General features: G+C 42.8%; 1 protein-coding gene across 6 annotated transcripts; it reads right to left on the bottom strand.

Moving 5' to 3' along the window:
* Positions 1–12,823: 12,823 nt before the first annotated feature.
* Positions 12,824–118,741, bottom strand: LOC125448629 (GRB10-interacting GYF protein 2-like). Of its 6 annotated transcripts, XM_048524040.2 has the most exons (35): positions 118,609–118,741; positions 113,070–113,147; positions 112,137–112,298; positions 99,347–99,429; positions 95,529–95,670; positions 93,787–93,879; positions 78,303–78,367; positions 73,097–73,226; positions 71,609–71,704; positions 68,460–68,571; positions 66,951–67,059; positions 64,272–64,312; positions 63,200–63,373; positions 58,824–59,041; positions 56,945–57,080; positions 55,614–55,808; positions 52,673–52,830; positions 51,970–52,132; positions 51,336–51,502; positions 49,493–49,597; positions 48,802–48,899; positions 46,706–46,813; positions 42,578–42,678; positions 41,408–41,496; positions 39,348–39,482; positions 37,324–37,467; positions 32,639–32,863; positions 31,603–31,695; positions 29,777–29,941; positions 26,508–26,704; positions 25,891–26,048; positions 24,671–24,837; positions 21,798–21,857; positions 19,954–20,101; positions 12,824–17,357 (listed from the first exon to the last, which is right to left on the bottom strand). In XM_048524040.2, exons 7-35 carry the CDS (start codon positions 78,341–78,343, stop codon positions 17,290–17,292), a joined length of 3,801 nt encoding a protein of 1,266 aa, XP_048379997.1. In that variant the 5' UTR covers positions 78,344–78,367; positions 93,787–93,879; positions 95,529–95,670; positions 99,347–99,429; positions 112,137–112,298; positions 113,070–113,147; positions 118,609–118,741; the 3' UTR covers positions 12,824–17,289. The 6 variants fall into 6 exon arrangements, with proteins under 6 accessions (XP_048379997.1, XP_048379996.1, XP_048379998.1 ...); XM_048524039.2 differs by lacking the exon at positions 93,787–93,879; XM_048524041.2 differs by lacking the exon at positions 93,787–93,879 and having other exon boundaries at positions 29,777–29,938.
* Positions 118,742–134,303: the final 15,562 nt, after the last annotated feature.

Genomic DNA, 134,303 nt, shown 5'->3' with positions numbered 1-134,303 from the left:
CCTGATCAGACCTTAAATAGCTTTAATAAGTATCCAAGGTTCCCCATGCTCCTATGAATTAACTTTATTCAATCAGTGCAATATCACAGTATCATAAGGGTTACCACAAAGAGGGCATTTTCCTGAAATGTATACAGAGAAAGTAAATGAAGATAAACACTGTTTATTCAGCAGAAGTAGTCCTGTTTAGCTGCAGAGAGCTAAAACATTCACAATGGATCAGATGGCCTCCTGTGCTATAATGATTCTACAACGGTGTAACTACAACCTTACCTATGTCCAAGAGTAGGTGGGAGCTGATATCTCCACCTGAGACGGACTGTGTTGGATCTGCCTCGAATAGGTCCAAGTTGGCTCTCTCTTGGCAAAAACTAACCAGCCAGAAACTGCATTAAATTATCAGCAACCTGCCCTTTCCCAGAACCAGTCAGGTGACTACGAGATGGGGGTGGAGGAACGTGAGGCAAATGAGCTGCTAATGGCTCCATTGTCTCTGAGAGGCAATATCCATGGTCGGCTCCAGGTTGATGACTGCCCATCCCCCAAAGTGGCAACTCAGCAGTCACATGAAAATATTGCTTTACATGTGTAAATGAAATAACTGGACACACCTTAGTCAGAAGTACTGCAAGGGGAGGGGGAAGGGTAATTGTGTATTCACAGAATAGATTCTTCATGGTTAACTGTGAAAATCAGCTGCCTGTTAAGGACAGTGATTTTTGTTAAGCATGGTCAGCAGTGTCCTGTTATGGGAAAGCCCAAAAATCATGTTGGTCATTCAGCCCATTGAGTCCATCAGCTGTTCTGATAATCCTCAAATCCACTTTCTTGCCTTTTTCCCCATAATCCTTGATTCCCTTCATGATTTTTACTGCAGCACTCTGCAGTAATGAATTCCACAGATTCACTACTCTCTTGAGAGAATAAATTCCTTGTCATCTCTACTAGTCCAGTAATAATAACATTGCACCACCACGTATCCTAATTGTCATCCATAACACAACTTTTTAAAATTGTACTCTATGCCCCTATTAATAAACCAGGATGCTTTATTTTTGTCTCTTCCCTTCTTGAATCCGTAATTTCTCTTATTGTGGTCCCAAAAGGTTGAATGCCACAGGCATCACTGTTGCTTATGTGCCAGCCTTGATGCAGACTGAAGACAGATTGTCAATTTGCAAAGTGTAGGACCATGCCTGTGTTTGAGTGCCGGGGAGGCCTCTGTGACCTCTATCAGTAAAACCTCTTGGAAATCAATGATTGATCTCCTCAGTGCTGACCTGGGAGACAGTGTGGAATTGGAAGCAAACACAAAGGATGGTAGGTTAATAGTTAGTGGTGGAAGGTTTCTAGTACAAAAACAAGTAAGGCCAGTCCCGTTCCTTCCTCCATTGTGGCAATGGAAAACTCACCAACAATTATGGTCCATGAGGCTGAAACATTGCAACCAGTATATCTGGTATTGCCATTTTGAATCAAGTTGAAATAAACAGGTCAAAAGAAGTAAAGGATATACAGAGTGCCTTTCACAGCTTCAGGGTACCCCAATGTACTTTGTGGTCAATGGCAGCACCTCCAATTTATTAATGTCCAATATACAAATGCTTGTATTTATGAATGCAATCCCATACTAGGTTCTAAAATTTAAATGCCCAAGATATGAACATTTCCCATACTTATAAATAGCTGTTTTCCATTGTCCTGCTTTAAGCTCTGATTTGTGTACAAGTTGATTTGTAAATGGACTGCAGAAAAGAACCCATTCACAATCTGGGTCCTGCCTGTATCTTCGATGAGAATTTCCTATTGCTGCAAAGAGAGAAAGGAATGGGTTGACCTTGGAAGTCTTTGTGCAAGAAGTCTCCCCAACAACACACCGTCTTTTCCAATTTCTATCAACTCGACATTGACTCTTGGGTCAGCCTTGAGAAAATCAGTCGCCAGTTCCCAAGAGGCTTTTCCGGATAGAGTTTTGGGAGTCCTATTGACAGCACCCTAAACCCCAAGTATCACTATCACAATATAGTGAATGTAATAGTTATTTTAACAGGGCAAGACACCACAGATACTGGTCTGGCAAAATATTCAAAATATTAACTGTTAATCTGTCCATAGAGGCTGCCAGACCCACTGAATGTTTATTATGTTTCCATTTGGATTTCCAGCCACCACAATATTTTGCTTTTCTCAGTTTGTTTTAGTGATGTTAGTTCAGAGAAATGCCGTAAAATCCACTGGCCAAGTCATGTTATACTTGTGTAAAGTCTGTGTTGGACCGCACTGATATCTGTTTTACTGAAAGGATGTAAAGGCACTGAAGAAAATGTGAAACCATTTCTTACGTTGGGACCAGAACCAAGCTAGTTTTTTTTTGTATCTGGTAAGTGGTGAAAATCTATTCTATACCAAAGGTTTACAGAATGGTGTAGGGTAATCAAATATTTAAAAAAGGAAAAGGATTAGGGGATAGAGTCTAAAACTGAAGTGTATGCTATTTAAGATGTGGATCACAGAATTGCTATAGTGTGGAAACAGTCCATTCACCTTTAATGCCTGCAATGGTTCTACTATTTAATGTCAAGTTAAAAAAGGAAACAAATAAATCATTTATGTAGTTGAAAAGACTCATCAAAAACTGTAGGACACATGATGTGTCACAGCTGTAGCATGCGAGTACTTTTGGATGCCAGCATGATCCGTAGCAAATACAACTACAGTGTGTATGTTTACAGTTAGAACAGCTTCAGCTTGGATTTTTTGAGCTGCAGGCTGACCAATAGATGCTGATATGTCAGGAGGAGGACAGTGACTTGCATATTTTGTAGCAAGAGGAGGTCACACCCCTTAGGATTGGGTCTTCTGTTTTGGTCAGTAGTCAGGGAAAGTAAGGTATGATGGAATGAGACAGGTAAGGGGACCCAGAGGGTAGCAGTACAGGATTCTTAGTCTTTGCAATTAACTGACAGGTTTGAGGCTGTTTCTGTGTATTTGGATGAGACAAAACTGTAGGTGGATGTGATAACATGGCACCATGGTAAGGGAAGCTATTCACGACGGAGGGAATAAAAAGAACAGTATTGTTCGTAGGATGTGTAAAATGAGGAGGAGAAACAGGTCTGTGCAGACAACTGCATGAATGCAGAAGACTCAGGGGTGGACAGAAACTCTCAGTGGCAGAGGGAGGATCCATGTGTTGTGGTCCCCGTGGATACCAATGACATAGGGAGGACAAGGAATGAGGTTCTCCTTGGACAGAGTGAGGAATGAAGTGCCAAATTGAACAGCTGAACCACATTATTCCTTTATTCAAATATCAATTGGTTGATGAAAAATAAGAAATGATCACCTGGCTCAGAGACTGTTATGGGAGAAGTGGGTTGCGATTTTTGGGGGTAAGAGGGGTCTGCATTGTTGAGACGAACCGCACCTGGGCAGTACTAGAACCGGCGTTCTAGAAAACTATATAACTAGGGATATAAAGAAGGCTTTCAACTAAACAACAAGGGTGAGGGATCAAGCTTAGATGGATGTAGTAAATCTAAGGGTAGAGTCAAGGAAGAAAAGTAAAATAGTAATTTGGGAAATTAGAGAAATATCAGCATGGCAGTAAGGAACAGAGAATATACCTAAAGAATACACAAAATAATCCTCATATTTATTACTATTTCTGGCTACTTCATAAGCCTTTTAAAAAATCTTATATAACCCTTAACTTCCTTTATTAAACTACATGACATCCTGAATACTATGTGGAGTTCTTGCCTCCTTATTTGAGGAAAGATGTGAACGACATTGAAGCTGGTTCAGAGGATGTTTACCAGATTGATATCTGGAATGAGCTGACTTGAGAGAAGCTTGGAAACACTGAGCTTATTTCCAGAGTTTAGAAGAGTCAATGGTGGTTTAGAAAATTTTGAACAATATTGACAAGGGCCAAATGGATTTAATGTAATCCTCCTGTGAGTGAGTCCAGAACGAGAGGCCACTGTCTTTTTAGGATAGAGGCGAGGAGTTTCTTTCCTTGTGAACTGAGCAATTTCAAGGCTCTCTGCCTCAAAATGTGGAAGAGGTGGGGGTGATTGAATTTTCTTCAGGCAGTTAGATTAAGTTTTATTAGGTATGAGAATCGAGGATTATTGGATTCAGAGGATAATGTTGAATTTGAACCAAAAAAAGAGGATCTGCCATGACCTTATTAAGTGATAGAGCAGTCTCTAGGGGCTGACTGGCCAGCTGCTCCAAATTTGTTTGTTTATATGAGCAGTTATAATGAACTGAAAGGATCGAACAGGTTGAAATTGAACTCAGAGATTTTCAGGTTTAAATGGTTTTACAAGGGTGACATATAGAGATGTTACCATTTGAAAAGATACCAGAACTAGAGGCTGTCAATAGTCACTATTGCACTCACTTGGAAATTCAGGAAAAGTGTATTTACACAAAGATTATTGAGAATGTGGAACTTGCTACCACACTAGTGATTAAAGCGAATAAAACAGTGGTATTTAAGGAGAAACAAGACAAGCGTAGAGTCATAGATTTGTGCAGCACAGAAACAGACCTTTGGCCTGACTCGTCAGACCAGATATCCTAAATTAATCTTGGGCCAAATGCTGGCAAATGGGACATGACCCTGTAAATGTTTTCTATTCATTTATCCGTCCAGGTGACTTTTAAATGTTGTAATTGTACCACCTTCCACCATTTTCTCTGGCAGCTCCTTCTGTACATGCACCTCCCTTCGCATGAAAAGGTTTCCCCTTAGGTCCCTTTTAAATCTTTCCCCTGCTCATGTTAAACCCATGTTCTTTAGTTTTGAACTCCACTACCTTGGGAAAATGACCTTGGCTATTTATTCCATCCCTATGCCCCCTCTTCATTTTATAAACTTGTATAAAGTCCCTCCTCAGCCTCCTAAGCTCCAAGGAAAATAGCCCCAGCCCATTTAATCTATCCTTACAGCTCAAACTATCCAACCTCACAACATCCTTGTAAATCTTTCCTGAACCCTTTCAAGTTTAACAAAATCTTTTCTGTAGCGGATAAACCAGAACTGCATGCAGTATTCCAAAAGTGGCCTGACTAATGTCCTGTACAGCGTCAACATGACTTCCCAACTCCTGTATTTGATGCACTGACCAATTAAGGCAAGCGTAACAAACGTCTTCTTCACTACCATGTCTACTTGCGACTCCACTTTCTAGGAACTACGAACCTGCACCCTAAGGTTTTTTTGTTTGGCAACACTTCTCAGCACCCTACTTAGCAAATGCAATGCTTTACTTTTTTCTAAATTAAACTCCATCTGCCATTTCTTAGCCCATCTGATCAAGGTCCTGTTGTACTCTGAGATAACCTTCATCAATATCCACACCACCAATTTTGGTATGATCTGCAAACTTACTAATCATTCCTATTATATTCAGATTCACATCATTTATATAAATGACAAAAAGCACTGGACTTGGCACTGATCCTCGTGATAGAGTGTACATGAGGAAGAACCAGAAAAAAAGCTATGCTGGTAAATGATAAATTAGGAAGGAGTTCAGGTGAAGCACAAGCTTTGAAATGGACTGTTTGGGCTGAAATGAATGCTGTAGATCCTGAAGCATTCAATGTCACATCTTTCTTTATATTTTTATGGAATATGGGTGTTGCTGAACAAGGCCAGTAAGCATTTACTGCTGATTCCAATTTCCCTTGAATTGAATGGCCCAATAAGCCATTTCAGAGGGCAGTTAAGCGTCAGTCATCTTGCCATGGAGCTGGAATCACATAGGAAGCCACAGTAGGTAAGGACAACAGGTTTCCTTCCCTAAAGAATATGAGCAAACTTGATGGGTTTTCACAATAATTCATATTGATGATGGTCAGCCCTGAGACAAGCATTCTGGATTTTATTAATTGAATTTGGTGGAATTTCCCTGGAGTCTGGACCTCTGGATTACTTGTCCAGTGACGTTACCGTTATGCTACCATATTTCCTAATCTACAGTATCTGTAGACAGTTGATTTCACTTCATTTGGTTCAAAAAGCTAGAAGGAAATACAGGGAGGAACAGTTGCTCACCTAGATCGGCATGGTGACTCAGTGGTTAGCACTGCTGCCTCACAATGCCAGAGACCTGGGTTCAATCAATTCCACCTTTGGGTGACTGTCTATGGAGCTTATACATTCTCCCCATGTTTGTGTGGGTTTCCTCCAGGTGCTCTGGTTTCATCCCACGGTCCAAAAAGGTTAGATGGATTGGGTATCCTAAATTGTCCCATAGTTTCCAGGGACATGGGAAATTCAGGGACTGAGTCAGGGTAGGATGCTTTTGGGAGGCGTAGTGTAGACTTGATGGGCTGAATGGCCTGTTCCCACTCTGTAGGAAATCTATGAGTCACATCTGTTCACTTCAGCCTCTTAAACTACCCTGGAGGATTGAAGATTTGACTGCGGAATAACAATACCCTGATGCAGTTGTAATCCCTGCTGAAATTTGGCAAAAATACACTTGAGATAGGAGACAGCTTTGATAGCAGTAATTATGGAGCGATCTCCACACTGTCTGCTACTGGGAAGATCATTGGAAAGATCCTCCCAACCCCATCCTCTCAGTGGCGCTAGGAACATCTTTCACAGCCACTGAGCAGCTTTCTCCCATTGAGGCGTGCCACAGATACGATCATCACTGTACTGCATGTTTAAAAGAGGTGGAAGGAAGAATGTTCACAGCCTTTATTGTCACCCTGACGAGAGCCTTTGACTATTGACTGCGATGGCAGTATCTTCCTCACATGGCAGCAAAAATTTTCTGCCCAACCTTTGCCTTTCCCCCAAGAGTTCCCCCTAAGGGCATTTGTAACCTACAGCCTAGCAAAAATTGTTAATGAGTTGAATTGCCTTCTGAACCTTCAACATTTAAAGCCCTTCAATCTAAACATCTCCCGTTAATTGGCTGTATCTCTGCAAATGCTATCTGTATATATTATTGTCAATTGGGATGCAATATTCTATTCTCACCACTTGGTGTGCACTTTTACATTTGCTCGATTTGAACTTGAACATAAATTTGATGGTTATGGTAATTTAGAGCAGGCCTCAGAATTGGGTACAAGTTAAATTTGGGTCCAGACAGCACTGTTTTGGATGTAAACTACACCCATATTGGAAAACTTAACTGTCTAGGGAAAAGGGAGATTAGTCCCCTTGGAACTTTTCTCCAAACGTCAGCACCTTGGGAGAGCAAATTATTAAGAGAAAATGACTGCTAAATTATCTTAAGTCTTTTACTGTCTTCACTGAAGTGGAAACAATCAGTATAAAATTAGCAAAGAAGCTTTTCCTGTTGCATCATCCATTCACAAAACAAATATTTGGCCTCTTGTGATGGTGCCTCTCTACTTTATTCTCTGGAGTTCTTCTTTGAGCTCTCTCCTTGCTGGTTTCTTCATAGCAAATACTCTGTCCTTTTACTTAACTATTGACCATTTTATTACATGGAAACTCAACAATTATAGCAGCGGTGGTGGCTATTCAGCCATCATATTTGTGTTATCCTACTGCAACAGCAATTCAGTCAGTCCCACACCCATCACACTGGACACAATCCTGTTACAGATCTTTTGAATGAAGCCATGATCGAGTCTGTCTCCACCATGCCATCATTATCCTGCATATTCCAGATCCTACTCACTCACTGCATTAAAAAGCTCTTCATAACACTCATCACCTTAAATTGGTCCCCACTGGCCCTTTTCCCCTTTCTATTTCATTGAAATCTCTCATGGCTTTGAACTCCTCAGTCAAATCTGTCAGGGAATCCACTCTTTATATGTCACTGAAGTTGTTCTTCCCTGAAAACTTTCTCTGAACAGACAGACAGGCCAAAGCTTCATGTCTCCAATCTTAGGATAGCATCTTTGACAAAGGTGCACTCCCACAATACAGTCCTGAATTCTGCTGAAGTCTTTGGTTCTAATGAGTGCACATGCCACCAGTTTTAAAAACATATGGAGTAGAGCTTTGCTAATTTGTGCTTAAGCTTTTTAAATGCTTTAAAGTATTTAATGCAAGGATAAAGCCAGATGCAGAGTAACACCACCACCTGTAGATTCCCCTCCAAGCCATTCAAAATTGTGACTTAGAAATATATTGCTGCATCCTTCAGTATCGCTGGGTCAAAATACTGGAACTGTCTCCCTGAAGACAATGTAGGTCTATGTACAGCGTAAGGACTGCAGAGATTCAGGAAGGCAGGTCACCATGATCTTTTGATAGGCAAATAGGGATGGACAATAAATGCTGGTCTAGCGCACTTCCCATCAATGAATTTTAAAAAATGGTGGAACAGGAGTAAGCCATTCAGCATGGAGCCTGGCTTGCCGTTTGTTATGAACATGGTTAATCAACCATTGTTTATGTTATTCCCATAACCATTATACCATTGGTAATCAGAAATCTTATCAACCAGTCCTTCAAATATACTTGAAGGCAGAGCTTCCCATGCACTCTGGGGTAGAGAATTCTGAAAGTACACAACCCCTGAATAACAAAAAAAATACAAATGGCATTCCTTATTTTTAAATTGTACTCCAGTTTTAGACATCCTAACTGGGAGAGCATCTTACCTGCATCCGCCCTGTCTATTCCTTTAAATATTTTGTAGGTCTCACTGAGCTCACCTCTCATTTTTTGAAACTCTAGAGAATACGAGTCCAGATTGCCCAATCTCTCTTCATAGAGCAATCCCTCCATCTCAGGAACAAATCTGGTAAACTTTTGTTGCACTCCTTCAATGGCAATATCTCCCTGAGACAAGATTAAAACTGCACAGTTCTCCAGGTATGATCTAACAAGTACAAATACAATTGAAGAAAGACTTCACAACTCATCTAATTGTGATAAAGGCTAAAATTCCACGACCATTCGTAATAACTGACTGAACATGCATCACATTCAGTGATTAAAACAAGGACACCCAAATTCCTTTGCACATCTATGATTCTTAAGCTCAACTCTGAAGTACACTGCACATCTGCTCTTCCTTCCAAGTGGATAATAATATTTTTCCATATTATACTCCATCTGCTGTGTGCCTGCTCATTCACAAAGCTGTCTAAATCCTCCTGAAACTGCTTTTATAACTTACTTATTGCCACTTAGCTTAATATTGGCTGGAAATTTGGAAATATTACATTTGTCTTTGTGTTCAAATTCTTGACATATGTTGTGAACAGTTTAGGCCCAAGTACTGATTCTGGTTGTAGCTCAACTAGTCACAGCCTGCAAACATGAGAATAACCCATTTATTCCAAATTGTTTTATTTCTGTCAGCCAATCACTTTTTATATATTTAGTTGTATTTATTTGGAAGTATTGCTGAGAGTGACATCTGCACTCGTCACAATTCACAAGAATACCAGTTAAAGGGGGGAAAGAAAATCAACATTTATTCTGCATGAGGAGACTTGTTGTCAGATGGACTCTGATTGGTAGAAGCATTGCCATTGGAAAATGCTTCAATTAATGATAATTGACAATTAAGTGCCAACCCTTGCTTAAATGAGAACCCAGGCAGATTGACACCGATTGGTAGAAACATTACCCTGAGAAATAAACCAGCAAATGCCCAATTTGTTGAGTTGAAACATGCAGTGCCCTGTATGTAATCTCTATTGGTAAAGAACCTGGCCCTGTATTAATATATAGCTTCCAGTACACACAAGTATGCCACAGCAGCCCAGAGAAGTGTTAAATAATACGTACACTTAGAAAGTATCATCCAGTTGCAGAATCAAATCTAACTTTAGATACCACACGATGGGTTTTACAATTGCAAGCAAGTTGGGTACAGTCAGCACTTGCTAAGATCAGACTTCAGCTATCTTAAAACGAGACCAGTTACTATACCTTCAGGGCATTTTCTGAGGTGTTGAACATTGCTGAATTTCAGGTTTTACCATCTTCCCACAAAAACAAATTACATCAGGATAAGTGAAAGTAAAGTCTGGTTTATTTGTTCTTGCATGGTTAGGTTGCAAGTGCTGGTGCTGCCTGCATCAACTCTCCTGGGCTTCACAGTCTGTTTCTCAAACCTCACCCTCTCTGCAATCTTTTGCTCCATCATTGAAACCTAGGCCTGCAGAGCAGGAGTTGACACATCGGTCCTTTGAGCCTACTCCATTTGGTGAGATCATGGGTAATTGGTAGCCTCAATTCCCTTGACATTTTAAAAAACTAACTCTGCCTGGAATAAGGTCAGATGAACAAACCTCCACTGCTTTCTGGGGAAGGAAATACCACAGACTAAAGATCTTTAAAGAAAAAGAAATCTCAACACTGAAGTAGTATACTCTTTATATTTAAAACATGCCACCTAGTTCTAGATTCTCCAACCAGTCACGTTCCGTCAGGATCACAATTCACTAAAATCACTGATAACAAAGTGTGGAGCTGGATGAACACAGCAGGCCAAGCAGCATCTCAGGAGCACAAAAGCTTTTATGTTCCTGAGATGCTGCTTGGCCTGTGTTCATCCAGCTCCACACTTAGTTATCTTGGATTCCCCAGCATCTGCAGTTCCCATTATCACTAAAATCACTTCTCTTTTTCCAAATTCCAATGGGCAAGGTTCAATCTGCTCAACTTTTCTTCATAAAATATACAAGCAATGAGTTGAGTGAACCTTCTCTGAACAGCTTCTAACGTGCATATTTTTAAAATAAGGACACCAGCTCATAAGTCAGTCATGGACTTCTCCTACAGTATTCTGTCTGTTCTCTAACTCGTGGTTGTATAAAGTGTTCATATCACTCTTCTTGCATCATTTCTGCAGTACCACCAAACAATCAAGTGGAACCCTCTTACAAGTTAAACTGAAAAACAGTGGTTTTATGGCAAGGCTATGTTGTACTAAAGTGGATGCACTGCTGATTGCACTCAAAAGTCATGCCTCAATATTTTTCTAACTTCAACCTGAAATTGAAAACAACTAGCAATGTTGGTCTGATGGGGCGAACAGTATCGAATGGAATTGAATCCTAAAAGGTATAAGGTAATACATTTCTTTTATTAGTCAATGCATTGGAGACAAAAGTTATGACAGAACTGTGATGATAGTTGGGCCACAGCTGGAATACTGTGTGCAGTCTGGTTGCCTCACCCTAGAGGAAAATTGATTGCAATAGTGTGTGCAGGAGATTCACCAGGGGTGTTGCCTGGGCTGGAGTGATTCAACTTTGAAGACTGAGGGAGTGCCTGATTGAGGTGTATGGTGCTTTAAGGAGCACAGGATAGATAGGAAGAATCTTTCCCCTTAGTAGAGGGGTTAATAACCAGGGAGTGTAATTTTAAGGCAAGAATCAGAAAGTTTGAGGGGGATTTGAGGGAAAAAAGCATTTTTGTTGTGGGTAAATGAAATTCATTGCCTAAAAGGGTGGCAGAAATGGAAACCTTCAGGACTTAAGAACATTTTAGACAAACACTTGAAATGCCATTGCAATGCCAAGGCTAAGGGCCAATTGCTGGTAAAGTAGATTAGAATAGCTGAATCCTTAATGACTAAAGCAGACACCATGGGGCCAAAAGGCATCTTTTCATGCTGCAAAGATTCTGCCAGTGAAGAAATCCAGTAAAATGCATGTAATTTGGGCTCTATCCCACTGTCAAAAGTTCAGACATCACATGACACCAGCTTATTATCTGAAAAGGTTTATTTGAAAAGTCTCACTTCTTCTTCATCTAGTGTGGAGTGATTTCTGACCTTGTCCACCCCAGTCCGACACCATCATCTCCACATCATGTCTGTCAAAAGGTACACAAGCAGGAACTGCAATTTCAGTACAAGGCAGCTGGTGTTCACACAACCTTTCACACTGTACCAAAACATAAGAACTCAAGAACTAGGAGCAGGAGTAGGCCATCTGGCCCCTCAAGCCTGCCACACCATTTAGCAAGATCATGACTGATCTCAAGCACACAACAAGCCAAGCAAGTATTGCAATTTGGGAATTCATGTGTTGAATGCTCATACGTTCAACACCACACAACACATTCTACTGACTTATGACATCTCTCCCGTTGTTTGAAATGAAGCAATAGGATCAAGGTGAACCACTTTAGGGCAAGCTGATTGGATTACAACAAACTATGTTTACAGGACACCTTTAATGTAATGGAATATAATAAGGTACTTATAAAGATGATTATGACACCCAGACACACAAGGAGATTAGGTCAGATGATCAAAAGCTTGATCAGAGAACTAGGTTGTAAGAAGCATCTGAAAGGGGGAAAGAGAGAGAAGCTCTGGCCAAGAAAGATACGACCACCAAAAGTGGAACAATTATAATCCAGAATATATTAGTGGTCACAATTAGTGGAGTGCCAATAGCTTGGGAGGATTGAATTGGTGGAAATTAGAGAAAGTGAGCAGGAAGGGAAAGGTCATAAAAGGATTTAAAAGTAAGCATATTTGTCTTATCCAGGAAGTAGCGTAAACCAGTGTGCACAGGGATGACAGTAGAATAGGAACTTGTTGCAAGTTGTGACATAAGCAGCAGTCCATCAAATGACCAAGTTTAGGGAGGGTAGAATGTGGAATACATGCCAGCAGAATGTTGGAACTGAGTCTAGAAGTAGCGAAGGAAGGTGAATGCAGAGCTTTAGACAAAAGTAATGTTTAAAAAGTGTGCTGGATTAAACAATTATGCCTAGCCACCAATACGAGAATCCAAACAGAAATAGAAAAAGATAACAAAAAAATCAGTTTCAGAAATCCAGGTATGAATTTATTTCCTTTTTTTACATTTCAAACTATGTACATTTGCTTCAGTTTTTACTTGTCCTCCCCTCCCAACCCCCCCTCACACCCCCATCAGATCCACAAAAGAATGCAAAGCTTTGAAAGACATGTGAAAAGGCAGTATTCACAGGGTTCCCTACTCTCTGGAGGAGGGGGGAGTTTCTTGTTAAGTAGAGAGGGGTTTAACTCTGTAGCGGGCCTTCCGATGGAAAAAAAATACAAGTTATCATACAGCAGAGATGTAAGCAAAATATCTACAAAGCTCAGAGACTATGCACAACATGTTTTAAAAATTACATTATACACTGTACCCCCCAGTATCCATGACAGATAATTGTTGGTAAAAGTAAAATCACCACAGGCCTGTGCAATAAGTCAAACTTGTATTCACATCCCCCTCCCCCAAACAAACACAAAAATAAGTCCTTCATCTGCCAGATTCCTGGATGTACACCAGAAAACAATGTGGCATGGCGCAAAAACTAGACAGTTTAAAATACACACTTCCACACCCGAGAAGAGTGCAGATTTAAATTAGCTTATGTAACGAGTGGTGCTTCATATCTGATCGAGTAACAGCCTTGGATGAGCTTCTGGCTCATCAGTTCCACGATCATTGTCCTATTCAAAAATAGTTGAACACAACAGAGTACAAAATGAATCAGCATTTTTTTTTTTAAAAAAAGCAGCATAGCTGAGCCCAGATCAATGCACAACCGCTATCATCAGGGTTTTTACTGGGGCCGGTAGTCAGTGCAGCACCTCAAATCGTGACCTGTGCAGCAGTTGATGGGTTTATCCTATGCTCATCTTTCCATAAACCTCAAGGGGTTTCCAGTTGTGGTGATGTCAGTGCTGCCACCAGGTTTGCAGCAATGCTGGGGGGCAGGGGAGCATAAAGTTTCCATAAAGCCACAAGCTACCCCATCAGGGTAACTCTTCCAACTATCCCGTTTAACTTGAGAGGAACAGTAAACAAACCAATTATACATTCCTTTGCACCATCCGAGCTGTTTCTGGAGAAAAAAGTCTGGAGTTGTACAACAATTGGGTGAAATACTGGTAGATGTGGATTGGTTATGGTTGGTGGAATGGAATGAATTAAGAGCATTGTACATCAACATTTCAATGTACAAGCGACAATCAACCAGCTTAATGGCAACACTGAAGCCTCCATTTAATTAAACTAGAGTCACCAACTCGACCAAACCACATGATTTATACTATTTTTAAAAAAATGTCAAGGAGAGGGCAATAATATAACACCATCAGTGGATTAGAGGTGATGCAGTAACTCTTGTTTCAAGACCTCTCCTGAGACAGAAATATTGTGCGTTATTCCCAAATCTGCAAAACTCCATCCCTCACCTTGGGGAAAACACTCAAGTTAAACCAAGGACTCATCCTTACTATAGCAGAGAGATATATGGAGTAGGTTGTGGGGGGGGAGAAATGAAGAGGTAAACTGGGTCAAGAAACAGATGAACATTTGAAGGGACCACTTTAGTTGTGCGACCTAAACAATCTTTCTGTGACAGCACTGGATTCACGAGTGTTCCGTATAAATGGAGAGATGAGGGGGAGGTACAGGCAGGTTGGACACTTGCCTCATCCCAATATAGGTTCTACTCAAACACATGCAAGAGCAAAGGACCAGTGTTACAACCTTGCCCAGTCCCAGTGCTTGCACCCTTTGAATGGATTATGCTCGCCATGAGTGATCAAGGCAGTGCCAAACTTGGCAATGAGAGAGTGTTTAAAATTAAATCGCACTGTTCAAAACTACATTCTCAAGGGCAGCTCCACTATCGCACCACGTCCTATTCAATTAAAGCTGCAGTACCTTCCTTATGTTTTAGCAACATTTATCACTTTAAAAAGTCTATTTTTAAGGGTTAACTTACAATGTTTAGTTGCTTGCATAAAGGTAGCTTCTTTTAAAAACTTAAAAAAGGCTTCCAACACAATCTAAAACAAAAGAATCACACACAAGCAGAAACCCCAAATCAGGCTAAATGCACTTTAGAAATTCCCACCCAGAGAAAGGAAGTTACAGGTGCACCAACAAGTCTATCACTCTGCTTCCTGATCTAGGCTGCTGCTGGCATCCACTAACAGGAGCAGCAGGGGAGGTGAATCAAGAGATGAGGGCATGAGGAGGAGTAGCACAATGAGCACTCGCATTCTTGTTAAGGCAATGGAGAGATTGTGCCTGTATGAACAGCAGCAGCACTCTGGCAACTCATGTGACCTGACAGTTCTTGGTCCCCGAGGTTCTCGTTCACAGTATCCTGAATGGACATGGAACCGCGGTTTATCTCCTTCACGTACAGTAGGCTGGCTCATTCCTATTTTAATGGTTCTCCACAATGGGAGGTTGGTGTGAATCCTTCCTGCCAAGGAATGTGACAGGGATTTGGGATGAGCAAGAGAAGCAAGTTGCAATCACAGATTTCAAGGCAGCAGTATAGAGATGCACTCACTGAATTGGGAAAAGTACACTTGAGGTTTATCACAGGTAATACTGAACTGGTCTTTACGGTTACATTCAATCAATGACATTGTAACCACAGATGAGTTATGCCTGATAACTGGCAAAACTCACCACGCTCTCCATTCTCCTCATGTCCTGTCAGGTCTCTGTCTGTTGTAGAGATACCATTTAAACAGCTAACAGCCCTACTCCCTAAGGATATTTATTACAAAGGCTCATTCCTCCTGACCTTCGCACCCACACTCAGGCTACAAGGCCAGAGGCAACCATTAACTTAGTTCCATCTGATCACCACATAAATGTTGTCAGAGAGCTATCAAGCAGCAGGTAGCCCTAGCTGAAACCACCTCCTTCCAAAGCTTCAAGTAGTTTAGCCAAGTAAATGGGTACACACTGCGACCCAGGATAGTCCATCATGGATAGCTCACTAGGTTAAATGCTGCAGTTTCTCAGCTAAGCACAGAGGAGACAGCAGGTAGGAGGTTAAGGTATTTACTAGCAATTTTTACACTTCTTAGACAAAGAGAGACAGTGATAGCCTTTACCCCTGTACAGCCACAAGATAAAACACAGGTGGGATGCCAATCTTCCAATGGAGAGCTGACTTGTGAAACAAATACTGCACAGGTCTGCCTCGCCTCACTGGATTTTACTTCTGAATGACCATGTTTCTCAAAAGCTTTAAGACAAGGTGTGGGTTGGTGCGAGAAAGGAATTTGTAAAGTAAGTGGGAGGATAAAAGCATTATTGTAATTGGAGCCACTCTGCTAGAGATCAAAACTAAAGCAGCAAACTCTCTGTAGAGATGTATCCTATTATAACCAATTCTGAATCAACTTTTATGGGGAACAGAAATTTGGAAGGGAAAAAACACCAGATGAAATATAATGACCTGCACCTTTTAAAAACACATGCACAAGTCAGTCTGAAATGGTCCCATATCAACAGTGGCGATGAGCATACTGCTGTTGCAGTGCTGTCCGGTCAATTCTTCTTTGTTTGGGATGGGGGATGGTGTTGGCGGCAAGGCAAATCCTGGGTTTGCTGCTGTCTCGTCACCTCCCAAACAATGTTGGGCAGAACGTAGGCTGTCACCGTTTTCAATCCTTTCCTCTCGTCCATTAGTTCCAACCCCCGATTCTGGGTCTGCTGTGGCAGTTCTGGCCATCAAGTTCTGCTTTCGTTTCGCTAGGGAGTTGGATAGCTAGATTAACAGAAGTAGGGCCAGGGCAGTGTGTCGAGGCATGCCATGTTTGGGGTGTGGGGCCGCAATAGCTGCTTGTTTTTAAGAAACAAAACCAACCAAAAGAAGCTGTCAACGCAGCAGTCCACTTGAACCACCCTGTCCAAGTACTTATTTATTATTTATTTTTTTACATTCCTTGTATAGAGCACCACGAAAACGCTGAAAGTCCACACTCGCGCAGTGCTGTCTAGTTAAGTCCAATGTAGCTTGGTGCTGTGTGTGCAACCAAAGTAAAACTCAGAAAGTGGCCTCCTGATGCCTGGGTTTCCCTATCTCTCTCTCCTCACTCTCTTTGTTCGCCTCTCCTTTTATTTTAGGTAGGGACCCAAACTTGCAATCACATTGTCCAAATTATAGCACACCAAAAGTTCCAGTTCTGGATTCAGTCTCTAAGTGCATTTCTTCAGGCTCCACATCCTTTCAAAAAAAACATTTAAAAAAAAAAGAACAGTAACAGTGTTTTGCAGATATATTTCCAAAAAAGGAACTTTTTTAAATTCAAGAAAACCTCCAGTTTCAGTCTATGTACAACGTCTAATAAAGTGCATGGTTATTAAGGTGCTTCATCCAATGAAGAACAGAAGTACCCAGAGGATTCACCAAAAAAATTAAGTGAATTTCACACTTCTTGCCAGCAGAGGGAGCGGAGATCCTGGATCCATCACTGTGACCACCTGCCATGAAGCATGTTCCAGGTACGGTCGAGTAGGAGTCAAAGGCAGCTTTTAGGAATATCGTTTGTTTTTAAACCTTGTTTAAAAGTCATCCATTGTCTCTATTTCTCCCATGTTCAGTCGCTCTGATGATGCATTCACAGAAAAGCCTGTGTAAAGAAAGACAACATGGGAATTAATATAAATTCAACTTATCTCGCCTGCTTTTAGACAGGTTTTGTGATAGATTTATGCCTGATCATGTCTTTAGTTAATAAAGCACAGAAGGGAATGCTAATGCAAGGCTTGTGCCTGGGGAATCCAAAGGCCTAGATGGTTAAAACAAGGATGATGAGAGTTCAACTCTCAATGTGAAAGCGCAAGGAAATGAATTTAAACTCTCTGGAAAACAGAACTTTAAAAAAAAGCTGGCAGTGGAAGTCACTGTGAAGTTATAAAAGTTGGCTTAAAATACAGATTTGCTGGGGTCCTTTAAGATTGCTTAGTAAATCCTTACTTAGCCTGGCCTGCAGCCCCCATATCAAAGTAATTGACACTCAACAAGTCTCCATGCAGAAAAGCTACAGCACCTTTACCTTACACACTGCAGTGGCTCAAGAATTAACACCACTGTCTCAGGCCAACAAATGCTCTCAGTGCAAGAATGTGAGATTTCACAATAGGACTACAAGACAACATCAGGGATAAAGTAAGTTCCATTTTATGGTGATTCATTTAAACTTTCCCCTCCCTTGTCCAATGGATGCCAGCATCAGATATAACTACCCCCAGGGTGAGCTCAGCTAGCTTCACTGTACAAATCCAACAGATATATTAGTCAAAGTCATCAACAGAACTGAAGTCGTCATTGTTTCTTGGAGACGCACAATCCACTCAGTTCCATTCTCCTACTCTACCTCACATTCCTGAGTTTATTTGCTTAAAGTGTCTATCTAACCTCTTCTTGAAATCATTACCTCCATTGTCGGCAGCGAGTTCAAAGTCATCACCATTCAATGCCTTAAAATATTCTCTTAGCAAAGTCTTAAATCTGGGTGCCCAGTCCTTACATGGAAACGGCTTTCCCTTGACTACCTTACCTAAATAGGTCAATCTTGTACACATCCGTAAAATCTCTACTCAACCTCCTTTGCTTCTAGGGTAACAGCTCTAAAATCTCCTCTGCATCTTTCCCAGGGCTTCTGCATTCTTCCTAAGTGTGGTACTTTGGAACAGAGTAAGTATTTTGGTAATCAAAGACAGCAGGGCAAGAAGCCAAACATCCAGTCAATTCCATGCACAGATGAGCTACAAGTACCACTAGTTCCTCAAAATCCACTGTTTCCTCCTCATCCTGACTTGGGGTTGTTCATCATTTTTCTTTACTCCTTCACCAACTGCTGTCTTGTCTGCATTCCATGATGCTAATACATCCAACGAATAGGCCAAGCAGCCAAAATGCCTTCTCATTTGGTTTGTGAACTGGAAATACAATTGAGGTGTGAAGAAGCAAAGTGAATCAGAGCAAGACTTCTTGCTTTAACTCAGAAGAATCTTGTCATGCTTCATTCCAGGGTTTGCAGGGGCTCTCCACATTGGAATGTAGTAGATAGTATTCACACTGTAGTGGCACCACGGACATAAGGAACCAGTTTCCAACACTGCATACAGAATGCAAATGGAAGCCAAACTTTCCATACAAAATGGACATTGCGGGAAATGATTATTCCCTTCTCACTCGTAAAATGCTCGATTTGGTGTTGTCTGGTAATTCCATCAAGACACGAATAATAGAGAACTGAATTGAAGCAACACGCAGTTATTAAACTGTTGAGGAAGGCAGCATCATAGACGAACTCACTATTGTTGCTACTTTCCAGGAGTGGTCACCAGTTGCAACTAGCAGGGATTGCAACCAATTCTTCCTAGTCTTTGCTGCCCTACTGCTGACAGCTAAGCAAAGGCAAGGAACTGAATGTGAGGCAGTCTCTTCTACGGTGAACAAACCATTTCTTCAAGCAATAACGCTCAGACCCCAGCTCTCCAATTACTTTCAAGACAACTAATTAGGGACAGGGACTGTGGGCAGAATGAGACAGTGGATTTTGCAAAAAAGCAAAAGCACCCAACTGAAAGTATACACAGCTAAATGCATTGTGATGCACATTTCTGTCATGATTTAAGATGAAGCCCAATCTTACCAACATAGCACTACCTAGTTAACCTTTTTAAACTTTTAGGGTAAAAACAAGAGTTAGACGGAATGAAGTCTCCTGTTACGTAACATCCCAAAAGTACTAAATGGGTCGGAACCAGAAAGGACTGGGAAATGTCCAGATCAGTGATTACAGAGTGGGAGGCAAGTGTTCAGTCCTGAACGTGTGTCCCTTCTAGGATTTAAAAAATGTTTTTTATTCAGGTAACGTGGTCACTAGATTTTGCCATCAAAAATTACCCTCGAAGCCAGTGACTCTCTCACCAATTTCTGGAGGGCAGTTAAGGGTCGACTAATTTGCTGGAATCATGTGTCAGCCAGACCAGGTAAGGAGTTTCCTTCCCTAATGGACATTGACCTGATGGGTTTTTAACATCAACTGTGGATTTGCTTTTAATTCCACATATTTAAATTGGTTTAACATTTCACCGTCTGCTGTGACAGGTATCAAATTTGTATCCCCAGAACAAAGGCCTGGGCTGCTGGATTACAAGTCTACCACTTCCCCCTTGCATTGTGGCAATGCAATCATAATGGACAACGACTCTTACCCAGGATACTAGGATCAGCCCGCACCATCTTTTGCTTCTTTTTCTTTTTCCCAGCTTGCGAGCTCTCGTAAGACGATTGCTGTGCACTGTTGTGATTACCCTGGAAGAGTGACTGTAGGCTGTTTGAACCGATTCCCCAGATGGAGTCCTGGCACAAGAGAAGCCATCACACAATTAGTTTGTCACAATCCTTTTTGAGGGAGCAACTGTGATCAATCGTGTGGGTAGTGATGCTGCAACCGGCTTCACTGCCCATGGGCTTGCTGGGGATTGGGTTTCAATGAGATGCTGATGACAACAGAGGAAGCGCACAGTCTCTGTTCCAACTCCTGAGCCCTGGTGGCAGCCCACATGTTGGTGTGATGCCACAGGCAGCTCAGGCTGGGTACAAGTACCCCTATTAGTGGTAAGATGGCAACAGGGCAACTTACATGCATAGAAATAGAACACTGCATCAGCTGGCATCTTCAGCAAAGGGAGCACTAAGGCAAAAAGCAGGGTGGAGTCAGTGACTTAATCACAAAAAGACCACTTACAGGACCCACCAACATGGCTCCACACAAGACAAGTCACGTTGGCTCCCCTTTCATTTCCCTCTCCCCAGTCATCCCAATGCAACTCTGGCAAGTTACGGAATTAGTAACCATTAAGTAGTCATGAGACCACTTAATGCAGAGGTCAGGTGGGTGTTGCGTGTTGTGCTTAACTGGGAGCATCAGTGAATGCTGCTTATGTGGGAACTATTCCACACATGCCCCTACTGCCAAAACAGATGATGGGTTTGGAGCCACTTTGATTACACGGCACACAAGGGCAAGTGACAGCCTTCAAAAATTAGCCTACTCATTACTCGATCTAAGCATCAAAAGTCCTGTTCTCAACACTGCTGTTGGCTGCACATGACAGCCTGAGAAATCGCTACAGGCTGTGGCACCTGGGAAATCTAGCATAGCTATCAAATTTAGGATACTTTGCACCAAACTCTAAGGTGAGACAATTAGCTGGAACTGCAGCAATGTAATGCTTAAGGTGTTTCAATGGGTCACTTGCCCTCATTCAGCATCCATTTGATAGCCAAACTCTACATAGCAACAAAAATCACCTGCTGAAATTGACAGCAACTCTTCTGGCCAGCCATCACCACCCTAGATGATGCCATACTTGAGGATTAGAATTATTTTCCCCTTTTATCACATCCTTTTCCACAAACCCACACCTCCCCAGTCCTTGCTGGGTGTTCTACTGACTCCCAGCAGCACAACGCTCACAGCTTCAACTTCTGTATCTAGTCAGGTCTCAACCCAACGCATTTGAGCAACGTTCTTGAGCCACAGGTCATACCCCAGTCTTGCCCAGCTCTCATTTGGGAGTGTTGCTCTTCACGTCAATGTCCGGGTCCCACTCTCAGACTCAGTCCGAAAACAACACCGTCACTTATGTCTTTTCCTTCAACCTTACATTCGGTTCCTTCCAAAATATCTTTTGTTTTTCTTCCTCAAGGTGACACTGATTCATGCTATGCTTGCTTCATCAGATTATGACAATTTATTTTATCCAAAATTTTTACAGACAAATCTTTTTCCCTTAGCCAATTCCCTAAGTTCTTTGAACACAACTTTTCCATAACTCAAAACACTTACAACTAGAATACGTAGACCAAGTTAGAATGGTCATGGAAAACATTACTTTTTACTCCAAGTACTTTATACCATCTTTTAAACAAGCAGACAGCTTTTGCCAGATTTGATAGCTATTAAACATCACCAAAAAACAATCCTGCACTTGGGTCTGCTGTAACTATGGCAGTAACAAGATAGGCTGGAAAGAAAAAGTTCCATGCTAACCTGTAACCTGTCAGGCTGCAGAGCGAGGTTCCCAGTGAGGCTCAAAAGTTCCTTTGTTAACTAGGAAAGAAAGGGAAAACACCATAAATCCTTAGGGAATTGGATCCCAATGCAATGTCCACTGCACATTACAGTGGCACATGACTCAGATATACAATGCATCTCTGAGGGGCCAGGAAACCCACAAGGGAAAGAAAAAAAGATGGACGGAGATATTTTTTTCCAGAATTTGCCCTTAGAACCAGAGTACTTAGAAGACAATGAGGTTATTCAGGATCAGGCTAGATATCAACTGATGTTCACTGACATACAACCCCTTTCCACACAACCATAAATAACCCCCAGGGAAGGAAGCCTTAATCAGTGAGTCAATGATTAATTATCAACATGACAGCAAGGAACCCCATATTATGTATAGTAATAGATTTAACTCTTTGAAGGATGTTACTCGCACTGAAGACAATTCAGATTTACTCAAACCCCATTCCTTCTGCTTTGACAGCATGGGTTTTCGCTCTAACCCTTAAAACTATCCCATGACCATGAGGCAGATAAAAATGAGACGCAAGCAACCACCAAAAAAGAGTACAAAGACTCACTGTATCTATACTTCGTCACATCCAATATGCGTTAACCAAAAAAAAAGTGTGTGTGTGTGCGCGCGTGTTTGTTTGTTTTAAAAGTCTGGAGTCCTTCACTGACAATCCTATCCACAGACACTTAAGATCACAGCTCCCACACCTTGAATAGGCTTCATTCTCAAAACAGACATTGCAGGAATGCATCATAGTTGATGTCGTTCATGATCTACTATCCCAAACCGCCTGAAACCCCCAGGGCTCTCACCAATTAAATAAAGCGGAGAGCTAGCTCTCTGCAAAATTGACAAACAAGACAGGAGAGTTATCTTTAAAGACAGAGGTAGAGGTAAACAGCCCAACTACTGTTTTAAATATCCACTCCCTCCAACCCAGTGGCAGTAGTGTGTACCATTATAATCCAAACGCTACAACAACTCAAGATTCCTTCAAAAGCTGGGGTCTTGACCACTGAGAAGAACAAGGCTTGCAGGTGTCAGAGTATACAATCTTCTCCAAATTAGGGGGAGGACGGTGGTGGCGTGTTTGTGATAATAATGTTACTGAATTACTCTGTTAGAGACCCCAACTAATGCTTCAGAGACACGGGCTCAAATCCCAGCACAGTAGGTGGTGGAATTGAAATCCAATTAATAAATCTGAAACAGACTTCTGGTTTCATGATCACCATTCCTTAGACTATTGGTGGCTGATGTAAAATCCCCTTGTCTCACATATACACTTCAGGGAAGGAAATGTGTTGTCTTTACCCGATATAGCTTATGTGACTGCAGACCTACAGCAACGTGACTCATTCACAAAGCCTCTGACGTGGCTGAACAAGCCACTCAGTTCAAAGGCAGCTAGGGATGGACAACAAATATTAGCCTTACCAGCAACATCTATACTGCATGAAAGAATACAATTAAAAAAAAACTTCTCACTGCTCCTTTCAATACTGCAGGACCAAAATTCTGGAAGCCCTGACCTAACTGCCATAATAACACCTTTATCACAAGAACCGTAGCAACTCAAATAGCTTCTTTATCACACGTTTTTCAAGGGTGGGGGTGAGAATGGCCAGAATGCCAGTAGTTAGTCTTGCTTATAATTTCAAGAATGAATTTTTATTTAAGCAAGTATAAACACCTCAAAAAACTTAACCTCTACAAAAAATATTTCAGGTTATGATTGAGCACAATCACCACTCACTTGGGGCGGGTTTTCATGTTATACAGGGTTGACACAACACTCATTATAGAAGCAGTTTTTACAGCCAGGTTGCCCTCTCTGCTGCTAACCCTCTCCAATTATTCCCAGGCTGGGATCCGTTGACCAGGAAACTCTTCTGCTCTTTCCAACACTCCTTTGGCAGAGGGTAAGATTAACAGGGCTGGCTATCAATGCTTGGCCATGTTACAAAGGCAACTTCTGTGGCCCTCAAACCTGCAGTTTCTGGCTCAGAAGCAGGGTTCTACAAGACTTCTACTTTGGGAATGAGTTAGGCACCACGCAGTAGAGTACCCATGTGCACTGCCTGGAAGCCTGCCCTTTCTAAACTGATGCTACTGTGGCATACTCAAATGATACAAGATGGTTTCCAAGGCCAAGGACCTACACATTGCGTTATTGTGGAAGTAATTGCCTTCCTGTTCCATGCTGGCAGCTTGTTATGATATTTTCCTTAATATTAAGCAACCTCTGCTAGCTTTGTAAACAAACAAAAGAAAACTAAAGACACGTTAGATAGACAACAGATTATATGCTCTGTCCAACTTCACATTGTGGAATGCAAAAGCCTAGCCCCAAATTCTGGCAACCAGAGCTCAAAGATATAAAGAGACAAGTGCAGGCTCAGGTTTCATGATACTATTGGTGGCTTTTTCAGTCGCACTGGTTGACATGCAAGTGTAATGGTGGAGAATGGCCTTTCTCTGTGCTGTAATAATTGAGATTCTGTGAAGCTGGGCTACTCTCCCACAATGTGCACAGCATGTGGAACCAAAGGAAAATTGCCACCAAATAAATTAATAATGAGTGAGCTAGAAAGTTTAACACTGGCAAAAGTAAAGACAGAATGGAGAAAAAAGGAAAAGAACAATAAAATGAAAAATTGCCAGTTTCTGAAACCGGTTTCAAATCTGTTTGAAGAAGGAAAGATAACTCCATTAATCTGATGCCAATTCATTAGGTACACATGCAAAGATAAGTAAGACTTTTGCAAATTTATGGAAGATGCATTCTGTTGATGGGAAAGCAGAGCCTGCCCTGCATGTTTTATCATTCATACGCTACCTGCTGTTGTTGTTGTCTTTGTTGGTTGGCCTTTTGTTTGGCACGACGCTCCAGGAACTGCTTGGCAAACTCTTTGGCCTCTGGGGTGTCACCCAGGTAAGCACGGATGTAATCATGCACCTCATATGGTGAGTCAACTTCTTTAAGAAAGGATACAAATGTGGGTACTGAAACAACAAGGAAATCCATAAGAACACTAAGGAGGTCAGCTTTCCAAATGAGAAATTCTGCACATCCAAACCAAAGACCCACACAAGCCAGGTTTACTTTCTCTCAGGTCCAACTTAAAAGTTGAGTCTTGGCAGTTGCAATTCCATTCTGAGCAATGATGGGACTAAAAACCATAGAACTGCAAAAGCCAGTGTGGTAAAGGGAAAAAATTAATACTGGCCGGAGCAAAGGGTGTTCTTCTGAAGCTGAGGTAAATCAACAGCAACTTTACTTTGTAACGCATGGCCTAGGATTGCTCAATATGGATACCAAGCACCTAAAACATGCACTTGGCTATTGCAATGCTTTGAAAGTACAAAGCTTCACCAACTGAAGGAAAACTCAACCAAACCCTGAGTAAAAGAAATTAGGATGGGGACAAGCTCTTTTACATACAATCCTTCAGCATCCAAGTGAAATTCCAGATCAAGATTTTCACAATTCTATTGGATGCCAGAGTTTGATAAACAGAGCAACGTGGAAACTGAAGACGATGAGATGGAATCATTCAGTGCAGAAACAGGCAGCAAGTCATGCAATGGATGGATTCACATCCATTGCCCCTAAAACACCAAGTCAGTGAATTGCAAGAAATGTGTGTACCATGGTGGGAGGGGAAAGGTTGAAGGACAATGAGTTTACCACAATTGGCAGCAACCTGAGAGCAATCAGGGGACAGGTTATTCATCACCCTCTCATAAGGTAAGAGGATCTTTATTAGATACCTTACGGAAAAAACTTAGAAATATAGTTCCATTATGTGTGCCATGCAGAGGCACAACCCCTCTTCCACAGTCACACTACCCAGGAAGAAGCTGAACAAACTGTGTCGCGCTTGCGTACCCAAAGCAGGAAATGTTACCTTCTGATACAATCAGGCCGACAAAACAAAAAACCTGACAAATCTTTGCAGTAGGATTTCACAGCACAAGATCCCATTCCCCGACTTAGCTACAGGACTACGTCAAAGGGAGTTAGACTGAAGAGAAATGGGCACCATTTACACATACCATCAAGGTTATTGGCTGTGTTAAGGACATGTAGCATTTGCTCGCACCACTGAGTGAAGCCGTCCTGAGTTTTGCTCATTCCCTGGAACAGCTTCAGTAACTTTTCCTCCTCCTCAGTTTTCTTTTTGCTTGGTCTGGTAGGAATTCCATATGAGTCACTGCAGAAGAAATGTTAAAAAAGGTTTGTTGTCACCCAAACTTCAAAATGTCAACTAGATAAATTCAAAACATGACACTCCTCCTAAGTGAACTTTAGAAGTAAGTTACATAAAACTGAAGTTTTGAAACTATTACAAGCTCCTGGTTTGCTAACTAAAGCAAAATATTTTACTCAAATGCAGGCCGTTTGACTGATTGCAGCAGTACTGGTATATCTGAAATTTTATTTTTACTGTAACCTCTGTTGAGTTCCTCATTCTTAGGTACCTGTCCAACTCCCATTTACAATCTCACATACAACTGGGTTTCCATCACATTTTCAGGTAAAGCGCTCCTAAAACACACACCTCACACAGCTGTTTTTTAAACATTCTGACAACACAAATGTCCATTCAACACGAACAATCATTTATTAAAACAACAGTGAGCACTCAAAATAAATTGAAAAAGAGACAAACCTCAATGAAGGACTACTCCTGCTGTTCTTTAGTCCAGCACTTCTAATCACAGGGCCTGTGCTCTTCACAGCTTCGTCTCCCCAAAGGCTCATGTTAGAGTTCTTATTTTCGTGCATGCTCCACATGCTGCTCATATCGGACCCCCACTGGCCAGGCAATCCCCACACTGAAGAGTTGTTCATAGGCATACTGGAATGCTAATGGCAGGCAAAAACAAGGACACCGCAAGTAAATAGCAAAGATTTAGAAAAACAACACTGCAATATGTCTGAGCTATTGACTATGAGGTTGCAGAGCCAAACTAACAGGCCAACCCAAAGTGAAATAAACTGAAATTAGTTAGCAGGTGCCTCTCCATTTCAGACAAACTGAGTGGGAATCAGGAAAAGGCCAGAGGGCAAACAAGTACTCCATGAGGAGCAAGGCAAGAGGAGAGGGCAAGGCACTACAGGCAACTTGAGGAGAGAAAACAGATCGGGAGACAGAGGAGGAGGGTGAGAGAGGAGGAAATCTGAAGAACAAGGGAAAGGGAAGGAAAAGGCTGATGGTGAGAGAGAACCATGAACATGAATGATGAGGAAGAGGAACAAGATGTGGCAGAAGGGATAAGAAAAAGACAGAGAAGGAAAAGGTAAACACAAAATATATCATCAATAAAAGCTTCTGAATTTTATCAAGAAATAGCAAGATCTGGAATCAGAAACAACACAATGTGGAGCTGGAGGAACACAGCAGGCCAGGCAGCATCAGAGGAGCAAGAAAGTTGACGCTTCAGGTCAGGACCCTTCTTCAGAAATTTTTTTTTGAAGAAGGGTCCCAACCCGAAACATCAAATCTCCTGCTCCTCTGATGCTGCCTGGCCTACTATATTCCTCCAGTTCCACATTGTGTTGTCCCTGAATTTTAGCGAGCACTTTTTCGGAAACAATATTCAATTTTCTCTGTCATAGATTCATTCAGCATGGAGACTGACCATGGGGTTCAACTCGTTCATTCCAACCAGACATCCCAGTGTGAAATAGTCCTATTTGCCATCATTTGGCCTCTAAACCCTTCCCATTCATATACTCATCCAGGTACCTTTTAAAATGTTGCAATTTTACCAGCCTCCAACACGTCCTCCGGCAGCTTGTTCCATACACACGCCATCCTATTCATGAAAAAGTTAACCCTCAGGTCCTTTTTAAAACTTTTGCTTCTCACCTTAAAAACCTAACCCCTCTATTTTTGGACTCCCCACCCTAAGAAAAAGAAACTGGCCATTTTTGCCCTTCTGTAAAATCACCCCTCAGCCTGACACTCCAGAGTAAAATGCCCCAGCCAATTCAGCCTCCACTGATAACTCAAACCCTTCAGTCCCAGTAGCATCCTCATAAATCTTTTCTGCACCATCTCACCTTTAACAACATCCTTCCTATAGAAGGACAACCAAAATTGCAAGTAGTATTCCAAAAGTGGCCTCACCAATGTCCTGTACAGCTGCAACATGTCATTCTGACTCCAATACTCAATGTTCTGACCAATGAAGGCAAGTGTGCTAAATGCCTTCTTCACCACCCTGTCGACCTGCAACCGCACTTTCAAAGAGCTCAGCGCCCCTAGGTCTCTGTTCGGCAACACTCCCCAGAACTTTACCATTAACCTGCCCTAGCTTCCGTGACCAAAATGCAACACCTCATATTTGTGTAAATTAAACTCCATCTGCTACTCCTTAGCCCACTGACCCATCTGACCAAGGTCTTGTTGTCCCCTAAGATAATCACTTTCACTGTCCACTACTCCAAATACTTCGTTGTCATCAACAAACTTATTAACCATGCCTCCTATATTCACAATCAAAATGATTTACATAAATGACTAAAGCAGCAGACCTAGCACCAATCCCTGTGGCACACCACTGGTCACAGGCTTCCAAAAAGCAACCCTCCACCACCACCCACTGTCTCTTACCTTCAGGCCAATTTTGAATCCAACTGGCTAGGTCCCCTGGATACCACGTGATCTAACCTTACCAACCAGTCCACCACAACCATCATCCTGGGAATTATCATTGGTCGGAAACTCAACTGGATGCACCACATAAATACAGTAGCTACAAGAGTAAGCCACACACTATGAATACTGCAGCGAGTAACTCACTTTCTGACTCCTGAAAGCCTGTCTATCAACAAGGCACAAATCAGCAGTGTGATGGAACACTCCCCACTTGTCTGGACAGGTGCAGCTCCAGCACTCAAGAAGCTTGACACCATTCAGGACAAAGTAGCCCACTTGATTGGCACTGCACCCACAAGCATCCACTGACACTCAGCAGCAGCGAGTACTGTTCACTAGATGCACTGTAGAATTACAATCACCAGCCCCAAAGTGCTTCCCCACTGACACCTCAGTCACCTGTCCTGCCCTATTTCCATACAGAATGAAATGTATTGCTCTTCCTCTAGTCAGTACATCCACATATTGAAAAAGAAAGTTTGTACATGCTTAAAGCCTTCCTACCCAACCCGTTAAAACTATAAAAGTCCTGTCTATTTTTGTAAAGTTAAAATCCTCTACCATTATAATCCTACTTTTCTCACAGATATCCAAGATATTTGCTTCTCATTTTCTAAAGTGTGTGCACGTGCGTGTTGCTGACAATACAATCCCAAATAGGTCATTATCCCTTTCTTATTTCTCTGTTTCACCCATGTAACATCACTGGACGATTTCACAGGAACTTTCTCCCCAAGTACAGACATAATGTTATCCCTGACCAAAAACACAACACCCCTCTTGTCTTGCCTCCCTCTCTATCCCTCCTACAGCAGCTATACTCCAGAACATTAAGCTACCAGTCCTGTCTATTTGTGAACCGTGTTTCAGTAACAGCCCTTAATATCCACTAGAGACTGAAGTGCACTAACCACCTGATGCAGAGGTGGCAGCCAAGCAATACTGCAACAGAAGTGCCACTGAGGTAAAGCCAAGATGGCTCTGCATCTTTGTGACTTCTCTTACCTGACTGCAGTTTCTACACGTGAACAAATTTTGGAAGGATCTGTGACATTACCATAGTTTGTGCCTGAAGCTGTTCATTTCCTTGGCTCACAACAGTGTGCCTCTGGCAAGGACAGCATGGGGTTCAAGTGAGAGACACAGGTGAATGCCCTTACTGACATAAACATCACACTGATGGAAAGAGATGTAGCCCCAGAAAGAATCAACTTGGCAAGAGAAGGCATTGTGTGTGGAAGGATTTGCATTTGGGTGGGCTAAAGGATACTCACTGCTCGTGCCTGTGCCCTCTGCTGTTGCTGTTTCTGCAGCTCTTGCTGCATCTCCAATAACGACTTGACAGACATTGACTGCTTGGGGAGATTGTTCCAGCCAGGTGACTTCTGCTGCTGGTGCTGTTGAAGGGCTTTCATTATCTCCTGTTGCTGACGACACTGCTGCAACAGAGAACATTAGCATTTACAAACAGTAGAACACACGCATTATCAAGCCAGAACAAATGTTCTTTTAACCACGGATGGTTGACATGTATAGATGGGAACAGCCCGAGCTGGTGCTGACTTCTGCCCATCAGCCATAGCACACCAAGCTACCACTTTGTCTGCAGAATAACTACAGACTACATTCTACGTGCAGAAATCTAGTACAATCGACTCCTTAATACTATTCAATCTATGGATGCATGCATTGATGTCAGCCTGACTTTAGAAGCCAAGAATGAGAGTCCTATTATGAGACCACAATAGCATTTACACGTTACAGTATGGCATTGCCTTGTGTAAAATATTTGGCCTTGTTTTCAAGTTCCAACAAGGTCTTGCCCTTCCTCATCTCCGCGATCACCCCTGACCCGATAATCTCCAAAATGCCTCCTGCTCCTCAAATTTTAGACATGAGAGCTTGCCTGGTTTTAATTGCTACATCACTTTAGCTTTCTGGAGGTTCCAAGCTCTGAAATTTGCCTCTCATTCCTCCCCTCCTCATTCTTACTGACTGAGCTTTGGAACCCTCTTAACATCTCACTAAGAGGTTTGGTATCAAATTTTGGTCAATTGCACACATGAATGGCCTCGAGACATTTGGACAGGTTAAGGGCACCAGAGAAATGCAAACTGCTTTTTTGTTGACTGCAACAAATGAAGTCAAAGCTGTTCACTAGCTTAGCAAAGGCATCCAGCAAACTAAACAGCACAGGACATACTGTGGTGGACTCAGTTCACAGCATGCACTGGTTGGGTGAGTTCAGGAGAGTGAAAGGTCTTACAAATAGTCTTAATAATCAGAAGAGGTTAGGAGGAGGGTATTCCTGCTCAAGGTTCTCTGCTCACTGACCTCAAAGTGGAGGACAGGGTCAAGCCTGCCTGCAAGTCAAACACCCTGCTGGTTTCCACACCGATTTGAAGTCTCTCAAGATTCGTGCTCATTTAGACAAGGTGGGGAGAGTTCCTGCCATACCCCACTGAGACAGGAGAATTTACTTGTTTTGCAAGACTGCACAGCAGAGCCTGAAGGAATTTTACGTCCCTGGAGTGGAATCACTTTCATCCTGCGTTAGATTACCATGTGATGGAAACTCATGTACACTTTGAAAGGCTGCAATTCAGACGATAGCAATTCTTGGCAATATAAAGCAATCTACACCAACCTGCCGACCCTTCTGTATCAGAAATACCAGCTTCGTTGATGCCTCAGTGGCCACACATGCACTACTTATGGCAAAAGAAATACTGGTCACATTGAACCACCTGCTAGCTTCTTTCATTTGTCTCCACCAGGAACAGCGGGCAGGAAGCAAAGGTCTTCCTTAGAATTCCAGTGACAAAGCTGGGATACAAATCACTGTAACCACAGCAGACAAAACAGACGTCCAGGAATGTCAGGCAAGGAAAGGAAGAGGCTCACCTTGGCAATAGATATGTTCCCGTATAGGCTCCCAGACTGCAAAAAGCAAGCAACGTGGTAGCATCCAAGTATATCCTTGCTTTGAACAAGCAAATGGGTAGTAGATTTATATCGAATATCTGGTCAGCATGGATAAGTTGGACCGATGGGTCTGTTTCCGTGCTGTATACCTCTATGACTCCGAGTGCATTCTTACCTCCTCCCTGCGGTGTCGCTCCCTTTCTTCCTCCAATTTCTGAAGTGGTGGTACCGAGTTGGACTGCTGCCCCCATGAAGTAGAAGAGGGGATCTGATGAAGAAACAACAGTTCATTTCAGACATGGCAATGTTTAGTGACATCACCAACACAGAAACCGATCATTCAGTCCAACAGGTCTGTCTGTCCTAGTGGTTATGCTTCACCCACACAGAACAGTGGCCAAGTGGATACGTCAGTGAACCAATAAACCAGCCGTGTAGGGTCATGCTGTGGGGGCATGGTTTCAAATCCCACTGTAGCAACTCCAGGAATTTAATCAGTTAACAAACTGCTAAGTGACTTCAGAAATCATTACTGTTAGTTATTAAACATCTAATTACATTTCAGAGAAAGAAACCTACCATGCCTACCTGGTCTGACCTACACGTGAATCCAGACCCACAGCAACATGGTTGATACCGAACTGCTCTCTGAAAACGGCTGGGTTAGCCACGCTTCAAGGTCAATTAAGGGATGAGTGATAAATGTTGACCTCAGCAGTGAGGTCCTTCATCCAATTCCCAATATTACAAGATTAGCAAATTTCATGGAATCCTTCCCCTTAAGACAGCTCCCAAGAAGACATGCATTGTTATACAGAAGGGGAGAGAATAAAAATCCACAAGTCCTTTTGACGTGGCCCTTTCACTTGCTGCAGGAAATGGTGATAACACTGTTCTCTGTCGACCTTTTTGTGTCTTTTGAAGAGTGAGAGACAGTCAACATCAGTTCAATTAGAATCCACACCCATGGTCAGAGGCCCAGCATACATGGATCAGCAAGTTTGTAAGAGGCTAGTGGTAAAGGATAATTGTATTACAAATGCTAAGGGTACAACTAGTACTAGATTGAGACAAGCTCAGATGAGTCAGACTCATCTCATTCAACAAACTGCAAGGAGATTTTGATCTAATGGGAATCAAATCCAGGACTTCAGATAAGCACAGAGATCCAGTGATGCAAGTTTCCAGCAGCACTGGCAGGTGAGTGTTACCTTTATGTGTGCTAATTGCTGCTGCTGCTGTAAACGCCTCAGAGCCTCTTGCTGCTGCCTGTGTCGCAGCATCTCCTGCTGCCGCTGAAGCTGCAGATCCATTTCCTTTCGTTTCCGTTCCTCCTCCTCGGCAAGCCTTCGCCTGGCTTCCTCCTCCAATTGGCGCCTGCTCTCCTCTTCCTCCAGCCACCGGCGCGTTTCATCCTGTTGCCTCCTGTCTTTCTCCTGAACAACAAGACGTGATGACATAGAGCAGATGAGAAGAGAAGCACAGATGCATTTCGGGTGAGGCTGCACACGTGGGGCAAAGGGAAGGAAAGGAGGACTTGCGTCTATGTAATAACTTGCACAATCACAGAGAATCAAAGCACCTTACAGCCAAAGTAATTTTGACTCAGCTGCTGTTGGAAATGTGGCAGCCAATTTGTGCACAGCAAGATTCCACAGCCATGATTGAATGGTGGAACAGAATTAAATCCTTTGTTCTACATTATGGTTTTATAAGCAATGTGATCATGACCAGGTAATTTTATTCTGCGATGGTGGCTTTGGGATAAATACTAGCCAGAAGGAACTCTCCAGAAAGAATGCCATGGAAGATTCCACATCTTTCCAAGCAGGGAGACATCACATCTAAGAGTGCAGCTGCACCTGAGCATCAGTCTCAAAGTTCCAGAATGGGACTTGTTAACCTGGGATCTCATGACTTAGAGGAGAAAGTGCATACAACTGAGCTCAAAGTTGCTTGGATGACAAAAAGTAGTTGGAGGCGGCCAGGGTGCAGCTTCATCAAAACAGCTGGAAGGGCTTGCCTCAATATTGCAACATCTAGTGTGGATTTATAATACAATTTCCCAGTGCCCAATCTGTCAATAAGATACTGTAAAAGGCAGCAGCAGCATGGGGTAGGCAGTGCAGTGGAACCTCTAACACTCTCCATCATTACTAGGGCTCTTAGACTTTCTAACCTACCATTACATGTAGGGAACTAGAAAAAGAAGAGGAAAATTATACAGGAGGATAAACCATTTTTTCCTATGTGGAATGCCATCGACAATAAGCACCACTTCCAACCCCTCTCGCAATACTTCAAATCTTAGTGACACCAAATCTAGAGCACTGCGTGTATTTTTAGTCTCCTGAAGGGAATAGTTGCATTAGGAGTAGCTCACAGAAGATTCACTAGGTTTATTCCTGGGATAAAGGTGCTGGCTTATGAAGAAAAGTTGAGGGCGAGCCCTACATTTCCTCATTTTTTTTTTCTTATGTGCTGACATTTGAGCAACTTATAAAACTGGAAGTCAATGCTAGGAAACACACTAACTTTTGGAGCGGTTGCACAGCTTAGAGGTCGAGAGGGGTGATCTGACTAAAAAAAAATTCAAAATTGAGGAGATTTGACAGGGCAGATATTGAGACAGTATTTCCCTTTGTGCAGGGGGTTGTTTAGAACTACAGGACATGGTTTAAATATTTAGAGTTGCTCATTTAAACAGAGATGCTAGCTTAAAGTGGAAATGTTTGAAATGGAGATGAAGAATCTTTTTCTCGAGGGTTGGTAGAATTCTCTTAGATAGCAGTGGAGGGTGAGTTATTGAGTACTCTCAAAACAAAGTTAGAGAGGCTTTTTGACTGACAAGGGAGTTGAAGTTTCTCGGGTGAAGGCAGAAAGATAAAGTTGTGGCCACAATCAGATTAGTCACACTATTTGCAGATGTTAGAACACAGAACAGTACAGCTAAGTACAGGCCCTTGTCGTGTCAACCTATTATCCTACGAAGATCAATCTACTCTGCGTACCCTATATTTTACTATCCTCCATGTGCCTATCCAAGAGTCGTTTAAAAGTCTCTGATGTATCTGACTCCGCTACCACTGGCGGCAGCGCATTCCACGTGACCACCAACACTGTGAAGAACCTACCTCTCACATCTCCCCTGCACCTTCCTCCATCCACCTTAAAATTGTGCCCCCTCGTAATAGTCATTTCTGCCTTGGGAAAACATCTGACTATCCACGCCTCTTATCATGTAAACCTCTATCAAGTCACCTCTCATTCCTTCTTCGCTCCAATGAAAAAAAGCTCTGGCTCCCTCAACCCTTCGAAATAAGACGTGACCCTAGCCCTAAACGTACCACAGTACAGGCAGCATACTGGTAAATCTCCTCGGCATCCTCTCTAAAACTTTCACATCTTTCCTATAATGAGGTGACTAGAACTGAGCATAATATTCCATGTGTGGTCTAACCAGAGTTTTATAGAGCTGTAGCATAACATCACGGCTCTTAAACGCAAATCCCCTGCCAATGAAAGCTAACACACCATATGCCTTCTTTTCAACCCTATCAACTTAGGTCGCAACTTTGAGGGATCTATGGATGTGGACCCCAAGATCTCTCTGTTCCTCCACACTGCCGAGAATCCTGTCATTAACCCTGTATTCTGCATTCAAATTCAAACTTCCAAAATGAATCACTTCACTCTTTTCTGTGTTGAATTCCATCTGCCACTTCTTTGCCCAGCTCTGCATCCTGTCAATGTCCTTTTGCAACCTACAACGGCCCTCCACGTTGTCCACAACTCCACCAACCTTCATGTTATCGGCAAATTTACTAACCCACCCTTCTACTTCCTCATCCAAGTCATTTATAAAGATCACAAAGAGCAGAGGTCCCAGAACAGATCCCTGCGGAACACCACTGGTCACCGAACTCCAGGCTGAATACTTTCCATCTACTACCACCCTCTGTCATCTATTAGACAGCCAAATTTCCCTTAATCTCATGACTCCTTACTTTCTGAATGAGCCTACCACGTGGAGCCTTTTTGAATGCCTTGCCAAAATCCATATTCACCACATTCACCGCTCTACCTTCATCGATGTGTTTTGTCACATCCTCAAAGAATTCACTGAGGCTTGTGAGGTGTGACAAAGAACAAAGAAAATTACAGCACAGGAACAGGCCCTTCAGCCCTCCAAGCCTGTGCCGATTGAGATCCTCTGTCTAACCTGCCCCTCTCAAAGCCATGCTGACTATTTCTAATCAAACTGTGCTCTTCCAAACAATCATCAATACTATCTCTCAGAATCCTCTCCAATAATTTGCTCACTTCAGAAGACAGACTGACTGGTCTGTAATTTCCAGGATTATCCCTATTCCTTCTTGAATAAGGGAATGACATTTGCCACCCGCCAATCTTCTGGCACTACTCCAGTGGACAACAAGAATGCAAAGATCATTGCCAAAGGGGCATCAATCTCTTCCCTCGCTTCCCATAGAAACCTTGGGTATATCCCATTTGGCCCAGGGGACTTATCAATCCTCATGTTTAAAAAAATTTGTAGCATATCCTCCTTTCTAACAACAACCTGCTTGAGCATATCTGCCCGTTTCATGCTGTTCTCACAAACGTCAAGGTCCCTGTCACTGCTGAATACTGAAGTGAAGTATTCATTAAGGACCTCCCCTACCTCCTGTGAGTCCACACACAAGTTCCCTCCGCTGTCCACGATTGGCCCTACCCTCACTCTGGCCATCCTCTTGTTCCTCACTCAAGCATATATAGCCTTGGGGTTTTCCTTGGTCCTATCTGCCAAGGTTTTCTCATACCCCCTTCTAGTTCTCCTAAATCCATTCTTTAGTTCCTTCCTGACTACCTTGTAGACCTCTAGAGCCCTGTCTGATCCTTGGTTCCTCAACCTTAAGTAAGGTTCCTTCTTGCTCTTGACTAGGTGTTCAACATGTCTTGTCGTCCAAGGCTCCTTCCTCTTACCATCCTTTCCTTGCCTCAGTGGGAGGGTCCAAAATTGCCTATTCCTGCATCTAACTCTTGCGTTTTTGGGAGTGTAGAAACATAGAAGAGAATGTAAATATATGATTTTCTACAAGGTTCAGAGGTGGTTGGTTGGGATGAGGGACGTCAGAGGGGAGGGTGGAAAAGTGAAGGCTCTTCTCAGAACAGAGGGATTAAGAGATGACCTTAGAGAGGTTGTCAAGATTATTGCAGAGATAGAAAAAATTATTTCCTCTGATAAGTGCATCAATAAAGTATGAGTGGACTGCCATATAGGGAACTACATGAAACTGATAAGCCAAATGGCCTAATTCTGTGCCATGTCTATAACCAGAGATTGAAGATTTAAAATAATTTATGAAGGGGGATAAAGGAGATATATTTTCCTCACCCACTCAGTTATAGGATCTAATCATTACCTGAATAAGGTGGCGCTAATTGAAATTATCAATGGAGGATGGGGAACTTGCACGGTTACAGAAGAATTACTCTTTCTGAAAGCGAGCACTGGCACAACAGGTCAAGTGGCCTCCTCTTGTTATAGGTTTCTATCTCTGAAGCAGCAAAACATAGGTCTTTTAAATAAAAAAGGCAATATCACACCAGTCTGAACTTTGCTCTGTGAAAATCCTGGAGAATGCTACATGCGTTGTGGGTGCGCAGATATTTTGCAGCAAGATCTCTGTGCACCCACAATGCATGCAGCAATTATACAGGGCTCCATAATGTGGCCTCTTTATTTCTCAGTCTTTGCTCAAGTCACTGAACTGAATGAAAAGGCTTGATGGGGACTGAGGGGCCAGTAATACATCTGTCTGTTGCAGCTTAAAGGAGGGTTGCCCAACACACATACCTCACCGCTCCCAACGTGAAAGGCGTAGCAAATCACCTGCTTACGGAGGATGTCCTCCATCTGCCGTCTTTCTTCTTCATCACGTCGCCTCAGGGCTTCCTCTTGTCGACGATCCTCCTCTTCTCTTTGGCGCCGGGCAACCTCCTCCTGCTGTTCCCTCTGAAATCGAACGACCTCCTCCTGGAAAGGAACAGGTTAGTTACTCTGGGATGTGGCTGGTTTAGCTGGCGACGGACTGAATTGAGAAGCCTGCCTCCTCACACCCCTCCAACTTTCTGCATCAAAAAAACAGACAAACAGCAACAATCTAGGTTGGTTCTTTTGTGATCTAGTATGTTGGGCAGCAAAACCTAGTTATACATGAGTCCCAACATCCTCCTCACAAAAGGGACAGAAACACACTAGACATAAAGGGGAGTGAAATTGATAACAGATAAATGCAACTGAGTTGATCAAATTTCCTACCTGCTGGCTTGCTGCCAAACAGTTGGGAGATTGCAAATGGAGACATCAGTAAGAAGAAGTCAAGAGAATCTTGTGGTTGCAACATTAGCCACAGGAAGGAACACAATAATCTTGCATTACCTAGGCCCCTTGAGAAGGGCAACTGCACATATTTTTCAGTAACACCATCTGAAAAGTGCCTCCAAACCACATATCAGCCTGACTTGGAATCATACCATCAGTGCTTAATCTTAGCAAGGCCCTCCTCAAATGCCACACCATGAGCATCAGCAAGAGAACTGCATGGTTTGAGAATAAATAGTTTTCCTTTGACAATATATAATCCACCTCACTACTCTCCCCTTGAATCCAGATTTTCCCTTGCCAACTCATGCAGGGCACAGCTCCCAGACTGGCAGCCAACTCTCTGGCTGTTGCATCTGAGTGGCTATCGCTCAAAAGTGTCAGCAGGCAGTCTGACCATAGATGAACTGCACCATCACTCTAATCCTGCTGTGGACCAACAGAAACGGCACCCACCCAACAGGTGTCAATGACCAAACAACCAGGAGACCAAAGTTCACCCATATGCTCACTCCTCTTACTAATCCAGGGATACAGAGGCCTACCAGATAACCACAATGTAACTTGGAACAGCTCCTTGTGAATAAAAACTTTGGACCTTCTGGGCTAGACAACTCTATATCCACTGTACAATACATCAAGTCTGGAACAATTGCTAAAAGCATAGGTCACCATAAGAACACAAGAAATAGGAACAGCAACAGACTAGTAAAGTTCTTCAGCTTGCTTTGCTGCTCAATACATTCAATACTCGTCTAGAGTTTCAACTCCACTTTCCCACCCAATTACCAAATTCGACAATTCAAAACTGTCTATCCCAGACTCAAATACACTCAACAGTGGAGCAATCAACTCTCTTGGGCCAGGCAATTCTGAACACTGTGATAAGTCACTTCTCAATGGAGACCTTAACGACTGACCCCTTATCCACAAACCAATCTTTGCGGTCTAGATTGTCCAGCTAGCAGAAACAACTTTCAGTGTTGGTTTGACATTTCTGACAGATCACATTATCCTTCATAATTCCAAGAGTTTTGGTCCCATTTACTCAGCCCTGAGGGACAATGAGGGCCAATCCACTCAACTTCCACTGTACCCTAAAATACAGAGACCAAAATGGTACTGAATATACTAACTATGGTCTCAACAAAACCCTGTATACTTGCAGAAAAGTGTCTTTGCTGCACTCCAACCCTATTTCAATCAAGGCCAGTACGCCACTTACCTTCATTGCTTGTTATATCTGAAGTTACATCATTTCTCCCTGTGTGAGTACACCCAAGTCTCTGAATACTGCACACCAGTTTCATGCTTTTAAAACCTCTGCTGCCCTTCTATTTGTATGAGGAAAGTGAACAAACTCACACTTCTCCACCTGTCCACCATCTTGATACATATTCATTAACCAGTTTCTGACTGAAAACGTGAAAACAAATCATGCCACAGATCAAGAAACCTACAGAAGAAATCATAAAAGTCATGGATTAAGGAGTGGTTTAGGGTGATAGAAACTATAATCGGGCACACATTACCTGCTTCCTCCTAGTTAGCTCATCCTCATCCCGACGTTTACGTTCTTCCTCTTGCCACCTGATTTCATCCTGCCGTTTTCTGTCATCCTCTTCCCTTTTATTCCTGAGTTCGGCGTCTCTTCGCTCCTGCTTTAGCTGAACAAGCAACACTCCAGTTACCCAAGACAGTTTGGGAGAGGTTTCCCTCATCAATACAATTCTCAGTATCCAGAAAGGATGACAAAATGTGTCAGCACAGACGACCCACATTGTACACTTTACCTACTCTGCTTCGCCTGAATGTACATTTGCAAGTTTCTATCTCTGCCCAGAGACAGAGATGGAAACTTTCAAATTCTATCTCTGGACAGGGGAAGGGCTGTTAACTTCCAGGATCTTGCCATGTTTTGTTCCAGGGTAGGACTTTGCTGCCAGATCTATAGAACTTCCACACTCATGCCAAGTGAAACTACGCCAAAGTGGTAAAGTAACTGCAGCCTCACAGCATGTTACAGGTCACTGAACATTGCGCACAGGGAGTAGGGGATGGGAGCTGAAGAGTAAAAGCTTTTATGTTATCAAAATATCCAATATGGTTCAAAACAAGCACGGTTGTGCTCATTTCACAGTGTCCCTCTGAACTGCCTTTTTTGAAACTGGAGTTAGTACCCTCATTGCCCCATTCCCTGATTCCAGAAATAATACATCTGTTTCAGAGTGCGCACAATGCACATTTTAACACTAGTCTTATTACTTTCCTATGGAATCACTTTACTAGCATTCCTTTCAGAAACAAACAGCTACAAGCTCCAGTTAATTCCAAAGCCTAGAATTGGAAAATATTTAAACAAAACATTAGCTCATCAGTACAGTTAACTGTGAAAAGCCAAGGTTCCTGTACCTGATCAACAACTAGCAAAACATTGGTAGAAGCGTGTCATGTTGTATCTACTGCCATCACAAACTGTCTGGGACACGCATGAGGAATGGACACAAATTACAAGATCCAGATGCCCGGTTGTTTCACTAGTTTTGCAAAGACAAGGGTTTTGGGCAAAATGCTTACCCTAGACAGGAGGGTCGCCTTTACAGAATACCTCTCATTAACTTGTTTCATGGCCAGATAGTTGTAGAAGCAAATCAGCATAACAGTACAGTATCAGGTTCAAAATGTTCAAGATGAACTGCACACTTCTTGGGACTGTGTTTGAAGCTGTTATATTAACACGTAATAGATTTCAGACATATACCTTGTTCAACAACAATCTCTGAACTTATTTGGTTCTGCAAACACTAACAGGTATATATGAACTTGCAACAAATTAATACACACTAATACTCCTGGCAATCTTCCATGGACACTGACACTTGCACCAGGATCTTGCACCAGCTTCCGTATGAGTGACTGAGGTGTAAAGGCAAAATTTCATATCAAAGTATTTACCAGGTCAGAAAGCCAAAAGTTTACTAACAAGTCAACATTATGTTACTAGGGATGAGGGTTCAGGTCTGAGGAAAGGTTGAAAGAGTCCAAACCATTTCCTCTGAATAGGAAATTGATGACCTTTTGGAAGGTTCAAGATGTTGAGAGGTTTTGATTGTGTAGAAAGAGAAAATCTTTTCCCTCTGCCTAGTAGATCAATGACCAGAGGTTACAGAACTGAAATCTTGGGTAAAAGGTCAAGAGGAGAGATACTTCCTTTAGTTGTCAAGACTTGCCAGGCTTCAAGTTAAGAAATGTCATTAAAAAATCATAAGAGATCGCTGGACAGGTTACAATTAGAGGGGGTTAATAGGCAGAAAGCAGAAATGTGGGCCTTTGCACAACTGCATCTTTCAAAAAGTCAGCACATAAAGAGAACCAAGACACGAATTATCATACTCCTACAAGAGAGAGAATTAAATAATTTTGAAGATCTGTGGAATAAAAAAAAAGGAGCTCCAGCTCAAGTTCAGATCCCCTTAGTCTGAAACCCACAACCACAACACTCCACAAATGTGTTGGAACCTTCCCCTCGCATTAAAACAGGATGCATCTATTCTGTGGAGCCATCAAAATCAAAACAACAGCAAGGTCTTACTTTTGTAGCTTTCTCTCGCTCTAGTTTTTGAATTTGTTCCAGCAGAGGACCCTGAGATGCTGAATCCCACAAGCTCCCTGCATCACAACCTGGAACAAAAAGTGCACGCATTTTTAAAAGTAAAACTCTAGAGTCTCTAAAACTCAACATTAATTAACAAAAGTGCATCAAAAACAGGTTTTAGGATGACAATCTAAATGCCTTTCCCCCAACTCTGCCATTATGCACACACCTGACCTGAACAGGTGACCTGTACACTGGCCAGGGGTTCATCCTGTTTCCTCACTGGCGTGGAATATCCTGAATTAGCCAGATTCATGAGACTACAGTGGAACAGGATCCTTCTGGCATGGACTTGATGGGCTGAATGGCCCGTAAGCAATGTTCCCTGTAAGTTGCACAAATGCACAGCTGTGCAACACCTCACTAAGAGCACATTCCAACATACTCCGTTGCATGACCTTGACTCGGTTTAAATATACCGTTCAGACTCATCCGAAGTCCATGCAGTAACCACAAAAATTAGCAGGAACGTTTCCCACAACTGAATGACTCCTCCAGTGTCATAATGACCATGAATCTTTTTCATTCATTCATTATTAAGGCGCAGGCAAATAGGTTCTGCTTAGGCAAAGAAATCGAAGGTCATCAGGGGGAGATGAGTACATGGAATTCAAAATGCAATCAGATCAGCCATGGTCTTACTGAACAGCACAGCAGGCTTGTTCTTCCTTTAAATAGGTGCCACACAGCCCAATACACAGCACTTGATACTAATGGCCTACTGAGATGAACGTCAGCCATGATTATGGGAAACATTAAGACAAAACTCAGAATGAAAAGCTGGCAATGTAGCAATAGAAAAAAGAACACCACTGCCAGTCACTAAAAACATCATCACTGGCCCTGCTCTGTCCTGCTTGCCTGCAAGGACTGGGAGCCAAGCAGGAATCCAAGCATACACAGAGGCAGAGCTGAAAATTTGGTAAAGGAGAGAGAATGCACATTTTACAAAGGAAAATGTGATGAAATTTGATTTGAAAATATTTATTCAAAATTAGTGCACATCATCCAACAAACCAGTCCAGTGCATAACTTCAGCTACTGAGCATTAGCCTCAGTAGCACCAAATGCCACTCAAAACCTCATGAAATGCGAGTGGATCCTCACCTGAGGGCTGCGAAGCAGAAGTTGGAAGGTCCCACAGAGACCCAGTTTCAGGCACTGACATGGATCTGTTGATAGCAGGAATCAAATTTTGCTCTGCACACCTGTGAGATGGGGGACAAAAATGAAGGTGAATTTTCAATGCTTCTTGGTTTTTTCAGGTGGGCATATGGTCACTATTAGATAAATAAAATGTGACACTGGAAGTCGTCCAAGCCATTGTTCATTCTTGCTTTTGGAATGAACAGAATACTTACAATATAATCAGGGTCACTGCCTGAAGACTACTTAACAAGTCAAATTGCAATTCTCAGCACTCAAATCTGGACGGTGTTTCACAATTCCACTCCAATCAGTGGTCAGGAAACCGCACTTGAGAACCCAGAGAGAAAACAAAGCAGCCACCCACTCTCACAGCTCTGATGAAACACTAGCCAAATCGAAGAAATATTTTTACGTCATGGAGTGCAGTTAAATTTTTGATCATCTGTTCCACATCAATGTAATTGCCCAATCAAATTACCCTCCTTTGTCACAAATCATGTGCGCTTCCACCAAATCCTGTTGACTCCAATTCTATAAATGGAAGGGTGCCAGATTGGGATAATACCATTTTTGAGCAAGATTTAAAAAGTATATTTTTCTTTGAGTCTCATTTTAAAAAATCTGTCCCTACCTTTTGTTCACTGAGTTTGTAACAACTTAAAAATTCACCCATATATTCTGTGCATTATGTCACATACACATTTATGTCAAAGCTCTCTTTACATTCATTAAATTAGGAACCAAGAAATGAATACATGAGAGGAGCTGACAAGGTGGAAACCAAAAGCAGGAGCTGAAAGGTTCCGGAAGCAGAGACTGATGCTGGACTTGGGTGGGACTCAAGAGTGGCAGCAATAAGGTTACAGAGAGCAATAAAAAGCTGATTGACTATTGGAAAACTTGTAGGGGTACTTGAGGGCGGTAGTGGTAAGGTTAAACGCAGCACTGAGAGCAGAGAGGTCCCAGGAGCAGACAGACAAGCGGTGGAATGACTTTAAAATCGAAGTATGACACGACATGGAAGCAGATAACTAACTGATAGGTATTTCTAGTGTCTCAGAACTGGATATTAATTTAAGCTGAGGCTGTAAAATGTATAGCTTCCCACAGATAATTAATGTTTTACAACTTCAACACTAAATTTCTTCGTTAGATAGAGATGATGAGGTCTGGTTGTTTGACTAACAAACAAGAAACAAACTTCTAAGCTGTGCTAATGTAAAAATATGGATAAAATGAACAACAGCTCATATTCTAATTAATGAAAGACATCTGGGAGTTCAGGCTCATGATGTGCACATCCTGCACTACGTGGGAATTAAGAAATGCTTCTGGATGACTACAAGCGTACACATTACGTCCGAATGGAACAGCTATAAGTATATCTTAGCACAATACTTTGTTTCCCAGTTGTTAAGGTGGAGACTTTCACAGAACAGCTGCAGGGCATCCTGAAAGAGGAGGGTGAACAGACAGAGGCTGGGCTCCATGATGGGACCAATGGCATAAGTGAAAAAAGAGAAATGAGGTCCTGCAAGCAGACTTTGGGGAGTTAGGTCAGAAATGGATGTTTAGATTTCTGGATTATTCTTACTGCAGGAGGGATTGCTTTAGATTCCTAAAATATTACAGTCATTTTGGGGAAGCGGGGCCTGTACAAATTGGACGAGTTACATCCGAATACGATTGGAACCAACGTCTTCCATTGTGTGCGCACGTGTTGGGGGGTACTTTTAACAGGTGTGGAAGGCAGAGGAAACAGAGGGGGAAGGGAGCTCAGAAATAAATGAGAGAGAAGACAGGTGGGGCTGGGGAAGGTTGGTGGGATGGCGATAGCTGAGTGCAGGTAGGCAGTGGGAGAGATTGGTCAGTGGGATGGGTGGGACGGATAGGTGAGAGAGACGATGGACAGACTGTCATGTCAATGAGGCGGGGATGAGAGGGAGGCTTGGGCAAGGGATGAGACCAGGGGTGAGGAGATTTTAAAACTGGTGAATTCCACAGTTTAAAAAATCTCCCCACTCCTTGCCTGATCCCATGCCCAAGCCTCCCTCTCATCCCACCTCATTGCCATGACAACCTGTCCATCTTCTCTCCCAGCTGTCAGCCCCACCCATCCCACTGACCAATCTCCTCCACTGCCTACCTGCACTCACCTATCACCATCCCACCAACCTTCGCCAGACCTACCCCTCCTCTCTCTAATTGACTTCCGAGCACCCTTCCCCCTCCCCATTTCTGAAGAAGAGTCCTGACCCGAAACATTAAGATTCCTTCTCCACTGATGCTGCCTGGCCTGCTCTGTTCCTCCAGCTCCATACTGTTCTGCCACTGACTCCAGCATCTGTAATTCTTGCTATCTCTAGATTAGTGTGTTTTTGTTTTAAAGTACATAAATTGCAAGAAATAACTTGACTAGGAATAAGGCCTATTAGGGACTACTGAAGCAATCTTTGTGTGGACCTAAAAACATTCGCATTGTCCTTAATACTGTGTTGGTCTTCATAACGGAAAAGGACGACGCAGGTCATAGTCATACAGCACAGAAACAGACCTTTCATCCTCATTCGTCCATGCTGACCTGGTTTCCCAAGCTGAACTAGTACTATTTGCCTGTGTTTGGTCCATATCCCCCCCCAAACCTTTCCTTTCCGCATATTCGTCCAAATATCTTTTAAACGTTGTAACTGTACCCACCTCTGGCAGCTCATGCACAGCCTGTGTGAAAAAGATGCCCCTTCTAAATCCTTCTCTTCTTGCTTTAAACCTATGCCTCTATTTTGGACTCCACTATGCTGGGGGAAACACATTGGCTACTTACCTTATCAATATCCCCATATGATTTTATAAACCTCTATAAGGTCAGTCCTCAGCCTCCTACGCTCCAGCAAGAAAAAAAATCCCACCGTACAACTGTCACTCAAACCTTCCAGTCAGTAATATCCTTGTAAATCTTTTTTGTGCCATTTCCAGTTTTATAACATCTTTCCTATAGCAGGGCCAGAATTATATGCAGTGCTCCAAATGTAGCCATACCAACGTCTTGTACAGCTATAGCACAACACACCAAGTCCTGTACTCAATGCTCTGACTGATTAAGGAAAGAGTGCCAATGCCCAATTTCAATCATAATTAATTGATTAAGCATTAACTGCACCTTTCAGAAGAGAGTTCTAAACTTATATTTGGCATGGGGAAAGTGTTTCCTAATTATTTTTAAACATTTAGAATTAGAACCAACCCCATGTTACTGAGTCCCAGACCAGTTAACCATGGGAAGCTGCTTCTCTCTATCTTGACTTCAGTTTCCTTCAATATTTTGAACTTTGATCAACTGCACCCATCATCTTCAAATTTCAGGGAACACATTGCTAATTAAAAAATTCGACCAGCTGAATGAACATAGTAAATCACAACTTTAACATCTGCCTCCTTTTACGTTCATCTCTCAGAACACACATGCCTGCACACACACAGTGGAAATTCAAGCAGGACCATAAAGTCAGTCTAACAAATTCTGTTATGAAATTCTTCATAATAGTCTTTTGATAGAAGAGAAAGGAATCATCAAGACAACAGGCACTCCCAGTCTATTATGGACACAGCACTATTGTCTAATGGCAGTACACCTTTAAGATACAAGCACACGATATCACTTAAAAGCTTGTGACCTGAAAATAGAAACGTCTGAGACTCCATCTTGACTTGGTCACTTGAAGCATTCTACTTATGGCAAAATGAATAGCTTTGGATCTCTCAGTACCACACTGCCCATGTTCCTAGATAATGCCAATAACACAAGCATTGATGATTCAAATTCATAGCTTGCTGGAGGCCAAATACACATCAGGTGCCAAACTAACCTCAGTAAATGTTTAGTTTATGCTGATAGATTAAGAATATCACACAGGCAAGAGTTTATACATTAAGTGCAAATTACTGCTACATATCACATTGTTGCTGTCAAGTGCAGCAAAACCAGAATTTTCTAACTTTAATTTAACCTATGATTATTTGAATGTAAAACAGAACAGTTAGTGCAACTATTGCACAATGTGGTGTTTGTAGGAGGGTAAATACCATTACCTTGATTTGAGGGCCTGGATCTGCTGCAGGAACACCACAAGTTGCTGCTGTTGCTGGGGTGTCATGTTTGCCTTCTGCTGCAGTGCACACTGCACTAGTTGCTGCCGGCTACAAAGAAAAGGAGGGTCATTATAAATTTTATATTCAGCTGTGGAATGTTTGTTTCTGTACCTATGAACGGGGTGGCTGCCTAATTCCCTGGAAAAACACACCCAAGGCACAGACACTGAGGGTCCAGGCATACACCACAGTTAGTGGTGGAGTAAAGTTTCCTTTGCCTAGTCCAAACCTGCACCCTCTGAAGAGCAGTGCCGCCACTATCACTACTCTGTACCGTTGGCAGGTGACCATGTCTCAACTCCAGTCACCCAGCATAGCCTCTGGCAAATGACCAAATAACAGAGTTAGAAGCTTCACACTGGAGGCAATAGGCAAGGGACAGAATCCACCCAAGTCTGATTCAAGTCAAGACATCTTAAGCCCCCGACTTTAAGTACATAATCTGACAACAAACCCACATCAGAAACAGACACAGGGTTGAGTAATTAGAATATTTTTGAGAATGGTAAAAGCGGGGTTACAACATTAGTTCTGGAGTTCTGAAATTCAATTCAGCAAACCTGCTAACACATGGGCTGGCTACAGAATAACAAATCAGCCATTAGCACCATTGAGGGGCTGTAAAATCCTGAGTGCTTCCCTCGGGGAAGAGATCTTATCATTTCTGTTCAGAGAGGCCTATATGTGACTCCAATCCCAAAACTGTGTGGTGGGATTAGGGCACACAGATCAAACATAGCAGCAAAATGAGATCAGATAACACTGTATACTTCAATGGCTGGCCACGAGAAAGGGTATGGGGTGGACTGGGGCCTTGAAATCTTTATATCTCAAGGCCAAAAGCTTTCAGTGTATTTACCAGCTGAGGAATAAAATATTTCACTGCTCTTCATTCAGTTGCACTTCAGGCAAAACACTGTCAGTATTCAGGCCTAGGTGTCAGGTTGAAGGTGAGGCAGACTGGAAACTTATAAATAACGCCAAGTATTTTGCTGACATCAAGGAGGTTGCATGCTACACCAGATGTAGTCCTGAGCTGGGGGTTCTGTATGTAAACGGATCTGAGGTAAGCAAAGTTGACAACTGCCTAATGAACCAAATTCCCCGAGTCATGGAAGTGAATGACTTATTTTACACCTTATTCAACAGAACCAAGCAAAAATCGGAAGCCGATTCAGAAAATCTGGGAGTAATGTAACAACTGATGGTCAAGGCCCTCTTTGCAAGTGTGGATGGACCAATCTGTTTCATTTCAAGTGAACAGACCTTCAAAGGCAACATGTATAGTAGTGTCAGTCTACAGAAAGCACAATTGCTCTAATAAACCTGGAAAACCATAGTTCAGAACCCAGTCAAACAGCCAAGAACAAAGCCCCTCTCTTTTCCACAAATACAGGTTGCTAAGCGAATCCAGATCCCAGTGGGCCTCTTCGCTCATACCACTATTTCCTAAGCATCTCGGACACCATATAAATGCATCATGGGAGAAAAAAATCAGATGACATTAGTGCAGAAGAAAACTGAAGTCTGTCTCTGTCAGCCCATGATTTGCCCTAACTTGGGCATGCTACAGGAAGCTAATACAGCAGAAAGTATTCCATTACTCAACATTAACACTACACATATCAGCCAACACAAAAGATTCATAAAAAGTTGGATTGAACAGTGCAAAGACCAAAGCAGCAAATGACTTTATGTCATTATGCAGCAGTGGCAGAAGAGTTTTAACTTGGGCCAAGTATCCATCTACTGCAGCTGGAAAACAAAACACCAGGATGCCACTTAGAATCATAGGCTCGGAGGTCATCTGCGAGGCTTGAAAAGGCATTTTGGGCCAGGTTTAGATCAGTACAGACTCTCTATGGACTAACCTAGCATCATCTCCACGTCTCAACTGGATGCCCTGAATTTAAAGTAATATTGTCAAACCATTGCAATAACATCGCTTGTGGGCAAGTAAATGGTTAGATGAAAGATATCACAGGTCTAGGGGTGTCTTAGAGTCCACAAGAGTTCAAGATACCCACACTTCTTACCTGTTTATGAGTTGCAGAAATTGCTGGTACTGAAGCTGATGGTACAAGGCAGCTGCCAACTCCCGCTGCTTTTTCAGTCTCCCCTGGTCCATATCGCCCTACCAAAACCAAACAAACTCCAATTGAAAAAAAATAAACTCCGAGCTCTCCGCCTTTCAAACCAACATGCGCTTTGAAAAACCCAATTCTGCAAATAGATTGCTCGGTCACCTTTACACATAGGTTTTACCACAGGCAAATATTTGTACTGGTTAGTCTTGGGAGACACCTGTGAAATGCAGATAGGGAGAAAAATAGAATGAAGAAGTGGCAGACTATAATAATGGCTGAAACTTTACAAATAAAATTCAAACTAAAGGTCTTTATTTGAAACTATCAATTTGCTAACTTACTGGCCAACTGGGAGCACTGATGGGCTGAAGACTGTCAAGTAAGCTCATTCAAGGGTCAGGAAAGAGACCATGGCCTGCTGTCCAGGCATAACCCACATGGACACACACCTTATTTGGTCACTGGACAGTGGCACCAGCGACAATGGTACTGGTTCGATTTGCACATCCTTATTTAACATAAAATAGCAGAGGGTGGATATTATTTCAAGAGGATACATTAGTGATTTTAGTTTGAGTCTTGGATAGTACTCCCTGTCACATACTGATGTCTAATTTTACAGCCAATGTGTGCCTCCTACCTGCTGACATAAAGTAGCATTTTCAGCAGGGCTGTGAGGAGACCACAATTCCACTTGTCCGTTCTCTTGGTTGCTTGGCTGATGGTTTACAGAGTAAGGGACACGCTGTTAAGAAAGGGAGGATAAGGACCCCCAAAATAATTACTGTCAACTTTACTCCTAATGCGAAGAATGCAACTGTCAAGTGGCAACCTTAAAAACAACAATCAACTACTAGAACGATGGAAATGTCAAACGATTAGAATGATAATTATGATGCTGCAGTCCGCAGGGGCATTAGCACATCAGACCATTGGTTTGGGTGGAGGATAGCCCACCCCTCCAAGGGAGGTGGTTACCATTGGTTATGGACTTGCTGAAGCAAGGTGGGGGTGGGGGCAGTAAAGAGAAATACAATTATGAGGTTACCTTGCCAATACACTCTTCACGCGAGTGTGCCACTGAACAACTTTAAAAAAAGGTATGTAGTTAGCTGAAAAGCACCAAGTAGTCTGGTGGCTATTAAAAATGCTATTAAAATGCAAATCATTTCACTGTAGGGGACCAGTTGCTTGAACTGCCAAGATTAAACAGAAAAGGTGGGGCACACTGGGCAGAAAAAGAAACGGAGGAAACAAGAATGTCAACCTGCTCACAAACAATGTTACTAAACAATTTTTAATATTCAACAATCTAACCCAGCATGCTCTGCCAACTAGGCCGAGAACAAATGGTTCTGAAATCTGACACCCACTGCATATGTGTGGCCAACAAACCAAACCATTGCAACAATCATGGTTTGTGCCACAACTTCAGTATTTTATGCACAATCTGTAACTCAACTAGCTCCCTCAGTCTAAACCATGGAACGGCTCCACAAATTCACAGTGCATCAGCAATTCAAGAAAAAGGATAAGCAGAGAAATCACTATTATGTCTTCACTTAAATCAAGTCAGTGAAATATGCTGACTAGAGAGCAGCCTCAGCCACCCAGGTCAAAAATTAGCCACAATGAAATTCACGGCTGTTTTTCCACAAAATTCCATCGCCCACTTAAAGGGCACAGAAATTTGTCGTCACGCTGATGCCTAGCTTGTTTTGCTTCTACCTTCACCAGGAAACAAATCTACTTGTTAAATAAAGGGGCAAATGAATACACCAGTTTATGTTTCTGAATGCTGCACTGGTATCAGTCAACCTAGAAATCATTTCACTCCATAGGTGTGGTCCACACATTTACAAGTATTCCACAAGAGTACATTGTAGCCTGGAGGCAACTCTAACCTCAGACCATGGCACAGAATGCTACTGAATCAGAACTTGAAAATTCTGCGCCCTATATTTTTCTGGGGGTATCTGATGCCCGAGGAGACCACATTAGTTGGGAATTGATTGGAGCTGTCACCAAATTATCAATGCATCAGTCCCAAATGCTCAAGTGCCTGCATTGGCCACTCGTTGCTGCAGCAGAGATTTGAGAGCTCAGCTGAGCATGTCAACAGCACTGAACGGGAGACATATTTTGGCAGCGTGAAGAGGAAGTGGCTCAGAAAGGGTTCACCATTGCAAGTTATGCATGTGGAGAACCTGGCTCAAGTCAGTGCAGCAATAGGCGAGGCAAAGCAAAAAGCAAGGGAGTGTTGGGGCATTACCACTCTCATTCTCCCCTCCAATGACCCCATTACAGTGTAATCTTGCAGAAGGTGAGTATCTAAATGTCCAAGTTGTGCATACAGATATAATATAGGGCATGACAAAAGTGTGTGTAAAAAAAGGAATGTGGACTTTTGACTAAGCTCACTACACTCAATACCCCTCTTTTCCCCAAGGGAAATCAAATCTCAGCAAGGAATGCTTACTTACCAGCAATGGTGGAGGAGAGGGGCCAGGAGCAAAAGGCACTCTTCCCCACATCTTAATCACATCCCCGAGAGGCTGGAAGCCCTCATCACAACCCCGTTTAACCAAGAGAGACATGGGAAAATATCCAGCTTGGAACCAGTCAGCCATTTCCTGCGTCGTAAACGGACCTGATAAAAAGTCAACACAGTAGTTTTAGGCTTCACCGAATTGGAGAAAAAGCAAGCAATTAAGTTCCCACACCACTGTTAAGCCAGACTACTAATTTGCGTAGGGGAGAGTGGAGAAAGGTCCCAGATTTGCAATATCAGTCAGGTGAACAGTCTTTCGAAGGCACATCACACACATTGTCCACACTTTCATTGAGGACCAGGGTAATCATCAAAAGCAGTCACCTTGCCAGGCACTTTCTACAGTGCTTAAGAAGGTTTGATGCCAATCATAGCAAGACCACAGACTCCCTGAGTGAGGATAACAAAATCTGGACAAGTTGGAAATCAGGCATGCGACTTTGTAGCCTGTGCAGTTAGATGGTCCAGGAAGCGACTTGAATGCTCACTGTGTTACCAGGCTGAGAACCGCACCAAGATACTCCCTCTTTCTTTTTAAAATGGCCCACTTCCACTCAGTTTCTTACCTTGGATCTCTCCCTGCGGATCCTTATAGAACCATTTCATGGCTGCCTCATGAGAGAGGGGTAAGGCAGCAGCAGCTCGATTCCTCTGATCTTGCATCATCTCAACAAATCGTTCATCGTCCAGTGAGTTGTCGTGTAGGGACGCCACCATTTTCTCAGCCTCCTGTCACACAGTGATTGCAGAAAAGTCACGTCAACATTGAGAGACGTTGGCACTGCTTATTTGAGGACCAGCTTTACATTTTAGAAATCGGGCTCAATATTTCAGGAATGAAGAAAAGGGGCAACACTCTTGCACTTAAGAACATTGACCCACATGGAAAAGTTCAGCAATCCTCCAGGGAAATAAATACTTTATACTGCTGTTTGGAAACTGGCTGCTGAGTTACCTGCATCACTATTAGGACTACTTTCAAAATTACTTCCTTAGCTGTAAAGCATTTTGGGATGTTCTGAGGTTGGCAAAGGCACTATATAAATGCAAGTCTTCCCTTTATTACAAGGTCCACTTTGGAGAGTCCACATTGAAGAAAGATCCTTTTGACTAAAGTATCAGCAAGAATTTGAGACCTTAAATTTTAGAAATCCATCTACTGGAGCAGGTAAAAGGCAGCCTGCAATTGAGGCACCATTTGCAGCTTCCTGGGTTTTCTACCTGGAAAGAACAAGCCGGTTGTGCAAAGTGTCCAACCCTCTTCCTTACCTGTTCAAAACGTTTCATCCCATCATCGTCGTCATTGTCCACTGGTGCAAATTCGGCAACGGTGCTGGGATAGGGAGGAGAAGAGGAAGGCGAGGACGATGATAATGTGGACACTGTTGCAGGGCTTAGCTGAGCAGTTTGGCCCAGATTCACAGCATCTGTGAGAGAAGCAAAACATGACCAAGTGAAGCAAAAAGGTAAGGACTCAGAACAGTTTATTTCCCCAAAGGAAAGGGAGAGAGAAGAAAAATAGCAATTAAAAGGGCAAAAATGCTGGATAACCACACCTAAAAGATGACAAATGGCCTGGGTTCTTTCTTATTTAAGAAGGTGTAGAGAGCTGGATGAACACAGCAGGCCAAGCAGCATCTGAGGAGCAGGAAAGCTGACGTTTCATGCCTAGAACCTTCTTCAGAAACATCAGCTTTCCTGCTCCTCTGATGCTGCCTGGCCTGCTGTGTTCATCCAGCTCTACACCTTGTTATCTCAGATTCGCCAGCATCTGCAGCTCCTACTATCTCTGGGTTATCTCTTAGTCTGTTCCACTTTTCATAAAATACTTAATGGTCACACCTAAAATGCCCTTTCTAGCTACCAGTCTTATGCATTTCCAGTATTTTCGGCTTTCATTTTCAATTCCCAGGGTTTTTTTCTGCATCTCAATAATAAATGAGGGCCTATCAGCAAAGCCATTCTTACTCCACTCCTATAGCTGGCTAAAGATTGTGTTGGCAGAACCACATTTAAAAGAAAACATTTTAGAAGTTGCTAGGATTTAGGGAAAGAGTAGGCGAGTAATGGTAACTGGATTCCATCCAAATAGTCTGTGCAAATCTAATGGCTGAACAGCACCCCCTTCTGCACTATATCATTTTTTGCTTTCATGAAAACTGCTAACAATTTCTACACAGTTCCACCCAATTTAGCAATGATTCTCTTCAACAAGTGGTGCAATTTACTAAAATTGTCAATTAAAATATTTTCACTTTAACAAACTGGAAACTTAAAACAAAGGGACAAATTCCTTCAGACCAGAGGCTGGACAACGGGCCTGCTACAATTGGGTTTATACGCCGAAGGGCTAGAGCCCACTCTGCTGGTTACAGTGGCTACTGGCTGAGGATGCCTTGGGACACCAAGTGATCATAGAAGTTGCAATATAAATACAGGCAGTTTCCTTTTTAAATTGGCCCACACAGTTAAGCAGACATTACAATGTAGGATTGAGGGAGTACTGTACTCCCAAAAGGATTGAGTCTTTGTGACCAATATTTTAGGCAATAAGTACGTACGTGAATAATGTTTTTAGAAGGGTTGAGAAATTAAAGCCAGACCTAAAGAACTACTAATACTAACAATGTTTCCAGTGGCTGCTGGCCATAGTTCTGAATTCAGCAACGAACAGCTGCCCTGTGCTATCTATTTTTTGACAGTTTAAATAACAGTACAGCTATTATGATTTTAAAAAAGCCAGTGGATTATTCCCACCAAACCACTCTCAAAACGGGCATGAAGTAGATGGAAAATTCAGGATCACTGGGGCAAAAGTCAGGAAGCAACACGCGCATGCAATACATTTAATGACCAAGGAATTCTTGGCTGAAAGTTGGGGTCAACACCTGTATGTATACAAGGTGCTTCTGAACTGCCTCTTCCAGTGGATGTTAAACGTCCCAACAGGAGACAGAGGTTCTATCTGTACCCTGCCCAATATTACACTCTCAAGATAACCAGTCTGCCATTTCATTGCTGTAGTGACATTTCCCGTTACAGCTGTGACTGCTCTTTAAAAAGGTATTTTATTGGTTTCGAAATACTTTGGGACATCCTGTAGCTGTGAAAGTGTTCAATAAACGCATGGCTTCCTCTCCAGATAACCATCACTGCAGGGAATGTTTGAAATGTGCCAATATCATTTAAGTATTTACAACACCATGCTGATCTTCTCCAAGGTCCAGTTAGGCATGCAAATACTGATGTGGACAGTTAAGCCCAACGCATTAAAAAAATTCGAGTCATGAGGTCAGAGTCACAGGAGCACAAAAGAAAGTCAGTTAGTCCATCTCGTCCATGCTGGCTCCCCATAGAACGATATAGAATTTTTAGATTATACTGAGCAAATCACTAAATGTTTCACAATTGACTGATCTCTTGTGAGGACACAATTATCAGATCTTCCTCAAGAGATGGGGAAGGGACCTGGGGAGTATTGCAGCTCTTGCTGTCGTGACAGAAGTACTCAAAACTACAAATACGCGTATGGGGGTGCTGTTACATGCTGTGTGTGTCTGGAGGCTCCTGTATACACAAGATGTTAGTGTGCTGCCGGGAATCAAGCTAATGCATTGACAAATTGGGAGAACTGAAAAGCTGCTAACAGGGAAAAGGAATGGTGGTTCTTGGTGAAGTGACTGGATATATATTTAAACATATAAGACACACAAAATCAGGCGCAAGCTATGAAATTCCCTCCAATCCTTTTGCAAGTTGTGTGTTGCACACCGTGGTCCCCTCAAGGTGGCTGCATGACTTTGCTGCATACATTTTGAAAGAAAACTCTGCACAGCCCATCTGTTGTTGACTGCTATGGTGCCATCCAACCATACAGCTTAGAGAGGGCAAACTGCAGACAATATATATCTACAATACAGTAGATTTTCAATGGTAACTAAAGCGTGCATGTGTTGAGAGGATGAATGAACTCCATGTCAATTTTTGGCATTCTTTTGCGCATCAACCAAATCCAGGTGATAACAGAAATAGAAAATACTATAGATTACTAAAATCTGAAAGAAGGAATGTTCAATGGTGAGCGTGCATACATAAATTGAATAATGGTACAGGACTACACATTTCCAGACTTATGACATTATGTGTAAAGCTCTGCAGATTGCCTTTACATGGACTTTGATAACAATTAGTCATTAACAGAATTTCATACCATCAGCAGGTTTGCTCTGTCCTGGAGCATCTGATGCAGAGTCCACCATGTCAGGTTCTGCCCTGTGCGCACTAGGTTCACACTCTTCTGGTACCGCGAGAAAAACCTCCTGGGCCTGTGACTCTGATGGAGAGGATGATGAGCATGATGGCGATATTTTGCCATTGCAAACCTCAGCTGGAAGATCTGTTTTGTCTATTGTGAAGACAGAAGTTATTCAGCAGTGAGATCCTTGAGGACTGGCAGTCACATGGATTAAATTTGAAGAGCTCCCCAAAATGGAGAGAGAGAAAAGTGAAATCACTGCCTCGAGCAGTCCTTGACCAATTTGCAACATGGATGAATGTATGAGCGAGACAGCAAAAGCAATACCAACTGGACGAGTTACCCTCACCTGGAGTATTGCATACAGTTCTGGTCACTCTGCTATAGGAAGGATGTTATTAAACTGGAAAGGGTGCAAAAAATACTTACAGAACTGTTACTGAAACTGGAAATAAGGAGAGGCTGGGTAAGCTAGGACTTTTCTCCCTGGAGAATAGGGTGTTGAGGGATGAACTTATCAAGATTTATTAAATCATGAGGGGTATGTGCCGGGTAAACAACCAGAGCTTACCCCCTAACCCCCTCAGGAACAGGGAATCCAGAATCAGAGGCATGGGTTGAGGTGAGAGGGGCACAGATGAGTTAGTAAAGGATGTTTCTGTGCAGAAAGACTATAACTCCAAGTTAGCAATGAGCTGTGATGGGACTTCTGCTTAAAGATGCAAGTCAGGGGTTGTGACAGCTCAATTGTTACTCCCACCACAGTTAACTGACCTGTCATTACTATTTCATCCCACCCATCTGGTCACCCAGAGAAGATCAGAGTACTGTTCAGTGCAAAGGAAATCTATTCCTTATACTGCCACTTGGTGCCCTCAGCACCCTTCAACACTGCAATCTGGAGCACAAGTTCATTCTTTCTGTTTGCCGTTCAAAGAGATTGCCCCTGTAGAGGCAGGCACCTTGCTGTAAATCAATACATTTACTGCTCTCTTGGTTATCAGGGCTGCTCCAGTGCAGTTCTATTTGCACCATCACCCTCCACGAAGGTTGGGCTTGACACCCATCTGTCTCCATGGTTTCCCTCAGCCCCCCACTCCATGCCATCAAGTGCTTACATTTGGCTTGAGTGAGTTGCAGGGGCAAGGGAACACGGAGGGAGAAAAACTTAAGAGGTGCTTGCAGTGAGAAAATATTGAGGTAGTGAATCCTGAGTATGAACTGAATTGTTGTTATCTGTAACAGTGAGGCTAGACGCTAGCACTAACACATATTAGTCTGGTTACCTGCATCCTCGTTTTCAGTCCTATCAGGCTCTTTATAGAAATCCATATCATATTCATTTTCTGGTCGTTCATCCAACTCATCTACTCCTCGAAATTCCAGCTCCTGCTCTTCAGGAATTGGTTCTTTGGAACCTTTCTGTTTAACACAGCAATTAAGAATCAGCTAGGAAAACAACACAAGAAACTAGATGGGTGGTTAGCAGAAAGCTGCATGAAATACATTAAATAGAAATTACAGACCAGAAACAAGTGATTAGGCCCAGTAGGTGTGAGCTGGTGTTTGCACTGCACATGGGACAGTTCCATCTTAACTCATCTTTTATTTTCTTCATATATGAGCACTAGCCTCCCTTTAAAGTGTGCTGATGCCACTTGCCTCAGCTAGCCTGCAAAGCAGTAAGTGCTCTGTTAATACTTAGAGCATCACAAAGCCTGACAAATAAACAGGGGGCCAGTCAGATCCTCTGATTTGCATTTTCACTCCATCCAAACAGATGGGTTCTGCAATACCTAATGTCCTTGCCTAACATAATTCCTTGGTGCTGAGACTTTCAGACTTCTAAGTGACATTTTTGGTGGGTGGGTGGGTGAGACGAGGAGGGGGGGGGGGGGGGGGGGGGGGAGGGGGAGGAGGGGGGAGGGGGAGGAGGAGGAGGGGGGGGGGAGGGGGGGGAGGAGAGCTTTTCAGATGTCTGCTCCCTTCCAAATGAGGAGGGGATTCTTGAAAGCTCTAATCTGATGATTCTGTCCTCCCTTGTTCTGGAGTTCTCCCATCAAAGAAAATAGCTTCTTCCCATTAACGCAATCAATTCCAATCAGAAACATCTCATTTTCTTTAATCTTCTAAACGAAAAGAAAGAGTCTGCAGGCATACAAATTAAGAGCAGGAGTTGGCCTTTTGAAACTGCTGTCTCTTTGATCAGTTGCAACCTATCTTTACAATTAAGTCCTATTAGCCCCAGTATTGATATGGTGAACTTTTTTACCTTCTCATTTAAAGACCAAAAGACTCTGATGTGATTTAAACTCTGCACTGGATCTAGCACACCTCAGCTCAATACACTGGCACATAACAGTTGGTCCGAGACAAGAGAAGGTTAAAAGTGTGCAAATCAAATAGGGCTCCAGTGCACACATGCAAAAATGGCACTGGATGAGTGCAAGACAGGAGTCAACTGTAAAGTCAGTCCATTAATTTCTATCCACCCCTAACTGCTTGGGCAAGGCACTGAGACATAATGGCATATTGAGAATGTCACTATACAAGCAAATCAAAGGCCTAAACTGCTTAATGAACTTGGGATACTGATTCAAATTCCATCAAGACAGGTGATGGGATTTAAATTCAATTAGTAAATCTGGAATTGAAAATAACCCAGGTGGTGTTCTGGGACCTGGTCTCAAATCCCACCATGGCAGATGGTAGGATTTAATTCTCAATTTCTATTGAATTTAAGAGTCTAATGATGATTATAGAATGACTGTGGATTGGTGTAAAAATTCATCTGGTTGGATCTGTGATTTCAAGAAAATCTGCCATCCTTACCTAAGCTACATAATCTTACCTACATATTACCCAAGACCCACAGCAACATGGTGGGCTGTGAAAGGGATGGACAATAAATCCAAGACCAACACCTCATGAAGGAATACAAAACAAAATCGTAGTACCTGTGGGGAAAATACACCAGCAAAACTCAGGGCCACCAAATTTAAAGGGAGGGATCTGGAGGTCTCATTCAACAGAAATAATTACACAGTTGTCTATTCAAACCCTAGATGGCTGAGAAAACATTGCCTACAGAACATGCACAAAAACACATCTGCAAAGTACATCTACTCCTCCGTCATCCCACTTGAAGGGTTAAATGTTCTGTACCTTTAATGACATGAAAGCTCCAGATGAATCAAACGTCCCCATTTCCTCTTCTGCATCTTCTAGGCACCACTCGGGTAAATTATCCTTCTCATCCTCATAGCTTCCGCTACCTGTTCTGCCCCTTCTGTAGGTACGCTCCTCATCTCGTTCCCGGAAGTCAAAGTCAAACCGTCGCCGCCGATCAGCATGGTCCCTCCAGCCTGCTGAGCGAGGACCATCTGGAATAATGGCAAGGTTCAGAGTGGGGGGACACACACAGTGGCATGGATATATATCAGCTTTTCAACTGGGAAAAAGTACGAAGACCTCACTGTATCCAATGCCAGTTTCTAGCATCACAGTTGCCACAGTAGAAATCGATGCAGAAAAATATCTTGCAAGATTGTCCCATCAAATCCCAGGATGGGTTTATATACAGAACAGCTCATATACAGTTTAAAGCTTGCTCTTCTCCTGCACATTAGCCAAGACAGAAGTATCTATTGTACCTACAAAACATCTCCCCTTTGAAGTAACATAGAACATAGAACATTACAGCACAGTACAGGCCCTTCAGCCCTCGATGTAGTGCCAACCTGTCATAACGATCTGAAGCCCATCTTACCTACACTATTCCATGTACGTCCATATGCTTATCCAATGACGACTTAAATGTACCTAAAGTTGGCAAATCTACTACCGTTGCAGGCAAAGCGTTCCATTCCCTTACTTTTAATTGCCTTTTAATTATTTGTTTTAATAAAAATATAAATGGCCTGAGATCTTCCAATGGCCAAGGAGTCATTTCTGTAACGTAGATGGAGGTTGCCCATCAGAAACCTGTGGAATCCACAATGGTGATGAGGCAATTGGCTGTGAAATTGTACACCCTTATGGGCAACTTCCCTCATGTAGGACCCTCAAAAGTATCCATTTAAATTAGACAATTTGGAAGGTAAATAGCTACCCGGAAAATGTTATAAGGTGAAAGACCTAGTATAACTCTCCACTAACTATTAAACTGAACCTCCAACTCAACATTCAGTATCTCCAAACATATCTCACCAAGATCCCTTAAACCAGCTCAACCAACACCTCCTCTCCTGATCAGGACCTTCTCAAACCCAACCCACCACTGGACTCAACACCTTTCCACCCCTTCTGGACCCAAAAATCCATTCTCCCTGGCAACCATGCCTAACTCCCTTACACTGCCAGAAACAACAATTCACCTCCAACTTGCTGGACACAGCATACCAAAATTCTCTCCATTGATCCAAAACCTGCCACTACCCCCTACCCTGCCCCACCCCAAAATGCTTCACAGTGTATCTGGCAACGGACCCACCTTGCCCTCCTGGCATTCGGGTTTTGGGCAGCATGGTCCTCAGTGGTTAGCATGGCTGCCTCACAGCACCAGGGAACCAGGCTTGATTCCACCCTTGGGCAACTGTCTGTACAGAGCTTGCACATTCTCCCCCTGTCTGTGTGGGTTTCCTCCAGGTATTCTGATTTCCTCTCAGTCCAAAAACATGCAGGTTAGGTGGATTGGCCATGCCAAATTTCCCATAGTGTCCAGGGACGTGCAGGCCAGAAGGATTAGCCACGGGAAATGCCAGGTGATAGGATAGGAGGATGGGTCTGGGTGGAACGCTCCCCAGATGGTGGGTATGGACTTGATGGGCCAAATGGCCAGCTTTCACTGTAGGGATTCTGTGATTCCACCCCACCTGGCACTGGACTCAATTGGCACCCTAACCCCATACTTACCTTATAATCAAAGATTGATTCAATATGTTCAGGGATTTTACGATACATGTCTGGGAAAGGTCAGATTTGGATCTGGGTCCCCTGGCTAGAGATACGGACACTACTCTTGCACCCCAAGATCTCACACTTTGCTTACATACTTACCTTTCACAGGAGCTATGAAAGTGGCTGTCTGTGCTGTGGGACATTTAAATCACATAATGGGGTAACTTCCATTGTGAAAAATGTATACTGTCCTGCCCAGTTATTCTGAAGAACACAGTTGGATTTAAGGTGAGGTCTGCATTTTTGAAGTAGCTGTGATTGGGATCTCCTGCCTGAATTGTATGTCTTATGTCTTAATGGGAAAAAAAAAGTAGATGCAATATGACTGTGATTACACTCCTCCGAAAATCTGGCCTAATGTTTTCATTCTGAACTAAACAATAATACATCTTAAAATTTGCATGAACACTGTAACTGAAAGTGTCTTGTGAGGATGTAAACATCCACAGCAACTGACATGTTTTTTTTTCCAAATTGCTTGCTTCCACAGACTCGTGAGAAAAGTTCTTGTTACCAATGCTTTTTAAATTCAAATTCTGCATTGAAATTCCTCTGCCCCTCTGTGGACTGAAAATCCTCCTTCCTTAATGTTCATTTAAATAATTCTATCTCTGTAACTTTCTCCAGTCCTACAGCACTCCAAGAATTCTCTGGTTCTCAAATTCTGGCTTCTCGTGCATCCTCAATTTTAATCAGTCTGTGATTGTTGGACCTGGATTTTGTTTCCTTGGTCCAAAACTCTGGAATTTCCTCCATAAACTTCTCCATTATTCACATGTGCATATGCATATGGGTCTGTACATACATACATAAACTTCTACTGCACACAACCACCCGCTGATTAGAGACATAGATTTATCCAGCATGGAAATAGACCCTTTAGCCCAACTAATTCAGTCCCATTTACCTGTATTTGGCCCATATGCCTTCAAACCTTTCCTATCCATTACCTGAGATAACACTTCAAAGTCAAATTTCAAACCATCTGATGATTAATGATAGAGCTAATGGAGAAGGTCCAAACTAATTTCCTCTAGGCACCCAGCCAAAAGGCAGAGGGCACTTTACTCATCACATCAACTTTCTTTGGCTGCACCTTCCAACCTGTGACTTCTACTGCCAGTAAGTTCACCTTGGATGTCTGACACTACCGTGATTTGGAACTAAATTCAATGGTTTCTTTACTGTTGCTGGGTCAGAACTCTGGAACTCCCTCCCTACAGCATCATGGACTGTAGCAGCACAAGACTGCAGTTCACTGCCACAGCCTTAGGGGCCACAACAAGCTTCTGTTTTCCTTCCCATTGTTGGCTATACTCTCCGTTTAATCAAAAACTTAAAATCTGCAAGTTTACAGGGACCTTTGTTTCCTATCATTCAATCCCGACTCAATCCTTCTTGGTTCCATAGGGCACCAAAATCAAAAGACCTGACTAAATCTCAAGTTAGATATGCTTACTTTCTTGCTGGTGGTCATGCCATTGACTACATAATCAAATATGCTCTTCATTCAGGTATGGCCTCCTTTCACAAAGCCACAAACTTTCAATGCTATGCAAATCAGTTCTGGGCAACTGACTTTATCACCTGGTCTACATTCCAACAATTTTCAGTGAAATCCTTTGTCAGCCCCCAGTACTTGTTACAGATGCTGAATACTTAATTGCCTCAAGAACTTCGGTGTCTGTTCTTCATTCATATACTTTTAATTCACTCCAAGGTTATTTAAACCTGAAGCACCAATTCTGTAGAGACAGATGGCTTTATTATGCTGTTACTGCCCCAATTTTACCAAAGGATACATTTAACATAGATAATGAAGACTGTTATCTTGGATTTTCCAGTATCTGCAAAGTGTGGAGCTGGATGAACACAGCAGGCCAAGCAGCATCTCAGGAGCACAAAAGCTGACGTTTCCGGCCTAGACCTGACCTGCTGATGCATTTAACATATCAGCCATTTCCACATCTTTGTGACCATAATTGCCCGTACAGAAAAGTCGGTGACTTCAAACCTTCGCTGCTTTTCCTTCATTGCTACTGTACTTAGGTTTCCTATTGTCTTTACTTTCCAGTTATTATTGAATTGAAAGCAGTTTAACCAACTCTTTTACATTCTTGAATTTGTATTCATAATTGTTAATACTGTGCTTCAAACAAATGCACTTTGAATGACTTCAGTTTACTGTTAATAGTTTTAATCACTTTCAAATCCTCCAGAAAAGTCTTTGTCATTCACAATTCCTTTTAAAACCTCTGGTGACAGAGATCATTGCCCTGCACCGCACCCCCCCCCCCCACCCCCACCCACCCCTCCATTATTTCAAAGTATGTTTCAGCTATGTCAGTTTAGTACCTATGTGTACATTTCCTAATGATTGTCATTAAGAAATTTAATGGCCAGGTGTTTTTACTATTCCTTACCTTAAGGTTATGACGTATAATTACTGCTCTCTGCCCATCCTAGTCCTTAATTCGACTGTGAATCCTGCTATAAATTTCCCTACTATTGCTACATCAATCACTGCGAAAGGTACTTGGAAAAACATTTGGTACAAGTTGGAAACAGGCCTTCTGGTGTACCTGGACTCGGGGGCCGCCACCTTTCGCCTTCTCTTCTTGCTCCGGCTGTCCTCCAGCCTCCGTCTTCCTCTTCACCATTTTGTTCTTCTCGAATGGCTCGCCAATTCTCACTGTCAGAACGTGCAAAATCCTGCTTGCGTGATGTGGGAGCTACTTCCTCAAACCCTACCCGTACTTAAAGGAAAGAGGAGGAGAAAAGGAAGGAAGAGGAGGACGAAGAAAAGAAGAAGAAATGTTGGGGGGGTGGGGAGGGAAAGAAGATAAAGTCAGACTTTTAATCCAATTTGTTGAAGTAACAGGCAGGTGGAAGCTTGGGAAATTTCTACCATCAGAGCACAGGTGTCTTACAAAGCAGTCACCCAGCCTGCGTTTCGTCTTCCAACATACTGTACCAGATTTGATATCAAGTAGCGAATCACATCAGCTGACAACTGGCACTTGTGATGGTGGGAATCTCAATCAAAATGGATTGCCCACTCAGCACATGCAGTGGAGGATGACTACAAATGTATCAGTTTTTTTTAACAGACTAATGCACGGGGCTCCTTTTATCATCGTTAATAGGGATGTCTGTGCAGGGTCCTCCAATGAATTGTTTACCTATCCATGGCCGATCAGCTGATCAATTATCACAACAAGCTGGGCAATCACTGTTAATGTCTTTGTTGCCTGTGAGGTGGACACGGAAGAATCACTCTCTAAAACCTCTGCTGCTTTTGAGCATCCATCTACTGGCAAGCTGTCAGCTGAGGATCTATAGCTAGCCAAAACCTCAATTTGGCTCCTGTCTTAAGAATGGCCAATGGGACTTCTAACTAGCCCAACGAGACTTCTAACTTGCTTAGCCAATGTTCTAACGCGCTCAGCCAAAAGATCTGCAATTATCTTTAACACTGAAATTACAAGAACCATTACATACAGAAGACATTAAAAATTAGACATATTGATCTATTTGGATTAATTCAGAAAAAATGTTTCCCCAATAGTACATAAAATTTCTTATCAACTTGTAAAAATGTTGTCTCAGAAAGGATGCAAAATGAAACTCATTTTCTCAATAGTTCAAACATACCTCCATCTCTCCGTCCAGGTTTTTCAAATCTTCTGTCACCTCTGTGGATACAAAAATTTTGGAGTTGGAAAACAGAGAATTACTAACAACAAAAAAAATTGCTTTATGATTGGTTAGCATTGCCTGCCATACTCGCGCTCTCAGCTAGCCGTACTAAAGTATGGAACTACCACATACTGCGGCGAGAGCTATGGGACTTCCCACAGAATCCCTACAGTGTGGGAATAGGCCATTCGGCCCCACAAGTCCATGCTGACCCTCAGGCATCCCACCCAGACCCAACCTCCTATAAACCACATAATCTACACATCCCTTAACACTGTGGGCAATTCAGCATGGCCGATCCACCTAGCCTGCAAATCTTTGGACTGTGGGAGAAAACCGGAGCACCCGAAGGAAACCCATGCAGACACGGATAATGCGCAAACTCCACACAGTTGCCCAAGGGTGGAATGGAACCTTGCTTGGTCCCTGGCACTGTGTGGCAGAAGTGCTAACCACTGAGCCACTGTGCTGCCCTTCAATTTATATGGACAACTTTGAACGTTATTTGTTAAGAGTTTGGGTTTCTGTTTTATTTGGAGTTAGTAACTGGTGGATTTTCTATGTCTGAAGTTAATGATTAACTTTTAACTATTTCTGCAGGCAGGGTAATTTCTTTCAAAGTACTGGCTTAACAGTAATTATTTTTAGCACTGCTAATGGATTTGCTTATTTTAGATTGTTTTGCAATCCTGTAAAGTAAATAATGGAGCCTGAAGGTATGTTAAAATAAAACAAAGAATTGTGGATGCTGCAGATCTGAAAATCAAATTGCTGGGGAAACTCAGCAGTTCTAGCAGCATGTGAGAGAAGAAAGCAGAATTAACATTTTAAGTTCAGTGACTTCATCAGAATTGTTAGCACCTAGGACAAAAGAAAAGCTGAATAAGTGATAGGAACAGCTAAGAGCAGGGAAAATAGGTTAGCTGTGCTAGATGCAACCTGTGGAATTTGATAATGGGCCTGGCAGTATGCAGGAACAGATGACTTTGCTAATAGTAACCCCTTTATGACTGGGCGTGAGGTAGGGGTTTAAATAACGTGGAAAGATGCAATCAGATTCTAAAGTTATTGAACATGATATAGAGTCCTGGAGGTTGTAGAACAACATCTCATTTTCTGCTGAGTCTGCACTGAGGCTAAATGGAACACTGCACTAGGTTTACAATGGAAGTGTTAGCATGGTAACATGGCGTGTTGAAGTGGCAGGCAGGTGAAAGCTTGGGGTCACGTCTACAGACAGAGCACAGATGCTCTACAAAGCAGTCACCCAGCCTGTGTTTCGTCTTCCAATGTACTGTACCAGATTTCTTGATATCAAGTAGTGAATCAAATCAGCTGACGACCAACACCTATGATGGTGGGAATCTCAATCAAAATAGATTGCCCATGCAGCAAGTGTGGCAGAAGATGGCTTCAAGTGCATCAGTTTTTTTTTTAAACAGACTAATGCACGGGGTTCCTTTTATCATCGTTAATAGGGATGTCTGTGGAGGCTCCTCGAATTAGCTGTTTACCTATCCATGGCCGATCATGGCTGATTAGCTGATCTCAGTCATCTCAACAGGCTGGGCAATCACTATTAGTGTCTTTGTTGCTTGCTAGGTGGACAGGGAAGAATCACCCACTAAAGCCTCTACTTTTAAGCATCCATCTACCGTAAAACAGACAGCTTACAGCCAGAGGTCCGAAAGCTGGCCAAAGCCATATAATTAGGCTCTTGCCTTAAGAATGGCCAATAAGTGGAGTGCTGAAGGACTGCTGAGACCAGCGAACCATACAAATGCCAGAGTCAGATATTTAAGGGAAGGAAATCAGAAAATGCAAGAAACATATGCTTTTCTAGAAACCAGTGAGGCAACAACAGGATTAATGGATTTGAGCTCTGTGCAGTTATTTCATTTTGTGCCTGAACCAATTCCGACCTCACCATTTAGAATTTCAAGACGTCATCCAGTGCCTCTGAATAAAAGTTGTCGCATTTGTGATAATATTGTAACAATTAAAATGTCCCTCAGGATTTGATTAATTCTGTGGGTTAGTTTATTTAAAACAGAAAAGCACAAAGACAGTCACGACTGCATATACAAGTTACAAACCCTCAGCAGACAAACTGCCAGGCAGAACCGCAACACTACAAACACAGGACATGGAGCACTTAAACGTGAATTCTCTTAAAGGCAAGGTATACTTACATCACAACAGTGAGAAAGTTCATAGCATCAGATTCTTTCTCCTAATATTATTCATATCTCCTGACATTAAGCATGTTCAGCAGCTGCCATGCAAGCATTATCTCATAATGCAGCTGATGTACAAACTACACAACACTGCAGTGTGGATTCAAAATGTTGATGCAAATTGAGCCATTCAACTTCCACACATCTATACATGGATCGAAGAAGGGCATATCATTACTGCCGTATCCAGGTCCTGCAGGAAAGATTCTAGTCCAATACCAGGATAAATATGGCTTTAAATGCAGAATTTTCAGCAGCATTCACAGCAACTTTTCAACTTGAATGGTTCAGAACACAAGAATGGAGGACCATCCCCCAACTTCATTAAAAACCTGTTAGCCATCTTCAACCTCCCCAGGCTCCTGTCAAATTGCAAATAACACCTGCTGCAACATACCTTTCTTCCCAGCTTTGACTTCGCAGCATTTCACGCGCTCCACGGCCAAACCCCCCTTCACCATCTTCAAAACTTCTTTGGTAGTAACCACTTTCACCTCTTCCTCGACCTGTGGGGTTGACAGACAAGGGAAATAACAAAATGCGCTACAAAATAATTTCCTGATTCTGACCAGAGGTGTCCAAAAATGACAGTTTTGGTCTCATTAGGTCAGGAATGATATTATTGCCACAGAGGCAGTGCAAGGAAGTATCACCAGTCTTGTGCCCGAGATGATAGAAGGCCCTATTGACAGTATGGCTTAATTGGGCTTTATCCTCTAGAGCTTCAAAGAATCGGAAGTGAATTCATTGATACTTAAACTACTGAAACGGACAGGCAGGGTAGATGTAGGTAAGAGACTTTCCATAGTTTGTGAGCCTGTGTCTCTCACGTCCGAATTTGAGATAATATTAAAAGCAAAAAAATGACAACTGTGATCTAACAGATTACTTTTGAAAAGAATTACTTTTTTGTAACAAAAGAACAAATAAGTTTGGCAAAGTCTGGAACCATACAGCAATAATTGATCTTTGTTTTAAAGATATTATGAAAACATGGTTTCTCCAGAACCCATGAGTCAGACAGAACTGTAATTAATGGGAAGGACCACATAGAATACAGAGATAACATTATGAGAATGACAAACTGACTGGGATAACTTGCCTTAGATACTAATTGGAATGTCATATGAAAGTATAGATGGAATTGATTATTGACAGCTTTCTCTTGAGATTACGTGCCCTTACTCAAAACTTTCTAAAACGTTTTCTCTCCACATGGTTATGACATCTCATTTGGTGGCCAAATCATCTAATTTGATTCTCCTTTTCTAAAAGAGAATCAAATTAGATGATCTGGCCACCAAATGAGATGTCATAACCATGCGGAGAGAATATACACACTCATGTACGTGGAGTAAGATTTTACAGCAAGATATTACAACAAGACTAAGTGGACACCTTAAGCTAGTACCTTAAGGGATATTTTATCAGGCGAAGACTTGTCTTTACTGTACAATTAAATGCAAATGCTGAATATGCAGGTGATCAGAGATGCACAAAGCTGTTGGTTTTTTTTGTTACGTATGGTACAGAGGTTGGACAGAGTGGAACAGAAATTGGACAGAGGTGGGTCACAGCCAGGTGGCATACTGGACTTCAGTTCAGCCAGTCAGATTTTCTTTCCAAGGTAACACAGTTAATCTGCATACCAGTGTCATCTTGTGGTCCGAGTGGCACAGTAACATGATAAATGAAACAGCCAGGCAGCATCTAATTTAAAAAAATGCACTGCCACTTGGGCAAATAGGGGTCGATGGAGATGGGACAGTAAACTGGATTTGGGTAAGTCAACTGTGATTTTGATGTCAGGTTGAGCAGGTTCAAGCTGCCACATGGCCTATTCTTGCAATCGTGCTGGTTCCCTGGCAGATCACAGCTTGCACATGCTGCAGTTCTGGTTTCTTACCTCGGCCTCTTGTACTGCCTCGGCCTCTGACAACCCCTGCTGATGGGGCTCCTCCTCCCCGCCCCATCAACCTCATCACTGCAGAGCTGTTCACGGACATAGAAAAATTTCTCTATGCAGAAACAAAAAGGCAGGGCTTTCAGTTTAAGGTAATTCCATAAAAAAAACATAGATCTCCCTACCTTGCAACAATGTCAAGGCTGTTAAGACTGACACATTTTCATAAAGACCATGAGTCACAGAAGCTTATTTGGTACAAATGTCACATTTAAATCTGTGCAAAAGACCTATTTTCTTGCCCAACTGCCTTGACAAGTCAATTGCATAAAAAATTCTCCCTGTACGATTCTAAAACCTATCCACTTTTTTCTGACCCGAGATGAAGCTGCTTAGATAATATTTTTAATTCTGAATACGTCAAGTTGCAATAACCTACAATTCAGCAGCAATTGCTTTGAATTAGCAACGGTATTTAAAACCCACAAGATCAGCCACTATGGTCATTGAGGGACAAGAAAAAAAAATCGCAGTGATAGAATGTATACAGGGTGGCCTCGTATATTCCACCCTCCATAAACTGGCGACCGCCCAAAACTCCTCCAACTGGGTCTCACTCATTGAAAGTTCCATTCAATCCAACCAACCCACACCAGTTAGAATTTAGGCTTTTCTTGATCCAAAGTATAGAACACAGAACATTACAGTACAGTACAGGCCCTTCCGCCCTCGATGTTGTGCCGACCTGTCATACCGATCTGAAGCCCATCTAACGTACACTATTCCACGTACGTCCATATGCTTGTCTAATGACGACTTAAATGTACCTAAAGTTGGCAAATCTACTACCATTGCAGGAAAAGCGTTCCATTCCCTTACTACTCTCTGAGTAAAGAAACTACCTCTGACATCTGTCCTAGATCTTTCACCCCTCAATTTAAAGCTATGCCCCCTTGTGCTCGCCGGCACCATCCTGGGAAAAAGGCTCTCCCTACCACCCTATCTAACCCTCTGATTATTTTACATGTTTCAATTAAGTCACCTCTCAACCTCCTTCTCTTTAACAAAAACGGCCTCAAGTCCCTCAGCATTTCCTCGTAAGACCTTCCCTCCATACCAGGCACCATCCTAGTAAATCTCCTCTGCAGCCTTTCCAAAGCTTCCACATCCTTCTTATAATGCGGTGACCAGAATTGTATGCAATACTCCAAGCGTGGCTGCACCAGAGTTTTGTACAGCTGCAGCTTAACCTCTTGGTTCCGGAACTCGATCCCTCTATTAATAAAGGCTACAACACTGTATACCTTCTGAACAGCCCTGTCAACCTGGGTGGCAACTTTCAAGGATCTGTGTACATGGACACCGAGATCTCTCTGCTCACCTATACTACTAAGAATCTTACCATTAGCCCAGTACTTTGCCTTCCGGTTACTCCTACCAAAGTGCATCACCTCACACTTGTCTGCATTAAACTCCATTTGCCACCTCTCAGCCCAGCTCTGCAGCTTATCCATGTTTCTCTGCAATCTACAGCATCCTTCGTCACTATCCACAACTCCACCTATCTTAGTGTCATCTGCAAATTTACTAACTCATCCTTCTACGCCCTCATCCAGGTCATTTTTATAAATGACAAACAGCAGTGGACCCAACACCGACCCTTGCGGTACACCCCTAGTAACTGGTCTCCAGGATGAACATTTCCCATCAACTACCACCCTCTGTCTTCTTTCAGCAAGCCAATTTCCGATCCAAACTGCTATATCTCCCATAATCCCATTCCTCTGCATTTTGTACAATAGCCTACTGTGGGGAACCTTATCAAACGCCTTGCTGAAATCCATATACACCACATCAACCGGTTTACTCTCATCTAACTGTTTGGTCACCTTCTCAAAGAGCTCAATAAGGTTTGTGAGGCACGACCTACCCTTCACAAAACCGTGCTGACTATCCCTAATCAATTTATTCTTTTCTAGATGATCATAAATCCTATCCCTTATAACCTTTTCCAACACTTTACCAACAACCTGAGGTAAGGCTCACTGGTCTATAATTACCAGGGTTGTCTCTACTCCCCTTCTTGAATAGGGGAACCACATTTGCTATCCTCCAGTAGTCATCTTCCCTCACTCCATCCGATCTGTGTAACCTCCATGAACTCACTAACGCAAGGTCTCCGCTGTACTCTAATTCTAGCCTTCTGCATGCCCGGACTTTAATCATTCCAATTTGAGAGACCACAGCTGCTTGGGTCCTAAGATCTGGAATTCCTGCTCTATAAAAACACACCACTGCTCTTCGTCTTTAAGGTGTTATTTAAAGCCCCCCTCTCTCGATCCATAATATCCCCCTTTGTGAGACAGTAAAATCTTGTCCCTACAAAGGACCTTGGGATGCTCTATTCTGAAGTGGCTACACAAATACAGATTGTTGTTGTCATAATAAACAGTTGCATGTTAAGATATCCAAATTCACTCCACATTTCAGCAGCTATATCTCCTACAGTAAAAAAGACTGAATTGAACACAATATGAAGTATGCAATGACCCAAAAGGGCAGCATGAGCATCAATTCATTTTGGTCACATTATCCTACCTGCTTTATATAATGGGTGTACTGCTCTGCTGCAGCCAATGCTTGGATTTCTGACAGCAATACTAAAGGCAATTTGAGGCTGGACAACTTAATTCCCTTCTTCCTGAGATGCACTGTAACTAAAGTGAGACTAGTTTCTCGCAAAGACCCAGATAGCAACTACCAATCTAGATATTTCAACTTTTAATGCATAATTAAGCCAAGTGCTGAATTTAGGCAGGCAGGTCCAAGAGGATAAGATATAAAGTTGTAATGCAGCAGATATTCAGGCATTAATGCAGGAATGAATGCACGGTATCAATGTAAAGTTGATTCATCTTCCCTGCAGTCTACGTGGGGACGAGGGGAAGCAACTGAAATATTTACTCTCATGGCCACAGCTATATTTTGAGTTGAAGTTTATCAGCAGTGTCCTAGTTTGAGTCCACAACAGTATGAGACCTTGAACGAGTCTAGTTGGCACAGTACTGCTCAGTTCAAAGAAAAACTAATGTTTACGCACTGCACCCAGCAGTATTTGTAGGTTTTAAACAAAACACATTAACTCAACCCACCTGCTCTTCCTCTGTAAGAGGTACAAGTGCTAAAGGCAGAAGTGGCTCATCTTGTAAGACAGCCAGAAATTCTTTGTCCGACAACTCTTCGGGAACCTTACAAAATAAAACCAGAAACAAGTCTCAGCATGTGCACTGGGTTTCTTTGGTGACTTAACTCAGAGCTGTTGGTTATGCATCCAGCGCTAGAAGGTTTTGCAATGCCCCATGCACCACTGATGTGTTAATATTCTCAATTACTTACTGAAAGCAGGACAGCAAACCAATTTTTCAAGATTCTAAGGGGGTTTGATGGGATAAGCAGTGAGAGCAAATTTTCTCTCTGGATGAGTCTACAGACTGGACACCGCTTCAAACAAGGGGTCTCCCTTTACAGGCAGAGCAGAGGATGGCATTTCTTATGGGGTGATTAGCATTTGGAAATCTGGACACTGGGTTGCAGAATATATTCAAAGACTTGTCAAACAGCCTCAAACTACCAGGGAGTTAGAAGTTAAGTGGGTGGGAGATAATAGCAAGACAGACAGGGAAATGGATTTTAGGTCACAACCAGATCAACCGCAATCTTAACGAATGCAGCCTTGAAGGACTGAGTTGCCTACTCGGCTCTTATTTCTTATATTCTAAACAAGGCAGCAAATGAAGAGGTCTGGTAAGTAATTGCTAATTTTTTTTGTGTGGCTTCGGGCAATAGGGGGGTGGGAAAAAAATAGAAGAGGGAGACAGAAAACAGTAACTGATGTCTGACGGGTCTAGGCCCAAAACGTCAGCGTTCCTGCTCCTCTGACACTGCTTGGCTGGCTGTGTTCATCCGAGTTTCCACCTTTGTTCACTAACTCAAATTCACAAGGTCCTGCTTCAGTTCAATCAATTTACACCATCATTTTCTTGCATTCAGTTGCAAAAAGACCTGGATAATGGTCTTGAATGCTCACATCCAGACATGCCCACTCTGGCAATTAAAACATCCAACATCCAAACTCAAGTACTGGTGGGCAACTAGTTTCAAATTCAAAGGTCAAAGAGTAGTCTTTTTGTTCACAAGGTGGAACAGAGTCTCTGCCAACGAGATTTTTCATTTCAAAAAAAGACAAAGTGAAAGTCACATCCAAAAATAAATAGGGAGGTGCTGATCCTAGGATAATCAGACAGTGGTACCATCGTTTCTCATGACTGCTTCCAGACAGCTCCCCTAAATTTTATGCTGCTGCACATGCCCAGAAATCATTTTCTTTCCTTATCTGACTACATTGCTGTTACTTCTTCCAGACAATGCTAGGTCACTACGAATGGCAAAGAATTTTCACACAAAATAATCAGCGCACAAGAGACTGTTGAAAAAAAAACTCAGCACATCATGGCCAGACACAATTTGGCTTGTACTTTACACATCAGAAACATTCCTGAACTGACAAATGTTGGAAAGTTACAGAAGAGTACAGGCAGTATACAAGGGAAAATGCAACCAATTATGCTTATTAAAAGTACCTTGTTATCTTTCATATAAAGTGCTAGCATTTCCTCTCTTCCATATCGATAATCTGCTAGTTTGTATTTTGGCAATGCAGGTGAAGGAGGTGGGGATGCAATACTTCCACCACTGGACAATGCACGAAGCCTGTAACAACAGAATACAATTCATTCCAGGGTCATCCAATAAGATCAGTTTAAAATTCCGAAATTATCGATAGGGATTAAACCAGAGTCCTTCCTAGAGCCAGGGGTGTGGTGCAATAAAGCGTGCTAGGATACATCAGTCACCAGCACACACAGCTAATAAAAAATGACTGAATGATAATGTAGTGAATCTAAATATATTTATACAGTACCCTACACTTCTTAACCATACCAATTTGGCCTGTATCAGTTGGGAAGCAGAGTTCTGCTCAAGTTTGTCCAGGGCTAGATCCTCTCTCCCACAGCAGCATTTAAATGATGCTCAGATTTCTCCTCCTTGTACTGATGAGCGCCGTTAGAATTGCACCCACACACGGCCATGCTAAACTGCCCGTAGTGTTCAGGGGTGTGTGGGTTATAGGGGAATGGGTCTGGGTGGGATGCTCCAAGGGGCGGTGTGGACTTGTTGGGCCGAAGGGCCTGCTTCCACACTGTATGGAATCTAATCTAATCTAATCCAATCCTACTGTCAAGCAGAATGGCTCATAGCAATAAGGGAAAATGCCCAGGAACTGTGTTAAGGCACAGTCACAATTGACTGAATATCCCCACTTTGCTGAAAGATTCCAAGGGGTAAATTTTAGTCGCTCAAGTGAACTATTTTTGAAGGAGTTAAAGTTTATTATTTTATGTAAAGTTCAAGACAGACAACACAAAAGTATGTCAGCATCTGATAGAAGGGTTGCCCCAAATCTTGTTCCCTCAAGACGAGTGTACTTTTATAATTGTGTTCATGCTATGCGGGTGTCATGATTAAAGCCAGCATTTATTGCCTATTCCCACCAGGCTTTAAGAAATGGCGGTGTGATGTCATCTTAAATCATGCGATATAGGTGTATCCTTGTGTTTTTGGAAAATTCCACGATTTTGACCTGGTATGATTGAGGGACAATGACATAGTTCCAAATAGGATAGTAAGTGATTTGAGGGGAACTTGGAGGTGGTGTTGCTCCCATGTATTTGGTACCCTGGCCTTTTAGATGGTAAAGTTCACATTTTGGAAGGTTTGTACTGTTGAAGGAGTCTTGGTTAATTGCTGCAGTGCACCTTGTAGAGGGTACACAGCTGCCCCATGCATTTGTGGTGGACAAAGTGCTAGTCAAGCGGATTGCTTAGTCTTGGAAGGTGCTGAAACTCGGAGTGTTGTTGATGCTGCTGCCATTTTAATGGTGCTTAACTTGCGTTTTGCAAACGGTAGGGAGATTTTAGTGAATAAGGAGATGAATACATCTTGATGTATTCATCTCCTTATTTATATGTGAGATCCACTTTTACCTTTGGGTTTTGGAACTAACAGTTCTTTCTTTCATGGCTAAATACTGGTAGCACAGATCACTGCATCAGAAAAGCTCCTTATTCAGTCATTTAAGTGTATCTTGAACAGCAGTAATCTCCTGGCTGGCCTTTCCACCAACAAAATGCCTCTCAGTTAGGGAGAAGGGTTTATTAACATTCTTGCATAGACCAGAATTGTGTAAATCACCCAAAAAGAAAACAGGCCATTCAGCCCCCAACAGGTCCATGCTGATGATTATGCTCCATATGGGCCTTCTTCCACCCTCGTCCATTACAGCACATCAACTTATGATACAAAAGGGAGAGGGACGGAAGTCTGACACGATACCAGAGTTAAGGTCAATATTTCCGGTAAGCTGTCTAAGTATGCAGATAACAGGGAAGTGCCTCTTGCAAGCAGCAGCCAATTTAACACATTTGTATACACATATGAACAGATTCAAGAACAACTTCATCCCTGCAGTTATCAGACTTCTGAATGGACTTTAATGTTAATATTGATCTCTGTTTGCACTTCCTGGCAACTGTAACACTGTTCTGTTACACTGATGTAACTGTACAGCACAGTCTGTCTGCAAAGTATGTAAGACAACACTTTTCACTGTACCTCAGTACACGTGACTGTAATAAAACAAATCAAACGTGACTGTCTGCAGAAATCTTAAAACTGCCCATAAGCTGGGGACTCTGGGAAGGAATCGCCTTTCAAGGTAAAAGTCAGGCGTGTAATGGAATACTCTCATGGTTGACTGCATGACCACGGTTCCAACAACACTGAAGCAGCTTAACACTATTCAGGACAAAGCAGTCTGTGTGATTGACATTCCACTCAAACTTTGCTCTCTTCATCACCAACATACAGCAACAGCTGTCCCTTTGGCAATGATCTTTGCGTCCTCACTGTCCACTGTAGTAGTACCAGAAGATTGGAGGGGGCAAATTGTTGGGCCAAAGGGCCTGTTTCCACACTATAGGGAATCCAATCTAAAAAACGTCATTCCCTTGTTCAAGAAAGGGAATAGGGATAATCCTGGAAATTACAGACTGGCTAGTCTTACTTCTGTGGTCGGCAAATTATTAGACAGGATTCTGAGAGACAGCATTTATGATTATTTGGAAAAGCACAGTTTGCTTAGAAATAGTCAGGAAGGCTTTGAAGGGGGCAGGTCACGCCTCACAAGCCTTATTGAATTCTTTGAGGAGATGACGAAACACGATGAAGGTGGAGTAGTGGATGTGGTGTACATGGATTTTAGCAAGGCATTCGATAAGGTGCTGCATGGTAGGCTCATCCAGAAAGTAAGGAGGCATAAAATTCAGGGAAATTTGGCTGTCTGGATACAAACTGGCTGTACAACAGAAGACGGTGGTAGTAGATGGAAAGTATTCAGCCTGCAGCTCGGTGATAGTGGCATTCTGCAGGGATCTGTTCTGGGATCTTTGCTCTTTGTCATCTTTAAAAATGACTTGGTTGAGGAAGTGGAAGGGTGGGTTAGTAAGTTTGCCAATGGCACGAAGGTTGGTAGAGTTGGGGACAGCGTGGAGGGCTGCTGCAGTTTGCAATGGGACATTGACAGGATGTAGGGCTGAGCAAAGAAGTGGCAGGTGGAATTCCCCAGAAGAGAGTGAAGTGATGCATTTTGGAAGGGTGAATTTGAATGCAGAATACAGGGTTAATGGCAGGATTCTCGGCAGTGTGGAGGAACTGAGGGATCTTGGCATCCACGTCCAGAGATCCCTCAAAGTTGTGACCCAAGTTGATAGGGTTGTAAAGAAGGCGCATGGCATGTTGGCTTTCAGTGGCAGGGAAATTGAGTTTAATTGAGTTAAAGTTATGTTGCAGCTGTATAAAACTCTGGTTAGACTGCACTTGGAATATTATGCTCAGTTCTGGTCACCTCATTATTGGAAAGATGTGGCAGCTTTAGAGAGGATGCAGAGGAGATTTACCAAGATGCTGCCTGGACTGGAGGGCATGTCTTTTGAGGGAAGGTTCAGAGAGCTAGAGCTTTTTTCATTGGAATGAAGAAGGATGAGAGGTGACATGATAGAGGTTTACAAGATGATGAGAGGCATGGATAGAGTGGAGAGTCAGAGACTTTTTCCCAAGGCAGAAATGACTATTATGAGGGGCTACAATTTTAAGGTGGATGAAGGAACGGATAGGGGAGATGTCAGAGGTAGATTCTTCACATTGTGGTGGGCACGTGGAGCGCGCTGCCGGCAGTAGTAGTGGAGTCACATACTTTTACAGACTTTTAAGCGACTCTTGGATGGGCACATGGAGGACAGTAAAATGTAGGGTATGTAGATTGATCTTAGGAGGATAATAGGTCAGCACAACATCGTTGGCCGAAGGGCGTGTACTTAGCTGTACTGTTCTATGTTCTAACAGCTATGTGTACCATCTACAAGGTAACACTGCAACAACTCACTTGCATCTTTCGCGACAGAGAAGAATGAGGGCAGCAGACATTTGGAAAAACCACCACTTGCAAGTTCCTGAGCCTCTCACTATTCCTACTTGGAATGGTATCACTATCTTTTCATTGACAGTGGGATTTCTGGAGAAGGGTCCAGACCTGAAACGTTAGCTTTCCTGCTCCTCTAATGTTGCTTGGCCTGCTGTGTTCATCCAGCTCTACACCTTGTTATTTCACTATCTTTTCACTGCTGCTGCTGGGTCAAAATCCTGGCATTTGTTCTCTAACAGCACTAGGTGTTCCCACGATTACAGCCACTAAATAAGGAAGATCAGGTCCACATCTTTTTGGCGGCAACTAGGAAGAGCAATACATGCCGGCCTAGGCAGTAATGCCCACGTTCCACAAACAAATAAATCAAAACAAGCAAGTTTGAAGAAACATTTACTTGGATTTATTTAACACCACAGCAAGATTGAAGAACTAATTTTAGGGCACGTATACATGGATAAATTTTTAAAAAGGGTACAGAGGTGAAATAACATTAAAATGTTCATCAGCTATGCAGCAAAATAAATACAACTGCTAGCCACCCTAGTAAGAGATAAATCCTCTTTCTGGGATGCAAACATGGCTCTATTAAAAAAACATTCAAACACAGTGGCACTTGTAGGCATTAAAGTATTTAAAGAGAAGGTTGTGAGTGTATGTTTCTGCCAGGCTCAAGGAGGTCAGACTGCAAAATGACTGATGGAAGTGTACTGATTAACAAACAAGGCATCCATTAATGTGGGTGAGCTTAGCATTTTCATTTTTTGTACTGTATTAGTTTGTATAATTACAAACAAGTGTGGTTTGATAAAAAAAAAGACTGCTATTAATTTTCACTGATGTTGAAATCCACTGTAACTGAAGGGTACAAAGGCCCAAGGCACAGTAGAAGTCAGCATCTGGATGCACAAAGCAAAGTCCCCAGTACCCTACAAACTTCTTATACACTCAATTATCACAGAAAGTAGTTGTAATTTACACTTCACAACAGCAGACTGTATGACAAGCGGACTTGATCGCTAAAGGTGTCTTCATGGAGACTGCACCAATAATTATTTTGACAGTTAACTGCCAAGCTTTGTTTAAATATTAGTTGCAAATTCCTCAACCAATCAGCATTTACTCTTATAGTATAAATGTTGTTTCCTCTTTACTTTAGTATTTCTTATGGACTGTCCTGATGAGGGCATGATGTAAATCTCCAACAAACATGTCCTTTCTTGGAAAGTGTTATGGTTATACATTACCATTCAGGTCCAAAGTTGAGCGTCTGCGTCTCTGCTGCCATTTCCTTGTCTTCTGACAAACAGCTCTACAACATTAAGAACAAAAGTTAAGCATGGCAATAAACTTTCCTCCAGAACTACTTATCGTTTGCATCTTCTTTTCTGTCAATCTCTGTTAAGACCACAACACTGCCAAAATGCCAGTTTCAAGACTTCACTGGGAGGAGCTAGTATGAAATATATAAGCTGAGCCACAAGCAACACTACCAACTGATGTTACCTTCCTCGGTTCTTGGGATCATGCTCCAGATTGGCAGGATGTGCAAAGAACCGATTCTACAAATCCAAACGCCGTCACTGTTACCCTGGCTCAACGGCAACACTCTCAGCTCTAAGGTCATTTCGATTAAGTGCCAAAGAATAAGGAGCAGCCACAGAACTGCATGTCAACGTGGGATCAAGTCATAGTGAATGAAATGGAATAACTAAGAAGGGAAACACTCAAAAACAATATTTGGGTACTCCTCTAAAACACTGTCAAAGGTAGCGGAGTGAAATAATCCATTTCACCAGCAGTGACAATTGTGCACAAAGCCCTAAGGGAACAGGCGAACAACTTAATCTTTGCATCTCTGAATGCCACTCTTCAAGCAAGTTTTGAGGTAGAATGTGGAGGAATGCCTGGATGAAATGTTCACCACTTGTTCTGGTCCATGGCTGAGTGGCCAACTTAACAGAAACAGAAAGTTAAAGTATTTACCAAAAGGGAAATGGTTCCCATTCATCACACTATGTAGCTGAAAGGAGGAAACATGCAGGTACACAAGGAGTTCAATTGGATACGCCTCTTAAACGATTCACAACAATGAGCAAAAGAGAGCAGTGAATTTCAGTTTGAAGAACTGGAGGGCCATCAAAACCTGTGGATATAACTGTCTTCCCACTGCAAGCACAGTCAGGTCAGCTTGTAAGAGACAAAAGGCAGTAAAATGGTTAGTGATAATGGGAACTGCAGATGCTGGAGAATCCAAGATAACAAAGTGTGAAGCTGGATGAACACAGCAGGCTAAGCAGCATCTCGGGAGCACAAAAGCTGACGTTTCGGGTCTAGACCCTTCATCAGAGAGGTCTAGGCCCGAAATGTAAGGTTTTGTGCTCCCGAGATGCTGCTTGGCCTGCTGTGTTCATCCAGCTTCACACTTTGTTATCGCAGTAAAATGGTTATTGGGGGCGACTTAAAATAGATCACCCAGTTTGTGTTTAGATACAGCCTGTGAAGTTGCCCTCACCACCAAACTGAAAGAATCAAATTCTTTTAAGTGCAGCGCAACTCAAAAGTCAACAATTTCAAAACCACTCGTTTCACAAACCACAAAGCTCTTTAAATTGCAATCATTGATGACAGCTTACAGAAGTTACTGCTCATTTCAGCACAGATTCTTTCTACGTTCAATTATAGATGCGAACTATTCTCTCCTCCCACCCAGACAGAAACAAAAGAACTTCCTCCCAAACACCAAAATAAATGGAATAATACCAAAAAGACCAAAACACTGAACACACAGTGCAAAAATGCTTACTGCCAAATATTACTACTTTCACCCATTTAATATTGAACAGAAAATGGACTCAGTGCACTAGTTTTTCAGAGGTCTGCAGTGATGCAAAAAAAAACAAATTAATATTTACCACTTACCAACAAAGACTCTGACAGCAGTAATAAACAAAAATCAACTTATATTGAGGCAATATTGTGCTTAAAGTTGCAAAGCTATTAAATCTAGTGAAATTTCACAGCCTCATCACAAGGGCTCACCCTTGAACTAATCTTCCATTTAATATCAAGGTCACACAGCCAGAAAGTGGAGATAAATTTTGTGCCACGACAGAATGGACACAAGGAATAGTTAATTCATGCAATACACTCCAAGGTTACCAGCCTGCCATACTGCACCAAGTTTCGCTTGCAGGGTTGTATAGTGGGAAGAAACGTATCTGAACTGCACTAGAGTCTTGGCAAGTACTATGGAAAGCTCTCTTTTCTGCCTCCTTTTAATCTATATTCTGGTTTAACCAAATAATAACATATGGAGCAGGCAATTATGCTGGTCAAACATTACCTGAAAGTCCTACCTACTTTAAATGGTTTACACACTTTACATTATTTTGGTTCTATCCTATGAAGTTGGATTTGTATAGCTACTTTCAGAATCTCCAAAACTGCTTTACAAAGAATCATTTTAAAAGGGCAGTCTTGGTTATTGGAAAGTGGAGCTAATGTTCACACAGCAAAATCTCAAAAAGCAATGTAATGTCACCAGATGTACCTTTTAATAGCAATAGCTGAAACACAAATACCGGTCAGGTTACGGAGGAGAATTCAGTCGCTTGAGGGGATCTTTTAAAATCTTTGGCTGAGAGCTTAATGTCTCATGCAAAGTGATGGCATTGCACCCCTCATTGGAGCATGATAAGATTGAAAGTTCCAAGTCTGTGGGATTGGACTGTCTCAGATGACAGTGTGCTACCTCAGAGTTGAAGCTCACACATTACCAATGACAGATTAAGTTAGGTGCAGCTTAAAAATGTAAATAATTTTCAGGGCAAAATTGTGGAAGCTTGTCTCGTGTACAGATCAGTAACACCACGACGACTATTTCAAGGGGAGCTTAGTACTCAAAGCAGCACTGCTTACTATAATTATCACCTCATGTTCATTAGCTTCAGGGTGGTATTTTGGGTGTCCGAGAACTGACTCCAACTGTTGGTGCCAGAAAGGATGCTTGTGGGGACTTCAGCCAAAGACAGGCCTAAGTGGCGCAGGGATTGATGTGCACAGAGAGCAACAATTGTCCGAGGAACCACAGTGGGTGGAGGCTGTGGTTCTAAAAGCAATACATTTTAAATGCTCTTACAAACTTGATGAAACATGATCTCTGATCCACGTCTTGAATTCCAAAGTACTGCTCCCTTCTCCTCCTACCAATGAAACTTCTGACGCACTCCAAGCAGAATATTTATCAACCTGTCTAATGAGATCATTCTAAATAGTCACTGTGGCTACTGATAAGGTTTCAAATCAATATTAAATCCGGATTACTTACAAATCACCACTTGGTGCCAAAAATATTCTCCTAGAAAACAAGATGACCAATGTTTTGATATTGAAGGCTCAGAGACTAACTCTACCACACTTGAGCTTGAGACAGGCCAAGTCAACTCATTTGCAACAAACTGCTACTTAAAATGCGGTCATTGTTAGATAATGTTAAGTGTTCACACCACATGGTGCAAGTAAACTGCAATAAGATTAATGGCTGGTTAATTTACATGTTTATACGAGTGATTGTTGATACAGGGCTGTTAACCAAGCCTGACTCTTCTCAATTTTAAGTTTCATTAGAAGGGCCTGCAAGGACCTCTGGTTCCTGTGTCTCTCAATAAAGCATTCATGCTTAGCTTCTGTACTAGGTCTCATCATTGTCTTTCAATTCTAGGCACCATGATTAAGGAAGGAAATCAAGGCCTTGGAGGTGGTGGAGAGCAGATGTAATAGAATGGTACTGGGGACGGACATGAGGTATGTCTAAAAACAGGAAAAACTGAGGAAGCTAAAACAATGGGTCACAGGACTCCTCAGGATCAGGGGTCAGTCACTTAGGTCAGAGATCAGAATATCTTTCACTGTCAAGGGGTTGTGAGCAACAAACATCAGCCATGATTGGGGAGTGGGTCGAGGAGAGATGCTTTTCAGAGGGTTGGAGTGGACTCGATAGGCCGAATGGCCTGATTCCAAACTGTAGGGATTCTACGAGACGACAAAAATCCAAATGAGAGTTATTTTCCAGAGAATACTTTCTCAATTACAATGAGTTGTATCAATAGTAACTTCTGAAAAGTGAACTGGATAAGCACTGGGAGAGAAGACATTTGCAGAACTACAGGGCAAGAAGGAAAAAAAGCAAAGCAATGGGACTAACTAAACTGATCAAAGTAGTAAGACAGCTTCCATGGGCTGAGTGGCCACCTTTATGCTCAAGAGCAAAAAAGCTATCTAATGAAGCCAAGTTGACATGCACCCCCATCACACACAGGAAAGAAAAGGTCGCACACCTCGCAGCAACACTGTTCTCTCAGGGGGCATATCAGAGAACTGAACAGGAAACTGTGTAGGAAGGAAAACAATTTGCCTGGATTCTTACACATGCAGTACACAAAGCTCTACATTGCATATCTTAATCTGGTGTGCAGAATGGATCAAAAAGGTTTTAGGGTTTCTCATTAGGAAACAAACACCTTTTTGGGAAATGATTACGATCAATTTTCTGTGCACTGTAAACTAGATACTAGCTAAGAGAAATGAACCTCGGTTTTCACCAGGAATTTCAAGTTAAACAATCCTTTGTTTTCATTATTCTCTCTTTTCCCCCAAAATATCAGGCTACATTTTTCAGTAAAAATACAGAACTCTCCTTATGTCTCAGCAGAAAAACTGAACAATGATAAGATCCCAGGAGCCATTCAAGCTCCATCGGAGTTTCCTGCAGCAGCCCCTGCACAAGGTGAACAAACTCAGGGATTGCTCTGCTGAATCAAATAGAGTTTCAACACAGTAGTTACACCAAATTCCAAATCAAGTCAAAACTTTCTGGTGGAACGGGAGAATGCCTGCAAGGAGATGTAATAACATTTTCTTTGCAATACTAAGTAATATATCGGCTTCTGAACATATGAATTAGAAACAAGAGTGGGCCATCTAGGTGCTCAAGACTCATTCACTATTCAGTAAGACCAGGTGTGACTTGACTGTGACCTCAACCATGCATTCAGCCCTGATAACCTCTGACTCCCTTGTTAATCAGGTATCTACCTATCTCTGCCTTGAATACAATAAACAATGGCCCATCTTTGGGCATAGAAGTTCTAAAGACTCGAGAATCTCAAAAAATTGCTCTGAATTATTGTTAAATTGTGTCCTTTTGTTCAATCCTTCCCCACAACAGCAACCAACCATCCTTTTAACCTCCACCCTATTAAGTCCCATTCTCCTAAACTCCAAAGGATATAGGCCCAGCCTGTCTAAACTTTTCTCATACAGAACCTCAGACATCAGCATTTACATCTTTTCTTAAAAGGGCTAAAACAGTGCAAAATTCCAGATATGGCATCAACAATGCCCTGCTCAATGGTGTAAAACATCCCTATTGGTATATCTCATTCATCATGAAACAAATGACAAGATCCAAAATGCCAACTTACTACATCTACGTATTAATTTTGTGATTCACATACCAAGGCAGCTGATCCATCTGTAGCTCAAAGGCTTACGAATTCTCCATTTATATAAAATGCTGCTTCTTGATTATTCCTGCCAAATCACATTTTCCCACGTTATATTTCACCTGCCAAATCTTAGCCCATTCACAAACCATCTATGTCCTTTGCAGGTCATTTCAATGTATCTTCCTACATGTTGTGTCATCAGCAAATTTACTAACTGTACAGTCAAGATTTGTGTACACCCCATTGTGTGGAGGAAAGGCATGCTTTTATATGTACCACATATAAAAGGTATATGAGGACCTCACATTTTAAGGCCAGCCAGTTAAGTGAGGAAATGTATTCTGTAGGTGGACGACTTAGCATGGAGACGAAGGGGCATTTCTTCACCCTAAGAGTGGTGAGCCTGTAGAATTCATTACCACAGGAAGTAGTTGATGCCAAAACATTGACTGTATTCAAGAGGTGACTAGATATAGCACTTGGGGTGACTGGGACCAAAAGTTATGGGGAGAAAGCAGGATTGGGCTATTGAGTTTGATAATCAGCAACGATCATGAAGAATGACAGAGTGGGCTCCAAGGGCTGAATGGCCTCCACCTGCTCCTATCTTCCGCGTTGACTTGTTTCTGAATTTACTTCTGGCAAGGTCCAACAAATACCAAGGAGGTAGATGATTAATGAAGCTGTTTTAATGATGTTAGATGATATACAAATTTGACCCAGAGGCATCTAGTGCATGTTAGTGTCAGTGAGCCTTCCAAAATCACAGGAATAAGCATATAATCCCAAAATTACTGTGCTGTGTGCCTGGATCTTCAGCCAACTCTCTCCATTAAACTTAACTTCCACCAGTTGTTGCAAAAACCAGTTCCAGGATCAGAAGGCAACTGAAGTAGAACTTGAGCTGCACACAGCAGTGGCAGAGTCCTGGAATACCCTTCTCTGCACTTCAGGAACTGATCAGATTCTGAAGGTATTCACGACAGGTCCTGTAATCATCAATTCCTTCTGACTCAGTCACACTCACTCTCCACATTAAAAAATGCAAACAGGATGTCACAGAGAGCTTTCCTTTGCTGTTCTACCTAGTGTCAGAATGGCAAAAACCACCACGTAATAGCAGAAAATTAAGTGACAGGTTTCAGTTCAGAAACTGATGAGGAAAGAAAACTTATTTTGTTGCCATTCCTTTTGACTGGTCTCCTGGCATTCTGTCTTATGGTCAGAGTTCTATGGGGCAGAAGCACTGGCTTTTGGTGCCTTACTATAGCAATCATACTTTGTGATTGTGTCTCCAGAGGCACCCAAGATCTGCACATTTGCACAGGTCACTGGGTTACAGCCAAAAGCAGTGACCTTGGCCAATATCGCCCTTACTTCAGCTAGGCCAGTGCCAAACACCACACAAAACTATTACCAGCTGAGATCTATGTACGGAGCACTGAGTGCAGACATGTTTGAAACTCTCTGGTTTCCATTTCAGATAAGGGAAATTTCTAAACAAATGGACTGGGGGGAATTGAAATTGTAAATGAAGCATTTGATGATATCCAGCTGTTGTCTTGATAAGAATGTTGAAGGGAGTCTTACGAAGTTTGCCAGGCAGTCAAGGAAAACTGTGCAACGGCATTGTAGCTGCATTTGACTCTATCTGCGGGGGAAGAGAAAACTTCAGAAACAGACAAGTACCACCTGGCAGAAGCAAAGGCGGCCAGCTGCAACACAAAGCTTCCCTAGTAGGCACCATGGCCATGTTATTGAACAGGATGTCCTTGGCCTTTTCCAAGACTGAACCTGCCAAGACACTCCCCATTCAAACTGTCAGCATTGCTCGACAAACAGTTTTGTGATATGTTGTGACTTTGAGCTTACTGCACCAATTCAAACCACGTACGTTGTTTTAACCAGAATAGCTGTACTCTCGGCATCAGGATGTGGCGGGAAGGTAAGAGAAAGGGCAGGGCATATTGGCCAATCCAATTCCAGATATACAGAAAATATATTTTAAAAAAGCTTACTCCCATTTTTAGACAGGAGGAAGACTTTAGTCTGTCCTGACTGCTTGTGATTTTTCTGATTTAAGAATGACCCTTGGCACACCACATACTGTTTTGTAATTTACTTCAAAAAGACTTAGCATCAATGCTGCCCTCAGGAGTTTGTTTTAATCTCTGAGATTTACCATTTATGGGCAAAAGAGTTTAGCAGTAAAATCACTTCCTTAGAAGGGGGCAACAGCGTTATTGGGAACAGCAATAGTGAGCAGACATGTTTAATGTATCTCAAATTGACATTTGTCATGAGTCAAAAACAGTTGGAAAGGCTGTACAATTCTACAAATATCGTTGCCAACACAATCTGGCTAATACCATTTCTCAACAGTCTTCATTTAAACTTCCTTTATAACGTCACATTTGCACACACACCATTTTCTACACGACTGCGCAGTGATCCATGCTAGACTGGAATCTAATGCCACTTGAATTTCAGTAACCAGGCAAGTGGGGCCCCAGCACATAGCAGCACCATTGCCAGCATTATTACAGCCAATATGGAGGTGGTTACAGTAAACAAGCTATTTAACTTGGATGGAGATTGCAAGGCTAGAGGGCAAGAGGACAAAATTCACAAGCTTGGAGCAAAGTTAGAGACAACAGATAATACATCTTTCTCTTGTAACAGACAGGGAAATTACATCCCAAAATACAAAATAACATACATGGTTTAGAGGTCCATTTAGAAGTCAACAACCTCAGGTCCATTTTTAAAAAGCAGCTGAATCAATATCACTTGGGAATTCACTTCACCTGCATTATCTTGCACCCAAGAGGGTAACTTTTAAAGGGGTCTCTTTAATGAGGAGAGCTTTAATGGTGGGAAGTTTGTGATGCTTAATACATGGTTGGATTTTTTTGTCGTCCTTTAAGCTTCAACTCTTTTCCCTAGCTGAAGGACTTCAAATTGCTACTTTCCTGCATCGCATTGCCAACAACTTTCGGATTTTAATTCTTTAATGCGATGTGGCCAATGCTGACAAGGCTAACATTCGTCACTGCCCCTTAAAAATGGCTTGTTAGACCATTTCAGAGAGCAGTTCAGACTCAGCCATAACGTTGTGGGTCTGAATTCACACGGAGGCCAGACAGGGTAAGGCCAGCAAACTTCTACCATTAAATTTAGTGACATTGCTTCTGGTGGTGAGAATGGCTTTTACAAATAGTGATGACTAGATTTAAAGGCAAGCTTTAAATTTCAGCCTTAAGAACTAAATTTCACCAGATGCTGCGGTGGTTCTCAGGGCATTAGATTGAGAGAATTTGAGTGTACAGGACAATAGTTTTGAGAGAACCTGGGATTGGGAGATAGGGTGGCAAGGGGCTTGAAGAACAGGCAGTGGTAGTTATTTCCCTCAGATCAGTTCTCTGGCTCTGTTGGAGGCAGCAATCAGGCATGAGTGCTGATTATTTAATGGCAATGCCACCAGACCAAGACAAGGTTTAAAAAAGCTGCATGTGTGCAATGTTAAGAGGCCTCAGAGTTGATCACAGAATCGCCCCATCTCAGGGATCTTCATTCCACAGTCTCTACTAGTGTCAGAGGACAGGGACTTTGCAATCCTAATTGACTGTCCCAGATCTAACGAGACAGATGTAGTGGATAATTTTGCTGCACTTGATCCTAACGATGCTGCGCTGACCTTGCATCAAGCACCTTCTCAAATAATAAACACCTAACCTTCCATGCTGATAAGACATTTAGATTAGTGTACTATGCTGGTCTCCTAATTTAAGGAAGACTGTAAATGCGTGCTAAATGAATACCTGGAATGGATGGCTGACTTATGAATAAACACTGAACATGTTAGGCTCGTTTCCATTGAGTTTAGAAGGGTAAAAGGCAACTTGGTGAAAGCATACATTATGAGTGGCTTTGGACAAATGTGGAAAGCATGCTTCCTCATGAGAGAGAATCTAGAATTTGGAGTCACTGTTTAAAAATAAGGGATTACTTGTTTCAGACGTGTGAGAAGAACATTTTCCTTGGAGGGTCATACGTGTTTGAAACTCTCTTCCTCAAAAGGTCGTGGAAGCAGAGACCTTGAATTTTTAAAAGGTAGGTGGTTAGATTCTTGATGAGCAATGGCTTTAAGGAAGTAGGTCAGAATATGAAGCATTCAGATCAACCATAAGCTGACTGACTGGCAAAATAGGCTTGAGGTTTTCAAAGAAAACTGCAAAATTAATAATCCAGGATTTTTTGTGATCTACCTTTTGTGTTATGTAAGCTCAATAAAAGCTTTCAGAAGTACTCCATATATAATCCAACAAGGTTCTGAACTTACATCCTTTGTGTAGCCCAAACAACCTCAAGTCAGTACTCCTTTAGATTTTAAAGGCCTAGGTACAAGTCTTTAAATCTCGATGTAGAGCTAGCCCTTGGTTCACACTACTGTGTTCAGAAAAATAAAACATGCTAAATGAAAATCACTTTTCTGTGAGAAAATAAGCAGACGTATGTTATGCTCCTGATTTGGAAGTTTTTGGTTAATAGCCTACTTTGATGTATTAACTGAATACCTTTCATACAGAGCACTTATGCAACAGTGCAATTAGATGCTCAAAGAATGATGAATAGCAAGTTGAATGCATAAAAATATGCATCTCCCAGAGAACAAAGTTGTGGCATTGTTGGCACTGAATACAGTATCACTGGCATCTACATTGACAACTTAGCAGCATTTTAATGCATGTGCGGTTACCACAAAGTGAAAATGGAGGTCATGGCAGGTAGAGGTATTCAGGCAAATTTCTTTTTTTTTAAGAAAACCGATTTGAAAACGTGAGATTTGATTTTAAATGGCTACTCACTTGGGTTCTCTCTGCTCTCCACAGTTTTAAGTTTCTTCTCAAGAATTCACGTGCATTCAAGCCATGAGATGACCTACAATTATTCATAATACAACAATGGGCTCACCAGCAGATTCTCATCATCTTAGTTATTTTCACTATTGAAATAAACTAAATCAACTAGCCTCAAATTGTTGCGGCTCCAGAGACTTTAACAGTGCACAGCGGAACAACGTCAATCTAACTTTTACCAAGAAAATGATTTATCGCAAGACCCGGATCAGCCTTTGATTTATATGTTGAGCCTTCAAAAGAATGTCAATGTGTTCACTGCACCAGGGCACTGCTGCCCAAGCTTCAACCCCAAAGGTCTGTTAAAATCCAGCTTTGCTGCACTATAAAGCCTACATCCCTCACAGGGGCCATTGAGAAGACACCCTAGGTCATTGAAAAATACACCAAAAATAATCACCACTACTGCACAGCCTTAGTTTCTTGTCTTGATGCAAATCCAGTCTAGGGATCGTAGCAAAATAGAAGGAAGCCAGTCTGTTGACTCTACATCAGGTCTTTCACTTGCCACGCCTTGCGCGATATCCTAGCAACCCTTTCACCTTCCAAATACTTATTTAGTTCTTCTTTGAAAGGTAATTCTTCAGTATTACACGAGCATTGCAAAAGAGAGGGGAAGATGTTGAAAATACGTGCCTTGCACTCATTAGGATGAATACAGAAATGACAAATTTTAAACAAACAACTATTCAGCACTCTCTTCTCTGCGGTAAAAAGCATTACATTAATCTGTCCTGATGAATAATTTTTCTAAATTTCATTCATGGAGATCACCACACACTCACAATTAGCCTCGAGAATGCTGTAGTGAGCTCCCTTCTTGAATTACTGCAGTTCATATGCTGTAGGTGCATGCAGCAGTGCTAGGGAGGGAGATTCTCGATATTGATCCAATGATTGTAATCGATCGGTGGCATAATTTCAAGTCAGGATGCAAACTGGAGGGGAGTTTGCTGGTGGTAGCTGGCTGTCCTGGCCCTAAGTGGTAGTCATCATGGGTTTGGAAGATGTCAAAGAAATTCAAACCAAAAGGACTGGCAACATTTCGCTTCTCCATAATACAGATAGTACATTCTAAACCCTATGCAGTCACTCTGCAAATGTGTCTTGCCTCAGCTTGCACCGTTCTTCTGGCAACAGCCTCTGGGTGAAAATTCATCAGCCATTAGAAAGTTTTTCTCAAATTAGTCAATCTAAGCCCTTCATAATTTTAAACACTTCTGACAAATCGCCTCTTAACCATTTCTGCCTCCAGGAGAATGCCAGATGTATATGGAACGACAATAGTGCACGAAGTGACACAATCACATATATACAACAAAAACCTCCAGAAAAGGAAACATTTCTGGGTTTTTAATCTCTACTTCTGCGGAGAGAATTTTTCTTTTTGAAAACCTGATTCATGGGTCACAAGAAAAAAACCCAGAAATTTACCAGCTGCGTATCAGGTTAAAATGAAGTCAAAAATCATATGACACCAGGTTATAGTCCAAAAGGTTTATTTGAAATCACAGGCTTTTGTAGCATAGCCCCTTCATTGGGTGCAGTGAGGAGCAGACAGACAGTTTAGAGGCAGAGAGATCAAAGGATTATACAACTGGTGTGCGTGGAGTCAACAAATCGAAAACTGTTGACTGCCTCCTGTTGAATCTTTAATCATTCATACAGTCCTGCATTCTAGAAATTGCAGAAGTGGGATATAACATGGAGAACTGTTAGAAAGAAGAAATAGTAGGAACAGCAGAAGCTGGAGAATCTGAGATAAAAAGGTCAAGAGCCGGATGAACACAGCAGGACAAGCAGCATCAGAGGAGCTGACGTTTCGGGTCTACACCCTTCTTCAGAAATGGGGAATGGGAAGGGGATTCTGACATAAATAGGGAGAAAGGGGGAGGCAGATAGAAGATGGATAAAAGGAGAAGATAGGTGGAGAGGAGACAGACAGGTTCAAGAGGCAGGGGTGGAGCCAGTATAGGTGAGGGTAGGCGTGGAGTTAGCAGGGAAGGGATAGGTCAGTTCAGGGAGGATGGACAGGTCAAGGGGGTAGGATGAGGCTGGTAGATAGGAGATGGGGGTGGGGCTTGAGGTGGGAGGAGGGGTAGGTGGGAGGAGGGGTAGGTGGGAGGAGGGGTAGGTGGGAGGAGGGGTAGGTGGGAGGAGGGGTAGGTGGGAGGAGGGGTAGGTGGGAGGAGGGGTAGGTGGGAGGAGGGGTAGGTGGGAGAAAGGACAGGGTAGGGAGGGACAAGCTCGGCTGGTTTTGGGATGTGGTCAAGGGAGGGGAGATTTTGAAGCTTGTGAAGTCCACATTGATACCATTGGGCTGCAGGGTTCCCAAGCAAAATATGAGGTGCTGTTTCTGCAACCTTCAGGTGGCATTGTTGTGGCACTGCAGGAGGCCCAGGATGGACACGTTGTCTGAGGAGTGGGAGGGGGAGTTGAAATGGCTCGCGACTGGGAGGTGCAGTTGTCTGTTGCGAATCGAGTGAGGGTATTCCACAAAGTGGTTCCCCAAACATCCCAGCTTGTCCCTGCCTCCCTAACCTGTCCTTCCTCCCACCTCAAGCCCCACCCCCATCTCCTACCTACCAGCCACATCCTGTCCCCTTGACCCGTCCGTCCTCCCTGGACTGAGCTATTCCGCCGCCCAACTCCACAATGGCACTCACCTTTACTGGCACCACCCCTGCCTCTTTGACCTATCTGTCTCCTCTCCAACTATCTTCTCCCTTATTCATCTTCTATCCGCCTCCCCCTCTCTCCCTATTTAGCTCAGGGTCCCCTTCCCCTCCCCCATTTCTGAAGTAGGGTCTAGACGTGAAACGTCAGCTTTCCTGCTCGGCCTGTGTTCATCCAGCTTAATACCTTGTTATCTCTTAAGACGATGCAAGTTTTGCTTGATTAAGATGCAAATTCCTGAATCTGTTTCAAGTCACTACCCTGAGGTAATTCAAGGTTTCATCAGTGTCTGCCTAACTTTCCAAAATTCAGACAGACAGATAGGAATGTACAAAAGTTGACATCTCAGATCAGACAGTGAATTGCTGGTGAGAGGGCTTGTCCAGAATCTGAGTTTTAACCGATATCAGGCGGGTTTTATTCCAAAAGCGGGAATTTACAAAATACCACACTGCCTGTGAATGCAAATTGTGTTTCTTGAACAAAACAGAACATACCTGCAAATAAACAAACATCTTGGGTGAAATGATTCATCCATAGATTTATGAACGTGCATGGGGGAGAGCCAATATGTCTGTCAGTGTGTGCGTGCACGCATAATACATTATCCAAAACTGTACACACTAATTAAAGGTAGAAAGATCATAAGAATTTACCAAGGTTATGCTGTCAACACAGGACAATAAGGAAGATCTTAGACTTTTTTTTTACAGATACAGGTGTCACCTGTAGCGTGAAAATGAACCCAAGATCACAGCTGAAGCTGTCTATGTGAGGATGGAACGTGGCTACCAGTCTCTGCTTGGGGATTCTGCACTGTTGTGTATCTCGAAGTCTGCCTTGGAAGACATTTACCCAAAATTGGAGGCTGAATGCCCTTGACCACTTAGGTGTTCCCCCACTGGGAGGGAACACACCTGTCTGCTCTCAGTGCACCTGACGAAAGGGCTGCGCTCTGAAAGCTTGTGAATCCAAATAAGCCTGTTGTCATGTGATTTTTGACTTTGTCCACCCTTGCACCTCCAAATAAGTTTAACGTGCAGCAGAGTGTCATGGCATCTTAAAGGACATTCTTGACACCCAACTAAGCAAGGAAATTCAGAGCAACATGTTTTAAATGACACACCCCCTTGAAGTTACCAAGAGTATTAGATTTCTGTTGGAAGGATAGGAATGAACAATAAAGGGGAAAAGGATGATCTACACATTCAGCTTTAAATATGCAAAACATTTCTCTTCCAAAATGAACACAAGGCTACGAAATGGCTACTCAAATAGGGTAAGCTGAAAAAATACAGAAATCAAAGCACTTGTTTGCAGGCCCAGTCACATTTTAAATAGGTAGCAAGTTTCAGTTATGGTCTGAAAACATGGCAAATTTTGTTCAGACACAATGAATTATCTTTTGCAACAGCAATATTCCACAAACAGCAATTTGGTTAATGGCTAGGTCATTTCATTCAGTATGGTTAGTTAGGACACTAGGACAATCTGCACTTCTGGTAATGCCTTGGATTTGTGGAGGCTAATGTGACAGCTTGACACAATGTTTCATTTTAAACACAGGAACTGTGACAAGGGAGCACTTCCTTCAATACTGCATTTTTACAGTCTTGGTTACAAGTTTGGAGTCTGAAACGTTGACAAGAGCCGAGGAGATAAAGGCATCTGAAATAGTTTTTCAGGTATCTTGGTCAGTTGGCAGTAGTTGCACCTAGTTTGAAATTCACAAATTCAACCCACATTTGCACCTAATTGTGGTTCGCAATCTAACACTCAGCTGGAGATGGTACAGGTCCTCACGGATGGGCATGTTAATACCCCAGGATCATTATGGAGGTTTTCCTCCTGTCAATTAACTTTCAATGAACACAAAACTCTGTTCAATTACTGTACTGCTGCTTGAGGGAGCTTTCGGTCCATAAATTGGCTGTGCATGATTTCCTATATTACAACAATATCATTAGAAGTTGAGAGAGGATTTAAGGGGAACTGGGTGGTGTGGTATCTGCAATGTTCTGCCTGAAAGGGGGTGGAAGCAGGAATAATTTTAGTACTTAGATGAACACTTGAAACACCAAAGCATACAAGGCAGTGGGGCAGTGCTGGGCCATGGAATTAGAATAGATAGGTGCTTGATGACCTATTTTCATGCCGTAACACTGACTCAATTACAACAGTAACATGAACGATCAGGTCATCGGTGGGAAGTGGAGAAAGAGAAGGCTTCTTTTAGGCTCTCACCCAAGGTCAAATGGAAGACGAGAAAAAGAAGCCCTTTGGCCCCACGTCTGTTCTGCCATGCTGCATTTGATCCATGACTTAATTCCATCCACCCAAACATCTTTTACAAAAATTCTACCAAGTTCTGATTTAAAATTAATTGGTTTGGCATTTGATGCCATTTGCTGTTAATTGTGTCAATTTCTCTCAATTTTACACTTGAACCTCTAATTTTTAAAACTTCCCAGTCCCAATCTCCCAAGCCTGTGGAAATAATTTCACTTCAGCGCCTCAACTTCAATTTGGCATAACGTATTTTTCAACACCTTGCAGTGTAGTACAGCAGTGGGGGACTGCTGTGGCACAGTTAAAAGTGCTGCATTTGAAACAAATTTCCAAATTACCTATGTTAGTCCTTCCCCAAGTTTTTCTTGCTGTGGCCCCATTTTAAAGGGTGAAACCTAGTGCAAACGCTCTGAGACCTGAGAGCTCACGACCTGTTAGAGGAAGAGCACAGTTGTTATAATTTGGTCTAAACACTTTGGCAGCCATTCCTGCCCTGGATATTTGCAAACACATTGGAGGTCCTAACCCCAATTTCAGGAAGCTGTGATCTTCTGCCTATTCACATGGACATCAAACATCCTGACCTAAGAGAAACAGGTGAGTTCCCTGACCGATGTTTCACCAGCAGAAATAAAAGCTGACTAGTTGAGCATAATTCTGAACCAATAAAATAAAAATTCATGATAAGAAAGAGTGCAGACCAAAGCAGGTGCGCAAACAGAACTGGAGCTCAGCACAACAATATTCAAATATAAAATGACACAGGCCAAAACAAATATTCTTGACAACAATGTTGTCATTGCCAAAATCGTTGAGGGGAAAGAGAATTTAAAACTAATAAAGAGAGGGATCTTAAGCAAACGAGGCCAATGAAGGAATACAGCTCTAATAGAAATACAAACAAGGTCAGAGTAGTCCAATGTCCGTTAAAGTCTGCTCCGACATTCAAATGGATCATGGCAGATTTGGTGTTAAACTTCAACTTCACTTCCCTACACACCCCTAACAATATTTCATCCTCATGGTAATCAAGAATCTTCCGACACTGCCTTAAAAATATAGGAGGATTCTACATCCACTGCTATATGGGGAAGGGAATTCCAAAGATACTCAAACCTCAGAGAGAAAATGCTTGTCTCTGAAATGGGTGGCCTCGTATTTTCAAATTATGACTCCTAGATCTAGATTCTGCCACAAGAGGAAACATCTTATCAGCAGTGACCCAGTCAAGGCCCCTCAGGACCATACAAGTCACAACTAAATTAGCTCAGAGTCTTCTAAGCTCCAGAGGATACACACCTAGCCTGTCTAGTCTTTTCCCCATAGGTCATCTGCTCATTCTAGGTATTGATCGAGTAAACTTCTTCTGGAACTGCTAAACATTGGCAGCATCCTCCCTTAAATATGGAGGTCAGTACTGTACATAGCACTCCAAATGAGGTCTCACCAATGCCATATATAACTGAAGTGTAATCTCCCTCCTTGTGCATTCACGTCCCCTCGCAATAAAGCATAACATACTATTCTATTCTCTGTTTACATAAACTTTCTGCGATTCATGCACACTTTATTGCATCTCAGAGCTTTGCAATGTCTCAGCATTTAGATTTTAAAAAGTTAACAATTCCCAAAATGAATAATTTCACATATTCCCATATTATTCTCCATTTGCCAGATTTTTGCCCACTCAATTGGCTTTTATTCCTTTGTCAGTTCCTTCCTTACGTCTTCCTAACTCACTTTCCTATCCATCTTGGTGTCATCAGCAAATTTAGCCACCATACCTTTGATTACTTCATCCAAATTATTATTTTATATATCAAGGGTTGAGGCCTCAGCATCGATCCTTGCAGCACTGCACTCAGGATATCTTATCAGCCTGAAATCATTTATTCCTATCCAAATTAAACAGTGAAACCAAATGCAGATGTAGTGGAAGACAGATTTATGCTCAAGGAGCTACAGAGGATGTTTTTAAAATATGCAGTATTGAAAACAATGCCCCAAGGGCAAACAGGGCTGAAACTAGTGCATCAATGCAATGCTCAAAATGAAATTTCAACAGGAGTATGTCACCTACCTGAACCACAGGTCAGATTCCCCAACCTACAACCGGCGTTGGAGACTCCCCAAGATATGTTCTTCCGAGTGGCTATTACAACAGATGAATGGGTCTGAAGGTAATTCCCTTTATAGTTTACAAAACACTCTGGCTTACTTCACTGAAAAAGGGACAAAGTTCACAATTAGATATCAGATCATTAGACATTTACTTTTGGGGTGCGGGAACTAGGAATCTGGTGATCAAAGTTAACAATTATCCTAACAAGAATCTCTCTTGTCTAATTAAAAGTTATTATTGCACATACATCAAATATACAGCACTGAACATAACATTTAGTCACCCCATGTGACTGGTTCTATTCCACCTAAGCGTTCTTCTATCTTTCTTCATGCGAACCCACTATTGGAGCACACACTTTCCTTCACCCTCCCATGCTCGTCTAGCTTCCTCTTTATAAATGCAGTGATGCTAACTGCCTCAGCCATTTGACATGGAAGCAAGTTCCATATTCTCACCACCCTCTGGGTAAAGAAAGCCCAATTCAACTTCATGTTTCTTGATAACCACCTTACATTGATGGCCCCGGTTATGCTTTTCCCTCCAAGTAGAAACATTTGCACTCAATCTATTAAAAAGTGCAGAATAGCAGACATTTGAGGCTTCCAAATAAATACCAAAAACTCAGAAAGATTACTATCATCATGAAGGCAAGATTAAAAAGTTTGAAAAGGAAAAACTGAATTTTCTGAAAGATATTATTATACATTACTTGCAGCCAAGAATCTCTGCCAGTCAGAGACTACCAATGATATTCAGTAACGAATAGAAGCCCAAACATGCAGGAATCAAGATCAACCCTGCTGAATGCTGCCTAAGTGCAAAAACAGCATCTTAAAATAGTTACATAGCTGGTGCAGGAACACAAGCCTGAAGATAGAGGGACTCAGTCGTCAGTCTGCTATTTTGCTGAGAGCCAGGTTTTCAACTATAGCATCTACAGGATGACAAGCAACATGACAGTCAGCTGTCTTGATCTAGTAACCACTAATTTAGTAATCTAGAATCCTGGACCAACAGTCTGGAAAAACAAGTTCAAAACTCCAGGCAGCCAGCAAATTTCACTTCAGTTACTTATGTAAAACTGGAATAAAAAGTTTCGATCCATTTAGTGTAAATAAAATCTGACTGGTTATTATCTTTCATGGAAGGAATCTGCTGCTCTGAATCAAACTGGCCTAAATGTGACTCCAGATTTGGTTAAATGTGGTTAAGTCTCATCTAGCCTGCCTGTCTCTTACACTGAAAGAAGACTGCTCATAGGCAACCATAGGTGGGCAATAAAAACTCATCCAATTATTAAGTTTGTGAAAACACTGTGGATTGGAATAAGTCCACAAAGTTGGATGCAAAGTATGCAGACCGGGTTCTTGGAAATTGGGGCAAAGGGGGTAAGCAGAAAAAGAGGGATTATATGTAAGCTACAATCCAATATCACTGACAAAAGAAAAAAATAAATTTTCAGCTCCCCAGCGAAGGTGGAGTTAAAAGTAATCTTAGAGGATTTTTCAGACAGCAAGCATGCATTTGAATTTTCAGAGGCACGAAGTTTGGGGACAGCCCTGGAAACCCTTTTTAAAATAGCAAGAACTACAGCTGAGGTGACATGAGCAAATACTCTGCAATCTGTTCACTGTGTAAAATTCTAAACCTGGCACACAGCCATAGACTTTTCTTTGCCTCATTTAATAACAGCATAATCAAAACGCAGAACTGGCTAACTAACTTGGTAGTGTACACAAGTTTCTATTACAGCCAGATTACTGACTACATTGGAAAGAAGCCAAAAATGTCAGCAACTTTTTTTTTAAAACACAAAGGATTGAAGGTTGGCCATTGAAATAGACCCATGATTCATCCACACCATGACTTCCCACTGTCAGCAATTCTGTTCACCAAAATGCACTACCCAGAGGGGAAGATAAAAAATAGAAAGCCCACTCCCTCTTGCCACTCAAGTCTAAAATTTAATCAGCAAGTAGCTGACAAATACCTCCATCAACTACATGTGCAATGCCAGGATAGCTGAGCTCAACACTGACACCAGTTTTGGATCTGCACTAGGGAGGCAGTGGGAACCCGAGACTTGTTCCAATAAAACACCAGTTGTAATGTTCTCTCCAACAGTGTATGTTTTACTTTTAAGTGGCCACTTATCCAGACAGAGGAAGATGGAAAGTACTCATTTAAGGATACCACAGAGGAAACAGCAAAAGAAAACACTAACCACAACCAAGCTTTTGCACTTCTCCCATCAGTAGACTGCATTCTCTTCTGCAGACTACGCTGTGCAGCGCAATTGAGTGAATTACACAGAGCAGCATGTGACTCAGTGATTAGGCATTGCTGGCTCAGTGCCAAGGACCAGAGTTTGATTTCATGCTTGGGCAGCCATGTGGATTTTGCACATTCTCCCTGCGTTTGCTTGGGTTTCTTCTGGGTACTCCGGTTTCTTTCCAGAGTCCAAAGATGTGCAGGTTAGGTGGACTGGGCACGCTAAACTGCCCATAGCATCCAGGGATGTGTAGATTAGGTGGGATGCTCTGAAAGTCAGCGTGGACTTGTTGGACTGAAGGTCCTGTTTCCACACTGTAGGGATTCTATGAGTCCAAAGATGTGCAGATCAGGTGGGTTGGCCGCGCTAAATTGCCTAGAATGTCCACGGACGTGCGGGCTAGGTGGGTGCGTCATGGTAAATGCAGGGTTACAGGGATAGGGTGGGGGTTGTGGATCTGGTTGGGTTGTTCTTTGGAGGGTGGACTTGATGAGCCGAATGGCGTGCTTCCACACTTTAGGGGTTCTAAGCATTTAAACTATAAGCAACTTAACAAGAACAAATTCATTTCCAACTAGCTGACAAAATATTAAAATTTGCACTGAAACAAAACCAAGGGCAAGTTTTCATTCTTAATTTACCCACACAAAGTGAATCTGTAATAAGCAAAGGTCCAGTAACTTCAGATATTGTCAAGCGTGTGGTGAGAATAAGTATTAATAGACTGTAGCATTTACGAAGCATGGGCAAAGTTTGAGCCTTGAACAATTAAACTGATTAGTGAAGATCGTCACTCCTGTATAGATCCATACATGCCTATAAAGAATCTAAAAAGGCACAAACCATTCAGTTCAACGAGACCTGTTCCAAAGTTCTCATGATGTGCTTCATGACACCATTTTCCTGCATTCCCCATTAACCAGTTTAAGTTAGATCCCACGTCTGTGTTTTTCCAATCTATTCTGTTAATTTTCTCTCAAAGAAAATGCTGACAGTGTCACTCTTTGGAATCTCAGCACCTACCCATGTCAAAATAAAATTGGCTCTCATTCCCTATCAGTGGGTGGTATTTTCTAATATGCAGTCATTGTGAAGAATCCAGCTGCTTCACCCTCCCACCCAATCAGAGTAAATTTGCTGCCACCTCAAGTCGAACCTGTTTCACAAAACTTCAATGGGAAACCTGCAATTCAGTGTGGCACCACCAGAGCAATTTTTGCTATGCTTAACCACTGGCATCCACACCATTTCATCAATGAATTAATACTTTGCATGCTTATAATTTAACTAGAGAGGAGGAGGAGATTCCAGCTGCACAGCCACTGACATGGGAGAACCTCACCAGGCTGGAAGGAAAGCAGGGCTACATTCCAAACGTTAAGACTAACTTTTTAGAGCTTTATTCTCAGAAGCTGAAGAGATCATTTAGCAAAAGTATGGAATATGAATGGATGAAGTAAAACTGCCCTTTCCAATGAACCTATTCAAAGTTTGTACTCACAATTTCCCCAGTAGCTCAGCTGGTTACACACTGTCTTCAAAGATGATTGGGGGGAGAGGTTACTACAATTGGTCTCAGCACCTCTGGATGGGAGCAAAAAGAAAAAGAACGGAGATAATGTGAGAGTGAGAAACTGCTACATTAGCATATTGAAAGAACAGAAAGTCGAGCAATCACTAGCATCAGATTTCTCAAAGCAGTTGACAGCCAATAAGTAACATGTCACTGTTTTAACGTCATAAACATGCAACCAATTTGCACACAGCAAAGACCAGATAAACTGTTTTCCCTAAACACTTGCTGATGGTTAAACATTAGGCAGGTCAGCAAGGTTAAATCCCTTATTCATTTTCAAAACACGTGGTTTTTTAAAAATGTAGGACTCCCTACACTGAAGAGTCAGCCGAGATTGTGTGCAATGCTGGAGTGGGACTTGCACAGCAATGAAAACATTAATAACAAGGGAAAAAAAAGCAGTGACAATAAAATGCAATGTGGATAAAGGAAGGCACAGTAACAAGAAAATTGGAGTGGTGAATGTAATGGTAAATAGTGATAAGGCACATTGGGAGACATGGGTAAAGACATATAAACATTCTAATTAGGAGCAAGAGTATGTCACTCGGCCCTTTGAGTCATTCTGTAACATTGTGGATGTTGAGAAGTCCTCATTGTCATCTACCCACAATAACATTTCAACCCTTATGCATCTACCACTGCCTTAAAATTTTTTTTTTGCTTCTATAAGCTTTTGAAAGAGAGTGCTCCAAAGACTCATGCCCCCTGATCATTCTTAAAAAGACAAGACCATATTTTTGTAAAGCAGTCTCCTAGTCCTAGAATCTCCCTTAGGAGGAAACATCCTTTTCACATGCACCCTGTCAAGAACTACATTCCCTCTAACTTTTCCTGCAATTAAGCAGACGTCAGTTCTGTGCACAGCAGTTGGTTTCAGAACCAGACATTAATGCGGGCACACACAGATGCTCCAAGAGACTGCCCAGCTTAAAGAGAAATTGGGGGCTTAAATGCTTCAATCAAGTCACCAATGGTTAATCCAAACCCCAGCGAATACAAGTAGTTAGAAAGTTTTACTGATTTGTTGTGTTTAAGATTAGAGGAGACTTTAGAAGCTATGTCTTCGAAAGTCGGACAATTAGAGCCTGTTTCATAAATAGATTTTGTGTTCAGCGAATCTAAGAGGTAATACAAAGCCTTGTACAAATCATTACTGAGTATCACGACAAAGTTTGGTTGCCTTACATTAAAGAGGGTCTTGGAGGACTTTCATCAATATACCACCTGAGATGCAAGGCTTTAGTGACCATGGTGGCCAGAGAAATGGGAGGTCTTGTCGGGTGACAGAGGTCAGAATCATGGGATGTTCAAAATAGTTAGCACTTAAGGAAAAGGTTAACAGGGATAAAAGAACCACTCATAGTGAATGGCTTGGTAATAGCAAGGCATAAATCTATGGTGGATTTTTCTACTCTTAAAATATGGAACTGATTGCAAGTCCCAACTAAAAATGCCAGAAGTAGAATGCAAAACATGATTAAAGAGAAAGATTCAGATAAGTATCTGAAAGAAAAATCAAACAAATAGATCACTTCCAAAAAGCAGAATCAGAGATAACAGCACAAAAATGGATCCTTTAATCCAACTCGTCCATGCTGCTCAGATATCCTAGAAAAAGCTGTCCCCATATGCCAGCATTTGGCCCACATCCCTTTAAAGCCTAGATAACAAGGTGTAGAGGTGGATGAACACAGCAGGCCAATCAGCATCAGAGGAGCAGGAAAGCTTGTGTTTCGGGCCTAGACCCTCCTTCAGAAATTCCTCTGATGCTGCCTGGCTTGCTGTGTTCATCCATCTCTCCATCTTGCTTTCTCAGATTCTCTGGCACCTGTAGTTCCTACTATCCCTTTAAACCCTTCCTACTCATATACAATATTTAAAAGACATCCGGACAGGTAATTGTACTAGCCTTCCCTACTTGCTCTTGCAACCCATTCCATACACACACCACCCTGTGCGTAAAACATGACGACTTAGATCCCTTTCAAATTTTTCCCTTTTCACCTTAAACCCATGTCCTCTGGTTTTAGACTCCCCCACCCCAGGGAGAAAAAGACCTTGTCCTCACCCTATCCAAGCCCCTCATGATTTTATAAATCTCAATAAGGTCACCCCTCAGCCTCCAACACTCCAGGGAAAATAGCCCCAGTCTATTCAGCCTCTCCCTATGGCTCAAACCCTGCAACCCAGGTAACATCCTTATAAACAGTTCCTGAACCCTTTCCAATTTCAGAACCTGCTTCCTATAGCAGGGAGATCGGAATTGCACACAGTATTCCAATATTGGCCTAACCAATACCCTATACAGCTGCAACTTGACTCCCAACCCCTATACACAATGCACTGACCAATAAGGTCAAGCATATCAACCATCTTGTTCACTATCTTATCTAAGTGTGTCTCCACTTTCAAGGAACTGTTATTCTGCACTCCAAGGTCTCTTTGTGCAGCAACACATTCAGCTTGGACAAAACAGGTCAAACACAAGTATTACTGACTTGAGTCCACCGTTTATTACTAACTGCACAACTAATTAAACCACATGTACTGATTAAGCAACAATAGAATCTGACCACAGCGTGATGCTTCAACTGCCAAATAGCCAAGTGACACATAAATCTGGGCCCAACTAGCGCTTGTGCAACTGTAATGCAGCAAGGAACTGCAGATCAGGAGAGGGGCTTAGGAAAACTACTTTGCTGTCATCTGTCTGAAACATACTCTGTTAGAGATCATCCCATTTCAATGCTGGCTGAGCACCAAACATGACAGCCATTCCACGGTTTAAAATATACACAAGGCATATAGCTTCCTGATTGATGGTTGCATGAGGAACCCATGTAGTACTTTACATGAGTCTTGGAGCTACATCTTAGGCTCTGTTCTTGGTATAGCGCTGTTGGCACATCTGCCATCCCCTAACTTCCAGCATATACCGAAAACAATTGCAACCAGTGTGAGATTAGCAGTTGCATGTTTTGACATGCCTGTCACCTACGCTGCCAAAGAATTTTTTGATAGAACAGCAGAATTGTTCCCTGATTAAATTGGAAAGTCAATCCAAATGTCTGACTTCCTGAGCTTTATATACTGAGGTAGCCCACGATTTCACTCCAACTCTGCTGTACACTCAGATTAGAATTCAAGCAGGAATCTAGAATTATGCCCAACTGTGATGCCTACAGTGTGGAATAGTCTGGTGAGACTTGCTGGCTGCATTCACTCCCAAGGAATATTCATCAGCCATGATATATGGTAGGGGCTGCTGATTTTTATGGAGCCAGTGTGTTGGGAAAATGGGAACAGTCGAACAAAAATCTCCTGTCATCACCCTACCCCCTGCCTGCAGTGAAGAGGTTTCATTTTTGTAATGGCTGTCTGAGAAAAGAAACGGTTTCCTACATCATCACTAATCCATTCTGACTTCTGTAGATCAGCGCAGCGGCATACAACCAGAGTGCTATTGATTTCTTTGGCAGAAAAACATGGGAGGGGAAGTACAAAGGTGAAGCAGGGTTCCACAGTCCCCTGTTAGCACTTGCATGTCTAAGGGTTACTCAGTGAGGACACTATTTAGTGCCACCTAGCTAGCATGGTTAAGCAGCCTGTAACTCCAATTGCTTCAGAACACAAAAGCAGTTTTGCCACTTGAGCCAGATATTTAAAAAAAAAACAAATAGCAAGCACAGATATCAACAGAACTCAGTTACACTTTTAAGGTAATACAACGGTTCCAAGGTTCTTCACAACAGCACTTCCTGCTAAAGTCTGAAGTTAAGTCACATGGGTAGTTGAATGCTTAATCAAAAAGGCAGGTCTGCAAGAAGCAACTTAAAGGAGGGAAGATAGCCAGAGAGATATAGTAAGAGAATTTCAGAATGAAGGGCCTTGGTAAATTGAAGGTATGGCAGCAATGGAGGGGTGACAGGCCAGAGTTGATAGAGCACAGATAACCTGGCACATTTCAGATTTGAAGACCTTTAGAGTTACAGGCAGGTTATGAAGCCATGGTGGAAACTGACCACAAGAGTAAGTATTTAAAAAAGTGAAACAGGAATACACCATTCAACCCCTAAAACCTACTACTCAATTCAATGAGATCATGGCTGATCTATGACCTAACTCCATACACCTTCCTTTGGCTCATATCCCTTAATACCTTTGCTGAACAAACATCTTAGATTTAAAATGAACTGATCTGGCATCAATTGCTATTTTGGAACAGTTCCAAACCTCTGACACAGTTTCAGTAGAAGTGCTTCCTAACATCTCTCCTGAACGGTCTGACTCTTGCATTTAAAACTATGCCCCTTAGTTTTAAAATCCCCAACTTGAGAAAACAGTTTATCTTTATCTACCTTGTCTTTTCCTGTTAATACCTCAAAGAATGTGAGCAATTCACTCCTTAAATCTTCTAAATTCAAGAGAACATAGGTCTAATTTATATAACTGCATAAACTAAGAAATGACAAATCAGACTGGACGAGAGTTTTGGCAGGCAAGTGGGAGGCAAGATATGAAAGGACCGTGGTTGAGGATGACGACTAAACAGGATCTGGTACAAGTTAGACCTTTAAATGAAATATGGTTCGGGTGAACAGTAAGAAGTGCAAAAGATTTGAAGCTATTCTAGGATCTGCACTGAGAAAATAATTGAACTTGGCAGAATGAAAGGCCAGACAGCACGATATCTACAGTGCATGTTTTAGTGGCACATAGCCACGTAGCCGAACGTTAGCTCTCTGGTAATGAGCCCATTTCCTCCCCTCTAAAGTAAAGTCAACAATGTCTTGGGATGAACAGCATTTCTTCTACTGATCAAATTTTCAGGGTGTCACGATTTGTGACTCTTCCCGAGCATTGACGTTTTCTGCAGTTCAGGGGAATTACTTTAAAAATACTGCTCTCCTGCAAAATTGACACTTCACAGAGAAGCCAACAGGCATAGAAGAATTTGAAGTAACACACTTGATGCTCATTCCAACTTAGTGACGTATGCAAGGGATCAGAATATTCAATTATGGAAGGCACTGCACTCCTGTGGAGAACTGGAATCATCAGCCAGGACTGATATCCAGAGGGGGATAATGAACCTGCTGCATGTTTAGTCTAGCTACTCACACCTAGCTATTCCTTGTGAGTCATTCATCAACTTAAATGTCAAACGAAAAGCAATAATCCAAGAGTTGAGACACCCCATATTAGATTTTTAAAAAACTCATCTCCTGTCACAGATAACTTTCTGTCTTTATTTTATTCATTCACGGGATGAGGGGCTTTCGCTGTTTCGGTAGCATTTATTGCCCAGAGTCAACCACATTGCTGTGCATCTGGTGTCACATGTAGGCCAGACCAGGTAAGGATGGCAGTTTTCTTCCCAAAAGGAAATTAGTGAACTAGATGGGTTTTTATGACAATTAACAATAGATTCACAGTCATCATTAGATTCTTAATTCCAGATATTTTATTAAATTCAAATCCCACCGGCTGCCATGACAGGATTCGAACCTGGGACCCCAGAATGTAGTCTGGGTCTCTGGATCAACAGTCCAGCAATAATACCACTACACCATCGTCAGAGTCTACAGAAAGGAAAACAAATCTGCCGTTTTCTGACAAGTTCTTAGACTCAGGCCCCATTCTCCCGAATGTAAAGGGCCTGGGAAAGAAAAACTCAAATCCAGGCCCATATTTACGTCTACACCAATAACATTGAAAGGCTTAATTGATCTTTAGCTCATTCACTGCAGTTTATGATGCAAGGCTATGCGCAAGAGCTAGAAAATGGGGTTAGAATAGTCAAATGGCTGATTTGGATTTGTACAGATCAAATGGGCTGAAGGGACTTTTTCAGTACTGTTAATCCCTATGACAAGACAATCACACCTTGTCTGCCACGACTGCTTAAGATTTCAAAAAGTAGTTTATGCAAACACACATTTGTGTTTGAGGGAGCCTCTGCTGGAAAGAAAGTGACAAAGCATTGGCAACTAAAACACAATCTTTCAGTAATCATGACTTCTGGCATAAGGATGGAAACCATTCCCAATACATATGTCTTGCTCATTCTTGGAATATTATACTACGCCTCCGGCTTGAAGGTCTGCATGGAGACTGAGCTCAATAAGATAGCTTTTTCCAAGATTAATCCCACAGGATCCTGAGCTCTGAAACAAGTTTGGTGGAATGTTTCCTGAAGCAGCCTAAAATTCTGAGCTTCAAAAATAAAATATCACTATCATGCTGCATAATTGTCACAGTGTCTCTACTACCATATAATGTTCACTTGCAAGTAAACAGGATTAATTTTATCCTGGACAAAATGGTTGCATGCCTTGAATATGTGACATATTCCTGCTCAACAGAAGGCAATGCTATTGCTAAATAGAGTAACTGTCAGCCCTCAACTACAGAAGCCATACCTGATTCAACCTCAGCATGGAGGGAATGAAACACTCTACAGAAAATTCATCCAGAGATCAATGTTGTAGATACAGGAGGAATATTCCTGCTTTGATATTTCTGCTGACTGCGACACAGTTATGAATCAAGAGCTGGCCATTTGGGACTGGGATACATATGAGCACTTGAAATGTCATAACATTCACGACTATGAGCCACATGCTGGGAAGTGAGATTACTGTAGAAAGGTCAGCGCAGACTTGATGGGCCGAAGGGCCTATTTTGCACTACATAACACTGAGATTGAGCAGAAATTTTTTTGGCAGTTCTATGAAATTCTCCAACCCAAAGGACTGTGGAGGCTCAATCATTGAGAATGCTCAAGAGGTCGACAGATTTCTAGATATGAAAAATATCAAGGGATACACTGATGAAACAAAATGTTGTTGAGGTAGAACAAACATGATCTCATTGAATAGTGGAACATGCTCAAGGGGTTAAACAGCATGATCCTACAGTGACTTCTTTCAACAGAGAAGAGGGAATTAAAGCTCAGTAATAACATGGTAAAATATGTTAGATTGAAGTAGTTGAGCCTCAAGCTTGATTGTAACAGAAAATTTTTATGACCTGTGCTGTAGCTGATAACAGCAGGTGACACACCAATAAGATGGAAACTGCACCAAGCCCCAACACTGCATCCTCCACAGAGGATAGATTCATAGAGGATAAGAGTAATGGCAAAATGCTGATGGGATGCAAGTGCCAATATCAGCTAAGAAGCACTTTTTCCTCATGTGAGCAGCTTGACATTCCCACCGAATTATGGAACTGCACCTTTACTTACACCCATACTTAATTCAGCCTGTTACACTAAACCACCCTATGAACATTCGAAGACCAATCGCCAAAGCTTTCTATTGATTTGGCAAGGCGGTTAAGTGGCCTCCAAGGTGCTTAATTCAAGTTCTATACTGAACAAGGATGCTGCATTTTCATTCCTACCAACAGTAAAGGCAATAATTAAACCATGTTAAACACTAACTGCTTTAAGCATTCTCAAATGCTCAGTCAGTTTTCTACCATGGCTACTTAATCTGCAGTCACTGTGTCAAGTTAATTTACAATAAAATGATTGGCAAAAAACCTTCGACATAAAAACTGACCACTGAAATAAGATGGATGAGCTTAAGGCAATCCAGTGGCGCACTTTGGTCTACTTCATGTACTGCCAGTGACATTGACGCAGAGTTAGCAGCAATTAGAAGAACAGCCAAAGGGAAACCAACCTACAGACATTTCTAACAATTTTAGAATGCTAATGTAAAAGATCCTTTCATTAGCATACCCCTTTCTATACCAAAGTTTCAAGCCACTGGCCAAAACGGTAGGTAGGCCTGACTTAATTCAGATGCCAAAACAGCTGATAGAAACATGTTTCTAGGACCTGTTGACAAAGCTATAAAACTTTGATCATATTTAATTGATAGGACTGGATTTTCTCTGCAGGTGCGATGCATATGGCAAACTCATCCAAAATCAAGACCTGCTTGGCCAAATGGAAAAAAAAAGAGAAACTAAATCACACCCACCCTTTGAAGGGGTGGGGAGGAGGAAGAAATCAGCAGTCATTCAGGTCCAAAAACAGAAATTGCTGGAAAAGCTCAGCAGGCCTGTCAGTACCTGAGAAGAGAAATCAGAATTAACACTGAGCTGGGCTCCTCCAGCAATTTCTGTTTTTGGACCCGAATGACTGCTGATTTCTTTTCCCCTGCCGATGGTCTGGTTTGCATTCCCAAACACTCTCATCTGAGCAATGGAACACATGCCAAAACAAGTCATGCATTCCAGTTGCTGGCCCAGGTTGTAAATTATTTAACGAAGCACCATCAAGCTAGTCACTGTAACAGTGTTCTTAAAAAAACTGGGCTATCATAGTCAATCAGGAACATACCTCGGTTGAAGCATGTGTGTTACTCTCCCGTCACTGATCCACACAAGTTTCATGAGGATATCTGGGCATTGTCACGGTTGAATTGGAAAGCATGGGAGAAAGAGACACTCAGAAAATAGGGAGCATTACCATCAGCCTATAAGCACTGCTGGATTTCTCTTTGGTAATAACACAATGGGTGTTAAGAACAGATAAGTGCTCAAATAAACATAGATCACAGACGGACAAATGTCTCATCTGGCTACTGCAGTTTTGATTCAACTTCTTTCAAGAGTTAGAGTAGTTTGGCAATGACAATGCTGCGCTAATACACATATCCCACCATTGCCAGTTTCTGCCAAATTTGCTTCAAATCCTAGACTAGCTGCACAAAACAAAACGGCCACGAATGCTGCCAGATTTGATCAGGAAGTTGCAGGTTTGCCAATTTCCTTCACGAAAGATGTACCACCTACACAGAGTCCAGTCTACATGAAATACCACTAAGGAAAGTTTCCTTGGCCATCACCTCACTGCTATCTATGGAAGTTGGCTATGCATAAACTGATTGCTGCATTTACCACATTATAACAATGACAATACTTTCAAAGAGTTTCACTGGCTGTAAAGCACTATGAAACATCCTAAGTTTGAAACGGACTAGATGAAATACGAGTACTATATTTTTAAACCTTACAAACAGAAAATATTTTTGATTAAGCACCAATTCTGGCAGTGCTTTCAAAAATAAAAGAACTTCAAAAACTAGTCAATTAAAGTTTTACAGCAACTATAACCATGAAACCACAACTTGCAAGCTCCCATCCGAGATCTTCCATCAACACTGGGCCAAAATCTCAGACCTGTTTACCCAACAGCACAATGGGTTATAACAAAGGTTTAAGATTGTGGCTCTCTGCCATGTCCGTCAGGGCAACTGGGTAAATGCTACCCTTGCCAGTGACTCGTCAAATGAAAGAAAAAATTAATAAAAGACTATTAAACGTCCCACTTTCTCAAGTTTGAGGATGGTTGCAATTTCAGCTGAAGACAAGGCATGAGGTGTACACTCTTAGATAAAAGGATGAAATGAAAAATACATTAGCAAGCACTGATGATGTAAAAGATGGGGAGTCAGCTGTCTACATTATACAGGAATGGCTTTGTCTGTATTGGCAAGAAGCATTAGCAAGGCTTTCATCTTAACATATCTATATTCATTTTGATAAATACACCTATTTATACATCTGGAAAAGCGTCCTCTGCTTAGTTCCTGAACTGAGTGTACAACCCATGTGCGTTATCAATTGGATTCCTCAAAAATTAAACTGCAAACTGTGCTTCACCAATCCTTTCCAAGTTATACTTAGAAGCAGTATCAAAGTCAGGTCATCCACTTGGTATCTCCACAGCATAAGTGGGGCCATCAGCATTATTGAGTTTCTCCCCCAGTCTATGCCTCAACGTCACTCACCTATCATTTCTGCATGTCCCCCCCACCTCAAAGCCTGACTCCTCTTCAGATTTTAACTTCAATTTCTCCTTTAACAGCTGCCAGAACAAGGCTATCTAGTTTCACCCCAAAACCTGCACTTGGATATCTTTTTTTCTCTAAACGTAGTTAGCAATCCTTTTGACTCCTGAATCTCTACTCTTGAAAAAAAAAACCTACTTGTTCGCCTCTGCCCTAGCAACTGTTCTGACCATCCTCGACCATATCCAATGCCAGATATAACAACGAAGGAAAAATATGCAGAGCTCACGCTTGCTTTGGTTCAGACTACTTCTGCTGCAGGGGTTGACCAGCTGCTAGCTCTCGTCTCCAGATTGGCTGCACCCAGGTCCTTTTGCCTAGTCACTGCTCTCAGGAAGCAAAGTAACAATATCCCACACCCTTCCATTTGAGGGGTAAGCCGGCAGTCAACACAACTGGCCATTCTTCACGAAGTCTCTTTCAGGTACATGTTTTCTGCAGGTACCACATACCTGATCATGTGAATATAATGGTCCTAAATATCTGTCTGGACACCCACGAGTAAAAGGTTTAGCATTCCTGTTATCCTGTCAAATGAAACAGGGATAAGGCAGGTGGAAGACACTACCTCAGACTGGAGGTAGCTTCAGTTGAGGCTTTTAGAAGAGAAAGGGCCAATTAAATAGAGAAAAATAACTAATACGGCTACATGAAAAGGACAGAGCAACAAAATTAGTTAAGCAGCACTTGCAGGAAGGCAAAACAGATGAGGGCCAAATGGCGGCCCTCTAATATCATGGAAACAGATCAGTATGAAAAGAATTGTAAATTGTCACATTCCCAAAATAGTTTGTTCTGGCTTTAACACAACCTTTTCCAATGCCTGCAGCATTTCATTTTAACCTTGTTTTGAACTGGTTGATTTTGAAACAGAAACTAACTCAATCCCAAAATTCTTTACACAATCAAAATACCAAACTTGGCTTTATAAAGTGTAATGCATTTTAAATGGAATAGCCAAACAATTTAAAAACTACAAGAACCAAGAGTCGCAGTTTGATAACCATCTAATCTCTTCAATAAGTGAGGTTTTTCAGCTCCTAACATTTAAGAATTTTATAATCCTGAAGACCCAAGATTAGATTTATGGACTAACTTCATGTTTAAATCTTTTTTTGGCCAACGGTAATGAGAAAATGCAATTTATTCCCAGCTTTCCCTGCTGTAGCAATGTTGTGAAGTTTGATGTTGTATTCTCATTCGCCTCCACCACCATTTTATCATTTTTCTGACTGTACTGATTGTGCTCCAAATCAATGTCTACTTGAACGAAAAGAAAAAAAGAAAAATTAAAAAAAACTGGAACAGTCTATTGATGACCAAGAATCAATTGCTGATTGTTGGAAAACTCCATTTGATTCACTAATCTCCATTAGGGAAGGAAACTGCCTTCTTTATCTGGTCTGGTCTATATGCGACTCCAGACCCACTGCAATGTGGTCAACTCAAACTGCCCTCTTAGCAATTAGGGATGGACAATAAATGCTAGCCAACCACATCCCTATACGAAAAGCTACACAAAAGCCTGGTCTGGCCACACCATTGTGCCCAGTTCTGGTCACCTCATTACAGGAAAGATGTGTAAGCGTTGGAAAAGGTGCAGAGGAGAATTACCAGGATGTTGCCTGGAATGGGGTGGGGGGGGGCCTTACAAGGAAAGGCTAGGAGTGCTATGGCTTTTCTCTATAGAACAATGAAGAATAAGAGATGACTTGATAGAGCTGTACAAAATGATCAGAGGTATAGATAGAGTAAACAGCTAGAGACCTTCTTCCTGGGGTGGAGGTTGCTTTTATGAGGGGACATAGTTTTAGAGTGAAAGGAGGTAGATATAGGGGAGACATATGGGGTAGGTTCTTTACTCAGAGTGGTAGGGGCCTGGAATGCATTGCCGTAGAGGGTAGTGGCGTTGGCCTCATTAGAGGCATTTAAGCAGCTATTAGATAGGCATATGGAGGATAGTATAAGGCAACTGTGGAGGTTAGACAGATCTTAGGTTTCAGATAAAAGCTCGGCATAACATCATGGGCCAAAGGGTCTGTACTGTGCCATACCGTTCTATGTCCCACACGTGAATTTTTAAAAAGTTTTACACATGCATCTGGAAGAAACATCATGAGGCTGTTTGACTGCAGAGATGTCACAACCAAATTCGCTACTCCATTCTTATCCAACACCAGCGTGGACATATCTACTAACAAAGGCAGGAGTTGGACAGGCAACAGATAAGAAGTAGGACTGGAGAGACAGGCAAGTTGCCCTCCCCTCTCAACTCCTATTCCACCTTGGGCTAATTCAACAGAAACCTCAGTGATGTACAATATACATTTGCTGAGTTGCAGGGGATCTAGGCTGCGATTTTACCTGAAATAATGTACTTACATCATACTTAAATGGAACAGAGAGGAAGAAATGATTTTGCAAAGAGGGACCATTTTAGTAAACAAAAATGCTACAGAAAGTGTCTGTGAATCCACCAAGGCCCAATCACGTACTTGTGGTTGAAACGAGTTATTCTTCACGTGACAACTTTCTACGCCAACACAGGTGGCAGGTTCAGGGCACTATTCGACATTCCACACATACAAATTAATATGGGATCTTCCTGCAATGCACAATTCAATGACTGACTGGAACATTACAGAGCAGGAGACAGCGGGCTTCAAGGATCTTGTGCCACACAGGCAAACTTAAAAGCTGTATCACTGGCTTAATAAATTAGAAACGTAAGACAGCAGTTTAGTGCGGCATTGGGACGAACGGAACCTGGCAAGTGAAGACTTGTTCATTTGCTGGATTTGACAGAGTGGAACTCGGCAAATAGCTCCTTTGCATCTACTTACGTGCTTGAAGTTAATGCTTTAGTTCAGATTTTGGTGGGGACAGCGTCTGACTCGAAGTCGAGCGCTGGCAGCCATAGAGACTAGGGCATCAGAAAGCTGTGGATGTCAACTCCGTGTCCTTTCTAGTTTCCGTCAGGACAGGATTCCAGATGCAAATCAAACCTTTAAGGGAAAGGTGTTAGTTAGTCGTGTAGCACAGTACAATGGTGGATGTTAAAATATGAATATGCAGTGCTGTGTCTATATAAACATACAAAAGACATCTGCATTTCAAGAACAGATGTCACGATCTCAGAACACCCTAAAGTAATGAATTACTTGAGGTATAGCACCTGTTGGAAACATGGCTGCCAACTGGGGCCTAGCAAATTCCCATAAACAGGAAATAACAGTGGGTGTGGCCAGATAATTGGTTTTTGTCATGTTGAAGGAGTGTTAAATACTGGCCAGGGCACCAGGAGTACTTCCATGATCTTCTTTATGATAGCAGCCAAGGGATCTTCACCTCAAGAGACAGAGTAGACAGGACTTTGTTTTAACATCTTATCAAAGACAGTACCTAACAGTGCAGGAGACTGAACTGCACAGGAGTGGCAGCCTACAGTTTTGCACTCAAAGTTCTTGAACGTACAAACTTTTAACACAAATAGAAAATGGTAACCACTGAACCACAGATGACCTTATTGATAAGCTCATATTCTGGGGAAAAGGAGAGAGACCAATAGCTGATAGACTGTTGGAGGAGTGCCATCATTACTTCAGGCTCTTAAAAGCACCCTCTCCAAACACAACCCCAGGCTCAGAAAGGCAGCACACACCACTTTTCCCAAACTCAAGTGGATAAAATACAAACATTTCACATATTCACCCCACAACACACTGAAGATAGAACTTAGCTTTTGCAGCATGAGTTTAGGTAGAAGTTTTACTTACTGCAATACAACTAAAAATAGCTTTGTAGAGTATTATTCTGATGACCTGATGTCTCACCACCACCTAAGAGAAACAGATCTGTAGAGAGAAGGGGGAAAGGAAAAGATATTAGAAACATTTTTAAAAATAACAACGCAACCACCAGTCTCATTATTACGATCACTTACCAAAATCTTAACACATTTGGCTTCTAAAAGTACCAAATTCATGGAAGGTACAAATACACAAGAGGGTCCTGGTAACTTAAATACATGGCAATTGCTGGACAGAATATAGGGTCACCAAACCTTAGTTAGTCATTCAACCATAAGGGACTATCACTGCCAATCTTAATTCTATTCTACCAGGTCAATGAATTACAATTGCAAAGTATTACTTACAGCACAGCAACAGTCCAACTGGTTTTCTACCCAACATGAGCCTCCTTCCAGCTACCTCTTCATCTCATACTATCAAAATCTCCTCTATTCATTTCTCCATCCCGTGTTTACCCAGTTTCCTCAAGATATTTATACTATTCAGCTCAAGCTTTCCTTTGGAAGGGAGTTCCACATTCCAGTGAAATATCTCCTGAACACACTATATTGGATTTGTTGGAGACTATTTATGATTCTTAGTTGAGAGGACACAGTAAGTTGAATAGTCTTCCTGACATTGACTCCAATGAGTTTCCCCTTAGCTTTTATCTGCCCTAGTTATAACAGAAGCAGGAAAGTTGGTTCATGTAACAAGGTGTAGAGCTGGACGAACACAGCAGGTCAAGCAGCATCCGAGGAGCAGGAAAGCTGACATTTCGGGTCTAGACCCTTCTTCAGAAAAGTTGGTTGATGTGCTGTTTTTGACAGAAACAAATGCAGGTCTACTGCTGTAATCAGCTTACAAAACAACCAAGGTATCACACCTAAGACATTCACTATCTGGATGGATCAGGGCACTTACACAATGGAGCAGCACACTGGTCAGGCTGTGCTCATGTGAAGAATTAAACTTAAGCAAGCCATAACAAGGCTGCCTGTACTCGTGCAACTGCACTAGCAGTCGAGAATTGGAGCACTCCGGTGACACAGGCTGTAAGACCAAGAAGATAAAAGTCGATGATTGAGTGTGTCAATCATACTGATTCAACTGTCCCACATCAGTGTTTATCACATCCATGCCAAGAAAACAACCCAAATGGCTGCCAAACACTCGGGGTCAAAGGAGATAGGAAATATGGCAACAAGACTTAGTATACAACTGTCACAAGCCTCCAAGCAGCAAGGTGAGCTGCAACGGCAGCAGTAATAACTCACCTGTTCAGGAAAGCAATGATTTCTGTGAGAGTAAAGATGGAAAAATAGGACGTGGAGTTAATGTCACAGAACCAAAGAGGGGCATTGGGAAGAGATTTCACAAGGTGATTCATGTTCATAAATATTAGAGCTGTAGCTTCAATTTACAATGCAACACTCAATCCCAAAGCATGCTGCATTTCACAGAAATCTGTTTCTAACAAAGGGCAGTTATTTCAGTCATTATAACTAGTTGCTGTGTAGGGGGATTTAAAAAGGGCACACTCATAACACAGAGTAAATGTACCAAGTAGACTGATACATAACTATCCAGAGTGGTACTAAATTTTACCCTAACCAGTGCTGAAATCTGTAACTTCAGCCAGAGCCGCAATGATTAATTTACACTGGTGGCTCTGTGGTGAACAGGGAAGAGAAAAACCAGGTTCTTCATCACAAGATAGTTGACCTTGGGAAATGCATACATCAACAGTAACACGTAATGTGAACATGGCAGCTTGTTAAGTTCACATGGGTGAAAAATTCTACCACACCAGAATAATAAAAGCAGAGTACTGTAGATGTTGACTATCTGAAATAAAAACAGATAGCGCTGGAGAAACTCAGCATGTTAAACAGCATCTAAAGAGGACCATTTTGGAGTGAAAGCATTAAATGCATTTCTTCTACTACAGCTGCAGGGTTTCTCGGGCACTTTCTGTTTATCATACTAGGATCCTGTTGGTTACACAGAAATATACAGCACAGGTCCCTCTGTTCATTGACAACTGATTGAGCAGCAGAAAAATGATCAGTAGTGCAATTATGAAGACTGGAACCTTACGAACCTCAGCATGTGGTTCTAGTTGTTTCGTTGACAGAAGAATTAAACTCAACCCCTGAAATACACACTTTTACGTGTACATATACATTACACACAACTGGTGCACACACCATTACAATAAAATACTATTTTTATACCAGAACTCCAACATACATGAAAGTGTGAACAAGTTCAGTAGGTCTAGCAGCTTCTGTGCAGAGAGAAAAAGTGTTAGAGATAATGGGAACTGCAGATGCTGGAGATTCCAAGATGATGAAATGTGAGGCTGGATGAACACAGCAGGCCAAGCAGCATCTCAGGAGCACAAAAGCTGACGTTTCGGGCCTAGACCCTTCATCAGAGAGGGGGATGGGGGGAGGGAACTGGAATAAATAGGGAGAGAGGGGGAGGCGGGCCGAAGATGGAGAGCAAAGAAGATAGGTGGAGAGGGTGTAGGTGGGGAGGTAGGGAGGGGATAGGTCAGTCCAGGGAAGACGGACAGGTCAAGGAGGTGGGATGAGGTTAGTAGGTAGCTGGGGGTGCGGCTGGGGGTGGGAGGAAGGGATGGGTGAGAGGAAGAACCGGTTAGGGAGGCAGAGACAGGTTGGACTGGTTTTGGGATGCAGTGGGTGGGGGGGAAGAGCTGGGCTGGTTGTGTGGTGCAGTGGGGGGAGGGGGTGAACTGGGCTGGTTTAGGGATGCAGTGGGGGAAGGGGAGATTTTGAAACTGGTGAAGTCCACATTGATACCATATGGCTGCAGGGTTCCCAGGCGGAATATGAGTTGCTGTTCCTGCAACCTTCGGGTGGCATCATTGTGGCAGTGCAGGAGGCCCATGATGGACATGTCATCAAGAGAATGGGAGGAGGAGTGGAAATGGTGTGCGACTGGGAGGTGCAGTTGTTTGTTGCGAACTGAGCGGAGGTGTTCTGCAAAGCGGTCCCCAAGCCTCCGCTTGGTTTCCCCAATGTAGAGAAAGCCGCACCGGGTACAGTGGATGCAGTTGTTCTGCAAAGCGGTCCCCAAGCCTCCGCTTGGTTTCCCCAATGTAGAGAAAGCCGCACCGGGTACAGTGGATGCAGTGTTTTACCCGGTGCGGCTTTCTCTACATTGGGGAAACCAAGCGGAGGCTTGGGGACCGCTTTGCAGAACACCTCCGCTCAGTTCGCAACAAACAACTGCACCTCCCAGTCGCACACCATTTCCACTCCTCCTCCCATTCTCTTGATGACATGTCCATCATGGGCCTCCTGCACTGCCACAATGATGCCACCCGAAGGTTGCAGGAACAGCAACTCATATTCCGCCTGGGAACCCTGCAGCCATATGGTATCAATGTGGACTTCACCAGTTTCAAAATCTCCCCTTCCCCCACTGCATCCCTAAACCAGCCCAGTTCACCCCCTCCCCCCACTGCACCACACAACCAGCCCAGCTCTTCCCCCCCACCCACTGCATCCCAAAACCAGTCCAACCTGTCTCTGCCTCCCTAACCGGTTCTTCCTCTCACCCATCCCTTCCTCCCACCCCCAGCCGCACCCCCAGCTACCTACTAACCTCATCCCACCTCCTTGACCTGTCCGTCTTCCCTGGACTGACCTATCCCCTCCCTACCTCCCCACCTACACCCTCTCCACCTATCTTCTTTGCTCTCCATCTTCGGCCCGCCTCCCCCTCTCTCCCTATTTATTCCAGTTCCCTCCCCCCATCCCCCTCTCTGATGAAGGGTCTAGGCCCGAAACGTCAGCTTTTGTGCTCCTGAGATGCTGCTTGGCCTGCTGTGTTCATCCAGCCTCACATTTCATCATCTGAGAAAAAGTGTTAGCATTTTTTAGTTCAAAGATTCCTTTGGAGGCAAAGTTTTGGTGTCATGCACATCAACGCTGGTGGTACATCTAAAGCAACAAACATAAGCACTAGACAACAATCCAATCTTGACAAATGGACCACGTTCACACCACTACTGGTTAAACAATGCCATGGCCATAAACAGAGCTACAGGTCAATGCTACACAGCTAAAACAAAGAAAAAAAATCAATGAACAATCATTTGAGCAACAGGCAAAATGACTTTTCCACAGTCATTTAGAACCACAAGAATTACTGCAGTTACACATGTAAAACCTTTTCAGCTAGCACATCAATTTAGAAAATTTCATAAGTTTATACTGCAATAATTCCTGAAGCAAAAATGCATGAACGTGTAATGTATCATTTAACATGGCACAGTGCCAAAAAAATTAAGACAGTAGAACAGAACCCAGTTGTAAACAATCAGCATATGCAGCACATGGATTTATGCTGAGATTCATTCAACGTTAAAATAACATTTCAAAATCTGACCATAACAAACAACTGCAAGTAGAGAAGGAACCTTCAATCCCTTATCAAAATTAAGGCCTGCCCCATTCATGCCAGGTTCAATCCTTTACAACAGTTTCAAGTTCTCAAGATAGAAACATTTATCTTTTACAAGAAAAAAGTCATTCCTCCCCACAACTGTCTCTTTTTTGAGGGGCACGAGGAAGAGATGCAGCTGGCTGAAACACACAGACGTGCTACCTATAAACACGAGTCAATTTATTTCCAAAAAAAATACAACTGCGTTAGACCTAACCTGAGAGTTAAGAGGGAGACAGCAATGTGTAAGGCACTTTTTTTTTGGAGAGGCCATTGGTGGGGGAAAGCAGAGAGGGTCTAAGGTCATGGCAGAAATTGTTTGCAGGCGGACCTCAATTCTCAAATCCAGTACATTATTTTTTTTAAAGAATACAATTATTTTAATGGAACGCTAGAGGTCTTGTTTATTTTATTGCATGCCACATGGAAGCCAAGTAACTAAAACCATCATTAATACTGGAGGGGGCGTGAGAAAAAGGTGAATTTATTGAGAGTAAACATAAAATAAAAATCTGGCAGTTAGCGTTAAGTCAAAAAAGTCGTCAGGCCTTTCACTCCCAGACAAATCCCCTGGATGCCACGTCTCTTGTTATATCACCTCCTCCCCTTTTCTGGGTTAAGCTGGAAGCATTTTAATACGCCATAAAGGTATTTATGTTTTATTTGGAGAAACATGATTTTTGTCAGTACAGGTAAGGTTTGAAAATTTATTTTCCTTTGGACCGAGAGTTTCTGGAAGCAGGTTTTCCTTCTATGCCAACAATCAGGATGCCCGGGGCCTGTATACATGCATGCATCCCAACCTGGTCTCTCTCCCTGCACTCGCCAGCCCACTCCAGGTAGGCCTCAGCGCCGGGGCCTTGCCCGAAAGGCAGGCAGTGTTTTAGTCACTCGACGGCCCCCCTGGGCTTTGGGGAGGGGAGGGTGCTGAAGCTGGGGGCTCCAAACAGGCGCAAGACAAGGAAACCGGTCTCCCGTCCCATGGGGTGAGAAGGGGAACGATCGTGCGAGCCCGGATGCATTGAGGCCCTCGCCTGCCCGTTACCTCCGGTGAATCAGGAAAGTCCGTCTCCGCCTCTCAGTCGTCGTCGTCGCCGTCGCTGCGGATTCTCCGCCGATTCTAAGATGGCCGCCGCGCAGCACGTCACGTGACCGCCCCCTTTCCCTGACGCTCAGCGGGCCCCGGGTTTGCCCGGATGTGAGCGGGCGGGGCTTCCTCACACTGTCTTCCCCTCCCCCGCTCACGCCGGCGAAGAACGCACCACGTGCCGCGCGGGAAACAAAACAACGGCTTCCACCTCCCCCGCGCCCCCGAAAAGGACCAGCCCTGAGCCCGCGCCCACGCGTATTGGGCCCCGCCCTTAGACCCAGACCGCGCCCCGCGGCTCTGGCTCCACCCCTATGAGCACTGACTCCACCTTACCCCGCATGAAAAACACTGGCCCCGCCCCCAAACCTCCGCCCTCCACACAGACCCCACCCCAAAACGCCCAGACCCCGCCCACGCACATCCGCCCCCCCCCCGCCCCCAACGCGTTTAGGGCCCGCCCCTTCACGCACCCCCCAGGCCACGCCCCCACAAGCAGGCCCTTCCTCCAGCTTCAGTACCTGTCGTCTGGTCCCCTGAGGTTGTGTTTGGTGGCCAATGCTTTTGTGTAGTGTTTTGTTGGGGTTGATTTAGTGTCACAGACGTCTGCAGCATGGAAACAGCCCTTCGGCCTAACGTGCCCATGCCGCACCCTCAGCTTTCACAATTAAACTGGTCCCATTTGCCTGCCTTCGTCCCATAGCACTCCATACCCATCCTATTCACCTACCTGTCCAAATGTTTCTTAAAAGACAAAGTTGTACTCACTTCCACCCCTACCTCTGGCAGCCTGTTGCAGATGCTCACCCCGCCCGGTGTGAAAAAAATGCCCCTCTAGACTCTTTTGTATCCCTTCCTCTTGCCTCAAGCCTATGCCGTCTAGTTTTAGTCTCCCCTATCATGGGGAAAAGCTGTCCAGTGTCTATCTAAGCATTTCATGATTTTAAACAACTACATGGTCCCCTCAGTCTCCAACACTCCAGGGCAAAATGCCCCAGCCTACCTAAACTCTCATTACTCAAACCTCCAGTCCAGATAGCATCCTGGTGAATCTTTTCTGCACTCTGTCTGGTTTAATAACATCCTTTCTATAGGGTGACAAGAACTGCCAACTGTGGCCTCACCAACATCTTGTACAGCTTTAAAAAGATGTATCAACTCCTATACTCAATGCCCTGACTGATGAAAGCATTGGTCATTGCAAAGTCATAAATCATAAAGTTCTTTCAGTGTGGAAGCAGACTATTTGGCCCATCAGGTCCACACCAACCTTCCAAAGAGCATTCCACCACATCGCTGTAACACTGCATTTCCCACAGCTAATCCACCTAGCCTGCATATCCCTGGACACTACGGGCAATTTAGCATGGCCAATCCATCCAACCTGCTCATCTTTGGATTGTGGGGGAAAAATCTGGAGCGCCCAGAGGAAAGCCACACAGATGCTTGGAGAATGTGCAGACTTCAGACAGACAGTCATCTGTGGCTGGAATTGAACCTGGTTCGCTGGTGCTGTGAGACAGCAGTGCCCACAACTGTGCCACTCAGCTGCTGTATAAATTTTGTGATGCACCATAGGAATTTAAAAAATGAACCCTAATAATTACTGCTCAATCATAACCTGTCACAGTGAAAACAGAGAGTTTCAAAGATACTCTGTGATCTGATTTTTAGAAAAGGAGTAACTGTTACAAAGAAGAGTCATATCCAAGTCATGGTCTCTCTCCACAGACACCACCAGACCCGCTGAGTATTTCTGGAGGTTTCTGTGTTTTTTTTAACTTTCCAGCTTTTTGCTACAAAACACAACATTTTCTGATTCCGTGACGAAGACACTTTCAAGCTTTGTGGAGATATCTGGAGTGGTTTCTTTAAAAGTGGTTGTGGAAAGGTCACTGCAGACTTTCAAGTACTTGTTTTTAACAAGGTTTCCTAGAAATTACATGCCAGCTTACCTGGCTATAGATGTTTCTGGGGGCTGGTCTTTGAACAGCGGATGGGAGATATTCCTGTTTTAAACAGGCAGCCTTGGAGGAAAGTTTGCCAATAACAAGCAGAGTTGTGAGAAAGCCTGCCAAGAACAAGCCACCAAGCAGACGACTCCCGTTTCTGAAAAGAAAATCTCTACAAATCAGGACAGGGTGAAAATCTTTTTTGAAAGAACAAGTCAAGATTGTAATTCATGAGCTAGCTATGATTGCAAGACTTCAGAGACAAACTTGCACAGTGAGTGACTTGACCACATGTTCTAGAAGACCCTCCTTTCAACTTTCTGCTTTCAAGAATAACCCTTTTTTTCTACAGATAATTGATATCTGCAGAGAAATCTTTTTTATCCTTCTGACCAGTGGAGAGTAAGGGCATAGCACTAAGTCATTTTGCCCCGGAGGTGGTTTAGTGGTTAGCACTGCTGCCTCACAGCTCTAGGGACCTGGGTTCAATTCCACCCTCAGGCCATTGTCTGTGTGGAGTTTGTACATTCTCCCCATGTCTGTGTGGGTTTCTTCTGGGTGCTCAGGTTTCCTCCCAACAGTCTAAAGATGTGCAGATTAGATAGATTGGCTGTGTTAAATTGCCCCATAGTGTCTAGGAATGTGTAGGTTAGGTAGATGAGCCATGGGAAATACAGGATTACAGAGATAGGGCAAGGGTCAGGTTGGGATGCTCTTCAGAAAGGCAGTGAACTTGACTGGCCAATTGACCTGCTTCCACACTTTTAGGGATTCAATGGCACCATGGACCGAATGCTCTCCTTATGCTCTGTAATTATTCCGTGATTCTCTGGTCTCCAATCAGAAGAGCAGGATGTGAAATCTGGTTAGGTGGAGCCAGTAAACAGCAAGAAGGAGCAAACATTGGTACCGGTGAGTTTTAAATTACCAAACAGTTATAATGCAGGGCATGCTATAAACCAGGAAAATAGAAGCACATCTAGCAAGGGGAATACAATAATCACAGGTGATATCAATCTACGTATAGACTTAGTAAACCATGAGCATTCATATGGTATAGGAAGAATTCCTGAAATGAGTTCAAAATAGCTCTCTACAGCAATGTGTTGAGAAACCATCAAAAGCATAGGTTACTTTAGACGTAGTACTATGCAATTAGCATAGGCTAGTTAATAACTTTATTACCATAAAAGAACCTTCAGGAAACAGGGCCCATGACATGGTAGAATTTTCCATTAAGTTTGAAAATTATGTAGTTCAATCTGAAACTGAGGTCTTAAATCAAAAGAAGGGCAATAATGAAGGGATGAGGAGGAAGACTGTGATGGAAAAATAAAATAAAAGAACAAGATTTGACAGTGGATTGAAAGTAGCTAAATATTTATACAAATAATGTTTGATTTTCAGAAAAAAAAACTTGCATTTCCTTCAGGCAGATGTACGCAACAGAAAAAATGAGAGCGAAGTTACAGATTGTATTGGATGGAAGAAAGAGACTTATTAAGTGTCCAAAAATATTATAAGTCAGAGAAGTGGGAGAATTTTAGAACAACAAAGGAGGATTACAAAATTGATAAACAGAGTGTTGAACATGAATACAAAATAGCAATAATTACAAAAATGGATTGTAAGAGCTTCTGAGAGCATACAAAAAGGAAAAGATGATAAAAGACAAATGTGTGGCTCTTACAGGGACAGAGAGGAAATATATAAGAGAAAATAGCGAAATGGCAGGGAAGATACTGAATGAATGATGCTGTGTCTGTAAGATGCACAATGCCTCCCTGAAATAATCAAGGGTCCTGGAACTGGAACTGGAAAAAGTTAGTATTAGTATATAAGACAGGTTTGGAGAGTCTAATGGAACTAACAATTGACCAATCCTTGGCACCTGATAACCTTCATCCTAGTATATTGAAGGCAATAGCTCAAGAGCAAGTAGAAGAAATCGTAATCATCCTTCAAAATTCTACTTATTCAGCATTGGTGCCTGCAGATTGAAAGATCGTAAATGTGACTCTAGAGTTTAAGGAAGGTAGGAGAAATAAAGCGAGAACCTCAGAATTCATACCCTGACATGAGTAGTGGGGAAAATATTAGAATCTATCATAAACAATGACAGTACTAGATATTTAGAAATTAATTGTCTAATTAGATAATGTTACAATCCCAACTGATGCTATTAACGGACAAGGCAGATCCCAGAAAGGAAGCTGGCTTGATAAATCATATGTTTATTTATTCTGGCTTTTGCAAATTGATCGCTTACTGAAACCTAAGCCTGCCATGTTGCAGAACAACAAAACGTAAGATTATTACAAAATGTATTCATATAAAATAGAACAATCCAAGCTGTTTATAACACAAATTCAGCAATTTAATACTCACTGTAGAAGTATAATCCCAAAACACTCATTTGTAAATTGAAATGGAAGAAAGCAGCCTTTGTAAAGTAATGAAAATACCATTCATAGAGTTCTCACACTAAAGTCCCTGTAAAAAGCAAATTGATAGGTTTAAATCAATTGTGACTTCAACTAGAACTGCAGTACACCTGAGCTTCAATATGTGCAGTTTTCAGTAACCTCATCTCAACACTTCTGCTTGGGGACTTACGCAGTTCTCCACTCTAAGGTAATCAAATTCACTGCAGACTGTTCCCTTCACAGGAGCATTTTTCTACATTGCCATCCCATTCCAAGGACTCTCCCACTCAAACTTAAAAAAAAACTGAAACTGGAATTCTTCCCCCGTAAGCTATGAGTGTTTCCCTTAATCTTAAGAGAAGTTCGATAAACTTTAACATATCTTGGGGCATACCTTATCAGATTATAAAATAATCTAAAATAAACATCAGTTTATTGGTGGCGCACAAAACCCATTTAGTTTGAGGCCGGGCCTTAAAAACAGTTATTAATAGAAATCGCCACAGTTACAGAAATACTGATAAGGTAATATTAACTTCAAACACACAGAAAGCCCTCAGCTTACTAACTCAAAAACCATAAACCTAAGCTCACAACAAGTACCACTAAAAATTATATAAATAAACCCCACAATTTTACATCACAACAGAGTTAATATGGATTATGAGGGAGAAATCATATTTGACAAAGCTGGTAAAGATTTTTGCGGCATGATCAGCAGAACTGATAAGGGGTTACCAGTGGATGTGGAGTATTTGGATTTTCAGAAGGCCTTCGATAAAGTGCCACAGAGGAAGTTACTGAACAAAATTAAAGTCTATGTTATTAAAAGTAATTTATGAGTATGGGTTAGTTAACAGAGTGTCGGACTGAATGAGCCTTTCTCAGATTTGTCAGCTAAAACGGGTGGGGTGCAGCAAAGTTCAATGTTTGGGCCCCCACTGTTTACAATTTGTATCAATGATTTGGTTGCAGAATAGGGATTTCCCACGTTTGCAGATTGAGGTATGGAGAGAATTTGGAAAGGTTTTGTGAGGATTTAGACAGGCTGAGTGAGTAAGAGCATGGCACATGGAATATAATGTGGATGAGTATGAGTTTATCACTTTGGTAGGACGATTTTGAAGCATACAACATTATTACAGGAATCAACAGGGTACATATTTCCCCTTAGTTCGGGTATAGTCTAGGGTCAGGGGCACTGCCTTAGAATAAAAGGCAGGCCATTTCAGACTGAGATACAAAGGGATTTCTTCAGTCAGTGGGTGGTGAATCTTAGCAATTCTCTACCCTGGAGGCTCATAGAGTATTTTCAAGACAGAGCTCAATTGATTTCTAGATCTGAGGGACATCATGGGGATAGGCCAGGAAAATGGGGTGACAGTAGAAGATCAGTCATGGTTTAATTAAATGGCAAAGCAGATGTGAGGGAATGAATGGTATACTCTTGAGCCTATGTTCCTAGTTCTCTGAAACTGTCGGTTTGCCTATGGGTGTTGATTTCCATTGCCCTATATCTCAGTAGCAGGTAGCACCATAAGTGTGTGTATTTGTATGTATCTACACTTGTGTGTGTGTGTGTGTGTGTGTGTGTGTTTGTGTGTGTGTGTGTGTGTGTTATTGTATGTGTGAGAACTCCTGACCCTGCAGGTATTCGACCGTATGTGTCAAATTCTGTAAATTAGTCTGTTTGTGCGTGTCTGAGTCTCAGTATATGTGTGCGTATGTTAGTTTGTGTTTAAGTGTGTGCATATGTGTGCCTCATTGTGTTTCTGCTTGACTCTGTGCATGCCTGTATGTTGGTGTGTGCTTTGTCATGTGTTTGTGTGTGATGCTGTGTGTAAGAATTGGAATTCGTGTCTATGTATATGTGTATTTGTGTCTGTCTGTATGTATTTGTGTATAAGCGTAGGAATCTGTGTGTGTGTGTGTGTGTGTGTGTGTGTGTGTGTGTGTGTGTATCTGCCTGACTGCGTATGTGTGTATGTGCGATCCTCTCTCAGGCCAACATCCCCAGCATCGAGGCACTGATTACAATCAACCAGCGACAGTCGGCAGGCCACGATGTCCACCTGCCTAATACGAGGCCTCCAAACCAACTCTGTACACCGAGCTCTATCACGGCAGGCAGCGACCAGGAGGGCAGGGCAAATGTAACATGTACATCCTCAAAGACTCTGAGAAATTGCAACATGCCCAGCAATTCCTTGAAATCTCTTGCCCAAGACCCATCCAAACTGGTGAAGAGGTACCCACAAAGGTGGAAATATCCACATGGACCATCTGCTACAGGCCCACTTGGAGGTCGAGAGCAAACTCTGGGAGGAATGAGCAGAAACCCTGGAATCTCACCCTCCCCTTCAAGCACCACCCCCACCCCCCACCCCCACAGCAGCTAATAGAGCTTTTGGCTCTTCAGTTACATTAGGTCGACTCCACTGTGGAAGAAAGTCAACCTCAGGCCGAACAGGTTAGCTAAAAGAAAAGAGAGGGATTGTGCATGTGTCACTTCCCCTCAGGGACCACTGTCTCTGAGAGTCCAAGGGAAACCGGATGCGTACAAGCTGGGGTGGGCAACCTCGGGCATGCGGATGTATCACCGTACCTTGACCCTTTTCCCCTCACTCACCTGTACAGGTACATTATCCTGTACTCCCCCACCTCACTCACCTGCACAGGTACAGTATACTATACTCCCCCACCTCACTCACCTGTACAGGTACTTTATCCTGTACTCCCCTACCTCACTCACCTGTACAAGTGCATTATCCTGTACTCCCCTACCTCACTCAAATCTACAGGTGCATTATCCTGTACTCACCTACCTCGCTCACCTGTACAGGTACATAAAACTGGACTCCACTACCTCAGTCACCTGTACAGGTACAATATCCTATACTCCTCTACCTCATTCACCTGTACAGGTACATTATCCTGTACTCCCCAATCTCACCTGTACAGGTGCATTATCCTGTACTCCCCTACCTCATTCACATGTACAGGTACATTATCTGTACTCCCCCACCTCACTCACCTGTACAGGTGCATTATCCTGGACTCCCCTACCTCACTCACCTGTACAGGTACATTACACTGTACTCCCCCACCTCACCTGTATAGGTGCATTATCCTGCACTCCTCCACCTCACTCACCAGTACAGGTACGTTATTCTGTACGTCCCTACTTCACTCACCTGTACAGCTGCATTATCCTGTACTCCCCTACCTCACTCACCTGAACAGGTACATTATCCTGTACTCCCCCCACCTCACCTGTACAGGTGCATTATCCTGTTCTCCCCCACCTCACCTGTACAGGTGCATTATCCTGTACTCCCCTACCTCACTCACCAGTACAGGTACATTATCCTGTACTCCCCCACCTCTCTCACCTGTACAGGTACATTATCCTGTACTCCACCACCTCACTCACCTGTACAGGTACATTGTCCTGTACTCCCCCAGCTCACTCACATGTAACGGTATATTATCCTGTACTCCCTCGGCTCACTCACCTGTACAGGTACAGTATCCTACACTCCCCTACCTCACTCACCTGCACAGGTACATTATACTGTGCTGCCACACCTCACTCACTTGTAGAGGTACATTATCCTGTACGCCCCCACCTCACTCACCTGTACAGGTACATTATCCTGTACTCCCCCACCTCACCTGTACAGGTGCATTATCCTGTACTACCCCACCTCACTCACCTGTACAGGTGCATTATCCTGTACTCACCTACCTCACTCACCTGTACAGGTACATTATCCTGTGCTGCCACACCTCACTCACCTGTACAGGTACATTATCCTGTACTCCCCCACCTCACTCACCTGTACAGGTACATTAACCTGTACTCCCCCACCTCACTCACCTGTACAGGTACATTATCCTGTACTCCCCCACCTCACTCACTTGTACAGGTACATTATCCTGTACTCTCCTACCTCACTCACCTGTACCGGTACATTATCCTGTATTCCACCACCTCACTCACCAGTACAGGTACATTATCCTTTACACCCCCACCTAACTCACCTCTACAGGTACATTATCCTGTACTCCCCTACCTCACTCATCTGTACAGGTATATTACCCTGTACTCCTCCACATCACCTGTACAGGTATATTATTCTCTACTCCCCCACCTCACTCACCAGTACAGGTACATTATCCTGTACTTCCCCACCTCACTCACCTGTACAGGTACAGTATCCTATACTCCTCTACCTCACTCACCTGTACAGGTACATTACCCTGTACTCCCCTACCTCACTCACCTGTACAGGTATATTACCCTGTACTCCTCCACATCACCTGTACAGGTATATTATTCTCTACTCCCCCACCTCACTCACCAGTACAGGTACATTATCCTGTACTTCCCCACCTCACTCACCTGTACAGGTACAGTATCCTATACTCCTCTACCTCACTCACCTGTACAGGTACATTATCCTGTACTCCCTCAGCTCACTCACCTGTACCGGTATATTATCCTGTACTCCCCCATCTCACTCACCTTTACAGGTATATTATCCTGTACTCCACCACCTCACTCACCTGTACAGGTACATTATCGTGTACTCCCCAACTCACTCACCTGTACAGAAAGATTATCCTGTACTCCCCCACCACTCTCACCTGTACAGGTACATTATCCTTTACTCCCCCACCTCACTCACCTGTACAGGTACATTATCCTGTACTCCCCCACTTCACTCACCTGTACAGGTACATTATCCTGTACTCACCCACCTCACTCACCTGTACAGGTACATTATCCTGTACTCCCCCACCACTCTCACCTGTACAGGTACATTATCCTGTACTCCCCCACTTCACTCACCTGTACAGGTACATTATCCTGTACTCACCCACCTCACTCACCTGTACAGGTACATTATCCTGTACTCCCCCACCTCACTCACCTGTACAGGTACATTATCCTGTACTCCCCCACCTCTCTCTTCCTATACAGGTGCATTGTCGTGTACTCCACCACCTCACTCACCTGTACAGGTACATTATCCTGTCCTCCCTCGCCTCACTCACCAGTATAGGTACATTATCCTGTACACCCCCACCTCACTCACTTGTACAGGTATATTATCCTGTACTCCCCTACCTCACTCACCTGTACCGGTACATTATCCTGTACTCCCCCACCCCACTCACCAGTACAGATACATTATCCTTTACTCCCCCACCTCACTCACCTCTACAGGTACATTACCCTGTACTCCCCTACGTCACTCATCTGTACAGGTATATTACCCTGTACTCCTCCACATCACCTGTACAGGTATATTATTCTGTACTCCCCCACCTCTCTCACCTTTACAGGTGCATTATCCTGTACACCCCCACCTCACTCACCTGTACAGGAAGATTATCCTGTACTCCCCACCTCACTCACCTGTACAGGTACATTATCCTCTACTCCCCCACCTCATCTGTACAGGTACATTATCCTGTACTACCCCACCTCACTCACCTGTACAGGTGCATTATCCTGTACTCACCTACCTCGTTCACCTGTACAGGTACATTATCCTGTACTGCCCCACCTCACTCACCTGTACAGGTACATTATCCTGTACTCCCCCACCTCACTCACCTGTATACGTCCAGTATCCTGTACTCCGGATGATTAGAATGTTAGTTTTGAAGCGGAAAATTAATGAAGAAGAAAATCCTTTTCGGAACTGATATAACTTTGGGTCTGAAAAGCCTAAAGTGATTTACAAGCAGGTGCCTGCTCCTCTCGGGTTTCCGATAGTAATTGTGTTTTTTTAAAATAAAAAAATGTAAATTTTCCGGCTCTGGAACTGTCTTGTGATTATAGTGACGCAATGTCACCGTCTGCTGGCTGTTGGCTTATATTGCAGAAGAGGAGCTGACGCTGCCGCGGGATTCAGTGGGACGCGGAATTAATTCAAAACGACAGGAGGCATCAGCGGAACCTCAGGGTCAGTGTGGGCATTGGAAAGGCGAGGAGAGTTTAACAGAGCTCTTTGGAAAACTTGCAGTAACTTCAATTAAAAATTGGAAGTATTTAAAAAAATGAATATTTTCATCTAAATGTTATGCACTCTCGGGATGCTATGATTCTATGAAATATGAAAATACGGCTAAATTTGAAAAGCTGCGAAAGGAATACAGTTATTTTAAAAACATGATGTTGATGGGAATAGTGTAGAGGGAGATTTACTCTGTATCTAACCCTGTGTTGTCCCTGTCCTGGGAGTGTTTGATGGTGACAGTGTAGATGGAGCTTTACTCTGAATCTAACCCTGTGCTGCTCCTGTCCTGGGAGTGCTTGATGGTGACAGTGTAGATGGAGCTTTACTCTGAATCTAACCCTGTGCTGTCACTGCCCTGAGAGTGTTTGATGGGGGACAGTGTAGATGGAGCTTTACTCTGTATCTAACCTTATGCTCCTTCTCAAACTCTCCCCTCACCCGAGGTGTGGTAATCCTCAGGATAAATTCACCAATAGGCACATCTGTGTTCACACTTCAAGTAACCAAAGTCTGCATGTTGTCACAGCCACACAGCAAATAGCATCAACACTTTTAAGAGGGGATGGGAAAAAGGATTGGAATTTATGATAACAAAGTGTGGAGCTGGATGAACACAGCAGGCCAAGCAGCATCTCAGGAGCACAAAAGCTGATGTTTCGGGCCTGGAGCCTTCATCGTTTTTTCTGATGACGGGTCGAGGCCCGAAACGTCAGCTTTTGTGCTCCTGAGATGCTGCTTGACCTGCTGTGTTCATCCAGCTCCACACTTTGTTATCTCGGATTCTCCAGCATCTGCAGTTCCCATTATCTCTGGAATTTATGGTGCTGGGTTCAGACGGAGAGTAGGTATAAGGAGGGTCTGACAGACTATAAACAACAGGCTTCAGGCCCAATGGCTGTAAATTTTAAATAAGACTCTGTATGTTACTTCCTGGAGATCTGTAGACAAAGAGTATCATTGCCCTGAAGCTTTGGCTCACATAAAGCCACTAATTACAACATGATAATTCCAATATTTTTGGATTTTAAATGCACAGAGGGCGGGGGGCACTTTTGGCCATAAAAAATAACCTGAGTTGTTCCTCGCCTCTGTCCTGAGTGAATAATTGACCCCAAATAATGGAACTCCCCGCTCTCCTCCCCACATCCCGCCCCCCAACCCAGATAACCATCAGGGCCACACACACGTCCTGGATCCAGGCCACTCTGCTCCATTAGACGGCGATGCTGTTCTCGATGTTTGAGGGCTGCAGGTATTGGCATTTCAGATCCAGGTCCGTCTTACGCTCCTGGACCATGTGATCGATCACCCTCAGCTCTTTCTGAAATTTCTCGACGACAGTCTTCACCGCCTTCTCAGGGAAATACTCCTCACCGTCGCCAAGCTTTCTCTGGGTGACAATAGAATGGTTTCTGATCAGTGGGGTGCAGCTATGCTGAGTGCGAATTGGGAGCTGTGTGTTCGCAAGGGGGATATGGGCTGACAGTCCCATTGCACCAGGACCCTAGCGATCACAACTTTAAAGTGGCTAAGGAGAGGCAGGGCTCAGGAGAGGCTATTAATATTACCAAAAACAAGCAATAGAACAGAGAGTACAGAAAGGATCAGGAATCTAAATTCAGGCACAGCAGTTGAGGGGTGAAACTACGAGGAGGGAGGCAGTCAACACATGACCGAGAGTGTTCTGAAATGCAAGCAGTCCCCGAAGCGGGGTAAATGAGTTTGTAGCACAGCTTGAAATTGGCGGGCACGATGTTGTAGGAATCACAGACATGTACCTGTGAGAGGATCAGGTCTGGGGACGAAATGTCCAATATTAGGCGTCCTATGGAAAGGATAGGCAGAGAGAGGGGTTGCCTTGTTAGTGAGAAGTGAAGTTCAGTTGTAAGCAATATGCAATCAGGAGGTGTATAATCCGTGTGGGCGGAGCTGAGCAATTGCAAAGGATAACGAACCCTGATGGGAGTTATGTACAGGTTTCCGAGCAGTAGTCAGGACTAGGAAACATTAGGAAGCAGAGGCAACATTACAATAATCATGGTGGCGGTAGCGGGCTGCAAAATGCGGCTGGACTGGGGAAATCAGGTCGGTAGTTTATCCCAATTGAAAGAATTCATGGAATGTGAATGAGATGGGTTTTCTTTGGCTCAGCTCGTGGTAGTAACCACTAGGGAACAGGCAATACCGGGTTTGGTGATTTATAATGAGGCAGACTTGATAAGGGAGCTTAAGGTGAAGGACCCCTTGGGGGCAGAGACCATAATGTGATAGATTTCACCCTGCAGCTTGAGAGGCAGAAGCTGGAGTCCGATGTAGCTATACTAAAACTGAGTAAAGGTAACTGCAAAGACACGAGGGTGGAGCTGGCCAGAGGTGACTGGAAGTGGAGCCGAGCGAGGACGGCAGGTGTTTCTGGGGATAATTTAGGAGAAATTCATCCCAAGGAAGAAGAAACGTATTAAGGGGAGGACAAGACCAGAAAGACTGACAAGGGAAGTCGGGAACAACATAAGTGAAAGCAAACATATCCAGGTGAAAGCCGTTAAAAGCCAGCAGAGGACAACTCAAGCCAACATTTGGAGGGGTTAGAGATGACAGATCATTGCAGCTCAAGACTTCTGGCTTGATAGCAATGTTTGTTTTGGGTTAATTATGTGTGAATTCTCTGTATAAATACCAAATACTCACCGGGCTGTGGGTTTTTATGGAGTTAGCAAAACTAAAAGTGTGGCCTGGGATTCTGTTCAAACACATTTACATTCTCGTGCGTAATGTCAGCTTCCTGGGCCCTAAGCTCTGGAGTTTCTTCCTAAAATCCTCTCCTTTCACAGCTGACCTCTTCAATTAAATGGCCCCGTTCCAATCGCTCATTTTGTGCCTCAGCGCTGAATGTTTGCTAGTCTCTCTCCGGGGTACCTTATGTCATAGAAAGTGCTACATAAATGCAGGCAGTTTGGTGCTGAGTTGACTGGGTAACTCCTTACCACTCCAGGCTGGGGGGTGGCCGAGGGCCCATGAAACAGCCATCTGAATGCGGGACTGGGTGATGTCCAGCAGAGGTTCCACGATATATTTCCATCGTCACGGCCCCCTTTCTGGATGGGGAAGATCTCCTCATGGAGGTGGGTGCATTGGGGACCCAGGCACCCCAATCATACTGTTCAAAAAAGGAAAGGAAATCCGACTCGGTCGGGCAGAAAGGGCTTTCCTTGGCTGCGGCAGCACTCCCCTGTCCAAAAATACCTCCTGGGGTTCTCGATCCGTCCAGGACTCTCCCAGAATGGAATCTCCCGGGCATTGCGGGCTACAGCACGGGAATGTGTGGGAGGGTGGAGATGATGCTTTGTCCTTGGCCCATAGCCGCATATGCCTTTGTATTGCAAGTGCACACCTAAGTTCTTCACTGGTCCACCTGCTCCAGAGGTATGACACACCATGTGTGAACAGCTTGATTAAAAATAGATGATGTTGGGTAGATTCGAGCCTCTGTCTTGGAGCATTTGTCTAGGCCAATATTGCCTACAGTCAACATGCAGGCAAGTAGCCTTTGACTTAGCTTCAAAGAATATCACGGTGCTGAATGCTGAACTAAACAGGCCATTCACAGTGAAAAATATTCAAAACAGCCTCCAGGCTAGCCCCCTGATTTATCATCCAGGGACATAATCACAGTACTTCCAGACCTTCCTGTCTCTGTCCCTTTGTCTCTCTTTTGTCTTCTCTCTCTGTGTCTCTTATCCTTTACGTCTCTCACACTCTGCGTCTCTTCATGCTTTACATCTCTCTGTCACCTTCTGCATGTGTCTCTCTCTGTTTGCCTGTCTTTCTTTCTGCCTTTTTCACTAATGCTCTGCATTTTTCTCTCTCTCTTTGCCTTCCTCCCTCACTTCCTGCATATCTCTCTCTCACTTTCTGCATGTCTCTCTTTTTCTCTCCTTCTGCAGCTTTCTCTCTCTCGTCCTCTGTCTCACCCTCTCTCTCACTTAATGCATGTCTTTCTCTCTTTTTCTCTCTCCTTCTTGCCCTGAGGCATCCTCTCTGTTTCTGTCACTCTCTCTATCTCCCTGACTCTCTCTCTCTTTCTGCATGTCTCTCCCCCCACCCCCAACCCCACTCTCTCTGCATCTCCTTCTTCCTCCCTGTCTCTCAGTCTGAATCTCTTGTCTGTCTACGCCTCCTACCATCGCCCCTCTTCCTCTCGGTCAGTCTGTGTGATGTGTGAATGGTTGGTGACAGCAGTTTTGAGCTCCATCTCATCAATGAGTTTAAGAGCCTGTCAGCTCCCTGCCTTTAGATCCACAGGGTGAGGGACAGTGAAAAATCTAAGATAACATATCTCTGGTGGAATTTTCATTGAGGACAGAAGATGAGAGAGAAAAGATGGTCTGGGGACACATACAAAAGCAGATTAGTCGGCTGAAATTTGCTGGAGAAACTCAGCAGGACTGGCAGCATCTGTGGGAGGAAAGCAGTGTCTTCATCGCAACGTTGACTCTGCTTTCTTCCCACAGACGCTCCTGATGTTTCGCCTGCAACTTCTGCTTTCAGCACCCATAGGTCTTTACTTTAGAAAAGCCGAGGGACCTCGGTTATCTGTTTAGCGTTCGTGGCAGCATGCTGGGCACTACAGGCGGAGCTAATTGAGGTGAGAAACTTGATGAGGTCCATCGGCAGAGCCAAGACTGAAGTCCTGAAAGACAGATGGCTCTGGCAGAAAAAGTCAGCAGGAAGGGAGCTTTGCTCTGCATCAACCAAGTCCGAATTGCACGGGATTGGGGGGTGGGGACACTGAGCAAGGGATGCAGCATCTATCGATGCTACTATCAAACATGTCCAGTAGAGCAAAGGACGAGCACACAATGAGCAGTACAGCAGTAGGTCTTAAGAGTAGCCCTCAAGAGCTGACTAGGTATGGGCACCAAGAATTCAGCCAGTGATGCCCACATCCTATGAATGATGAGGAAAAAAGCCTTGACTTTGCCTTTCTGAAGTGGTCAACAGTTAAGGAGGGCAAGGCTGAGGGAGCCCGTGTGAGGTTCTGCAGTGCATCCCGCCCCACAGGTACACTGTGACGTCGCAAACGCACAGCAGTGATGGACGGGGCAAATTGGGGGGCTCTTCCGTCACCACCACACGGAGGCCAGAAAGATGCATCTCTTCACTCCCTGCAGCCCAACAACCACCCCCCCCAACCCACTCCACTCGCAGCCAGGCCGCTCCTCATGCCCAGAGGGAAAGGCACA

Source organism: Stegostoma tigrinum, chromosome 45 (assembly GCF_030684315.1).
Source record: "Stegostoma tigrinum isolate sSteTig4 chromosome 45, sSteTig4.hap1, whole genome shotgun sequence".
NCBI classification, from domain to species: domain Eukaryota; kingdom Metazoa; phylum Chordata; class Chondrichthyes; order Orectolobiformes; family Stegostomatidae; genus Stegostoma; species Stegostoma tigrinum.
The sequence above is the reverse complement of the archived record's forward strand: the minus strand, read 5'-3'. Positions and strand labels throughout refer to the sequence as shown.

Coding starts and splice junctions, on each gene's coding strand:
- LOC125448629 (XM_048524040.2), bottom strand. CDS start 78,343: ATGGCAGCAGAGACGCAGACGCTCAACTTTGGACCTGAATG. Junction 59,042..63,199: donor GTGGCGGCCCCCGAGTCCAG/GTACACCAGAAG, acceptor CCATTATTCCAG/ATGGTCCTCGCTCAGCAGGC. Junction 29,942..31,602: donor AGCGACACCGCAGGGAGGAG/GTAAGAATGCAC, acceptor TCTCTGTTGCAG/CAGTGTCGTCAGCAACAGGA.